The 135,933-nt window shown below is 40.4% G+C and overlaps 7 protein-coding genes across 9 annotated transcripts; 2 read left to right on the top strand and 5 right to left on the bottom strand.

Moving 5' to 3' along the window:
• Positions 1-9,620: 9,620 nt before the first annotated feature.
• On the top strand, positions 9,621-12,388 carry irg1l (immunoresponsive gene 1, like). The gene is made up of 4 exons (XM_068326334.1): positions 9,621-9,698; positions 10,173-10,265; positions 10,656-10,861; positions 11,464-12,388. Exons 1-4 carry the CDS (start codon positions 9,621-9,623, stop codon positions 12,386-12,388), a joined length of 1,302 nt encoding a protein of 433 aa, XP_068182435.1.
• Positions 12,389-19,919: 7,531 nt separating this feature from the next.
• On the bottom strand, positions 19,920-21,480 carry glod5 (glyoxalase domain containing 5). Its single transcript, XM_068326155.1, has 4 exons — positions 21,346-21,480; positions 20,833-20,973; positions 20,423-20,578; positions 19,920-20,254 (listed from the first exon to the last, which is right to left on the bottom strand). The coding sequence occupies exons 1-4, from the start codon at positions 21,394-21,396 to the stop codon at positions 20,111-20,113; spliced, it is 492 nt and encodes a 163-aa protein (XP_068182256.1). The 5' UTR covers positions 21,397-21,480; the 3' UTR covers positions 19,920-20,110.
• Positions 21,481-25,405: 3,925 nt separating this feature from the next.
• Positions 25,406-30,005, bottom strand: rlim (ring finger protein, LIM domain interacting). Of its 2 annotated transcripts, none has more exons than XM_068326153.1 (4): positions 29,837-30,005; positions 28,747-28,966; positions 27,173-27,277; positions 25,406-27,100 (listed from the first exon to the last, which is right to left on the bottom strand). In XM_068326153.1, exons 2-4 carry the CDS (start codon positions 28,913-28,915, stop codon positions 25,413-25,415), a joined length of 1,962 nt encoding a protein of 653 aa, XP_068182254.1. In that variant the 5' UTR covers positions 28,916-28,966; positions 29,837-30,005; the 3' UTR covers positions 25,406-25,412. The 2 variants fall into 2 exon arrangements, with proteins under 2 accessions (XP_068182254.1, XP_068182255.1); XM_068326154.1 differs by having other exon boundaries at positions 28,747-28,963.
• Positions 30,006-35,809: 5,804 nt separating this feature from the next.
• nexmifb (neurite extension and migration factor b) lies at positions 35,810-84,139 on the bottom strand. The gene is made up of 3 exons (XM_068326230.1): positions 84,022-84,139; positions 46,877-47,007; positions 35,810-40,017 (listed from the first exon to the last, which is right to left on the bottom strand). Exons 2-3 carry the CDS (start codon positions 46,956-46,958, stop codon positions 35,810-35,812), a joined length of 4,290 nt encoding a protein of 1,429 aa, XP_068182331.1. The 5' UTR covers positions 46,959-47,007; positions 84,022-84,139.
• Positions 84,140-92,900: 8,761 nt separating this feature from the next.
• On the bottom strand, positions 92,901-119,920 carry abcb7 (ATP-binding cassette, sub-family B (MDR/TAP), member 7). 2 transcript variants are annotated; one of them, XM_068326037.1, is made up of 16 exons: positions 119,771-119,920; positions 118,520-118,603; positions 118,356-118,433; positions 116,307-116,426; positions 110,915-111,047; positions 108,959-109,227; positions 108,285-108,373; positions 107,996-108,083; positions 104,021-104,195; positions 103,373-103,530; positions 101,328-101,491; positions 101,044-101,173; positions 99,871-100,042; positions 96,362-96,465; positions 95,580-95,687; positions 92,901-94,179 (listed from the first exon to the last, which is right to left on the bottom strand). In XM_068326037.1, exons 1-16 carry the CDS (start codon positions 119,918-119,920, stop codon positions 93,961-93,963), a joined length of 2,241 nt encoding a protein of 746 aa, XP_068182138.1. In that variant the 3' UTR covers positions 92,901-93,960. The 2 variants fall into 2 exon arrangements, with proteins under 2 accessions (XP_068182138.1, XP_068182140.1); XM_068326039.1 differs by having other exon boundaries at positions 118,520-118,579.
• A 43-nt stretch (positions 119,921-119,963) lies between these two features.
• Positions 119,964-126,710, top strand: uprt (uracil phosphoribosyltransferase (FUR1) homolog (S. cerevisiae)). Its single transcript, XM_068325463.1, has 8 exons — positions 119,964-120,003; positions 120,201-120,521; positions 121,539-121,581; positions 121,658-121,727; positions 121,931-121,993; positions 123,137-123,298; positions 124,609-124,707; positions 126,365-126,710. Exons 2-8 carry the CDS (start codon positions 120,289-120,291, stop codon positions 126,469-126,471), a joined length of 777 nt encoding a protein of 258 aa, XP_068181564.1. The 5' UTR covers positions 119,964-120,003; positions 120,201-120,288; the 3' UTR covers positions 126,472-126,710.
• zdhhc15b (zinc finger DHHC-type palmitoyltransferase 15b) lies at positions 126,663-133,551 on the bottom strand. The gene is made up of 11 exons (XM_068325462.1): positions 133,417-133,551; positions 132,960-132,986; positions 132,763-132,857; positions 132,530-132,650; positions 132,144-132,213; positions 131,846-131,878; positions 131,639-131,759; positions 131,323-131,455; positions 131,023-131,149; positions 130,507-130,625; positions 126,663-129,121 (listed from the first exon to the last, which is right to left on the bottom strand). The coding sequence occupies exons 1-11, from the start codon at positions 133,532-133,534 to the stop codon at positions 129,081-129,083; spliced, it is 1,005 nt and encodes a 334-aa protein (XP_068181563.1). The 5' UTR covers positions 133,535-133,551; the 3' UTR covers positions 126,663-129,080.
• Positions 133,552-135,933: the final 2,382 nt, after the last annotated feature.

Here is a 135,933-nt window from a genome sequence, read left to right as displayed (position 1 = left end):
CCCATCTCCCACAACGTGTCTATGTGAGGTGAGCTTTTCAAGCCTGACTGCTATAGTACAGATTCTCCACAGCGTGTATGCAGACTTTGCTTGATTTAAACCTCAGCTGTTTTCATTTGATGCACAACTAAACTGCTACCACTGTTGGTGGTTGGTACAATTCTAATTAGCCGATTAAACATGTTTAATATAATAGTAATTAAAGCATGTGTGTGGTTGTGCAGTGCTTTTAGACGCAAACCCTTAACAAGTATGCAACAAACTTCCCAGGCTACCAAATTGATATCAACATGTATTTATCAATTAAAAACATTATAAGCCTAAATGTGAAATGTCTCTTTAGAGAGTACTGATTGAGACACTTAGACATTCAATCTACTCTTCACAGCACAACAAGCAGTTTTTAGTTGATTAAGACAGGTTGCTGGAATACTATAAAAGAACACATGACAAAGGTACACATCAGCAGTGAACCTGGACAGCTTTTTGAGTCAAAAAAATTTGTCCACAAGTACTTGTGATTCAAACCTTCCAGTTTCCATCACCTGATGGAAGACCATAAACACACCACTCATTTTGAACTAATGCTGCCAGTTAATTAATGCTGGGTGAGGTAATGCTGTCTGTATCATTCATTAATTGGTGAAACTGATGAATATTAACAGGTATAGACATTAATGCAACCGGGAAAATCTTCTGAATGAAAGTGTAATGTATACCTGATAAACTATGCTGGTGTGTTTCAGCCTGGCCGGGTTCCCCCAGAGAGTGCTAGAAATAAACTCAAAATGATTCATGTTAATAAGTACTGCATTATTGGAGCTTTATGAACTAGTAAAAGGTTAATTAGTCACAGTACCGGCCTTAAAACACTCTAAAATGTGTTGCATAGTTTTTAAACCGTTTCCCACCAGACTAAAAACTTCCTGGTAATGTGCTATTCAGAAAGAGCAGCAGTTTCTGTTAGACTGTTAGCTTTCTTTCTTTTTCGTTTTCTTTCAAACAGGGAAAGTCCCAAGGATGTCTTTGTCATTTGGTTGCAGATACTTTCTGTGTGACAATAAAAAAAGCAACCCATTTGGTTTCTCCAGACAGCAGACTCTTAAACTTCATTCATTCATAGATTTCTCAACATATGCACAACAAAGTTCCATCTCAACGAAACCTTTTTTTTTTGGACAATACAAACCCTACACAAGGGTTGAGCCATTTATTCCAGTTGTGTTTACTATTGGCAATAGATTTGTGTATCATATATTTAAAGGATAATTTACTGGTCTAAATAAATATAATGTCGATTAAAGCACACAGGCAGGCTGGGAGTGTTCTATGAGCTTCCCAGCTGCCACTCAAGCCAAGAGGTTCAACCTGGCCAATATATTCAGGTCATTGTCCGGTTCAGTATTTTATCATATCCCATTTGACCAGCTGTTATAATGAGCCACATGGAAACTAATTCCCAGACAGCTTACCATGAATGTCCTATGAGTGTTGTGTCGACAGCATCAACAGAAATCTTTCTTGAAGTGAATTATGAGAATCTATGAGGCCTCCCCCTGAATGAAGCTTGGATTCTACAATACCAGTTGTCTTTTCAAATTAAATAACAGTGTGCACTAAGTCACATTTCTGTTTGTCAAGATAGTATATTTAACAAAATGAGCCTGTGTTGCAATTGCAATTCCTGTGTTTCTTTGCTAGATAACAGTTTGAAAATGTCAGTAAAACCAAGAATTGCTTTGTCTGGTTGGTGTGTTTTAATTTTGGAGAGTCATTTTAATTTTTAACACGGTACCATTTGGAATAATCAACACAATTTTTACATATCTTCTCTGATTGATTGTTTAATTCCACACATTGATCTGAAAACAACATAGCTTAAATACATACAAAACAGTAGATTAATTGTTTGTTATGTAAGTAAGGGTGAAATACATGTCAAACATACATACGGTGCAGTTTAAAAATAAATACAATACATAAAATTACGAACCATTTCCAGCAGCCACTATATATCTAAAAATGTATTTTTCTTCTAACCTAAATCAAAGTTTTACTGTTTCATTTTGCAGGAATTCTACAGCTTAGAAACGGATATTTATTCTGCTATTACATTTTCCCATTACTTTAAATTACACTTACACACATACACAAACAGCAGTAATATAAGCTTTCGCTTTGTTTTTCTCATAAATTTAAAAGAGTTGCAGCTTAATGGACATATGGCAGCTGAGGTGAGCTGAGGTCTTTGTTATTGTGAGAATCAGACATGAAGCACTGTCTGAAGGAGAGCAAAAAAGGAATGATGAAATCACACCATATTGCTTTTCACTCTGTCAAAGATCTGCTTAACTTTCACTGCGGGGACGCAGCCTTCTCTCACAATGCTGATAGTTCCTGGGAAAACAGAATAAGGGGAGTCAGTTCAAAAGCAATTCTTGAAATGTTTCAGTAAAAAGAAAAAGTAATGGAAATGCTATCCTGTTACCTTCGTCAATCTTCAGACAATTGACCACAGTGGAGGCAACAATTTCATTCGAGTCCCCGTCACACAAAACCCCTTGGATCTTGTGCCCCAGTCGACTGCAGCAAAAGAAGAACAGATTGTGTTAGTTGGTGTGTATGTACAGTGCATGGTGTACATACTATGCATGGTGATGAATAACAAACTAAAGTTGCTAATCCATTTCACAAGAATAATTTGATATGAAGATAAATTAAATGCCTTCAACGGTCAAATCATTCTGCAAAGAAATAAGTAGTGGGGCAGCAAGATTGGCACAGGGTGGAGCGCTGTAGCCTCACAGCAAGGTCACAAGTTCTAATCCAACTGAGGGACTTTTTGTGAGGAGTTTTCATTTTCTTGACTTCCTCTCATCGCAAAAAACATGAGAATTGGTTCTCGACTGACTTACCCAGTTACAAAAGTTTACATTTTTTTTAAAAATTCATTAAAAACACAACTCTGCCCAAATGTAAACATGATGCTTGAGGCTGGGAGAAGAATACTAGAATACAACAGAGTTTTGTGGATAGACACCTACTCGATCACCATGCTGTGGTGGGTGCTGTCAGCCTCTCCACTGGGATTGGCTGAGGTGATAGCAAGGGGTCCTGTGATGTCACATAAGTGGCTGAGCACTGTGTGGTCTGGAACACGGATCATGATGCTGTCCTTGGTACCAACACGGTCATATGCCAGTCCCACTCCTGCACGACATAAGGTAAGAAGTTAGGGCTTAGTGGTCATTGATATTTATTGGAAATTTGTGAAAATAACTGGAAATGGAATCCAGCTACACATCCTTTAAACTGCGATGAACACTTTACCAAGTCTCAGCAGCCAGTCTCCTTTGCTGACAATGCAGCTGATGCCTCCAGGATACACATTCCTCATAAAGTCCCAGAGTAAAGGACTGAAGGGAGGCTTTGCCATCATCAGCTGCTCTATGTTAGAAATGCAAATACAGATGGGTTTTTCTGCTGGTCTGTCCTAGGCAAGAGCAAAATAACCACATAATGAGTTTCACATTGATGTCAAAAGGGCCTGGCAGTGGATGACTGAATGATTTCAGCTCATTCTTCACGCTTACTTTAATGTTATAGATTTTCTCTATTGATTGGGGTTTTGTGCAGGAGGCCGCCAGAACATACACAGTATCTGTGGGAAGACCACAAACTCCTCCCTGCTCCAGAAGGCCAGCAATCTTAAAGAGGCTGCTGGTAAGTCGTGAGTTAAATGCTGGACACGGTAACTTTTGATTAGACTCCTGCTTTACTTGCTCCTAATACAGGCCAAACAGGGAGGGAATAAAAGAGTCAAAAAATTGAAAATGAAAGACACGTATTGGCAGAGAAATATAAATGAGTCTCCTCTTCACCTACCTTTATTAACTGAGGTCCCATGGGAAACAAGCTTTGAGAAAAGATGCTGTTCATCATTGATGCAAGGGCTCCATACAAACAAATTGTTGAAAATAGAGCAAGCACAGCCACTGTAAATAAATTATTGGAAGAATATTTTGAGTAAATGGATTAATTATTGTACTATGTGGACTTGTATTTCTACTACCGAGCTTAAAAACCTTAAAATATAGCTAATAACGAAACAGAATGTTTGCACTTACTTTCCACCTGGTAAGGAAGGCGATGCAGAGTGGAAAGCAAGAAGCAGATGAGAACTACCTCCATAACTGCTGTGACAAACACTAAAACTAGGTTCCTATAGAAAGCTGACACAAACAATAAAAGATCAGATCAATGTAAGAAAAAAATTGAAGAATCGTATAAATTGTAACCTTGTTAATCTTACCAATCATTATAAGGAAAGCATTGATGACCAGGAGAGCAATGGCCCCTGCTGCAAAACCATAGGCCACCTCTGTAGAAAGCTGAAGCAGGTCACCTACAAATAAATCCACATTTCAATTGTAATTTTGTGTAAATCAGCCGGAGCAAGTCTTCTAGTTAAAATGATTACGCTGACATACCTGCAAATCTAAACCAGGTCAAGGTCGCCCACACTGCTGCATAAATGGATGAGATGACTGACCCAAAACGGCCTCCTGCTGTGACTTGAAGTCTACTGACATAGGCCTGGATTATGGATCCAGAGATAAGGACCCAGGGGACAGTCAGATGAAGGAAGGTAGGATTTGTACTAGATATACTTGTATGGAGAGCCGAAAGAGCTGCAACACCATTTGAGATGTAGAACAGAGCTTCTGAAGCCTGGTCACTTTGATATTGTGCCTCTCGGTCTCCCTGTTTAACCTTGTTGCATTTCAAAGACTTCTTCAACTGGTCCATAGAGATAGTCTGTGGTCCCACAGGGATTAGAGACTTCTCTGCTATGGTGTTGATAAGATGTGCAAAGGTACCATACAGAGAGGCTGTGGTAAACAGGGAGCACAGTACACCAAAGAAGATGTAATAGTGTTGGAGGGGAATCTGGGGGATTGTTGAGATTGTAATCAGGACAAATAGCACGTTGTGTATAAGTTCTAGCATATCCATGCTCAGGCTTCCCAAGCAAACCACTAAGCCTGCTACTATAAAAAAATAATTTCCCACCATTGCTGCTCTCGCTGAGATAACTTTATCTTCCTCCACAATAAGAACAGATACTACGAACTCCTCCCAAGCTTTGATCAGCCAATAGGTGGCATGGAGGCCAAACTTAGTGGTATGGTAGCAATCGTGGCGCAGATACGCATAGTAACTGGAGAACAGCTGGGCTGCTAAAATGATTGAGACCCATGAAACTCCTAAGCCAAAGGACTTCATGTAACCAAAGCTGTAGAATGTAAAGATGAAGGGAGCAACAGTGTCACAGAAGAAACCCAAAGCCATAGGCTCTGCATATTTTGTGTTTTTCTTCTTTTCTTGGCCGACGCTCTGGGTGCTTCTAGAGTTATTAGTTCCTAATAATAGAACATTGAACAGAGGGGTACCAAAGCCTCTGAGGACTAGACGCTGAGTCAGCCCTTTAGCTAACAGTGCAGCTGAGCCATAGATGGCAAAAATCAGAATGAATAACTCCAGAAGCCCAGAGACGACAAGTGCCCAGGACCTTGCTACCAGACCCACTGCCTCAAAAATTAATGTGACTGTAATGGACCCAAACACAAAAGGCATGATGTAGTTGACTGTGGCAGAGCAGAAGGCCATGAGAAACGACAGAAGGATGTAGGGAACCAAGCCAGCAATCGCTGTCTCTTTCATGGAAAGACGTAAACGGCAAACTGGAATCCCTGAGGTAGCATTCAAATTAATATTGCTGGTCATGTTGGTCGATGAGGACAAATTGTTTGTGATCTGCTGTGGCACGGCTAATGAGGTATTAGTTTCAGCTAAAGCACCAAGGTAGATTTGGGTGGCACCATAACTGCCCCAAAGGGCAGCATAGCCAATGAAGGCAGTGGCACTCAGGTGATCGTATTTTCTAAAAGATAGTAAACCAGCTACCAGTTGGCATATACCACCGATCAGGATGAGGTGAACACCTGTTAAAAAACAACAAACAGACATTATTAACCCATTGTGGTCTGTTTTATCATATTAGTTTAACATATTTTTAGGGTTTACCTGTTAGTATGTTCTCCACTCCTTCTGGTTCCTTACCAGTGTGTGCAGTGCTAAAGTTCTGTAGGAGTACAAGGAACGCACTGATCCCATTGGACAACATGCCTAACACTCCTGGTTCTCCATAGAAACTGGCTGGAAACCCATCAGATGTTGCCATAATGTATTTTTTTCTTTTAACTAAAAGACATGAAACAAAGGAAACACAACATATCCCTACATAAGAAACATAGAGAAACAAGTTTATTACCTCTATTTACATTTATTTATTTTTTCTGGTATAAAACATGAGGTGTGAAATGCAATCTATTACTTCATTACTAATAGATGTATATCATTAATTAAAAGAGAAAAACTTCACAGTCAAAAATCACAGAAACTCATGCCTCACAAAATAAATTAGCCTTAGTATCTGGGTCCAAAATAAAGTATGACATTTTTAAGGATTATAATATCAAAAAGCAATGTAGCCGCAAGAGGACACAAGCCAGTGTCTTATTGTGCCAGTCCCAAGCCCGGATAAATACAGAGGGTTGCGTCTGGAAAGGCATCCGGCGTAAAACTTTTGCCAAATCAAAGATGCGAATCAAACCTATGACTTCCATACTGGATTGGTCGAGGCCCGGGTTAACAGTGACTGCCATCGGCGCTGTAGACCTACAGGGCGCCGCTGGAAATTAGACTACTGTTGGTCAAGAGGAGGAAAGTGCGTTCGCATGAAGAAAGAGAAGAGGAGCGCCAAGAGTATAGGACTAAGAGTAGGGACATTGAATGTTGGAACTATGACAGGAAAAGGTAGAGAGTTGGTTGACATGATGCAGAGGAGGAAGGTAGACATACTGTGTGTCCAGGAGACCAGGTGGAAAGGTAGCAAGGCTAGAAGAGGAATAAAGCTGATGAGCCATACAATGAAGTTTTGGGAAAGAGTAGTGGAAGCTAGACTAAGGGCAGAAGTGAACATTTGTGAGCAGCAGTATGGTTTCATGCCAAAAAAGAGTACTACAGATGAAGTATTTGCTTTGAGGATGTTGATAGAGAAGTACAGAGAAGGCCAGAGGGAGCTGCATTGTGTTTTTGTGGATCTGGAGAAAGCTTATGACAGGGTGCGCAGAGAGGAACTGTGGTAATGTATGAAGAAGTCTGGAGTGGCAGAGAAGTATGTGAGAGCGGTGCAGGACATGTATGAAGACTGTAAGACAGTGGTGAGGTGTGCTGTAGGTGTGACAGAGGAGTTCAAGGTGGAGGTGGGACTGCATCAGCAATCAGCTCTGAGCCCCTTCTTGTTCGCTGTGGTGATGGACAGGCTGACAGACGAGGTTAGACAGGAATCTCCATGGACTATGATGTTTACAGATGACATTGTGATCTGCAGTGAGAGCAGGGAGCAGGTGGAGGAGAAGCTAGAGAGGTGGAGGTTTGTCCTGGAAAGGAGAGGAATGAAGGTTAGCCGCAGTAAGACAGAGTACATGTGTGTGAATGAGAGGGACCCAAGTGGAAGAGTGAGGTTACAGGGAGAAGAGATCAAGAAGGTGGAGGATTTTAAGTACTTAGGCTCAACAGTCCAGAGCAATGGAGAGTGTGGAAAAGAGGTGAAGAAGCGTGTACAAGCAGAATGGAACGGGTGGAGAAACGTGTCAGGTGTGATGTGTGATAGAACAGTTTCAACTAAAATGAATGGAAAGGTGTACAAAACTGTGGTGAGACCAGCGATGTTGTTTGGTCTACAGACAGTGTCACTGAGGAAAAGACAGGAGACAGAGCTGGAGGTAGCAGAGATGAAGATGCTGAGGTTCTCTCTGGGAGTGACCAGGAAGGATAGGATCAGGAATGAGTACATCAGAGAGACAGCACATGTTAGAGGTTTTGGAGATAAAGTCCGAGAGGCCAGACTGAGATGGTTTGGACATGTCCAGAGGAGAGATAGTGAATATATTGGTAGAAGGATGCTGAGTTTTGAACTGCCAGGCAGGAGGCCTAGAGGAAGACCAAAGAGGAGGTTTATGGATGTAATGAGGGAGGACATGAAAAAATAGTTGGTGTGAGAGAAGAGGATTCAAAGGACAGGGCTAGATGGAGGCAATTGATTCGCTGTGGTGACCCCTGAAGGGAAAAACCGAAAGGAAAAGAAGAAGAAGAATATCAAAAAGCAAAGGGACAAACTGAATATACGTATATAAGTCGAAAAAAATCACAGGCACTTTTCTGTCTTATCTCTTCAAACTCTTACAGAAATTTGAGCTTCATTGGTCCAGCCCCGTCACAAGGGGCTAAATGACAATAAAAGAGAAACAGCAGCAGATTTACACATGAAATTCTACCAATAGGCTAGGACAGTTATTACATAAATGTAGTATGCTATTTAATATCTCTGTATGTGGCAATAAAATCCTGTTTACACACAGAGTAAATGTAATCAATGACTCACCTGGTGAATAGGTTTGGGCAGATGAAGAGCTGAGTTGTTCTGAAGCAGGGGGGACAGTTTTTCCTAAATAAGGTGCTTGTGGGTGGAGTTTGTGAAAATTCCCTGATGCCACCCTAGAGTCTGTAACCTGAGGACATACTTAATTGTTGCTCATTCTTCCTACTTTTCTGAGGAGGGTGATGCTATTTATAACAATGATGATAATAATGATGGTTTTGACAACTGTGGAAATTCCTCATCTTCGTGTAATTTCCTCATGGATTAGGTTGCACTTCCCTGTTTCCGCCCAGTCCACTATTAGCAATCATTAAGTTGTGGTCTATATAAGGCAGGTACCATCCCTATCCAAAAAGCATCAGAATTAGACTCCAAACCATTTGCATCAGACAATTTGAAAAAGAAGAGTGAAGAGAGACTTCGGAGAACATGATCTCCAGATTCCAGGTAAGAACTTAAAGATATTTGTTTTGTAGTGTTTGTTACATGTAGTCTAGCAGAATTTAATACAAATCTTTACAAATAAAATGCACTGTGCAAGTGTTTTTGTGCACATAGTCAGGTGAGTGTAATATCTTAGAATATGCCATATTATACTCATTACGGCACCACCACAGCAGTAAAATAGCTGTGGAATGCAGGGTAACCAGGGATATTTATCTCTGTGATCCAAATGTAAGCTGAAATTAAATGAGATCTATGTTCACAGCCTATTGAGGATCTAAAATGTAAAAAAAAATTAAAATAGGTGCATTACATCAAACACTTACTGAATATGCCAGTAAATATATTCTGTACTCTTTATTCTACAGAAAACTCTAAGACCAGTCTGTACTGCCAGAGGGCTTCATAAGGCTGCAGTGGAAGGTACATTTAACATTTGATGTATTCGTATTTAATTTACCCTCTTTCATGACACAAACCGCTGTTTTTTTATTTTTAGACAATTAAACTAAGTCAATCTACTCTTTTTTCTATCTTCCTTTTGCTTTTTCCCAATGCAGTGGTTAAATATCAGGCACCTGAGGACACAGTCACAGCCAGCTTTGGGAGGTTTATCAGTGAAGTCAAACCTCAGCACTTGTCCTCCAGAGTGCTCCACCGCAGCAAGAGGATGGTCCTGGACAGCATTGGAGTCGGTCTGATCGGCAGCACAACAGATGTGTTTGAATTGGCTCTGCAGCACTGCCAGGTGAGGCAGGAAAGACAGCAATGGGTTTTGTAGGATTTCTCATTTAGTATGAGTTGATAAGGCTGGTGAAAGCAATAGTCTAAGTGACTATAAATAAACAGATTGCAATTGAGATGAGTACAAAATTTTTTATTATTGATTGAGTTTCATGATGTAAATTGAGTTCAGACACAAGTTTAATGATTCATTTTCTCTCACTTGCAACAGTTTGCAGGGCTTGTTTTATTTATTCTTTATTTTATTTATTTATTTATTTATTTATTTATTTACTTACTTACTTACTTACTTACTTACTTACTTACTTACTTACTTACTTACTTACTTACTTACTTACTTACTTTCTTACTTACTCACTTACTTACTTACTCACTCACTGTACTTACTTACATACTTATTTATGACTGCAGAACTGACTTGAAAATAATCCTGACAAAGCCGTGTGTTTGTGTCTGTTTGTGTCTGTTTCCCCTTCAGTACATGTACGCTCCTGATGACATCAGCACTGTGTACGGACGCAGCGGCACCAGGCTCTCCCCAACACTGGCAGCTTTTGTCAATGGAGTGGCTGTGAGTATAAATAGTGGAAAGAGATAGGTCTCAATTTTCCCCAGTGCACTCAAACCATTACCATGGCCAGAAACATTGATTACACACACACACACACACACACACACACACACACACACACACACACACACACACACACACACACACACACACACACACACACAAGTGAGGTTGATGAAAAAATACTGGAATAAATCCACTTGACAAGTCTGCAAAAAAAAACAAAAACCCAAAAAACAAACAATTCTAATTATGTACAACCAGCTAATCTGCTAGGTCTATTGCATGATGCATAAAAATGCTATGTTTGTCTGTAATATAACCATGCAACTCTGTGCACCACATTTTACATTCTTTTGTTTTTTGTGTGCATGTTTTTCTGTCATGCAGACTCACGCCATGGATTTTGATGATACATGGCACCCCGCCACTCATCCCTCAGGCGCAGTGCTCCCTGCTGTGTTAGCACTCAGTGACATGATACCTGTTAACAGCAAGCCGAGTGGCCTGGACATTCTGCTGTCCTTCAATGTCGGCATTGAGATCCAGGGCAGACTCATGAGGTTCTCTAATGAGGCCCACAACATCCCCAAGAGGTGAGTGCCTCTGAACACAGTCAAATTGAATCAAGATGATGTCAATTATGAGCTAATAACAACATCGCAAGTAGTTTTTGAAGTATGCTGGACCTCACTGGGAGATCACTTAACAGATATAATGTCAGTACATTTTCAAAAATCATTGTATGTATGTTCTGCAAAGAGAGCAAGTATTCACACCAGCCTAATGAGATCAGCTCTGTGTCTGTGCCATGTAGTTTACAGTAAGGTTATTGTACTATAATGTGCATTCACTTATTGCTTTCAGTGAGCGCTGAATGGCATGTCATTATGTTAATCTCTGTGGGTAGTTCCAGCACAATTAGTGTGAGGGTAAATCAAATGCTTTTTGGCTGCTGTGTACACAAGGTGAGGTTAAAAACCACATGATCTCTGTTCTTGTCAAAGACTGAAATTACTGTAGTAAAAATCCATCTCTTCTAACATCGCCTGCTACATATGATGTGACTGCAGGCGGAGGGTTATGTAAAGGAGCAGTTATACAGAAACAAGCATTGTTATAGGTTTATTGACGAGTCAAACTATACATCATTCCAAATATTTCAATAGCTCTTTCTTTCTGCCTTCTTCATCAAAAGGTTTCATCCTCCCAGTGTGGTTGGGACCATGGGCAGTGCAGCTGCCTGTGCTCGCCTCTTGTCTCTGGATCAGTCACAGTGCAGCCATGCCTTGGCTATAGCTGCTTCTCTATCAGGAGCCCCAATGGCTAATGCTGCCACTCAGTCTAAACCCCTCCACATTGGCAATGCCTCACGTTTGGGGTTAGAGGCTGCCCTGCTCGCCTCCCGAGGCCTTGAGGCGAGTGCTCTGGTTCTTGATGCTGTTGCTGGGGTGGCAGGATTCAGTGCTTTTTATGAAGACTATGCACCGCAGCCTTTGCAATCACCCAGCGATGGCCATATGTTCCTGCTGGAGGAGCAGGACATGGGCTTCAAGCGCTTCCCAGCCCATCTGGGGATGCACTGGGTGACAGATGCTGCAGCCTCAGTCCATAAGCTTCTCGTTGGGTTTGGTCCTGGCACTGTGTCTCCAGCAGAAGTCCAAGAAATTCTGCTCAGAGTCCCCAAATCAAAGTACATCAACAGGCCTTTTCCTGAGTCTGAGCACGAGGCGCGCCACTCCTTCCAGTTCAACGCCTGCAGCGCTCTCCTGGACGGCGAGGTGACTGTGTGGTCCTTCACACCCGCCGCAATGATGCGCCCTGACCTGCATGCTCTGCTAAATTGTGTCCGTGTGGAGCATCCCCATGACAACCCAGCTAATTTCAACCGCATGTATGGTGAAGTTCAGGTGACTCTCGTTGGAGGAGACGTTCTAAAGGGGCACTGTGACACCTTCTATGGTCACTGGCGCAACCCACTGACCGATGAGAGCCTCAGGAAAAAGTTCAGAAACAACGCAGCGACTGTCCTGCCCTCCGAGAATATAGAGGATCTAATTGGTGTGGTGGAGGAACTGGACAGACTGAGGGACTGCAGGGCCCTCATGTCACTGCTGCAGTGAACACGATCTACTGTACGCCTTCATATGTAGACAAACACAGCTAGGTAACAGCTGTTTTATTTTACTTGACACTAATGATATATGAAAATTAGCCTACGTGTCTACTGTATGTAGTGGTTGATTATTTAATTTCATCTTTTGATTTGATTTGATTTATTTGAGAAATATGAGTTGTATGAACAGGAGCTGAAAAATATGCATGAAAAAGTCAAGATTACATATTCAGATGCAAGTGGTGAAAAGTGCTATACAAGGTGTGATGGCAAATAATGGATTTTTTAAATGTTAATTTAAGCAAAATAAATGTTTTATGTTCATAACATGCATCAGTATTTCCTCATTCCCACATTATAAGCTTTTCTTTATGTGATTGTAGCATTTTTGTGTGTGTATTTTTGTTTCAATAAAACTACTACAATGTATATTGTATGATGTCCACTTCTTCCTCTCATTTTCATGACTTACAAAGCTAATTTTAAAACTACTGAACTTGAATAAAATAGAATGCAATCATTTGCTAATCCTGACATTCCATTCAATTCAGAACAGTACAAAGGTGATATATTTTAAGATATTGCGGTAATATATATATCACGATATATTAGATGTGAATTAGATGTATGTTAATATATATTTTATAAATATATGATTATTTGGTTTATTCACACAAAATTTAAATGATTACAGTCTATGGTTTCATCAGAAGTTTCATGGACTGAGAGAAATCAATGCAATGAAAACAGATTCTGAATGCTGATGACCTTCATTCCCTCATGCATTACTTTGTTAGAAACCAACAAGATTCTTTGAAACATTCTGGAGCACTTTATAATGCTATCAGTAAACAGTCATACTGCATTTACCATGCAAAGCAAAAGCCATGTATCAACACCATCCACAAACATCGTAAACTAATCTAAGTTGAAACCGTCTCAGAACCAAAGTCTGACAAATCCACATTTCAAAGTGTTTGGAACTCATTGACATGTCCTCATGGCTAAAGTAGAAAAATACCTTCCACATCGCTACCAGCACAAAACACATAAGCCAGGACCGGAACTGAAACAGAGTTGTGATTGCACACATGGCATGGAAAACTTGCCTATCTGTGAAGGCAGCATTAATGTTGAAATCAATCAATCAATCAACCTTTATTTATTCAGTGCTTAATCACATCAACAGACATTTCAAAGTACTTCAACATACAGAGAAAACCAGCAACCCTCCAGAGCAAGAATAAGCAACAGCGGCAGGGAAAAACTCCCTCATTGAGAAAGAAACTCCAGGCAGTACCCAGACTCTGGGGGGCGTTCATCCGCCTTGACTGGTTGGGTGGGAAAAGAAATGTACTGGGGATAGATGCCCTTTGGATTTCCTGTCTTCCAGAATTGTTGCCCACCTGTCAAGCAGAAGCATAAAAGACAATGGCAGTATCTTTCAAGAATTTCAAATGTCTAAATAGAGGCATATACAGGTTTTGGAACCACTGACACTGCCACCCAGAAGACATCTTTTCAAGTTAGGTTTAAAGCTACACTCCACGGTCCCAGCGTAGCTCTGTGTGTGTAAACCTGTCTCCCACTCTTTCCTAACACCTATGGAGTGTTGTTAGCAGAAAATGTAACGTAACAGCTGTATAGGCACTACTGTTGCACATGTGAGCACATATGCATAAAATGACAATAAAGTTTGTCATATTTAACTTAAGGTATGTTCTCTTGTGCTGGGTTCAGCACCAGAGATTTATTACTGTTTATTTTTACTGGCTTTTTATCAGTGACGTGCGGTCAGGGGAGGCAGGTGAGGCACGGCCTCGCCTGCCATCATGAAAGACAAAAACGGAAAATGGAATAAATAAATAAAATGCTAATATTAATCCAGCGATGTGTATTATAAACTTATTATCCATTTAGCGTCACCAATTTTAGGTTATTTTTAGTCAAAATCGCTGAATTTTCACATTTACCGCTGCAATACGGAGCAGAGACCTGCGGTGAGGCACCAGCCAGCCGAGCCTCACCATGGATTGAGCAATAGCTCAGATAGCTGTGCTGGTAGCCATACAGATAGATAGATAGATAGATAGATAGATAGATAGATAGATAGATAGATAGATAGATAGATAGATAGATAGATAGATAGATAGATAGATAGATAGATAGATAGATAGATAGATAGATAGATAGATAGATAGATAGATAGATAGATAGATAGATAGATAGATAGATAGATAGATAGATAGATAGATAGATAGATAGATAGATAGATAGATAGATAGATAGATAGATAGATAGATAGATAGATAGATAGATAGATAGATAGATAGATAGATAGATAGATAGATAGATAGATAGATAGATAGATAGATAGATAGATAGATAGATAGATAGATAGATAGATAGATAGATAGATAGATAGATAGATAGATAGATAGATAGATAGATAGATAGATAGATAGATAGATAGATAGATAGATAGATAGATAGATAGATAGATAGATAGATAGATAGATAGATAGATAGATAGATAGATAGATAGATAGATAGATAGATAGATAGATAGATAGATAGATAGATAGATAGATAGATAGATAGATAGATAGATAGATAGATAGATAGATAGATAGATAGATAGATAGATAGATAGATAGATAGATAGATAGATAGATAGATAGATAGATAGATAGATAGATAGATAGATAGATAGATAGATAGATAGATAGATAGATAGATAGATAGATAGATAGATAGATAGATAGATAGATACTTTATTAATCCCGGAGGAAATTGCATATATCCACTGCTCAGGCATTACTTAACAAATAATACTGGATAAACACCAGGAGAAAAGGAAACATTGACATCACAGGACATACCACAAGACATACATTACACTAACAGACAGGCACATGCAGCACTAACAGGACTTATATACTAAACTATAACTAAAAATATAAACAGTATAAAATTTAAAAATATTACAGTATTAAAATATAAACAGTATAAAATAAAATCTAAACAGTATAAAATTGAATTAAAATATAAAAACAGTATAAAAAATAAATAAATAAATTTTATATATATATATATATATACAACAGTATAAAATTAAATTTAAATTAAATTAAATCCATTTTCAACCCCGTGCTGACCTCGCCACCTCCCCCCCGCTCCTCCTGAGAGAGTCATTGTACCCCCTGATGGCACCACGAAGGAGGACCTCAGCCTCTCTGTGGAGGCGCTGTGTGACAGCAGTCTGCCGCTGAAGGTGCTTCTCTGCTGGGAGAAGGTGGTGTGTAGGGGGTGCCTGGTGTTGTTCATGATGGCCTTAATTTTAGACATGGTCCTGCTCTCCAGAAGCATATCCACAGAGTCCAGGCTCAGCCCGACCACTGAGCCTGCTCTGCGGATGAGTCTGTTCAGACGGTCCATATCTCTTTTCCTGGCCCCCCCACCCCAACACACAATGGCGTATGACAGCACACTGGAGACTACGGACTGATAGAACATGAAAAGGAGCTTAGGACAGATGTTGAAGGAGGCCAGCCTCCTCAGGAAGTACATCCTGCTCTGCCCCTTCTTGTACACACAGTTGGAGTTGAGTGACCAGTCCAGTCTGCTGTCTAGCTGCAGTCCCAGGTACTTATAGTTTTCTACCACCTCCACCTCACTGCCATTGATGATCACCGGCTGTGGAGAGGGAGTTGCCCGCCGGAAATCCAGAACCATCTCCTTTGTCTTGGAGACGTTGAGCTGGAGCTGGTTCTGTTGGCACCACTCCACGAAGTCAGCCACCAATGCCCTGTACCCCCCCTCATCACCCTCCCGGATACATGCCACTATCGCGGTGTCATCGGAGTACTTCTGTATGTGGCATGTATCCGAGTTGTGCTTGAAGTCTGATGTGTAGAGGGTGAAGAGAATGGGGGATAGAACGGTCCCCTGTGGCGCCCCCGTGCTGCTGGTCACCATAGAAGACAAGCAGTCCCCCACAGTGAGACCATAATGCTATCTCTCTATATGTCGCTATTAAAATGTTCAAACACTTTTGCTCTATCAACTAAATTCCTGTAATTTAGCTAATGTATAAAATGTACAGTGTCTTTTTGTCAACAGCTGCATGTGTGTAATGTCTTTCATGAGTTGAGAGGTCCTGAAACCGCTGTGAAAAGGCACTAGGTGAGGCCTCATGGATTGGGGGCGCTGGTGATCCCAGGGATTCGTCTTGGGACTCCTCAGCTGAAGAATAAGTGAATGCAGGCTACGATCTACATTAAGTGAAATGCAGCAATTATTTTTTTTCCGCTAACCTATTCAAATGGAGGATTAAATATTACAAACTAAAGGAAGATACGGACAATTTCTACAAATAAGTTACTGATGCGTTTGTTCAGAGGGAGCGGCGCATGGACTTCATTTACAAGTAAACCTGACATATTAACAGGTAGGTAACAACATTACGTTTTTTTAATCAAATAAGTTGATTTGTGTGTTACAGTTTGTATGTGTAAATAATTCTGCAATGAGACTTTAACATAACCCACTCACTGTTGCTAATTAAATGGTGAATAAGCTACACTGTAGGTTAATATTTTTGTAAATCTGATCAAGTGATCATGATGACATCGGTGCCTCCCCAGCCATGAACCTCACCACACGTCACTGCATTTTATATAGTGTTTCCAGTTACTTTGGAATTGGGCTTGTATAAAAAAAAACAATCATTTAAGCATACATGAATTAGAGTTAAAATAAAAATCTGCAGGGGAAATAGTGACTTGCTATGACATAAAGACATATTAGTCAAAAGTTTATTTAATCATTGCAAGTAAATACTTTACAAATAGGGAAATGTATGCGGTGCTGATTTCGTGATGACAGGCATTTTTCAGTTCTGTGACTGGAACAAGCAAATTATTTATAGACTAGAAGCACTTAAGTGCTTATTTTTCATGTTTGCATTTGGAGTCCAAACACAAATGAGTCGAGTGGTCTAGTTTCAGACAAGAGAGGGATTTCCCTGTGTGGTTCTTCAGTTAATCCAGCAATTCTCAAATAGTGGGTCGCACCCTAATTTAAGTGTGGCAAAATATCCTCAGAGGGAGAAGTGGATGACTGTGGAGTTCCTGGTTTTATTCACCAACCTCACAAAACACGAGAAATCCAAACAGTCTGACATCTCTGTGGCAGTGTGTGTGTGTGTGTGTGTGTGTGTGTGTGTGTGTGTGTGTGTGTGTGTGTGTGTGTGTGTGTGTGTGTGTGTGTGTGTGTGTGTGTGTGTTTCAATAAGTGCTAGTAATCAGCAAAGAGAAAAACAACAGATTTAATAAATTGATATAATTTGTGTGTCTTTATGAAAAAATAAAGTTCCAAGAGCAAAGTAACCAAAACAGTAATCGTAAAGTAATTCTAGTAATGACTACTGACATTTTAGATTAAGACATACACTGTATGTATCTTTATGTTGTGGAATTGTTGTCAGTGTACGAAACTACATGCATAAAATAATCGCAGAAAAAGGAACTGCCCATGTGAAAGACCGCAACAACAACAAAAAAAAGCACAGAACACAGAGAAAATGCAGGAAATTTAAATGGTAAGTGTATGCTTGTAAAGAGATTAGCTCAAGTTATACACGTCCATTGTGTTACAATTCTGGGAAAGTCATCCTGTGAACACTTCCTTCATTGACATGGTCAACTGTGCTGTGAACACTATATTCGCTTGATGATAAATACAGGATGGTTGTTCAGCCTTTTGCTTCGGGACACAATGAAGGAACTCCAGCCACAGAAACAGTGAATCAGATGTATGGTTATCGTGTGTTCTCCACCCAGAGAAAACAGAAGACACAATAGCAGTGAAACCTCAGAGCTGGACACAGAAACTTTGCTTTTGAGTGCCTGAAAGCCCAATTTCTAAAGTTAACAGGAAAGAAACAGAAAGGACGCTGTCCAACTTCTCTCAGTCTCACCTATGGGAATCTCACATTCAATGGTTTGGTAAAAAAAGTCGTCATTATCCTGTCATGTACAGGAACACATATCTATGCAAGCTTTTATGATGAAAGGGGCAGAACGTATGACAGCAAAACACACCTTTAAGTCATACTAGACTGTTACATCAAGCCAAACTTGCATACCAGGAATTCAAAACTGTATATGACAATATTCAAGCAAAGTAAATTAAGTTGGGGGGGTTTGTTGAGTCTATTTTGATGTTAGGTGAGGTTATGCAGGATCAGACTTTAAAAAGTTAAGTACTGCTGATATAAAGAACAATGGCTGTAGTTTGGTTTTTTTTTCCTTAGACGTTTAGCTTCAGATCCTCATTTTCCTGGAGACCAATTTTCTTCATATGTAACACATGCAACTTCCCCAACGAATATAAATATGTGCTACAATACACAGTCATGAAGTATAACTATGTTAAAACATTTTCTCTGCATTTTTTTGAACATCTTTGCAGGGCCAGTTTAGTGATATACCAATAATGGCTTTATCAAGCCTGATCCCAGATTAGCACACCCTTCCTAAATATGGGACCATGCTGAAAAAATATCAACATTGAGGAGATAATGGCAAATTCACCAGACAAGTTGCCAGGGTAGTGATTGTTGATCAATCAACATTGGTGCAATAGTGCCAGAATTTTGTAGCTAGTGGAACAATGACTGAATGCCAGCGCCCTGCTGAACCATGAGTGACGGCTCGGAATATGGATCTGCATGTCCACCACGTTAACGGTCAATAGCTACCAGAGGAGCCTGTTCAGCCGAAGTCTGAAGCATGATGGACTTCAACCTTATGAATTTCTACTGGTTCTAGCGTCTCCAATTCATGGTGCTTACATGTTTAGTATTGTTGTAGTTGTGTCTTCATTACTGATCAAATTAATGTAATCATTAAGAGGTAATTTCATAGATGCCAACTATCCAAGAAAATTTGCAAGCTAATACAGTGCATCTTTAAATGTCATGTGTATTTCCAGTCTCATGTCTATTTCTGTGACCTGTGCAGTAAGTCATCTAAAAAATTAATCTCACTGTCTCTACAACCCTGAGTGAAGGAAAAATAATTACTTCATTTTTATTTAAAGTCGGAAATTTGCTTCAGAATTAAATGTTTCTGGGTTGATGTGTTCTTCATGTCTACCTTGATTGTAGTTGCAATGGGTATACTTTCTATTCTGACAGGCTAATTATTTGATTCATTAAACCTAGATATCCAGCAAATACATTAACTGTCTTATGAACATATTATGGCAAAGGCTAACATCAAATAAATTACAGTATATTAAAAGTTGAACATAACTGTGAGCATATGGAAGAACCTTTTATTTCCTGCCCTTAAAATTTCATGTTTCTCTTCACAAAATGAAGATTTTTCCTAACAACAATCTGTTCTACATGTAATTTAAGCATCAACAAAGCTGCGTGTCTTTGCATAATAAAAAAAGGGTTGTCAAGACAAAACAATATTTATTTCTGCTAACATTATATATACATTAAACAGTATATACTGTATTATGGTTTGACCTTTACAGATTTTGCTTTTTATGTAGAGATGCCAGGTTGTATTTTGTTCCCTTATTACCTGTATTATTTTTAGGGGAAAAAAAGTTATCTAACTGAATCTGACATGAAACCCAAAGTGTGTAATGAGTTCCACTGAAGAGGTTATGCAGTGACAGAAAGCGTTTGCTCAAACAAGGCCAAACAACCTCAAGAGGATCCCTCAGAGTGTAACTGGATATAGTTTGACACTTCAATAAGATTGTGATCTGGATCTCTGAAGTAAAGAGAGGTGATGGCCCCCACAGCTCCGCTCCTCTCCACTGGACCCTCCTCTATCTTCACTCCACAGACCTGAAGGGGAAACAAAAGAAACTGAAAATGAGAATTTCAGAAGCCCCTTGTACCATTTGTGGCACAACAATGTGACATTCAAAGCCATGTGCAGGTTGAGACCTTTTACGAGTGTATTTAACAGGATTAAGACAGACATTAATATCCTAAAGCAAATGAATGGAAGACCTTCAGGTGTGCAACGACTGTGGCCAGAGGCGTTTTTGTGATGAGGCACAAGTCTGCAGAACCTGACGTTGGATGCTTGGCTTTGGGCTCAAACTCCTGACCCAGCTGATGAAGGTTAAACTTCTGCTGACCAAACCCCAGAGCCTTACGGTTTCCCTTGAAAACACAAAGATGGCATGTGTTGTTATTGAAGAGTCATAGTAGAGTATAAAAGGGTGTTGGGACCCGACATACAATCAAAGCCTGCCACCCAGTGGATGGATGAATGAACCTCAAACCAAAAGTATTTAATATTTCCTGATCCCGATTTGTAGAACATGATATCATTTGACCTTAAGACCACCTCTAACACTACTACTAATAACAAAAATAAATATATCCATATAAAATACAAATAACCTTTTGCCCACCTTAAAAGTGATGACCTCCATGCCTAGAACAGAGGTATAAAAGTGAACCGTGTCTGGCACACTTCTCACGGTCAGAACCAAATGATCCAAATGGCTCACTTCCACTGGACAGGTTGATTTCAATTTAACACTTCCGAAGGTCTGGATGAAGGCAGTTAAAAAGACAAGGTCATGCTTGGGATTAAAAAAAAAACCAGGCTTCAATGGAATCCTTTTATTAAATGCAGGAGCAACAGCGCCACTGAGCGGTTAAGGCGTGTTCTGCACTTTTCAAAAATGAATTAACCTGAATTCGTGCCAAAAAAAAAAACCCCGATCAAAAGTGAAATCTAAAAACCAATAAGGGTCATGCTTAAGCATGTGAACAAATGGTATACACGTGTCCTCTTGAGAGTCTATCACCTCATATTTGTCAGTATCTATTTCCTGCAGTAACCTGCCGGTCTCAAGCTGCTGTGGTTGATTAATAGAGATTAGCGTTAAATTGAATCAGTTTACTATCACACAGCTCACCCGAACATTTCTCTGAAAGCTCCTCAAAATCCCGACAGCCCTCAGCGCCATCCTCGCTGTCTGACAGGCACTTCCTGGTTCCTCCACCCCGGCGGCCGCACCGAACAGAAACACGCTCCCACCACCCGCCCGTCAGTGGAGGGACGTCCAGAGTCCATACCCGGTGCTGCGAGGTTAAAGACCGTTTGGGAGTCGATGGACAAAATTATAATCCTTCCATGATTACCTGATCCTTCCTAAACGCCTGATCAGTTTCTGTTGAGATAAAGTTCATTCATGCGGGACACTCATCTCCCCTTGACAGGTAAATCCTCACGTCACGTGATCCCTGAACAGCTGTTCTGGAATTCACTTCTCCAAACGCATCAGAGGAGGGACATTAAACTCAGTGTGATGTTTAATGTCCATGTCTGCTACAGCACGCTATCAACATGCTCATCACTCCGAATCGCTAGGATTAACTTCACATGGCCGTTTAATGCAGAAAGATAAAATAGCAGTAAACAGTAGGGTTAAAGCAAAGTGAAGACACGTGGACATTTAAATGTTGCCAGCGATGTGTGCATTTGGATGTTGAATACAAAAACATGAAATAGCAGCTGTATTTCATTTAAAGAAAAAAAAAATGCTGTCCTTGTCATTAATTGCATATCTTAGAGAAAACAAACGAATTTCCAATCACGGCAAAAGGCACCTCTTGTATAGGGGAGATGGAAATTTTGTGACACTTGTTGTGCTTCAGAAACACTCACCTGTGATAAATTATACTATAGGAACGACCCTAAATTGAAGTTGTAAAAAGACATTAAAAAAAGATTTAAGTTCCAAAGAGATCCTGAAAACAAAACTCCACAGAACTGGAGGCTCTGAGGCCTGTACCATAAAGCTGGATTACGGTTTAGCAAGATAACTTCAGGCTTAACCCTGGCTTTTCGGTACCATAAAGGTGGCTGACTTTCTATCGGGCTACGTTGTCGCGGTAACCTATGCTGATCACCTAACCTGCTCCGGAGCAGGATAAATTCAGGATAAGAGCTCAGCAGGTATAACAGCCCCACCTACTGACCAATCAGTTCTCTTGGAAAATGGACTGTTTTATGAGAGCCCGGTGAATCTTGGTGCACAGCTTGTGCGAAGAGCGCTCAGGCGCGAGAGAATATTTAGAGAACTTTGCCTGAACAATCACTGTACGACAGGTACAGGTTTTGGGGAGAGGGGTTACATTACGTCTGCCAGCTGCTGGAGCCTTACATCAGTAATGTAACGCACCACAACCACGCGATGACAGTCACGCAGACAGTGTGCATTGCACAGAGGTTTTTTGCCAGTTAATATATTTCTTAGTGATGTTCGTAATTATTATGATGTCCTTAAATCCCTCGTTGAATGGGTTACAAGCAAGCCACTGATAAAATGCCATTAATCAATTATTTAAGTAAATCATGGATTGATTCATTCATTCATAGGTACTTTTATGTATTCTGTTGGCGATGTCGAAAACCTTGGGATGAACACAGTATGTAGAGCTATTCATAAAGTCGCGGGGGCTACAATCACATGCCATAACGAAAAATGTCGTACACACATACATTTATGGAACACACACATGTTACTGTAGTCAGATATACAAGTGCAGTCATAGTGGGGAATATTATAATGGCACTAACTTCCGCATTGACACAGTCGGCGATTTTGTGCCAGCGATCCTTGCGCCGTTTGGCAGCTGCAACTGTGTTGCTTTTTGCCTGGATTATTGATTTGTATTGCTCGTATTTATTATTATTGTTTGCTCCTCCGTTGCGAAATATGCCGCTCGGGCCGGTTTGTTGCATGTTTGCGATTGGTCGCATGCAGTAAACTCCGCCCTTTTTATGTGAGCGCGCACAGATCTAGAGTGGACAAGCCGGAATTGAATTAGTGAGTTGATAGCCGGCTTTATGGTAACGAAAACCCGGAGGGCGGATGTCTCGGTAAGTGAACCCAGATAAGTAAGAGGAAGCCCGGCTAGGTTAACCAAGCTTTATGGTACAGGCCTCTGGAAACCAAACCCAATCCCAGAATGAATTAAGTTTATCTGGTAAATATGGAAAAGGGACAAAATGTAAATGATTACATGTCGAACGTACTTTGTTTTCTGTGGGAAGAAAGTGAGACCTTTTGGGAGTTTTTTCTGGAAACAAAAGCTGATTCCAGTACGCTGGGGACAATAATCTGATGACAATGACTGTACAGAACATATCTGAAATGCAGTTTGAAGCATAACAACTTGTTTAATTAATTTGGTTAGTTTCATTTAACACCCTCTTAACATACTGTAGTGGGGTGGGTCACAGAACAAGACCCGAACTAAAGTGAGGCCTTAGAGGGAACACTTGCTTTACATGTTTATGATAGAACACCTTGCATCCAAGCTTTGTTCCACAAAGGGAGGTAATAATCGTGGCAAAGAGGTCAAGCAATGAAACAAGAAACACGACAAGATGGCAGTAACAGTGACGCCCCTTTCTTCACACAACCAGTGTTCCTGTTCTCAAAGTGCTACCAAAACATACAGAACCTCTCTTTAACACAAGACGAAAATTGAGAAAATTTAAAGAGTTCATAAGATTTTAGCCATTAACAAAATTTGAACAATACATTTATGAACGATATATTTCTATCATAGATTGGATTCCCCTACTTGAGCATGTATTGCACACGGATATGAGGCTTCTGCTCATGAGGCAGGAGAGTACTGGAGCCTTATAAGACAAAGATGTGAACTGTCTTCCAGACAAGGCCGATATTTAACACTCATCCCTTTGAATTACAAACTTAAAACTCACTTGTACAATGACGTGGTTCTATTAGTAAAGTATCAACAGGAACGCAATTAAAATTGCGTCTGCTTTTTCTTTTGTTCAGTTTCTGGTAATTTCAGTCAAGTTAATACCAGCATTGAGAAGGTAATTCACTCAATCATAAAAAAGACAATCCGTTCATGGAACAATAAAGAACCAGAGCTGTAAATAAAGGGGCACGGGACAAAATGATTATTAAAATTATTTTACATTAAGGGAAAAAAATTAACTGTACTCAAACTCACATCATGCCTGTCAGTATAGTATTTTTGTGGTGGGAAAATTCACATGCCAAGTCCTTCATTTCAACCCAGTGTCTAATGCTAATATGGAGACATCCCCATTTTATTGGTGTAATTTCTAATGTGAATTCAATCATTTAATGTTCAATACATTAAAATTATATATGATCTTATAATAAACATGAACATTGCAAAAGTAACCTGGTTGTATTTATCAATTACACCATTAAAACACTCTTAAAACAATTGAGTATACTGAAACATTTCACTGTATCGCTTCTGAAAGTTTCTTTCAGGAGATAAAACAAAGAGTCGGAGTCTCAGTGTAAATGAGAAAGCAGTTAATATCACACTTTTTGTGGGCATCACAATTTTAAAATAATTCTGCTGCCTACTGATACAATCGATTTGGGGGGATGCTCTGGAGCGTGACACCAACAATCTTCATATGAGAATTTACAATCCATAATCAATCCACTGATACAAAGTATGATTGAAAATGATCTTAACAAGCTTATTTACAGCTAATACTCTGAAGTGGTGTAATTAAGAATTGTCCTAATACCCAACTTCTGGTGTATAAAGCACCCTTTATAGGAGTTTAAAAAAAAAAAAAAAAAAAAAAAAGAGTACACATGCCTGAACTACCAGGAGGTGTGCAGCATTTATACCCAGGGGATTAGATACAGGTCTGCTTGTGAGCATGGCTTGATGCAATGCAATATACTGCTTGGTCACAAAAGGTTGATTCAAACAGCATGCATTGTTTGTGCCCAACTTTGGACATCAACAGTAAATGTCTTAAAATAGACTGGGCATGCCCCAACGTCTCTATATGGATGAAGGAAATCTTAGACTCCATTATGATCAAACTCAAACGTGATACGACGAGTGAACAGTAAACACATACTTCCTAAAGTCCTCTTAATAATTCGGGATATTAGATTACGTAGGACTGGACATGAGGCTTGCAGCCTTTAATGGTCTACACCACACTTTCACGGTTGGCTGATACCAAGACAGCCCTGCGGCAGATGGGGCAAGTGGAGTTTTCGGACAGCCAGCGATCGATGCAGTGCACATGGTACTCGTGAGAACAGGGCAGCTTACGTAGCTTGTTGCCTTCTGCATATTCAGTTATGCAGACGCTGCAAGTTTTCAAGGCATCGTTCTCGCCAAAGTTGCGCATGGAGAGGTTGTCGATCTGCTCTTTAGTCAGTCCTTGGGGCTGATCCTCGTCGTCATCATTTAGGAGGAAGAAGTGAGCGAGCCGCAGGAAGGGCAGCGAGCCGGGCTCCTCCAGGCTACCGGGGGGTCGAGGTCGAGCTCGGCCACCAGACGGGGGCAGACCAGTGGCGAGGCCCTCGTCCAAATCACTCTCAGCTGTCCTTGCTCTGACTCCCGCCGCTGCAGGTGCTTCGTCGACTTCTGCAGTCGGCGCAGCAGAGGGGGCTGTGTCTGGATTGTTGAGAGCTTCAGCTAGATCCACAGGTGTGCTGGCTCCACGGTTAGAATCTAAAGAATCAGAGTCTGAATCCATGAGGTAGCCAAGTTCACCAAAACCTGTCATGATCTGACGGATCATAGATTGCAGAGCCATTGAGGTCGCCTCGCCCAAACCTGCATCAGAGATTCTACGGATAGGGATGCGAATTGTGCTGACGTAGGTCCTGACACCAGCACGTTCAGAACGCGAGAAAGTCCTACGGAAGCCGCCGCGCTCACTCTCATAAAGAAATGTGTTGTTTGAATTCTGGGAGCGTGAGCGAGTACGACTAGCAATGCTGTCTCTTTGGCGATATTCGCCTGGACGCACACGGCGTACCTGGAGATCAAGCATAATAGTAGGGGGGCGGCGCCCTGCTGCACTCCCTTCCTCCCCAGCTGCTTCACCTTCCTGAGATGCAACATTCTGGACCTCGGAGGCTGATTCCGCACCTGCCCTGGATGGTTGAACATCAACGTCAGAATTGCCTTGTCTAGAAAGAACATGTTGTCGAGTCCGAGAACTGCCCTCCATTTGAGGAGGAGACGGGTTACTGGTGGCAGAGTTGGAGCCCTGTGAGGTGTGTGTGTGACGTGGATTATGGAGACCATCCAGCTGATTCAGGTTGAGAGGAGAACGGCTCCTTGCTGTACGGACCCTTGTCCTGCGTGGATCTGGGCTGCGGCTGTGGGCTCTCCTGTGTCCTCTGCGTGGAGAAGGAGGAAGTGCAGGTTGTACTGGCAGGGCAGCTGGGGAGTTGAGAGGTTCCCCTAAAATCTCTTGTGAAACAACCTCTTCTACTTCAGGCTCTGGTTCCACAATGACAGACAGCTCCTCCACAACTGGTTCCTCGACCACTTCAGTCTCCATGTGGACCTGTGGTGCTTCATCTGTCACCACTTCCTGTTGATCTGCTATAGACGCCTGTGGAACATCTTCTGGGATCTGCTCCGGAGCCTCCTGCTCCCCCCCTTCAGTGTCTGCCTGTTGCTCAGCCAGGTCACGGTTCACGCTGATTTCCAGGCTGAAGCGAAAATCTCCACTGTTAGGATTTGTTTGGCTTACGGCACGCCAGGACTGGTTTCCACGATGACCAGTTCTAGTCGTGTTGCCTGTGCGCCTCACTGTATTCAGCCAGTCCAATAGACTATCGCCATTGGCAGGATCCTCAGAGGTTTCCAGGGGTTCTGAAAATTAGTTAACAAATTAACAACTGACGAATTATATATAGTTTGTAAATATGGAAATAGCAAACCTACCAACTGGATCTTCTCCACTCTCAGTGCTCGGGGTGTTATTCTGCTGTTCAGGACTATTTTTGATTTGCTGAAGTCGACTGAACAATTCATCCTCTGTTACCTCACCTGAAAGAGACATCACAAAACAATAAAATCAATCCATGAGCAAAAAGAAATAAGACTTTTCAGCGTCCCACATATTAATTTCTGGAAGGTTATCAAAGTGTTAAGTTCACTTCCTCTTCTGTAGAACAGTAAACTGAAGAGAGGATGCTGCAGGCTGATGGTAGGAACTTAAGTCATTTTCTGTAAAGGTATAGAATTAGGAGCCATTTGCAAGGGGAGACACTGCAACAGCTCCATAGCTGGCAGGCAGAGAACTTGGGTGAAAAAAGTTCTACTGTATACCATATACACTTGAGTAATAACGCAGCTCTATCAAAAAGCGAAAAGGTCTGGTGGTCCTTTTTTTGTGGTGAATAGTCCACAGAGTTGTTTGGTTTTCTTTGAACACAGCAACAGAATAATACCTCCAGACTTACCAGGACATGCCATTGTCCCTTCATTGCCCTCTCCTTGCAGGGTGCTCTGCTAAAGGTGCTCCAAATTTACATTCCACCATCCACTGTCCTGGGACAGAAACGTATTGGACTTCTTCAGTAATCTGTCAACTGTCAACTGCATTTTGTGCAAACTGACAAATCCAGAAGTAGAAATAGCTACTAAAGCTTGGCTTTTATTAAAACTAATTGTACAGGGCAGCAAGGAGAAGATTAGTCAAGATGAATTAAATTTTGATATTAACTAAATCATAACTAACTTGCCATTGCAATTGTAATGGCACCTGAGGCACTTCTTTGAAAGACTGGAATGTCCTTTTACGTAATTTACACACCACCAATCTCCTATTTTTTCAACCAGTTTGTGCCATCATGTTCACCTGCCACAGGTTCACTCAAAATTTCACAAAGTTGAATAAAGTATCAGTTAAAATAGGAGACTCTTGTGTTCTTATGACCTCATGTAAATGAAGCAAAATACTAGCAAAATTATCTGCAAATATCAGTTGTCAAACACTTTAAAACAAGTAAATGGTTTCTAACTATAATAAGGCAGACCAGAGGATGTTGTGTTCCTTTAAACATGTCTCACATTTTTTTAAAAGAATTAGCAACAAAACAATAATATTTGGTTCTATTTTCATCTCCAATTATCAAAATGCTTAACAACACAAAACAAGTTTCCAAACATTGATCCCTCAACCCCTACGAAATGAAAATTCCCTGATGAATATTAACCTTTTGGAACTTCTGAAATGTTGAACCCTGAAAATGTTGAATGGAATTAGGTACATTTCAAATTCTGCATAGAAAAGGAGAGCAGAAAAACAACTGAACAAAAATGAAGAATAAGACAAATTATCTGAATCCAATGTTACATATACTCAGAAGTATCATCCTCTCATTACACTCATTCTGATGAAATCAATTGTGTTATGAGTTGTTTAAATTGATCACCGGTACATAGTGTTTTCATAATCAAACAGCTTTAAAAAAAAAAAAAGGCTAGTGCAATCCATTGTAGAGTTTGTTTACCTGGTGTGCCCAACAGATTATTATCTCTCATGAGACGGTAGTCCTCATCACTCAGGTTGTTGACAAACTGGTAGAAGGCCTCCTCCCTGCTCAGACGGTCGAGCTGCCTCCTGCGATGGGACTCCGGCTGGTCGCTGCCGGTCTGCTCTGAGCTGTCAGACCCTTCCATGATGCAGGAGGGCGAAAGGATGTTCTCCCGATGGTCACCGATGTCCAGCTGCTGCAGCACACAAAACATGATCACATAATAAGTTAGGATCAATTTGGTCAGTTTTTACTAAAGTGAAAGCCCTGTTGAAGTAAAGCGTCAGAACACAACACACTGAATCTGAGGAGCAGCATGACCACCAATTACGCCGTAAATAACGTTTCAGATTCCATAAACGCCACTCCAGCTAACTGAACTAACGCGGTAATTGTAACAGCGGACTTATCCCGGACATATGGTTGAATGTGGCCATTTTCGGCCAAAACAAAGATGAACAATTTGAGGCTTATTCCATTGAGTTATGTAGGAAAGCTGTATGTTGGTCAATATAGTGCTAAAAAACAAAATGGCCAACATACAGCATATTGCTAGGCTTACAATAGCTGTATAGCTATTAGCATTGCACATGGACGCTAACCCCGATGATTTCAAACAACACACATATATGTATAACAGTCATCCTGTTAACTAATTAAGGGATGAATGTCTTGTAATTTGTATCAGTGTATCAAAACAAGCTAGATATCTAGCCGAATGGCTAGCTACATCCCTTACAAATGAGAGCCCTGACGTTAGCTACCGCTAGCCTAGCCAATAACTTGGTATGAGTGTTCTCACTTATAACAGCTTGGTGTAAAACATTTAATACAAATATTGGTGGCGTTTATAAAACGTGAAGTGTACTCGATATGATTATTGGTGATCGTTCTCAAAAAGTCTTACAAGAAACAGTTTCACAGTAAAAATTAATACTGTTAGCATCATCACAAGCTAACTGCCTTAACGACGTCAAGTAGTGACGTTCCTAACCAAAATCTTACCTATTGAAAATAAAGGTTATCAGACCAAATACTTTCTTTCGCTAAATACAAACTATATTACCTGTTAAATGATGTCAGTAGCAATGTAATCGTACAACCAATAGTCCTTCTAATATTCTCTGAAAAGCGCCTGACGATTGAGCGAAGTGCGACTTCAGGGTTCCATTTTCTTTCTTTTAAGAAGGCTACAATGATCTTCCGGAAACTGAGTAATATCGCTATTCCCCCAACAAAGCCTTCCAGGTAGAAACTAGAACCGCAACCTCGCTCTGAAACCAAAAGACAAACAAGGGAGTATATCTCTACCAATCACAGCGACTGAGGCGGAGTAGACGAACGCAGCGCGATAGGTCAGGAGCCTGACAGTCAATACTCAGGGAAAAAATCCCCCACCTAAGAAGGGAACTAGGAAAATATTGTTTATTTGTGCGCCAGGGCGCTGGGCATCTGTAGCGGCACTACGCGGAGAAAGATGCAAATACTCTGCAGAATTTCGGTGGTAAAACAAAGCTCTGCAGGGACAGGAGAGTGCCAAGATGGCCGTTGCGTTATTATTTATGGTCCTTAATCTTCACATCTGTATGTTTGTAAACTTCCCAGGCATTTAATCAGTAACATCGATTATACAGTTACTGAAGCATTTTATAACTTGCTAGAGTAAGCTATAAAATTTTCTTTTATTTAAAAAAAAAATTTAAAAATTCTATTTTAAAAAAATATTTTTAAAATGTTTTTATAAAAAAATTTTTATAGCTTACCAAAAAAAAAGTACCATAGATCTGGAGGTCCAGTTCGTAAAAAAATATTTAATTTCACACATATAAGGCAAAATCTAGTGGCTGGTTATTGTTGTCTAATGCCTGATTGGAAATGCGAGAATCAGTTTTTGACATGTAATTTCAGCACGTAGTCTCCAGTCCTGCAGTGCTGTTCACATTAAACAGAAGTACCAGCAAACTGGATATTGTACAGAATGTATTGCCTAAGGAAGTGCTCATATATTTTTAAGTCATATTACCTTCCCTACACCTCATCTTCAGTTGGCAGTGAGAACTGACATTGTCAAGTTCTTTCGGACAGTCTACTGATATTTGACAATCTGTACACAGTGTCAGATGATGAGCAAGTAAAGATGAAATGGAAAATATGTAATATATTAAGTGTGAAATGCTTTTCAAAAATTTGTTTTAATGCTAAAAAAAATTCCAAAAAATGGATATATAAAATTATACAGTATATATACATATTATATATGTTTGTGTAACTGATTCAACACCCTGGCTAAATCACTTGCTAATGTTACTAAGTAAAAATCATACTTTACACCAGCTATTCTATCAAGGAATTGCTAGTCAAGAAAATTTTGTGAAAAGAAACTTGTTACATTTGACAGGCTGCTATGTGTGACAATCACATGATACATATATAGAAATACTGTATATATGTGTATATATATATATATATATACGAAAAATGGAATTTGTATATATTCACATTAATCCATAAACATATTTCCAGTTGTGCCTTTTTATATTAATCAGTTGTACATACATATGAATATCAATGAATAAGGGAAAATATGAAAATTGTCAGGGTTGTCTGTGAAAATCCCTATTTATTATTCAATCTACCACTTAGAAACGGGGAAAAAAATCTCAAATTTGTGAAATTTTCGAGGATGATCAACCATGAGCAACTTGGTGGCATTGAATCAGGACAGGATAAAGCAGCATGTCAGCAGAGGCTGAGTGGTGACCCTCTGGCAGCAGGTGGCACGGAGATAATTGTAAACTACCGTGATGAAAAGCTACCATACAGCGACTATTAGGCTTAAGGTTAGAGCTACTGCAGTGCCTGAGACCTATTGGTTTGACAATCAAAGGACTTGCCTAGCAGGAACGTCAGCCAGATTACAAACTTGAACACTGCAGATTGGTGTTCAACAATTAGATTCAAAATTCTATGAAATGGTTTATTTTACAAATAATCTACAAGCTAAATATTTGTATAACTTTATTAGTTCTGTTTAAATTTCCAAAATAATGTGAAAGTAGGGAAACCAGTTAGTTTTAAAAATAACTTTATAATCTCAATAGTCATGATAAAAATGATGACAAAGAAATCCTCCAAGTGCAGTGCCATCCATACAGACTAACTTGATCTGACTAAACAAATTGCATCTCATTTAATAACCACAGGTGGCCTGATCCATTGCTTTAGACGTTCCATGTAATTTGCCTGTTCCTTTATCTGCTAAGGGTGACTAAATAACAAAAACAATGCTCAAACCACCTGACAATTTTGGAGACATACATCACAGGATTTGTTTATGGTCAGAGACAGTATCTCTAGCTCCAATTAAGGATGGCAGAATGAGTTGCAGTGTTGACCACAGCAGCCCAGCTCAGAGTTATGGATGAACAGTCACTCTAGAGATGCCTGACCTTGTGTGCTAATTAGATATGACATTAAAATAACATGAGCTAGAGACGGGCTTGTGGAGAAATTAAAATGCTTCCAAGAGCCTTCCACCATAACAAATAAGAACAGACTGACTACAACAGATTATATTCATTATCTTCTTTGCTACTACTGTATTATTATATTACCTAAGAGATGGGGGTGGAGGCATTTGCTCAACAAACATGTTAAATACACTTAATTCCTGACATCTCAATAAATTGTTATGTTAGTGTTTTAAAAAATCTGCATGCCATCTCCTTTGGAAATTATTTGAATAGAGTGAAGTTGATTACAGGGATGTTGATAGTGTGAACACTTTATTTTCACTTTTTACAATGTAGCTACAGATGGGCGGTAAAAAACACAAGCCAACTCTCTTCAGAAAGCAGCATTCAAAATCTTATTTTAATTTGTATATTTACTCCATAAACATTATTACAAAACTCAGCAAGTTACCAATATTACATTATCACCATACAGGCTTGATCACAAATATTTAAAACCTTTGCAACAGTTACAACAAAACAAAACAAAAAAAAAAACCCAAAATAATACTCAAATAATTTACATGAAAATCTATAAAACAGCAAATTGTTCACAAATTATATTTTTTCCAAGTTTTCTTTTTTTTTTCTTTGCTTATTTGTGTTTTGCACAGTAACACAACACTCTCACAACAAGATCATGGTCTTATTACAAAACTCCCAACAAAATGTAAATATTTCTAGTTTTCTGTTGATACTTTCATATTTTGGTTTTTAAAACCAGAAACTTGTCATTGTATGTCCTTTCGACTGCCCATAGAGGCGCATAAAAGGTTACTCACACACACAAATACTTCACAGCACTTTCTAAGAAAAATATACACTTACAAAATATGTTACAAATTGGCACACAAAAAATATACAAGATTTTGTAGTGTCAAGAGTTCATTAAGATTCCTTCTGGTAACAACTCTAGACAGTATATATAAAGCTCGGTAATCTTTTAATGAAAAGAGCAAAAGTAATTCCAATCAATGTCAAAGAATCATGAAGTGAATACATCAAACATAACATTATAATATACATTCATAAAGAGGGTTAGGTACCTAATCTACTTTGCATTTCTTCTTTTTTGTTAACTCTGGGGGGAAAAAAGAAACAAAAAGAAATATTTGTCAGCTTTCTTAGCACCATTGACATGAGGCAGCTCAACAGTGGCACATTTTAAAACTAAAGAGAAAAACAGAAAAAAATACTATGAACTCAGAGAAATACATTCAATCTGACAATAGGCAGAAATGAGAGAAGGCAGACTAAATGGGCTTGCAGCCCATGAGGAGCTTCCCATCAGCAGCTTGTCTTGGTCCTAACCCTGATACACTGGAGAAAAGAAACAAAGGATCATGGCAGAGAGGAAGAAAAAAAAAGAGACAGAGAAAGATTGATTATGATTCTTGTTTTTTGCAAGACATCAATTACTATCACCTGTGTGCCACAATTACCATGTTCAATGTGACAAGGCCTGTTTTTACACCAAGGCTCAATTTGTCTGCACATCTCCATGCAGTCTCATGTAATTACTGCACAGTTTAAAATTATATTTAACATTCGAAAGCAAGAGAAAATATATGCTTTTTGATTGAGTTTATGTTTGTAAAAGACACTCTTGTTTAAGGGACTCTGAATTACCCTATAAAATCATAATATTTAATAATCTGTGAAAAATGATTGCATGGGTTAAAGTCTTTTAATCCCAAGGTAGTGAGGCAGTGAATGAGCCCAACAAAATTGACAAATAGCCAGAAAATACACTTGATCGGAAAATGCCAAAAAAAATATTTAGCTTTTATTTTATGGCGACGATATTTTCTGCCAAAATATTGACTCACCAAAACTGACATTACAAATAATGACATGTAAAAAAATGTCTTTTTTAAGTTCAACATGGACATCATGTGAAAAACTAAATAAAATAGACTGAATACATCAGTGGTGCAATACGGCAGTGTTAAGAAATAAATTACAATAGAATTTCAAGAAAAATTACTGTTTAACTTACCATTTCTGGTAAGGTAAAGGTAAGATTCCCATATGGAGCTAATGCAAAGACATGCTTTCCTTCATTTACAAGATTACTGATTCCATCGCTACTGAAAACTGTTTTCACATTCACATTAAATCTAATTGTAAAAATGTAATGTCCATTCACTACTGATGCGTGCATCAAAATCTCTATGAGTAACAAACTGCCTTGAATTTTCAGTACAAAAGAGCTATTCATAGAGGCACAGCCCCATCTCACAAATAATTTCCTTTCTTACCCTCAAGCATCTGCACTACACTCTCCTTGGTCCAGACAAAGCTTGTTTGAACATCTCTGTTTTCATCTGGTTCCTCTACAGTAGCCTTCAGTGCAGATCCCCCTTTGCCTCTCTTTTGTTGCTTCTCAGTGCCAGGCAATGTTGAGGTAAATTGAATTTGGCAAACAAAGTGGGGGGAAACAAGGAGAATTCAGTCTTACTGATTTGGTTTAGTGAGTGGCGGTGTACCACTGCCAGCTGTTGGTGCCTTTCATCAGATAAGAGAGAAAAGTCCCAAATAAAGAAGTCTTGTAGTGGCAAGTCTCTGTAAGGAATCTCCGAGCAGCCAATACTCCATTGGATAGAAAAAAGGAACAGCCAATATTCACACATATATTAGAGGTCATTTACACAGCATTGTTACTTTTGGCACATTGATTTTAAGATTATAATCATCTTTTTTGCAATTATTGCATGTCCCTGTACAACAACATTGACAAAAATACTCTGAGGGTGGAGCTTTTATGAATTTGAAAGGCGTAAAAATTTAGATAACCAGTTCTTCTAAATACCAGAGAAAAAGAAAAGGAAATGGGGAGTCATTCCAACTTTGAGGGGAAAAAAGACAATGTCTGATATGTCATCAATACAAAATGGTCCCATCTTGTGTTTTCAAGATGTCTTGGGTTTATATAGGGCTCATTAATCGTAGGTTTCCCTCTTGAAATGAGCCAGGCAGTGTATGAAGACAGCAACAACAGGACATCCATATTCTGCATACAAAAACAGATGAGGAGGAGGGATGCGTAGATGTCACTCAATGCATTTTTTGTATATAGCTACATCTTTAGGGAAAAGTGGAATAAATACATACTTCAGGGGAGCTAGTTCTGTTGAAAAATACAAAAACAAAGTTCTTCATAAAGGCGACAGAACTGTTTTCAAGGCTTATTCCTTTTTTTCAGACAAAAGTAAAACAAAAACAACTATAAGAACAAACAAAGCAGAAACAACAAAAGCAAGAAAAATGCAGCCATGGTCATTTCAAATCTCAATCAAGCTTGACACAATCACTCAATAGGTAGTTTGCAAAGTACAAGAAGTTTTTCATGCAGATATTAATTTCCTCTTGTGGGAGGGGGGATTAAAAGGAAGTGAGAGTAGTCAAGGGGCACAGTACTCATGCAGCTCTGGCATAGCGTCAGTGTAGGTATGCTTGGGAGGGAGGAATGAATAGGTGGTTGGGAAAAGTGAGAAGGGGGTGCAACAGCAGCTGATAACAAAATATTACCTCAGTTTCTCAAAAGAGCTCATCAGTGCTATATCCTTATTTGGGTCTCTCTCAGCTCGCTTCCCCTTCAGTGTCTCAATCCGAGGAAACTTTGCACTGGTCTTGTGACGGTACAGCTTTTTGTGTGCAGGCCCAGGGTTAATAAAGTTGGGTTTATCAAACATGTTACAACCCAGAGCTAGTTGGGGGAATAAAGGATGAGAGGGGTTGAATTTGGCCTGATTTTTTCCTCCCTTGCCCCCTGTCTTCCTGCCCTTCCCAGTCCCGGTGAGCACAGCTCCCTTTTTCTTCAGGTCAGCTTCTGTACCTGCCAAGATTTTGAGAGTCTTTAGGTTGAGGCTATTGGCCTCAGAGGGCATGCATGCCTCAGACATAGGATTCCATAGGGGCTCAATGGAAGCCATCATGAACCTTTGGACCTCAGCCATGCCAGATACAATGTTGGAAAGAATATTGGAGGGCTCCTCGAATTCTCTCTGGTCATCCCCAACCAGGCTGTTTCTCTCTGACCAGCCCGCAACAGACCAGTCCCCAGTGCTACTACTGTCAGTCATGCCTGTACCACAACCACCAGCCTGGTTCTTTGCCGCCTTACCCTCTAACATGGCCTTTATTTTTTTGGTGGAACGAGAGTTCTGTTTGGGTGTCTTGACCTTTTCTGACTTTGGAGTTCTGGGAGCCCGTATCTTCTTTGGACTCTGTCCGGCAGCTGCCTGTTTGCAATTACCTTTCCTCTTTGACTTAATGTTTTTCTCACCAGCCAAAACCTCACCAGTCTGATCATCAAATTCTGTAGCTCCCATTTCCTTTTTATCTATTGATAAAATATCCTGACTGTTAAAGTTGTGCAATGGAAACTGGCTTTCTTCCACTGTGTATGTATTTGCTGTGTGCTCTTGTTGCTGCATAATGTCACAGTTCCACTTTACCTCCCTATTGCAATCCAAAGTCATATCATTTACTTCCTGGTATTCGCCAACATTTCCTGCCATCTTCATATCACGGCCCACCACTTGTGGGGACAGGTTAGGAGTCTCGGGAGGGGATAGTTCTGACAGTGATGAGTGTCTAAACTTGTCTGGGGTGAAGTTGGAGATGTCCAGCAGGTCTGAGGACTCCCTGAGTGGGGTAAGGGCATCCACACTCTGCTGAATCACCACTTTAGGACTGCAATGAGCTAAGAAGCTGTCTCGGCCCTCTTCCTCACCCTCTCGTTCACAAGACTTGAGACTGAGGGAGCTGTAATTGCTGGAGGTGGCTGACAGAGAGCCCACTGAGTCATAGCTGATGAGTCTACCATTGTCTGTGCAAAGGGACCCTCTCTGGTATTGCACCTGGCCCTCCACACAGGCAGACTGACACACTTGCAAATCTGCCCCAGGCTGCAGCCCAGTCTCAGTCAGGTAGTTCTTCTCATAAAGCAGCCTATCGCCCTCAGGGCTTAGCTGGCTGTAGTTAGACACTGGCAAACTGTCATTCAGGGGCACAGCAGCTGGGAAGTTGTTGGGTAGGATGGGCGTCTCCGGGGTATCAGGCCCAAAGCTCTGGCTGTGAGATGCACAAAGCTGTGGATGCCACATCTGTGGGAAGTTGGGGCAGTTTTGGGGAGACTGCTGGAGCTCTGACTCAGACGGAGGGGAGAGGACGCAGCTCTGAGCAAGCTGCAGAGAAGAAAACTGTTTCTCCTCTAGGGATAGCCCTAGAGGATACTGCTGCCTAGAGGGCTGCTGGGGGAAATAAGGAATCGCTGTTGCACCGGAGGACTCTGTAGCATCCAACAGGGTCTGCAAGTATCCCCCTGGGATGACTGGGACATCAGCCTCCACTTCCGCTGAGGGAGGAGCTTTGTCAGAAGAGCAGGTGGATGAGTCAGTGGACAATTTCTCCTTGGATATCTGAACGGTGGTTGTACTATCAGAGAAATGAGGTTTGACTGTAGTTGAGCTAACTGCCTCCTCTAACCCAGCAGTAGCATCCTCAATCTGTACCGCGGTGACACAGGCGACTGTTTCATTTGTCGTGCTCCTTCCCTCCTCTCCTGCTTCTTTCATTTTCTTGCTCCTCAGTCTGGCTTCACTTTTGAATTTCCTTATCCTGACTGTTTTATTTCCTCCCAATCTCCTCCCTTCCCTCTCCTCCCTCTCCTGGGAGCGGCTCTTGGCTGTGACTGGGTATGTGATGGAGTCTGTGTCTAATGTCTCTGGGAGACCTGTGGCTGTTGTTATTGCCCCTACTGTGGGGGTGGCCTCCTCTTTAGTGACACTTCCGTGATTCCGATCAGAGAGAGGAGAGCCCTGTGCAGTTACTGACTGCTCCACAGTGTGAAATCTCTGAACCTTAAGCCTGTTTGCAATCTTGTATTTTCTTTTGGGATGACTGGAATTAAAAGGACGATGATGCCGTCCATTTAGGTGAAAACCACGCTGTTGTTTATCTCTGGCAGCCAACTTAAGCTGTTCCTGTCTCTGTCTTTGCTTCTCCTGCCAGAACTGCTTCAGAGGAGCCAGTGTCTCATATTTGCTCACTGTGTCTGTGTTTAAGCTCACAGTAGCATTCACAGGGTCCAACTTGCCTAGTTTCACTGACATGAGTCTCTCTCCCTTAAATCTATTGATGATGATGTACTTGATGACAACTGGTGGCTCTTTACGATATGATTTCCGACGTTTTTTGGGACACCAGTCAACATCCTCCTCCTCTTTTTGACCAGTGGGAGGTTTCTCTTTTTTCTCTGCATTCTTTTCACTTTCAAGCGAGTCAACATCGTATAAGTAATCATCACTGTATCGAACCTTTCTCTTGGATCGCAAACCATAGTTGAGAGGATTTGAGGGGCTAAGCAGTCTCTTTAAGTGGCCCTTCTTATATTTGCCCTCATGCAGTGTGTCTGAGGAGGAGCCGGTGCAGGAGCTGTCATCACTAAATTCACCTGACTCTTCTGTGGAATTAAAGTCCATTAAGTAGCTGACTTTGGGAGTGGACATGGGTGAGCCTTGGGAACCATCAAGGGGGCTTCTGCCACTGCAATCCCCACTTTTTAAATCCTGTCCTGTCTCCAGGATGAGCTCATCTGTTTTGAGTTGAAGCTCTTCAGGACTCCTCTTTAAGACTCCTGCTCCTTCCTCTTTCTTCACACAGTTGGCCAGTACACTGGGAAAAAAGTTGAACTGTGTCTCCTCTTGAAGAACATTTGTTTTTTCCCTCATGTTGTCTTGGAAAGACTCATAACGAATCTTCAGTGAACAGACATCACTGCTTAAAGTTGAATCGTCATCTTCATCGTCAAATAGATTGTCAACATCTTCCTCAGAGAAGAGGTTAACTGACAGTTCATTCTTAGAACAAAGATCCAGCAGTTCCATCTTACTCTCACTGATGAAGGATTCAAAATAACCCCAGTCCTGGCTGGCATTAGCCAGCAAAACCTCCTCTCCACTCACTTTGTCCAGTAATAGTCCCTCATACAAGTTCTTAGCTGTTACATCATCCTCTGCATCATCACAGTCCTCTGTTGTTTTGTTTCCGTCCACTCTCTTGCCCTCACCTTGGGCTTTTGGCAAAGGAAAGCTAAGTAGCTGGTCAGAGAGTAGCTGCTCTCCGTAGTGACTCACTGCCTCCCCTGCATGGCTCAGGCACTGGATGCTGATGTTGTTAATGTCAGAGTCAAAGTCTTCTCGGCTCACATCCCCTATCCTTACACTTAGTCCGGTTTCTGTGTCAGGGCTGGTGTCAGTGTTGTGGGGTGGGTTCTGGTTGGAATTAGGGTGAGTCGCATCACGAGTCTCAATGAAGCAGCCAAGGCAGGTACGAGTAGGTTGAAGAAGACACTCCCCCGTCAAGTCCGACACTGTGCCAGCTTCCATCATTGTCGCTGATGGAGGGAGGATGACAGGCTGCAGAAGGGAAGTCTTCTGGGTGTCTCCTGTTGGGCCCCAGGAGCTTGCAGGTGGGTTGGGGAGTGACGTGGGAGTGGGGTGAAGGTGAGGGACTACAATTGAAGCATCACTGGGGGGAGGGCAGGGGGCTGCTGTCAGGCCCAGAGACGACTGAGAGCTGAGGGGCAGGGGGAGGTTTGGTGACGTAGGCGTGGTCTTCTTCTGTGTTGGGCAGGCCCGCCGTGAAGTCTCTGAAGTAGGAGGAGGTGTGGATGGAGGGAGAGCAGCGAGCCCACACAGACTCAGATCCCCACTCTGCTCACATACCCCTGCAAGGAAAAACAGGGAAAAGATTTCAGCTCTTTCTGACTCTAAGTCTAGAGTTGAATCACATTGTTTTTCCTCTGCAGTAATACTGACATCCATTCTGTGCAGATGAAATGCAATTAGTGTCAATTAACCACACAAAGCTCAAAATGTAATTTTGTGATGTCAGCCTTAAATATTAATAATAATTTAGTTTTGATATTGGATTTAATAAAAAGTATTAGCACTGTCAATTTTGGGTAAGGACAACGCCTTACTTATTAGGGTTTGATGTTCAAATGTAAGAGTCAAGAGAAGAAAATAATTAACACAGCCATAAAGATTCCTGCTAAATTCCTAGAACAAGAAGTACGTTATTACTAATTGAGTCACTTGCTTCATGTTAAGTTAACATGGTGGAATAGGTTAGAGTCATAAAGAGGTACTCTGTTTGCTAGAACAGAAAGACCATTTTTATCATATGCAGGAACCTGTGCAGGAGTGTCGAAATCAAAGTCTCTCCTTGTGCTGAAGGTGGGTGTTCTGAACAAATGAAAAGCTTATTTAATGATACAGCTACTACTAAAAGCTTTGACTGTCTAAACAAAGCTTTCATTCAAAGGCTCTCCTCTATGTTATTAATTGGCTTAACAAGATTAGTCTTTAGCAAGATACCGTGGTTGTATATACAGTATATCATCCTTTACCACCCAAAGAACGATACATAAAATCAAATTAATGCAGATCTCTTGCATTAACTCCGTTTTCACCCGTGCCGATACAGATCTGACTTACCATCACCGTAAGCAGACACGAGAAAAAAATTTCAGATTGAAAACAACAATAGCAGTAATGACTAAATTGAAAGCTGGTTTGGTGATTTTTTACAGGTCAATTGTGACAATGTCTTAATCAGGTGAAGACATCCAGTTGATGAGTAACAATCAAAACCCACAGAAGCGGGCTTGTGTCAGCAGGCACATAGCTTTGTTTGCTCTGCATAATTAGATGACAGCAGTGGAGGCAGGTACATACACATGGGACACGACAGGCCCATATGCTGGAAACTGTAGAACCAATAACATCTACACCTGCCTCCCTCTACAATCCCAAGCTGCTACCTCACACATAATATTTAAAATCATGCCAGAAAAAATAAAATGATTTAATGGTTTATGTGTTCACCAAGATTAATGAGCAATGCTCTATATTTTAGAATGGATGCACTAATCACTGCCGAGGTACTTAAGTAGGGAAGACTGCTTAACAAACAGAATTCAGCATCGCTGCAATGATGACAAGTAAATCTTTAAGTATGTATATTATTTGAGAGTTATTTAACAAGGTAATGAATTTTTTGAAAGTGGGTCCCTCTGGGTCTGTGGCCTGCAAACACATTGAAGCAACCACAATGCCTACTAAAAGCATATAATTCTGCTCCTGTCATCCTTAATGAGGAAATACTCAAGAGAAATAATGTATTTTATCTCTTCCTCTCAAAGTCATAACATTGTCGTGGCAGCAACTTGTCAGAGGCTGTAGAAAAATTGCAGCTATATGTTTGCCTATAAGTCCCTATGAGTCACAAGACCTCAGAGCTTTCCCAATACATGTTCTCTGCACATAGCATAGACTGTATAACAGTGGTCCCGAACCGTTTTTGCACCATAGACCGGTTTAACGTCAGACAAAATTTTCACAGGCCAGCCTTTAAGGTGTGGCAAATAAATACAACAAAATTAAATACACTGCCGGCATGAAAGCTGGTATGTTGCAGCTTTCTTTTTCTTTCATAGGTCTTAAGTCTTAAGTTCTTTTTCTGTCTCCTCAATGGCTCTTTTTACAATGTGCAAACACACTTTCCAAACACATTTATTTTTTCTTGATTTCACTAACTTGGGAGTTTACATTTAACAATTATGTACTCTGTTACCTGCATAAGCGACCCCTTTAAGAAGGTAGTCATGTGACCGAGGCAAGCATCTTGCATCAAGATTGACTCATTGACAGATGTGGCAGAGACAATCTGGTAATTTTCCGAAACAAAACATCGTTCAGAATCAGATAATAAATGAAACAGGAGTACTGTAAGTTCTGTATTCTTTCTGTGAGTCCCGGTACCAACTGAACCACAAACCAGAACTGGTCCACAGCTCAGGGGTTGGGAACCACTGCTGTAATGCAAACTGACGAAGCAAACATCACCAAATGTTCTGCTGGCATTACGGCTGTTGCCATATTGATATTCTGTAGCCAGAAGTTTCCATATTTGGATGTGAGGGTAAGCTGTGGATGAATAAGGAATGGATCTCACTGACAAACCAAGGACTCTATACACCACAAAGGGACTGAACCAGGTTACAAATAAATTACTATGTATGTGCACCTGAAAGCATATTCTTTATTGTTTATTTTATTCTGAATGGGACCACAGCAAAGATTATAGCTTAGTGAATAAGATGTGGAACTAGTAATTGAAATCATAAACTCATTAGGAAACCCTTCACTGAGGTAATGAATGAAGTGACAAGAAGAGTTATTTTCATAATTGCACATCTTTTTGTAACCAATGGTTTCACTAACTACTAGCCAGAAAGCAAATTTAAGCCACTTTGCAGAAAAAAAGACCATAGGCTCCAACCTCTTATTTATGGTGTCTGGACAGATATCTCTCTCCACAATAAGAAGTTTTGTCTATTACATTGTGAGCTACAATTCAAAATATGAAGACAGTAAAGGGAGGAGTATAGGATAACTGTACTGTTCTTTCTGGCATGGGCATAGTTCTTCTGAACTTTTGTGGAATTGAATGCTAACAATGCCAGGATTTCAAATCTATCAAGTAATTTTCAACACTCCAAGATAAGGTACATGTAAGGAAATGATTAGTCTCTTTTATTAGCGCTACAAAGACGCAAAGCCACAAAAAGAGGAAATTACAAAAAAAGGGGGAGAAATTAACTTCCTTTATCGCTCCTGTGCTTGCATGAAACACAAGCTCCCACATAATGTTGCTAAAAGATTGTTCAAACTTGCTGTGAAACAAAAAAACTCATATTGAAAAATGTGTTTCCTCAGGGTTTATAAGAGATTAACAACAACCTATCCACTGAGTATGTATGTTGTTTTTTTTGGTGTGAGTGTGTGCGTGTGTATTTGTCCGTCCGTGTGTGTGTGTGTGTGTGTGTGTGTGTGTGTGTGTGTGTGTGTGTGTGTGTAAGGGGGACTGTTTGTGTATGCATGGATGCATGTGTGTGTTCAGGCAAGTGTGTGTGTACGAGAGGCAGAGTGACAGAGTGTGAGTATTGGCTTTGGGGTATAGTGCTATCGAGAGGCCATCTGTCTCCAGCTGGACCATTAGCTCTTCAGCTGTTCATAATGTCTCACAGATCAGTCAGTCAGACAGGTACACCAACTATCTCTCTCTCACATGTGTGCGCGCGCACACACACACACACACACACACACATACACACACACACACACACACACACACACACACACACACGGTCTCACAGCAATGACTGTAGATGACAAATCAAGTTTGACTTTAGAGGTCAAAGGGGATCAGCAGCCTCATCTTCATGGATATGGTTCAGCGTAATGTTACCACTGCGTCTGAGCTGCCAAATATAAACAAGATAAACACCCAGAATGTTCACTGACACCACAGTTAAATGCTCACAGAAAAAAACATCACATACCAATAAAATAAGTTTCACACACAAAACTACCCTAACAAAGCCATTTTGTAGCTGCGTCAGGAGAAAGATTCTTTGAGTAGACCCTGGATTGCATGTGAAATAACATATGGAAAGACTCCAGCTCTTGGCAGGAGGTGATGATCTTCTGATCCCCAGGACCCTGACCATCGGCAAACTAGTCCAGACTAGACCAAACCAGTTAGCGCGCTGAGCTCTGAGTCTCGTCTATCTTTCTAGCCACCGCAGCCAGGACTTCATCCATCAGAGGTAAGCCCAAGCTGCTCTGTGCCAGGCTGCCCTGCAGGAAGACAAGCCCATGCAGAGGGACGTAGTTATGGACATGAGGAGAGAGACATGTTGGCGTCTGTGTCCTTATCTATTAGTGCCCCACATGCACACAGACATCCATGATTTAGCTGTCTTCACTTAAAATCCACTTTCAATCTCTTAAATAAAATGACCAAAAATATATAACAATGTTTTTATACTATTTATATTGACCATCTGTTAACATAAATGAAACTCTCACAGTCATTTCATGCGACTGAGAAAATAATTCAGCTATCAAAATATGAAGTGTAACACAAATTAAAACAGCTGACACAGTCTTCTCTATTTCATGGCTTTTTAAAATCATTCTTCACTCCCATCCCTCCTTTGTATTACCTAATTCCTCTTTTTATTTCTGCTCAAAACCTCCACCCCTTCTAACTTTTCCGCTCCTTATCACTGTTATATGGAGGCTTTTACAAATACAGTATAAAATGTAGAGCTGACCATTTTGCAGCTCATGTGCCCAGGGGTGTTCACTCATCCAGCTTGCAAGTGAGCAAAGGAAGCTACTCTCCACGTATCACTCCATTTTCACTATGTGACATTTTGTGAATGACATAGGGTGGGGAGTGGGGAGGAGGATCAATCCAGTCAGTATAGAATGTTCATAATATAAGTGGTGAGTAACGGCAGCATGATTCATAGCCAGCCTTCCATAACAGCTGCCCTATGCCTGCGTAGTGGAGTTTATGTCATCCATTCCGCTCTTCCTCCTCCTCTCAATCTTCCTCTTTTACTCTTGGCAGGAGATAATCTGGGTGATTCTCTCATAGCCCTCAGGAGCAGTATACAATATGAGTGTTTAATACGTGTTAAAAATGTGGAACATTAATGGGGATTATATGTCTGCAAACAGAAAGGATCAAATTGCAAACTGTCTGGATGAACTAGAATTCAGTTTTGCAACAGGACTTTATATCAGGCAAATACCATTATGCTGTGTGGATTATGCCACTGGAAGTGAAGTTCAGAAAAATTAAAGGCAAAAAAACTAAATAAATGGGAAAAAATCTCAATAAACTCTGTTTAAAACAAACACCTCCTCCATGCTCATGCTGATGAATGTGAATGAGGTTAGTCAGTGCCTGAATTGTTGGGGGGATGTGAGTGATATGAAATAACAGGCATGTTGTTACAGAGTTTTCTTACAGGTAGCCTTTAGTCTGCATTACTGGCTCTACAAAATGTGTTTGTTTCCTACTCAGAATTTCACACAGATGTAGCTAAAAGAAAGACGAAATGCTGCAAATGACGCACCAAAAGGAAAACTGAAAATTCAACATGAAGTCTGACATCAGAGTAAACTGTTCACTTAGTCTGATATTTGCTGAGTTATTTTGACATGATGTGAAATCTGAATTTACTTAATGTTACGTTGTCCAACTGTTCGCATAAGGCTAAATCCTCTTGCCATGTTGGCATGATCGGTCCTGAAGCCTAATTAGACCATCTTCCACATCGTGGCCGGCAACAGAAAATTAAATGTCTCATATCTTTAAAAGTTTGTATCAAATATGAATGTTAAACTTTTTGGAATTTAGGCTCAAAGGGCCTAAAATGATACAATAACATTAACAGGATGTGTTTTATGACAACAAAACAATTTTGAAATGTGTAACCGTATCTAAGTCTGTGATCAGATTTGTAAAAATGCAAAAGATCCTCTCAATAAACATCTGCACAATACGCTTTGTGATTGTCATGAAATAGCAGAAATGACCACAATCTGTTTCAGCCAATGAGTTTTCTTCATACAGAGTAGAAACCTGTGTGTCTGTTGGTGGTTGGGTGTTCATCAGCTACCCATGAATTCCTCAAAGTCAAATGCTTTCTGATCTCAGCAGCAGGGCCATCTGACTGCAACAAGCATCTCTGTTTCTCTGTTGTCAAGTTCTTCCTGTCTCCACGGACAGTTAGCTAGGGCGATGTTCAAGTAACACTCTGACATTTACATTTCTTTCAACGTATTTCAGTAAGTCAGTTTTATACTTAAGGGTTTATAATATGCCTGATTGCGCCTTCATCCACTCTGCTATCCTTTCATTCCTCTTCTCATTCTGCCAACAATATCTAAGAATGTAAGAATTTGAAGAATGGTCAAGAAGGTTGTATATTTACAGTATTATTTGCACATTTCTGTGATTACACACAAAAGCCTGAAATGCAGTGACACAATTCAAATACAGTTGCTACACTACTGGCCCCAAAATGTTTCATGTTCCACACTTTAAGAGCTTTAAGCCAAGGCTGGGAAGCAAATCTGAGAGCGCCAATTCCATGGTTTGCTGTCTGAATAAGTAATCTTTGCTAAGTTCTGAAGATGTTATGCCATAATCTTTGATTTGCTGTAAAAATCCATGCATTCATCTTCTTGTACACCAGACATTCGCCTCATCTATAAAAACCACCTCCACTGGCTACAGGCAGAATTCAGTCTACACTCCGGATGAGACACATCTCATCACAGGGTAACATGAAAGACAACCAGGCATGCTCACACTCACACCTACAGACAATGTTGGTGTGACCAATTCACATAAGCTGTATGTTTTTTGGAGGTATCAGGAAGCCAGAGAATCCACACAGACCCAAGGAGAACAAACAAAATCCACACAGAAAGGAACTGAACCCAGAACCTTCTTGCAGTGAGGCAACAGCGCTACCCACTGTGCCACTATGTCGGCCCATGGTTTTAACAAATGTTTGATTATTCTTGGAAACTGTTGAGGTCAGCACAGAAGTATTTCTAGATATTCAAACAACAGCTCCGACAATAAAAAGGCACAAAAAAAAAAAGTAAATGTAAATGCGACAAAAAGAAAGAAAAAAAGAAATTAATTTTCACCTGTGTTATCTCCTACATTTGCATTCTCTGGTTCCGAAGTCTTCACGATCAATGTGAGACTGGTATCTGTAAACACATCCATCGATAAGACTCAACGCTTCACCTCCTACGCATCATTTTGACTGTCCCACCTGTTGAAAGGGAGAGCCAGAGAGAGAGAGGAATAAAAGACAGAAAGAGAGAGAAATGAAACAAGACGTGAACACAGACGGGATCGTTAAAGCTGCAATATATCCAATGCAGAACAGTACATTTGATTTCATTACAATAAGAGGGGACAAATGCAAAGTTACAGTAATGAAAAAAAAAAGCTCCGAAAATAAAGACTTCATGGATTCCCTTGGGATATCAACCAGTCACTCACTTCTTCTCACTGATTAATGTCAAAGATTAATTGGGATTTTATAAACTCAGAAAGTTCACAAAGAATCACAGCTGAGATCTCTATGGCAACTGTATGCCATACTAGTCTATTTTGAGCTTCATTTAATATTTATAGCAGAGTAGTTAGCCTATGTGAAACTTACGTAGATGCCTCTGAACATATTTGTTTATTGTAAATAGCTAGCTTCTTTCATTCTACTGCCCGGAACTGATGAGGTTAGAGAGATGCAACTGAGGCGGCGAGAGTAATCCGTCAGTGCTGACGATATTTTTAACCGTAAAGTGACGGTCAGTGGAAGGATGGGAGAGAGGGGTGGAGGAAACACAGAGGTCAAAGGGTATCAACCTCATGAAACTGGGAGAAGAAACAGAATATTAACCTATGATGTTAGTCTTGAAAGAATAATGATGATACAAGAGACTCTAGGCCAGTAAATGATGAACATCTGATGCTGTGGCCTCCTGACTGTTTATATTGTTTTTTTGTTTTTCAGCTCCTGCAGTTCTCCTGGAGGAGTGGTGCTGCTGGATGACAAACGAGCCCAGGGAGGAGATCTAATAACATGATCTCCTTGTGGTGTGAAAATGGTGGCTGGGAGATTAAGACAGACAGCAGACAATAACAGAAAGGTAGTGTGCAGCTGAATACAAACAACTGTCATCTCTTTCATTGCTTCTAAATGTCATTAGCTGTTCACTGGCCTAAGCGGGAGCACTACCTGAAGGGAACCCCTGCTTCAGCTTACAATTGCATACACACCGGCTCAGTGGGTAATTATCTCATGAGCCATCACATCTGTTCATGTGTGCAGCAGGTACAAGAACCCTGTAGGTAGACCCAGCCAGACCCCATCCTTCTCTTCATAGAGAAGTGTTATCACTCCTAATGCTGAGGCTTGAGTGCATATGGCATTTACAGAGCCGAGACACTATGTTGAGGTCATTTTTTACATCTTTTATTAATTTCTGAGGATAAGAAATTAAAATTCTACATCTGGAAATAAAAGCATCCCTTTTGACGATGCATGAATTGGAATTGGAGACCCCCCCCCCCTCCTTGACACAGATGACTTTAGTCCAGACATGTTAAACCCAACCATTCAGATTCAAAAACAAAAAGTCACCACAGCACCCTGTCAGCCATGAGCAGTGTGTAGAGAGAGTGACAAAATTCACAGCTGGGATCGTGTGTGCGTGTTTGTGTATGTGCGTGTGTGTGTGTGTGTGTGTGTGTGTGTGTGTGTGTGTGTGTGTGTGTGTGTGTGCGTGGCCTGCCGGCCGCCTTACTTCTGTGTATTTGTATCACGGTTCAGAGTGGTTGTGCTGGTGTGTGGCAGGGAGAGAGGCCAAGCTTGTGGGTGGAGCCTCGGCTCCACACCTGTTACTCATCTCCACACCCATTGCTGGTCTTCTCACCTCCATGCAATTGGTTTATTTGTTATGAGGCTTTTTAAGCCAGGGTTTTGTCAGATCCATTTGCGGGTTCGTTTTCTAAAGGTTGGTTCTGATGTCCTGTAGTTCTGTTTTCGTTCCAGCCTTGTTTCCGCCTGCATTTCTGTTTGTATTCTTGCCTGTGTTTGGAGTTTAAGTTTTCTTTGATTAAACATGGACAAAAGCTGTGCCTACGGAGTCCTGCATTTGGGTCCTTACCCCTCCCTACGTGACATATTTGTTTATTTTCTACATTATTCACGATTCTGCTACACGCTCCCCCCACATCATCTCCACCACTCCATCACGACCTGACAACAGGCCGTTTCATTAATGAAGATGGACTAACAGCAATAGAGTGTGCACATAAATTGGAGCTACAGCCAACAAGCATGTCCAATTTGCCAAGCGGTTAAATCTGATGGTCGGGCGCAGCTTTGTGAGAGCGCTCCCGTCAACAGGTTTGTGCTGACCCGATTCATCCATCCACATTGTTAATACTTTACAGAGGGCACCATCATTTCACTCCGCTGCAGGAAGCCACTCTTTAAACGTAACACATCGGGCGCACTCATTCCTGAGGTATTCGGTAGGTGCGAGAAAGTGGCTGCTCCATTGTTCTCGTGTGCATACGCGGAACAGAAATGGAGACAGAGCGAGTCAAAGAGAATGATTAGGATTTGATTTATCCTGTCAAGCCTTCCTCCAAACACCATGTGTTAATGTGTAAGCTGGATAACAAGATAAGAACATGTTTACTTGCTCTATATGGGACTTATCAGCACCACAATCTAATTCCGGCCAGCCTCTTCCCGCAGCCTCATTTCACTGCATTTACCCTCCATTTGATTGCATTTCTCTCCAATGAAGCAGCGACAAGAACATGGCTCGAGTGGGGTTGCATATAATTGCTGGAAATTTGAAGCAAGGTCCCACAGCAGGAGTATATACAGGTACAATGGGTCCATTGTGAAAACAGAGGGAAACCGTCAGGGGCCAGGGAGTAGCTCCCCAACAGAGGAGCTCTCAAAGAGGACACAGCGCCAGAGGGAACACTGATCCATACAGACAGTGCTGAAATGGCGACTCCTGTTTTTCAGCACAGGTATACAGTTTCAGAGCAGGTTCACTGCATAGCTGCAGACAGGCTGAGTAACCTGCATCACACGCAACTCAAGGTAATACTGTTGAGCTTAAGCTCACGGGAATACGAGGTAGGAGTACTGAGAATCCCAACACAGACACACACAGTGTGTATTCACAGTCGACGTAAGCAGGTATGAACTCAGATCTACATTTTGTGAATCGTGGTGAGTCCGACCACCTTTTATTACAAGTTGAGACTCTCATACTGAGTATGTGGATTTAACCTGTGCCACTGCTGTAGCATAGCTGAAATCTCACAGGAAAACTATTCACCATCATCCACAGAGAAGCTGTTAGATGTGAGAGTGACAGGGAGTGTTCTGATGGAGGCAGGTCTGCTCAAAGAAGTGCACATTTAACATCTGAGTTATTACATTTTTTTAACAACAGCTGAGTTAGATAAGATAAGATAATAATCCTTTATTGTCCCACAGTGGGGAAATGTGTGCGATCGTGGCAGCGGGGGGGGGCGGGCATACTTAAATACTTAAATAATATACACACATATTAACATATGCAACATATGAAATATACATATTCACATATTGTAAACATATTAACAAATATTATCAACAATTTGATTGTATGATATGATTGTATGATTGTATGATATTAGACATGCATGATGTCTAAATAATTTGTGCATCATGGTGCACAGAAAAAAAAATTTTTTGAAGACAGAGGCAACATTTGTTGTCAATGAAAACAAAATCCTGGAGCAACAATCACTGAGAAAAACACAAAAAACTGGACGTTGTGTTTGCTAGAAGCGTTACAAAATTTACACAAATGCAGCTTTTTAACATTTTAAATTTAAAATGTTTCAAATATTCTTCTAGCTAATATCATTTTATTAGCTGGCCCCTGCTGTGTGTTTTCATAAAACTATTGCTGTTCTCTGCTGAAAAGTCACTGATTCTGGAATTAATAAACTGTTCATGAATTTCAAAAAGAAAACAACATTTCAAAACATGAAGTTCAAAACAAAATAAAGCATGTTAACTGCATGTTTGAAGAAATCTACTATACTGAGTGTTAACCAGGGGAAGGAGTATATAATGCAGAACACATCAATCAAGACTATGATGACAGAAATTTGTCTTAATGCTTTTCATTAAGCTTGGCACTAAACTTTCCTCTGGAAATATATACTGTAATGAGACTGGAAATTGTAGGGAAACCTCTATGCAATGCATTAAGTACAAAAAGGCTAAAGCTCTTACTCTGGTTAATATTTTCAATTTAGTATGTCTAAAATAGCCTGATAACAAAACCATTCCCATAATGTAAAAAATTGGCAACATTTAAGACAATTTTAGTCTAAAACTACATCAACATTAATCCGCTGAACCACCATTCTTTAGTATTGACAAGTTTTTGTCAGTGTGCTGTTAAATGGTAAGAGGTGGATGGACTGTGTAACAGTTGAGGCAGAAATTGTCTGTTTCCACCCCTCTGTCTTTCTGTTTCTGCCTCTCAAACACAAGCATTGTTCTGTCGAAGGTCAACTGGCCTACTCACAACTCACAAGTCAATGTTTTGCTCTTCAGACCGAGCCGACCTCAAAGACAAAGCCCCGTCATGCACTGACAGATCAAACACTTCGCATCATCTCCTCTATTAAATGTTTCAGTTGATCTTGAGGACCACATTTGAATTCCAGAGTGCTGTCAACATTTACATATGTTCTGTACCCACAGGAGCAGAAATAAGAGCTGCCTGTTGGTGTTTATGTTCAGAGCTGCACGACATTAATCAATATTAGAGTTTTTCTTCTGCATCAATATGCTGTACATCACAGATTAAATCCTGCACAAGTATAAAACAGGAACCCAAAACTGCTAATGTCTTTGGCCACTTGGAGGCAATGCAACAACCAACTCATAAATACAGTGGGGTGAATATATTATTAAAAAGCAAATTTACATCTTCATAAAATATGGGAAAAAAATGCATATTTGAATTATTTGGAGTCATTTCGGTGACTGAAATGTAATCGAATACTTGCTTTCTATTTAGCTAAGTTTTTGGTCTCCATCTCCATCAGAGGTAAACACATCTTGTTTGTCAGCAGCTAAACGCTACACAATGTTCATAAAGTGGTCACATACTTTCACTCACTGGTGATGTCTGGAGCACACAATACCTTTTTTTGTACTTTTTAGCTCTGAGAGTAACCCAAAACAGTCAAGATGCAGCAAACGAAGCTTAAACCATCAGGTCAAAATTCACAACAAAATTCTGTTAATATGCCATTCCATGATATGCCTGAATTCAATGGGTTACAAAACTAAAGTTTGTGAGCCACAACTAATCCTGAAATTTGTCTTGCATGCTGATGGGTAAAACATGTTTTTATCAAAGCTGCCTTCTTCCAAGGCCTTTTATTTTGCAATCACATTAAAACAGTTAATACTGCTGAAAAATATTTCAAGCTTAACTAAGAGATGAAAAAGGAAATTAATGGATATTTCATTCGTTCATTTTCAAACTGCTTGTTCCGCTGTGGCGGGTCGTGGGGAGCTGGAGCCTATCCCAGATGGCATGGGGCAAGAGGCGGGGGAAACTCCGGGCACGACGCCAGTGCACCGCGGAGCCACACAAAGACAGACCACAATTTACTATCAAGGTGTGGACATTTTGGTACAGACACCAAATCTCAAGCTAAATCACGAACAATCCCAACTGGCAGGTCTAACAATAAAACTCAATAAAACAACTTCAAATGCCGTTAATCAACTACAAGAGGTCCTTGAGTGAACAGTCATACTCTAAAATAATATTATGCTAAAGGTTCTAGGAGTAATTACGCACACACACACACACACACACACACACACACACACACACACACACACACACACACACACACACACACAGACAGAGAGAGAGAGAGAAAGACGCCCTTCAGGCTTGTCCTGTACTGAGATAATGATTAAAAATGTAATTTATTTTACTTTAATTAAAGTTTTTTCATATCATTCCGATTTAAATGAGCTAAAATTTACATTTTCAATGAATTACATTATTTGTATTTCAATACAAAAAAGATTTAAAAAAACTAACAACTTAATAAAGAAAACTTCATATGTTCTCAACAGGTAATGTAGAATCGACTGAGTCATGGACAACAGAACTACAGCAGTACTTAAAGTGTTCCCTGATTCATGCCTCTGCCACAAAGACTGCTAGTCAGGTATTTGTGAATCAACTACAGAAAATCTCAATCATTTTGTTTCTGACACACAGAGAAGAAAAAAAATTCCTTATCTTAATTCAATGATGCCTTCAACTCATACCTCTGCTGCCCTCAGGTCTGCCGACTATATATGTGCTATATTTAATCACCGCACCATTGTTTAAAACCTTGCTTTGACCACACTGATGGCAGAGATATGGCATCCTCTTGAGATAATCATCATCAATCACAGACTGCTGAAGAGCCCACATCTGATGGTAAAGATTCCCCATGAATCAGGATTATAGAGCTGGATGTTTATCAGCACAGCACAACCTGCAGAGTCATTCTTTCTCAGAATAAAAGGTGCAGGACTCTTAATGTGAGCCAAAATTTAGCTTTCAGTCAATTTGCATTTTTCTCTTAATGAGCTTGTAGTTCTGCCGATTTTCAGTTCGGTAAGGATCTGGTCCTTTATGGCTTCAGAGATGAATGCTTTCAAATTTCACTCACGTTTTAACTGACATTTGCTAAATTGTTGGCAATTTGATACGTCTTTCGAGGATAATTTAAGTAAAATCTATGTTATCGCTTTTTAACTGACAGGAATGACATACATGCACTAGAAATTATTCACATTGCATGTCCTCTTCCTAAATACTTGTTTTAAGCAAATATTTTAAAATTAGTCATGTTCTACCTCTCTAACGTACCCTGCCGAATAGCATCAATATTTATGACAAACAAACCACATCAAATATGAACAAACATATCTGTCCACTAAGAAAAGATACAGAAAAAACATCAGAGCAGGAAATTATCGAGTCAAGGACTCCCCTGTTCACATCACACTAAAAGCACCAAGTACGAACAAACACCTCATTGTTCAACTCATATTATGTTACCTTTAACGTTACAGTTTCCAAGCATAAATGTTCCTGCTATTGTGACTGCTTAAAGGAAAAAGTCACCACAGATAAGATAAACTAAAAGACCTTGTTGATTTTTATTGAAACATTTTAAAAATATACAGAAAAATGTGAATGAATGTTTGTGTTTCAAGAAAGTTTTTGTGTACAGTGGGTTAGACCAATAGACATATGCTGTCAACTGCATCTTTTGTGTAAAAATGAGAGAAAAACAGAAGGCAGGCCAAAAGTGAGGAGAGACCTGTAGGTATAATGATACATCACTGCATGCCTCCAGAGAATGCTGATCCATGTGTTTACAATGCTGCTTGAATCACACATGTATAGGCGATCACTAAAATAAAGCTCCTGTTAGGGTGAAAATAAAAATGGGATGACGTCTAAAGGGATTGGGACCCTGTCAGTGAATGGAACAGAGAAGAATGGCAATAAAGAAGGCCTGTGTGAGGTGTTAAAAGTTGATTAGGTTCTTAAAGGTCACACAGACAGGCCTCATCAGCTGTCCCAATGGAGCACGAGAAGCAGCTCAGGGCCTCAGCTCCGCTGCTAATGAGACAGAGGTAATGGCATCTTCACTAACATATGGATATACTCGACTGCCATGTGCTGCGCTCTACTTATGGTACATGAGACTGCACCAGTATGCAGTTAAAATGATGACTGTAAGTAAAAAAACCCATCGTGACTCGCCTGAGGTTCCTGAGTCAAGGCCTGTTCCAGAACTCACAGTACAGAGGAAGATTGGAGGCTGAATTATTCCATCAACAAAAATGTAAATTTAGGTTTAAACATGCATACACACACACATACATACACAAGTTAACACACCATAAACTTTCGCATTACAGTAATTTGCAAATCTGTGTTTGGTCCACCTACTGCTCTTGAAGGGTCATTCTTATGAAACGATTGCGTATTTAATGAGGCTCTGCATGCAACCTCACAAACATACTGAAGCGCACATTCCCTTGAACGCTCCTTACGTGCACAGAGCTCCCACTCAGTACAGTTAAAAAGATGCTGATGTATGAGTAACTGCAGATAAATACAGAAGATGCATCCACTGCCCAGAAACACAGAGCCAAAACGAGCAGTGACCAATGCCCTCAAACTCAGGAGTGATACACACAAACACACACATTTTTGTAGCATGCTCAAGTAATCTTACTGCAACTGTGGAAAAAAAAGGTCAGCCATCAGAGATGTAATTATCATATTTCTAACAGGTGTATGTATAAGAGCTAGGCTTGGTTTGCTTTGCTGAATCTAAATAAGGCTGTGGGGGGGGGGGGGTTGCCGCAGTTATCAGTGCTAATACAGCGACATAATGTCCTGCAGGTTTACACGATTTCAAAGGCACTATGTCAATGCCTGTTTCCACCACAACAATGTCTGTCAAACACATTATGGGTTGAAGTGATCAATATTTTTTATTACCACCACTTTGTTCTACCTCTCTCACGTACGCTGCTGAATAACATCGACATTTATGCAATTTCCAGAGCCGCTGCCTTCCTTGCATTTTTCTTCTTCCTGCGTTTGCACACTGTTGTCCTGCCTGTGTTGTACCGTCTGTGTTGTACTGTCTGTGTTGTACTGCCTGTTGTACTGCCTGTTTACCGTGGGTCAGAGAGGACTGCAATTTCATCTGTGCTGTATGTCGTGTATATATGGTACACTTGACAATAAAGCTGACTTTGACTGTTCATGACAGAACTTTAAGTTAAAGAACGCCTCGGGCTCCCCCCGGAGGAGCTGGAGGAGGTGTCCGGGGAGAGGAAAGTATGGGCATCCCTGCTGAGATTGTTGCCCCCGCGACCCGGCCCTGGATAAGCAGTTGATGATGGATGGATGGATGGATGGATGGATGGATGGATGGATGGATGGATGGATGGAAGTCCTTAAAGAAGAGGGCGGGCAACAAAGATTGAGTATCAGAGCACAAAGCAATCTTGGTCACTATGGTTGCTGGCCTCAACACCAGCCAATCACGGTTGAGAAAAAACAGCCTCTGAAGTGACATATTTATACTGTATCTAATTCAGCCTCTGCAAGAGCAGACCTGTCTGTTGGATGGAGGAAGTGGACAAAAGGCAAGATCACACTCAATATCACTGTTTGCTACAATTGCTATCAATAGCTAATCAATAGAACAGTGCACCTATGGGAGACATGTTCCATTAAGTCTTTGGGTCAATGTGTTTGCCAGCAGATAGCGCTGGTTTATTTTCTCTCATGCCTGTCCCCCAGTTCCTGCACCCCACATACTTTATTAGCTGCTCTGCTTGGCTCTATTGATGAGTGTCAGAGTCACATCAGTCAGAGACTCTCAGAAGGCAAAGGGTGAACCAGTGTGAGCGATGACCTCCGAACTCTGACCTCGGATGACCCTCAGTTAATTAGGTGTGTGTGTTTACCAAGTATCTGCTTTACTAGCATCATTACTCTGCTGTCTGAAAAAGAGAATTGCATGCAGGAAAAAACAAAACAAAAACACAAATACTACAAATCAGTTATAGCACAAAGGTGTTCCACTTATTGAGCAAAATTAAAAAAACAAGACAATAACTGCAGCCAAATCCAACTCATCAATATGATTCCACTTGGTTTAACTAAACAGTGAAAATGTGGGTTTAATTTTTTTTTTTCTTATTTCTTTTTTTAGTGGTTAGCTCTTTTGTCAGTGTGTACATGCCATCAAACTGACAAGCCAAATGTAAGAGCACACGTAATACAAGAGCTAGTAATTAACAAAATGACCTCTGCACACAGCACCGTCAGCCCACACACACACCAACGCACGCACGCACGCACACACACACACACACACACACACACACACACACACACACACACACACACACACACACACATACACATTAGAATAGAAAGCCTGTCTGTAGATAGTGGAACCTGCCAATTATTCTGTACTTTACTGGACCCTCGCTGCATCGAAGGTGTGATTGGAATAACAACCATTCTCAAAACCACACAATTCTCCATTCCCTGAAGGGTAGAATTGAAGGAGCAGCAGGAAGGAGGAAGGAAGCATGACGAGACGGTGGCACCGACGAGGAAGCGAATGCACACAAGACAGAGGATGATGGAAATAAAGCAAAAATCCAGTGATTACACGAAGAAGGAGAAAACGGGGAGGAGAGGAGGAGAAGTCAGAGTCGGGCTCCCTGGCAACATGCAGAGGCAATGTGAGACTGAGTGCTATGTGAGTGACACTCACTCTCATAACCCCCCCACCACCACCACCTCAAGGGAAATAACCCCCTTAATCCAGCATGCTCTTTCACATAGACTAGATCACTCTTCCTCTCCCTGCAAGGATATGAAGCGCTCCCCCCTGTGATTCAAATACCAAGGATGAGGGCTGGAAATCGAATAGACAACAATGTAACGTGGAGCAGCTCGAGAGAGACATCAATGTCTTCGTCTCCTCCTCTCCGGCCGCCAACTCGCTGCCATGAAAGGAGGAGCAAAGTCATTGGTTAACACTGAAAGAAGTGGCCTGCCATTGGCTCCTTTGTTGGGAGGGGACATAAATTGGCAGCACATTATTTGATAGTGAGGCGCCTTTTTCTCGTCAGTCCTGTGTTTTTATTGGACAGAGAAATCTATTCATGTATTGTCTATAATGTATCTGCTGTGTGTAAATACAGCTCCTTTGCCTTGGTGTGTAGAAAGAACTGACTGAATCCTTCCTAGTTTGCTGCGTTCAACGCTCAGTTCTTCCCAGTAATATCATTCTTAATAAGCATGTCCAATGTGACGATCATTCAGAGACAACTAATTAACAGCGTGTGACAATGGAAGGACCACGGAATCAATAATGAAAAGGCGGGGTCCGCTCACAGCAGGCCAAGCAGCGGAACCCGCCGACCATGTAGCCTTTCAGCGTAAACTGAGGGAGGTCTTTTCCTCTTCATACTGGTAAATCACTCCACAGCCAGGCTGCTTGGCACACAGAGTGAACTGCAGTGCTAGGCCGACAGTGTGATATTTTATTAGCATTACAAAGGCTTTCCCACCATCTGTGACAAGCAATGGGAAAAAAAAAAATCACTTTTCTGTTTCCAAGCCCCAAGTGCTGATGTTTCCATAGGTTGTGTGTGGAGGGCTGATGGGAACGTGGCTGGGGATTACAAATGAAACAGCGAGACTGCATTCATTACTGCCTGACTCACCTCTAGTACAGTACATACAGTACATACAGCACATGCAACACACTCATAGCCTTGTGGTTACTACAAACCTTTTACCTTCAGCTCCAACTTAACAAATAAGGTTATTCACATCCACTATAAAGCAGGTAAAGTTCAGATGCAGAAGCAAATCATAGAGAAAAATACCCAGAAAATGCTCTCCTCAACAGGAACGTATAGAGTCCACTCAGCAGCCTATAGATTTGGCTTCTCCACACAACTCCTTGCTTTCCACTGTAGCCTGTTGTCACTAGCCTCTGGTAGTACGCCAGTTGCCTACTTGGCAGGGAGAGGTGCTGTACAAAGCAAATGGCAGGTCTGGTAAATAATGCTGATGGAGTGTGATGGAGAGAGAAACATCTCCTTTATTCCACACAGCTACTCTAGAGCAGAGGAGAGAGGACAGACAAATGTGGTCTGCTTTTTGTAATCTATACGACTGGAGAAGCGAAATTAAACCTGACCTACTTTACTAATCTTTGTGTTATCTTGCGATGTTTGCCAGATTAAGAAAAGCCAATAATTGTCAGACAATGCTTGACCAAGGAAAGAGCACTGCTGGAGCAGACAACAAACTGTTTGGGCTTGAGTTAACAGCTGAAGCATCACTTATACTATTACAATAATGGAGGGGAGAATGGGGGAAAAAAGCGCTATCGAGGCCAAACTCTCATCTCAGAGGTCATACAAAGTTTTTGTGAAATGGAAAATGCAGAGTTCAGTTTGTAAGATCAACAGAGACACATGATCATCCTTCCATCTTATGCTGCAACTTCAAAAAAAGCAAAACAAACAATAAAAAAATACAAAGCAAAAGCAACCTTAGTTATTGTAGCTAAAAGCTAAAAGCCTTTGGTGTCGCCATGTAACAGTTTGCATTTGTGGCCTTGTGTATTCTCAGGGGAGTGACTAAGCTGAACTAGGATCAAAAAGAGCCCATAAATATTGTTTTTCAGCATCAGTATGGAGACATGAAGAGATAAATAATAATATATCCACTTCAAGCGCTTATACATACAGTACATATACCTCTTCTTACAAATGTCTCTACTTACAAAATTTTCTACATACGAAGTTTCTCAGCAGGAAAATATTACCTCTACTTGCGAAAGAAATTTCGACTTACGCAATGTAAAAACACAGTAACGGCTGATACTCAAATCTCCCACAGGTTCCTGAACACAATATTCTCATAGTTGCTCTGCCATTGGCTATTACCTATTACGTATCTTCATGCCATCCCATTGGCTAAGAGGGATGCCACTCCACCTCTGTGTGGAGCTAGATCGGTGGTTATGTAGTGTCTTCAGCATTCGGCACTCAACCCGTGAGGTGTTCTGATAATTTTGCACAAATATAATAACTTTTTGAATACGTATTCGCTATGGACCCAGAGAAAGTGACGGAGAAAAGAGGAAAAGAAAAGATGAAGAAAAGAGTTTTTTTGTCCATACAAACAAAGCAAGAGATCATAGCGAAGCATGAAAAAGGGATGCGTTTGGTTGATCTCACCAAAGATTATGGCTGTAATGCATGTAAAATCGACACTTTATTAACACAAAAGGAAGTTTAGGGAGTTTAAGGCATCGCGTGGGTGGTTGGAGAAGTTCAAAAGGAGGACTGGAATTCACTCTGTTATTGGCATCGTGAGGCAGGAGCGCATGAACCAAAGAGGGCAAAAAACAATGAGGACAGCAGTTAAAAGGTAAATGACCGTCATTATTATTCTATACTCTATTCTTTGTTTTTCACGTTATGCACAACTCTCATTTATTGTGTAATAATCTAATTGTAACATGTATTTGTTACATGTTTTGATGCATTTTTATGCTTTATAAAACATTTATGTCGGAATTTTTGGGGGCTTGGAACGAATTAGGGAATTTGCATGGAAAACGTGTCTCTACGTGATTTTCTACTTACGAAATTTCTTCCGGAACCAATTACTTTCGTAAGTAAAGGTACCACTGTGTGTGTGTGTGTGTGTATATATATGCCATATTGTTATTGTTTTATCGTGGAATTTCCACGATAAAACAATAATGTTAGTTTTCAAATGTAATACCAATACATTTGAAAGCAAATGTATTGGTATTATTTACCAAGCACACCCAACATAGTCAATAATCCATGTGGTGATGTAACGACTTTGTGTTGGCAAATAATTGATTGTGCTGGGCGGGAATTGCGAAGCCGTAGATGAATGTGAGCAGGCTAACTGGAGACAAAAAGCTAACTAATCGTGAGATTGGAAAAGGAGCTAACGTTAAAGACACCTGTCAAAAGAGCAAGTGGAAAGGAAATTTTAGAGAAGTGATAGTTCTGTTAGCTGACTCCAAATGTTTGCACATATATACAGTACACACACACACACACACACACACACACACACACACACACACACACACACACACACACACACACACACACACACACACACCGAATCAGGTCATTCTCCCACCAGGAAGCAGCGCATCCTGATCTGACTCAGAACTGGTGTCGGCGAGGAACGTGAATGAATTAATATGCAATTTCCTCCGGGATTATTAAAGTATCTATCTATCTATCTAATGAATGAATAAATATATAAACTTTATGACTCATAAAGAAAGAAACAGATGAAAAAATATCCAACTGTCAAACACGTTTATCAACGCGTCTCCGACATGGAGCTGTTATACGTCAGAAAATAGCCGGTTTTAACTCCGTCCATTCTGTGTGTACATGTAGACATGGGTCACACACTAATGGCACAGCGGTTTTCGCCGCAGGGAGATTCCCCGAATAAAAAAAGTTTTGGTTACAGCGTCCACACAAAAACACAGACCCAGCATTTTCAAAAAACTTCACTTTGGCCAGCGTTTTCGTCCCGGATATCTGCGTTGTCGTGTGGAAGAAAGCCGTAACCACAACCAAAAGCCCTGCTGGCCGATGCCTTATGCCATATTGTTCACATGATTCCTTCAGGCATATGCGCCGTGATTGGTTGGGCGCTTGATTGACAGGTAGTGGGTGGAGTTAAAGGGTGACATTGTGAAGTTTTCAAGTGAGCTTATTCAAATACAGTATATAGGTGGGGATATATATATATATATATGTTTGTGTGTGTGTGTGTGTGTGTGTGTGTGTGTGTGTGTGTGTGTGTGTGTGTGTGTGTGTGTGTGTGGTTGTGTGTGTGTATGTGTGTGTGTATGCGTCATATACACTGTATATATACACACACACACACATGTGCGAAAACACCACACGCAGGGCTTCCTGTCATCTCATGTGAATATTAATGGCACATGTCACTGCATATGAAAAACATATATGGCTCGATGGCGGTATAAAAAGCCACTCTCCTTCATATGAGTCAGCGGGTCCAATAAAGTTTCCAGCCTTTGCATTTCTTTAATATTAATGTCACTGACTCTATTTCTGAAAACACCTGTAGATGCATTCATTCTTCCTTTCATGAAGTGTAATTCACATTAGCATACGGCCCAGAATACCCAGCAGTCAGGGAGACAACCTGGTGAGAGGGAAGGTAGCAAGGTTAGCGCTCTTGTCAAAACCAATATCAACCTTTTGAAGACTAGAATGGGCAGAGGCAGCCAAAATCATCTGCATAAAGAAGAGGCACTAAAATCACCTATCATATAATGCGACAAGGGAGCCGACTCACACTGGTTAAACCATGATGAAAGGAATGGAATCCAGCGCAGCCCCCTGTCTGTGGATAATCAAACAACCATGGCGCTAAAAGCATGACATTCAAATTCAATACTGAAAGCTGCTGCTGTCTGAGAAACGGAAAGAGATGCAAGAGAAAAATACATACCCATTGTTCTGAACTCTGTGGGAGCTTAAAAAGATGCTTTATAATGCCTCCTATTAGAACTAAACACAACCACTAAAATCATAAAAATGGTTACCAGTTACATGCATAATGAAAAAAAAACATGACAACGTAATTGTGTTTCAGATGATGATTGATTGCTAATGCAATGAAAACAATAAAGATTCATTAAAGAGCAGGCAGCATCTCATGTGGTGTTGAAGCTGGAGTGTGACAGTCATTTCTAATCCCCAAGGAAACAGCAATACATATTAACCAGCAGATGTTGGCAGTATATCATGTGGATTATCGCATAATGTTAATGCACAAGGCATCTACAGGCCCATCACCTTGCACAAAAAAAAGCAGATTTAAAACAATGTAACTCATTAAAGTATGGCAGCTACTGTATCCACGGGGTACAATAACACCGATGCACATCAAAGCGCTGCACACATTCACCGGCACTACAGTTAGCTTTTACACTTGGACTGCAATGTAGTGGTGCAGCAAAACAGCAGAGGCACCAGAGAGACAGTATGAATGCCTTATTATAGTGTGTGAGTGTGTGAAGTGGAGCTGGGAGAAGGGAGGGGTATGTTTCAGTGACAGAGGCAGAGGCTGATGAAAGCCCAGCACAGAGCAGTCGAAAAGTGCAGACACATGACACAGCTCATAACTGCTCACCATCCAGGACAGGATCGCATTCAAGCAGCCCCCTTCTGCTCCATGTATAATTAAACACTCGTACCTCCACTTAAATTTCAGCTATAAACAACACAAACACTCACAGAATTTGAAATATCAGAGCCATAGCAGAGAGGTGAAAGCGCAAAACACAGATGACCCCGAAATGGAAAAGATACGTGCATCATTCTTTCATCTAATAAAAACATTGAGCAGGCCGTAGAAGCTGTGACACATTAAGACTGAGTGATCTTCACACATGGGTGTATCTTCAAGGCCCTTGGTGTGTTTGCGTATGGGCATCAATGTGAGAAAGTGTGTGGGCGTATTTGCTTGACTATATCTTTGTCTGAAAGAAAAGGGGAATGCGCAGTGATGAGAGGAGCTGAGTGAGAAAGGAGAGAAAGAATATGGACATGAGGTCCAAGAGGGAAAGAGGGAACACAGCGGTGATGATGGAGAGAGAGTAACAGCTAGGTGGGGGTGGGGGTTCTCTGGGAGCCCAGGGGGTAGGTAAGATTACAGATGTACACACAATGTTCTCGAGCATAGGCCAAGGGCTGAATAACAGAGTGCCGCTTTTTCTCCCGAGTTGCTTGCTTCAGCTCACTCTGTGCCTTGTTCTGCTCAATGCCCAGGGCAGCCATTCAGAGACGCTCCTCGAATAGCAGCAGACACACTCTTATATCCCAAATAGTTACTCTATCAGAACCGCACCGCTGCTAATGAGCCCTAAAAACACCCAGGGTGGACAAACTCAACGAGAGGCATTTTTCTCCACCCTTACATTATTCGTCATTATAGCCCTTGCGAATACATTTTGAGTTGGATGTCATTTTGTAAAATATACATAAGCTTTTCTGTTATTGCATTTGTCATGTTCGAATGTAGGGCAGTAGGTAATTGTTCTCCTTAGCCTACTTCCATCTTCATTACCAATATAACCAGGTTATGGTAATTGCACAATTATCTCAGCTCTCCTGTAAACATCCAGGGTCATTTTGGTCAAGTTAAAGCACAAATAATCTGATTAACCAAGATTACATGTCAATCTTGTGAATTACCATGGTGAAATACCCTATCCTCTGCAGACTGGGCAATATTGTGCATGTAAATACATACTGTCTGCTGCTATTATTGTACACGAGGTGATTCAGTGCCACAATGCACAGTGCATTAACCTTTACAACTGACTGCCAATTTGACAATAAGATACTAAAGTGAGAAAAGGTGTAAATTCTGACCATTAATAATAAAGGTGGTAGTGATGTCATGTCCTGATCTCACATCAATATGTGGCTGGTGTATACTGAGCATGTAGAAACAACACTGCTGATCTAATTTTTATCCCTTCCATTCATTTCAATCTATATTTTATTTATTCTTTACTCGGAAAAACAACTGAAGGAAAATTTTCTCCAACGGATGAAAAGTAAATCACAACCAGACATGGCAAAATGAAAGTCGTTAACTGGATGCAATTGTAATTTAAAATTTGAAAGATCATCGCTATGATAAAGATGTGGTTTTACGTTAATTTCTACTGACTGGACAGGTTATCCAATCACCTTGAGAGAGCGACCTGCCCTAGCCTGAGATATAATAAGTTCAGACACACAAACACATGTCACCTGTAGATTAATGTGGCCCTTGAATATTGAATTGATCCATTGCATGCATAAACATGGCATTGTGTGCTGTAGATTGCTTCCCTAATTTGAATGTCACATCATCTTTTGAAAGCAGAGATCCTTGAATTGGCCTCTCAGTTTGAGTGCCCTGATTTCATATACAGTACCAGGCCTGCAAAGTGAAAATGCCTGGTTCGAGTTGTGTAACCATAACCAGGCCATGAAACTGTTCCAACACAGATTCAGGTTAGTTCAGAGTAGCTTGAAGATACAAAGCTCTCCCCAGCCAGAGATAAAGTCCTTCACAGATGACTCAGAACAACAAATCTGGTGTTATTCTGTCAGTTGATTCTTTCGTTTCTGCATGTTTCACTGTCGTCAGCTTCTCTGAACAGTGAGTTTCATTTTATTTAGTAGTAAAGGTGCAGATGCAAACTTCTCCAGCATCACATGAACACATTTTTTTTATATCAACAGTAAATTTTAATTTAGACAAAGCTTATCAAAATGTAAATTATAATGCATTTACAAGGCAGAGTCTATAATAGTCAGGTATGTGAATTACATCTTCCCCAATTTAAGGATTGGACAGCTTGTTTCTAAGCATGAGGCAATTACACAAATCCAAACATGAAAATGTAAAAACAGAAATTTGTTTTGCACTTTCTGGCACACCACATCTGTTCCACAAGTCGAGACAAATGTCATTCCAGTTATCTTCACCAACAAAACTCCAAACATCACTTTCTGTAAATGAAATGTGTTCCCGGGAACATTTTCCTCCCATGACAGTCAGAATTCAGACATTATTCTCAGCATTACAATGGTTTAATTTTTTTCCTCCTGAAAAACCTTTGAAAAATGCATTTTTGTACTTAGAGTTAATCTGTGAACAAGAAGAAGAAATAAGAGCAGCTCCAGACAAATGGTTTGTACTCAAATGGCAGTGTGTCACATTCCCTGGAATGTAAAATGATAAAAACGTATGCATATTTACAGTTCTCTCCATCTGCTTCACACAATTTCATTGTAAGTCATCTGAAGGAGCAACATAACTTGTCAAATTGCCATGATTAATATTTATGAGAATGAAGTGAGAAAGGCATCCCTAATAATATTATACAGACCCCGAGTATGTCTCTTAGTGCTGCAAGACAGAGACCTTGACACTAATCTTCTCAGGTCAAAACATCAAACTTCATTTTAGCTTGTGATTTCAAATTTACAACAAAATAAAAGCATAACAGTGAACCAAATATTCAGAACTGGAAAATAAATGCGTGTGCACACCTTACATTCATTATACATAGAGCTGGCATTTTTCTAAGGCTTACGCAAGTACAGCTGACCTGCGTATGTCGACAGTCAAGCAGGAGAACACACAGGAGGAGCGTGTGTTCATTACCTTCTGAAAAACACAGGGTTTCTGTGTTCAACTGCTGTGAGGAGGGACAAACTGACACAAAGCATTTTGTCCAACCAGGACCTGAGTCCGACAGCTCTTTGGTGCCATTTAGACTTTTGGCTTGATGCAACTAAAAAAAAAAAAACATTTTTGTAAAAGCACACTGTTTTTGTTTTGCTGATGTAAACAATGAATCTGACAACTGATTTTGATTTTTTTTTAAATTATTATCATGACAAATGAATTATCTATCTATCTATCTATCTATCTATCTATCTATCTATCTATCTATCTATCTATCTATCTATCTATCTCTATCTATCTATCTATCTATCTATCTATCTATCTATCTATCTATCTATCTATCTATCTATCATCTAATGTTCTGGTTGAATATCTCAAGGTTCATATTATCTACTCATGCAAAAGATGTGAAATTATTATTTCTTTCTTTGATGATGAGTTTGCTGATAGAAATCAAGGCTACAGTGCAGTTTTGTCATTGGGACTGTGATTCAACTTCACAAAAGCATCTCTCTTACCTTGACAGATGCCTTTTTTTCCCAATGACAGCCCAGTATTAGGCTTTTGTCCTATGCCATGCTGTGGTGGCCTTGCAGCCTGTATCCAGCTTCTCTTGTGTGAATGACAGCTGATAAAAGCTGACACCACCACAGCTATGTAATCCCACTGCAGAGGAGTGTGCTTTTAGCTAAGAAGCCCACTACCACACCATCACTAAAGACAGACACAAACTCTCACCAAATTTCCCTTGAGCTCCAATAATAGTTTATCTGACATTTTATTGGCAGTGACAATTGTTGTTATTCCCGACCATGAGTTATTTCTTGTATTGCATCAGGAGCCCTGCTTACATCCCCAACAACACTGGAACACAACAGCCAGAGATAACACTGGTAGCTGCATCAAATACACCCTAATTATGAGTGTCTGCATTAAAATTTCATAACAAAAAACAAGATGACAATAAAGCCTCTCAAGTCATCAAGGCAGCACAGCTCAAAATGGTTTAAACAGTCCAGACACCTATAGTAAAATACTGAAGCTAGCTTATTTATACATGTAAAAGTGTAATGTGTGTTTGTGTGTGAGCAAATGTGTGTGCATGTTTGTGTGTATGAGAGAGATATGAGAAAGAGAGAGAGAGGCCTTGAGTGCAATAGGAGGAGTAAATGCTGCAGCACTCAGGGAGGGAAAGCAACACTAACTGTGAGCCAGACTCATTCTCTTTTCCGTGGCCCTCACTTTCACTCTCCCTCTCTGCTCCCTCCTCTCTCAGCATTTAAGCAGCTACCTCCACTTATGCAGGGCACATTTCAGATGACACAAGGGAGGGGGGGGGGATGGAGGAGGTAACAGGACGAGCAAAGGGGGAGGGAGACAAAAGGTTGCGCGATGATTGCACAATGATTCAAAAGCTGCTAAAGAGAGACATTCCAGCCTAAGTGAGGTAGGTTCCCCGTCCTCCTCCCAGTCTGAAAATCCGTGCTTCTAAGTAGAGGAGAAGGTTAACCGCTAGACATGGTAACCTCTGTAATGGAACTGTTTTCTAATGACCATCAAACAGTGTTTACTACTTCTGCGCCTATGATTAATGACATCCCCCTATTACATATTGTCTCTCCTCATGCTCACAGGTGGACAAAGTACTGTCTGTCTGTCTGTCTGTCTGTCTGTCTGTCTGTCTGCTGGTAGTTTTGTCTGTTTGTCAGTGGGTAGATTCAGTCAACATCAAGATACAGTCACAAACTGACGATTACATTGTGAAGCTGAGTATGATGCTGGTTCTGTATGACTTGCCAAGTCCTTAAATCTACAGTCCTGAAAAAGCAAATCACAATGACAAATTTAAAAAAATATGAAAAACATCAAAACTCAACAAGTAGCAGAAACAAAATGTAGATCTAATTTTATCAGCTTCAATAAAAATACAACAACAAAGCAGACAATACAAACGCTGATGGACAATCCGACAAACCTGGGTGATCAAATATCCTCCAACAAACATGGAGGTAATCACTTTGTGGTTCAGCCAAAGGTGATCTCATTCTCAACCCTAGTGGGCAGATCGTTCAAAATAAAAAGCTCCAAATAAACTACTCTATGTTTCAGTGCCTGCTAAGCGCCGGTCAACAAACAAAGTTCGCAACTAGCAGACAGAAAAAGTCAGGTATCCATCAACCAAAGGCCAATTCTCATAAGTTGATAGTGAATAAATCCACAGCTAAAAGCAGACTGAATGAGCGACGTACAGGTCAGAACAACAGAGACAACAAATATTCGCTAATGTTGCCAGAATTTCTGTTCCATATTAAAACATCTCAAGTTAACCATAATTACTTTACAGGTCCTGATAACTCATGCATTCACTATTTGCACTATCAGTCAAATATTACACATATAAATAATGAATTATTTATCTGATCCAATATTATATTTACTGCCATTTATTTCTTTTTTGCCTTTTTGTTGGATAAGTGTTGAAGCCAAGCAGCAAAAAGGAAGTATTAGAGGTGTAGTGCTAAACAAACTACTCTCACAACATGCAACAGGCCAAAAATCATTTAAAGCCATCAACACTTGTTCAGTAATCGCTCATCATTCAGCCTGTCCTTTCACTACATAGCGAAATGAAACACACCTATTCTTCTCACTGAAGAACAAAAAGCTATTATCACCAGAAATTATAACAGATTTGCAGCATCTCTTCAGCCAACAAGCAATAAACAGAGACGCTTCATTAAATCCTACTTGAGCATGCTGCTGCGCTTTCCTGTGACATAACTGCACGTATTTTCTCAGAATAAGATTACTGAATGGCATTCTTTAAGTGACTTCAAAAATCTAACACAGAAAGGTCTCTACCTGATATATTCATCATGGTGAGGGAGGTACATTTTTGTAATAAAAGTCATGGTTTTCTTTTCTAATATTTCATTTCTTCAAGAGAAGGAGTTTGGTTTCCATGGTTTCTTCATTTATTTATTCCAAAATACAGCACTGGTCAGTCATGAAAGTTATGTAGATTGTGATCAGTGAAAAATACACAACACATCATAAGACAAGATCAGGTTGAGTCATAATGAAAATGTTTTGTGAAGGGGGCTAACAAGCAAGCGTTTAGTGTTGTGCCTTTGCCTTTCCAACTCTTTTCTTAGGAAATAAATGTCCTGGTAATACATCCACGGTCTCTTGAGCCACCACAAAAGCAACTCCTTGATAACAGCTCAATAAAGAGCATGAAGGTCTGTTGAGGGCTTTGAGGAATTTTCAATCAATAAATGACCATAATGGATTGCACATGGCGCTTTCTAAAACTGTAACTGTGATTTTCCAACTCCTGCTTCTATTTTCCAACGTTACTAATCCACACCAAAATACAATAACGACAAAGACAAGAAAGTGCTGTAAGAGTCATCAGAACAGGTGATGCATAGGAGTGATGTGTGATGTGCCCTATTTAAATGTAATGACACGGATCCTGAGGGAAAGCTATGTTCTATCCATCACACATTAAACTTACATTAGTTTTCTCTTTAAATCACAATCTTTCACCAGCACTTTGTTTTCAAAATGAGAGACAAAAATTATGACACTTTTCATCCACATTACAAAATCCATTCCATTACTGTCACAGTAAAAAAAAAATCCCTTTCTTCTCGGAGCCACAAATTATTTCCCCCGTTATTTCACAAACAGGCTTCTTTGCTTGGCTTCAAAACCAAAGGACAGGGGCATGTGGGTTGAAAGGAGGGGAGTAGTGGGAGTAGTAGAGGACAGAATGAGAAGAAAGGAGATACACAGAGAAAAGAATGGAGGAAGAGGGGATTGGAAAGGGAGGGCAGCTTTGGGGGAAAAGGCCAGAGAGAAAATACAGGAAAATGAAGAGAGGCGTGTCACTCAGGGAAAAGAGTGTTTTAATGTGCCTGCATGTGTTGGAGGGTAATGAGGATGGCATGGGAAAAAACAACAGCCCGTTTTCACCCATCAAAAAACCTCAAATCTCAATGTTCACCCGCAACCTCTAATGTTCCGTCTTGTTTTACCCTTTAAAATTATTGACGTTATTTTTTTGAAACACAGTTTGCAGGTTTTTTGCTGTGCAGATGTGAACAGACTCAGACTGTCTTTGGAAACAGAGCAATAATTCTGTTGCTGGTATGAAGCTGCATCACATCCACAAACCACAAACCATGCTAAGGGGGTGTTTTGTGTTGTTCCTGTATCGAGACAGTCTGGCATGTTGCATTTGTATTTCCAATAATAAATAAAAACCCAGCTTTCATGTGAAAAACTTAATCAGGCTGTATGGAATCAGGGAGAGCGGTAAAAGCAGCATACTGTCACGGCTTTAATGCGTGTCTCTGTGTTCAGTAGGGGGAGCGGGGGTTAGCCTCTCTGATGTGCCACAGCTGAAATTGGCAGGATATCAGTCACAACCCTGTAACACAATGTACAGCATTTCTAAACAGTATGAAGAGATATGACAGCCAAGAAAGCAGAGACAGATTGAGAGAGGGATAGAAAGAAGGGATGGAGGCAGATTGCATAGCAGGGAGTTAGAGGGAGAGAAAAGCAATTTTTATATGCTTGATGTTTAAATCTTGAAGTTTCCTTTACAGCACGTTATTTTGAACTCTGGGGTGACAGCGTTGGATCCGGTTCACGCTGCACCAGGTAAAACCACTGGTCTTAATAACATTACAACTGGGTGGAGGAGAAGATGGCAAGATGGGAGAAGCTTTTCTGTGGACAAATGAGAACAAAGCCCATTCGCCCTCCCTGTTGGCAATCAGGCCTATTGATTAGAAGCTGTGTGGGTCTGTGAGGGGCTGCAGAAACTTGGGAGCCAATGGCTGTCTGCATATGCACGGGGGCATTAGCAGCGCTTATTCCCTGGGCCTCTGGGACAATGCAGCTTCTGAGTGAGGTGATTAAAAGGCCCGAGCTATTGAACTCCTCCAGTCAATGCCCTCCTGTGATGCCGGACAGAGCTGCAGTCTGCTTCCTAAACAATGGAATCGCCAACATGCTAACATGCAATCACTTCCTCAGCCCAACATCTCTCGTCTCCCTTCCCCCTGAACTTAAGCCAGCTTTGTTAATTATCAAGGGCCAAAAATGGGGAAATCCCTTTTGCCCTATCGCATGACTTTGCCTTGACCACACCACAAAGCATAGGGACTTGCCATTTTCATCATGTAGAATGGCCAATTAAACAAATATAATACTATAGGAAGGGGGTGTGGGATAAGAGTGGGAGCTTTTGATTTAAACGGATAAGGTTAATGAGTTATTTGTATGGTTGACGTATTCCGATGGTTTAAAAGGTTAGGCGCATCTACACCGCTGCCCTTTGGAGTGATCTCCTCTGTTTCATGCTCCCTCAAGCAGTGGTAATGAGAGGTCACTCTGCACCATGAGGGCCCTGCGAGCCAACAGCCCCCGCCAAACAACTGCAAAACCATCGTCATATTACTATTTCCTCTAAAGTAAACAGGACTCGAAGAGAGGAACGGGTCATTTCTGCCCTTTCCCTTAGCCCATCTGTCCGTCTCTCTCGCTTTCAATATCCCAAAAAGTGGTCTGCTGTCAGCTCATGACGACTGGAGAAAACACCTCTGTCTTTTCTTTTTGTTTTTTTGAACATCCACTTTCCTATTTTCAATAACTGCAGCATCTATTTTGATTCCTAACAGAGCTGCTCCCACTCTTTCTCTCTTTTCATCTCTACATTCCATTTTAAGGAAATTACCTCTTCTATTTTCTTTACATCCACCACCATAATGAAACTTGTTATTTTCATCATTGCTGCAATATCACATATTGCTGACATATGACAAGTGTTATTAGCCGTGGAAAATATAACTCAATCACAGCATGATCTCGGAATAACACAGGGTTGAGCCAATGTCAATTTACGTATTTATTGGCACCACTGTAGGTACAGACTTGACTTGAGTTGGAGGAGATTCACAAGAAAACAACCTTGCTTTATTTTATACATTCTTTCTGTTTTGGTAATTATTCCATAAGCGGGTATGCCCAAATAATCCCGGGCACAGAAAAGCCATATCACAGGCGGCCAGGCGGCCAGGATGTTGCTGTCAGGTTTGCCAGTGCGAGCGGACAGAGGCGGTGGGCTCTGCTTAAGACAGAGTATTGGACAAACACAAACAAACAAGGCAGCGGCCACTGTGACTCAGTGCTCTAATGAACCAGCGTATTGACTTGCTGGCTTTCTCTTTCTCTCAACCTCCATGTTTCTCTCTCTCTCCCTCTCTCACATACACACCCTGCCTCTCTCATTCTCTCCCTCTGTCTGCTGTGTTTGTATGGATCCCAGCTGCCACTCGGAATACCAATTATTGTGGGCCCAGGAGTGGGGGAAGGAGAAGGTGGAAGAGGGAAGGGATAGAGGTGATGAGGAAAAGAAAGGAGGGAAGGAGCAAGGGAAAGAAAGAGAACAAAAAGAGAGGAGGGAGGGAAGGGCCAATGGCACGCAATCCAACAGGCTTGATCTCACTTGGTGGCCCAGAGAGGAACCTCAGGTGGGTGATGGCAAGAGGGGGGAGGATGAGGGTCTTCATTCTTGATGCTGTGGCACCTCGAATGAAGAGAAAATCAAAAAGTGTCTCCATGTGAGACGCTTACATCCCTGATGCTGTGACACTCCTGTAGCTGACATACGAGGAGGGAAAATCAAAGAGGACCTTTTTGTGGACTGCCACAAATAGGTGCACCCCTGCACAGGATAGAGGGGAGGGGGTGCGGAGCATTTCACCGGCAGAAAGAACATTTTCCCTGTGAATTCCTGGGATGAAGCCCAGCACTACATCGCGCCATTACAAGATATTCGTGTTTGATAAAGGGCTTCGGACCAAGTAGTGCTTTTAGTTCCAGTGTCTCTTCTTTTTTCCCTCTCCCTTTCTCGTTTCTTCTCCAACTACCACAACAATTCTCATGACAACCATAATGAGCATGCTCACATTCTGCACGATACCACTAATTTGAGAAATTTCCAGTACAAAGACATAATTAGACAAACTAATTAGACGAAGACTGTGCTGTACAGAGATCCTCCGCAGTTCAACTCATCCGCCTACCTGCCGATGACTAAAATAGGAAGCAGCCGTCAAACCCATCCACGCTTATTCCCCTCAGTTAGTGCGGTCAGATGTTTGTGAGATGGCGCATGAGGGAGAATAACATAATCTCTCCCCTGGGCTGCAGCCACTCCTCAGCAGCAGTACAGCAGGGTCTTTGTTGTGGCTTTAGTGTTACACTGGGCGAACAAGTCTCACCTATACACAGATTGTCTCCCTGTTTACTTCTGAAAAAATAGCATTGTCTAGATGCGACAAATCACAGAATGACAACAATCTGTGCACACGAATAGCTCCACCTAAAAAGAGAAAGCCACTCAAATGTGTCAAACACACTTACATATACAGCTGCAGTTCTGGTTGAGGTGCTCATAGTTAGTAATAGGTGAAGTGTTGGATTGTCTAATGAATAATATGAGAAGTGTACTTAGAGAGAGTTGGAGAGGCAAGGGAGGTAGAAAGGTAATTGATTTTAAAAGTGATGGGAAAACCCAATGGTCTCACGAGGCGGCAGCTAGCCGTCTCAGTGGATACCAGAGCCCCAGCTGCCTCCAAGAATAATGGAATTAATTCTTAGTCAGGTTTAAATACATTTCATTAGGAGAAGTTAAATTAACATTTCCTCAAGCCCCCAGAGATGGAGTCAAAGTGTAAATTCTTACAACATTTTTAACTTTTCTCCTGACAATGGAGCCTTTGTCATCTGACTGGTGTTCCCCAAAGGCACTCAAATAACAGCTTTCACTCATTATGAATTTTAAACAATGTAAGATGAAAAAAAAATTTAATAATCTCATTATTATATCAATGCTGACTGAGTTGTGCACACCCAAAAACAGACTTCCATGCCCACATAAAAGCTCTGGGGACAAAAAAAGCATGTTAACATGAGTACGTACACATTTGTGTTTTCAACTACTTGGCAGGCTGTCAGCAAATTTGTGCTTGAAGGCAGAGTATGCGAGAGACGGCTGTTTGTTATTGCTAATTATTTGGGGTTACTAAATCCAGGTAGACTCACCGCACCAGGGGATTAACAGCTAGCACAGTGGGCCACTGAATGACCCTAACACAGATCATTAATACACATTCCATGTGCACATAGATATCCTACCAACCTCTCCTGAGGCCTCATCACGGGAGCACAAACACAGCAGAAGCATACATCTTTGATACTGAGTTTTTTAAACATATTAGATCATAAGGCTGTAAAGTATGCATGCAAACTGTACACTAGCTCTCCCCTGACAAAGAGTTTCTCTCAATGGAATTACCTGCATGCATAAATCATAAACAAATCCCCAAATAGTGCATACAAAAGGTAAAATGAGCGCTCACGCACAACTGTAGGCACACGCCTCAAAGACAGATCTCAAAGGAACAGGTTATGCAGAATGTAATTTGAATGTAAAAGGTTACTACCTGGTGTTGTGACGTTCCTCAAGTATTTAGCCCACAGTGACAGAAGCGGTCATAGTAATAGGTACAAATTCTCATGCTAGAATGAGATCGCTGGACAACGTAGACAAGGAGAGGGAGTCCTTCCTGTTGCATAAACATCAGACTAAGAAGTGTTTGGTCCAGAGGTTTGATGCAAATGAAAATTTATTTATGTTGTTTTTCATACCATATTACTCCAAGGAATTTTTTTTCTTCCTAAAGTCTTTTATGTGTGCCACATGAGAATGTTACTTCAACAAAGTACAGCTTAAAATGATGTAAAAATTATTCTAAACAGGACGTATATGATTAAAAAAATATAAATAACAAAACAGATGAATGCTCAAAATTGAAAGCACAATCTATATCAGCACTTCAAATGTTTTTTATATTGAGACCTAATCAAAACATTCCACATAATATGCTATAATAATATGCCACTTTAAATATTTTCATGTTGTATTTATTTAAAAACTACAAAATTATATTTTGCAGCAAAGCTAAATACAGGTAGTTCTCAACATTCGACTTACAAACATTCAGACATACAGTGGTACCTCTACTTACGGAATTAATTGGTTCTGGAAGAAATTTTTTAAGTAGAAAATTTCTTGAGTAGAGACGCATTTACCATGCAAATGCTCTAATCCCCCCCAAAATTCAGAAATGCTGTAAATGTTTTATAAAGCATAAAAATGCATCAAAACATGTAAAAAATACATGTTACAATTAGATTATTACACGATAAATGAGAGTTGTGCATAATGTAAAAAACAAAGAATAAAGAATACAAACGATGGTCATTTACCTTTTAACTGCTGTCCTCATTGTTTTTTGCCCTGTTTGGTTCATGCACTCTTGCCTCACCATGCTGAACAACAGAGTAACTTCCAGTCCCCCTTTTGAACTTCTTGAACCACCCACGCGATGCCTTAAACTCCTTAAACTTCCTTTTCTATTATCGCTTGCTTTGTTTGTGTGGACCAAAAAACTCCTTTCTTCGTCTATTCTTTTCCTCTTTCCTCCGTCACTTTCTTGGGGTCCATAGCAAATACTCAAATAGTTAATATATTTGCGTAAAACTATCAGAACACCTCACGGGTCAAGGGCAGAATGACCAGGATGCTGCATAGACACCTATCTAGCTACACACAGAGGTCCCTCTTAGCCAATGGGATGCCAAGATGCTAGGTAATAGCCAATGACAAAGCAGCTATAAGAATGTTGCGTTCAGGAATCTTTGGGAGCTGCGAGTAGCAGCCCATACTGTATTTTTACCTTTTGTAACTTGTAATTTCTTTCGTAACTAGAGGCAATATTTTCCTGTTGAGGCGTTTCGTAAGTAGAAAATTTCGTATGTAGAGACATTCGTGAGTAGAGGTACTACTGTATGAACAAATACACGCTACCGACCATTGTCCTGCAGTTCCCCTTTCCGCCACAACCCTCGCTATGCAGCACTGCTGTACTGCTCAATACTGTACTTGCCTGGCCCTCTTGATGTTTGTTGTTGCCTCTGTGAGCATCTCAGAGCTTCAGGCTTTGTACCCCCTTGGATAATTTACTGTTTAACATCATGGCTGATAAAGCAAAGGCTAGTGAAGATAGTGGTAGTGGTGACCATCTCCCTGATGACAACTCTGCCTTTCCCCCACAATAACTCCTCCTTCCTCCTCCTCTTACGTCTCTCCAAAGGTAAGCTACATGCTACATGCTAATGTACTGTACAGTGGATCTTCAACATCAACAGCTGACTCTGACTGTTATTGCTAGACGCGCTTAAGAACTGGTCGATAGTTCCTTGAAGTATTTTCTTCTTCTTCTCCTCAAGGATTAAATTATAAGGAACAGAATCTTACTGTAAGACAATCTTAATTCAAAACAAATCACAAGTGATGCTTCTTCTTCTTCTTACCCCTTCGGCTTTTCCCTTCAGGGGTCGCCACAGCAAATCAGTTTCCTCCATCTAACCCTGTCTTCCGCATCCTCTTCTCTCACACATACCACCTTCATGTTCTCCTTTATTACATCCATAAACCTCCTCTTTGGTCTTCCTCTAGGCCTCCTGCCTGGCAGTTCAAAACTCAGCATCCTTCCACCAATATATTCACTATCTCTCCTCTGGACATGTCCAAACCATCTCAGTCTGTCCTCTCTGACTTTATCTCCAAAACCTCTAACATGTGCTGTCCCTCTGATGTACTCATTCCTGATCCTTTCCCTCCTGGTCACTCCCAGAGAGAACCTCAGCATCTTCATCTCTGCTACCTCCAGCTCTGTCTCCTGTCTTTTCCAGTGACACTGTTTTTTAGGCCAAACAACATTGCTGGTCTCACCACAGTTTTGTACACCTTTCCTTTCATTTTAGTTGAAACTCTTCTATCACACATCACACCTGACACTTTTCTCCCCCGTTCCATTCTGCTTGTACACGCTTCTTCACCTCTTTTCCACACTCTCCATTGCTCTGGACTGTTGACCCTAAGTACTTAAAATCCTCCACCTTCTTGATCTCTTCTCCCTGTAACCTCACTCTTCCACTTGGGTTCCTCTCATTCACACACATGTACTCTGTCTTACTGCGGCTAACCTTCATTCCTCTCCTTTCCAGGACAAACCTCCACCTCTCTAGCTTCTCCTCCACCTCTTCCGTGCTCAGTCATCTGGAAGCACCTCCTGACCACCCAGAGCCTGTCTTAACTCCTTCCTTAAAGTCATGCAACACTCTTCCTTTTTCAGCTTCCATCATTTCGTCCTTTGCTCTGTCTTTGCCCTCTTCATCTTCCTCACCATCAGAGTCATCATACACACCGCCATCCTTTGCTGTTTGGCTACACTCTCACCTACCACTACGTTACAGTCACTGATCTCCTTCGGATTACACAAGATGTAGTCTAACTGTGTGTTCCTACCGCCACTCTTATAGGTCACCCTATGTTCCTGCCTCTTCTGGAAGAAAGTATTCATTATACAGTAGCTGTTTCCATCCTCTTTGCAAGGTCAACCACCATCTGTGCTTCTGTGTTCCTCTCCTGAATATCAAACTTGCCCATCACCTCCTCATCACCTCTGTTTCCTGCACCAACATGTCCATTGAAATCTGCACCAATGAAAACTCTCTCACTTCTAGGTATGCTCTGTGTCACTTCATGAAAGTCCAACCAGAATTTCTCCTTCTCCTCCAGCTCACATCCTACCTGTGGAGCATACCCACTAACAACATTGAAAATCACACCTTTAATTTCTAGCTTCAGACTCATCACTCCATCCGTCACTCTTTTTACCTCCAGGACATTCCTAACAAACTCATCCTTCAAGATAACTCCTACTCCATTTCTTTTCCTATCTACACCATGATAGAACAACTTGAACCCTGCTCCTAAACTTCCAACCTTGCTACCTTTCCACCTGGTCTCCTGGACAAACAGTATGTCTACCTTCCTCCTCTGCATCATGTCAACCAACTCTCTTTTCCTGTCATAGTTCCAACATTCAACTTCCCTACTCTCAGTCCTATAGTCATGGCGTTCTTCTTCTCTTTCTTCCTACAAACACACTTTCCTCCTCTCCTTCTTCGACCAAAAGTAGTCTAATTTCCACCAGCTCCCTGTAGGTCAACAGCACCGATGGCGGTCATTGTTAACCCAGGCCTCGACTAATCCGGTATGGAAGTCATAGATTTGATTCGCATGTTTGATAACAATAGCGCTTAACGGTTGTTATTGGAACTATACATACACATTTTAACATGATATATTTTCATACTTATTTATTGGACATTAACATGATATTATGTGCTTTTAATGGTTTTCTAATGATTTCCAACATTCCCAATATTTTTGATGAACAGACATAAATTTGAGTGAATTGATGTCAAATAAAATGTAATTTTTCTGTTTGTTTTTTTTTTTTTTTTGAAAATCGAAGTATAATTGAAAACAACCTCACTACAAAGACGTGTACTAGTATCTAAATTTACAATGTGTTGTTTTTATGTCCTGTTTGTGGTAAGTCTTAGGTAATAGTACTTCTGTATTTAGAGTAGTAATGGTATTTAAATGACCTCCAATGAAGATTATAGTTTGAAATTGAATAAATAAGGATTTACGAACATTTGAACTTACAAACAACCTCTCAGAACCAATGGTGCTTATATTTTGAAGACTACCTGTACTTCAACTATCTAAATTGATACTGAAAACATAGCCTGGAAGTTATTCAGCCTAATACATACGTCCTGAACTCCAACGTTTTACAAGATATTACAAAGAAGCTGTGAGGCTTCGTGTGACCGGATGATGATTTAGCTCTTTTATCAGCAGCAGCTACACTGAGGAGCATATTTGACTCCTTCTGGAGCATATTTCACTGGATCATCCCTGATATATGTGGCCTGTATTCTGACAGAGTTGCTGAATGATGATTTGGGGAAATGGGTTAGAAGAGCAAGTGAGTTAGAGACAGTGAGTTAAAAATGTCTATTTGTGCATGACAGAGCGTCAGCAGATCACTGAGCTCTGCAGCACTATGCAAGCTCAGAGTAAATACAGAACAGATATCCTGGACCTTCCTGTGTCTTTATGCTACTATTAGGTATTTCATCATCATGGCCAAGACGGTGTCGCTGTCAACCAGTAACACATTTGTTTTTGTGTGAGTTGCAAAGCTGAGAGCCGCAACCACCGGAGAATCTTACTGGGTGTGCTGGAACAAACATGCACAGGAACAAGTGTGTATAACACACAGCTGTACATCCGCAAAGAGCCACAGTACCCACTTTATACACTGCACTGCAACGCATCTAAAATGAGAAGTCCTAATTATTATTTCCATTGTGCCCCACTCCTGTGACAAGGACTACTAAGTGTGAATGATTGTAATTATTACTCAAAGAAGAATAGCAGTCATGCTGTTGTGTCATCAGCAACATCATCCAACACACCCGGGTCAAAATACAGCTTGAAATACATGTATGCAATTCAATTCTCATTCTCTATGTAAAGATATTCAAACACATTTCTCATTTGACTTCTGCTCAAATTTGCTGTACACTGGATTCTGCTTTGCCTCTGGCACACTGTGGTAAATAGAAAGTAAATCGCCATTGGACAACACACTGCATCTTGCAGGACGACTATTGCATCTGCTCAACATGCTTTTGCCTTTCTGCTTTCTGCACTAATCACAATTTATGACAAAATAGCTATTTAATTCAATTATCACCGAAGTTTGATTAGGACACTTTGATGCAGTGTCCTCAAGCTGTAACACAGTTGAAGTGAAATGAATTACAACAATAGCGGTGCTGTAAATTTCAAACAGTCAACTTGAACACCAGGAAGAAATTCACAGATATAATCTTTGTATATTTGTACATAAATTCACAACATCGTTCAGAGGAGCAAACAGCCAGTCAATCTTGAATGGTTAGTAATTATGTACAGCAGCAAATAAAGCTCGGTTCCTTTCTGAGGCACTGGTGCCTTGTTAAGTGGCGAGCAGACAAAATAGCATTTAGAAAATGAAAGGTACAGGAAACATCCAAGGCGCAGCAAGCTTCTCTCCCATTAGAAACAGCACTGTCTGTCTCACGGTCGTTTGTTTGTTCCAACCAGCTTGCTGGGAGGATGCACCCTGAACCCCCACCATATAGTAACTATGTTTCTCTTCTTTCTGTCCTCTCTCCCTCTGTCTGTCCAATCCTTCCTCTAATCTTGCCACTATAGCTGTAACCCACCACCCACCCCCATCCTCTGCAGCTCCTCTGTTTTCTGCTCTCTCACAGTACAGCTTACCCTATGTCTTTCTTTCTCATCATCAACCAGTTTTTTAATCTCACTCGCCTGCCCCCTTTTTCTATCCACCAAATCAAAGATAAGGCTAATGAAGGTGGCTTATTATACCAGCATTCAAGACCCTGACAGTATACACATCCAGTCTAACATGGATATGTGACTGTGTTCGCAGGCAATGTTCAAATTAGACAAGGGGCGAAGAATCTATTAGTGTTAGTGCTGTTATTGCCACTGTGTGTGCCATTACAAAGGGAAGAATACATGGGAGCACACTGTGTGAAACCAATTAAAAGCCAACCCCATCATATAGCTTCCTGCTCTCGATACATGTTGTGAATATTTTGCTTTCACACCATTCATGTCAGTGCACCTGTGTCTACTGTATTAAATCTCAACCTCTTCCAGATCCTTCTCAAATTTCCCAGCATCACATCTCACTATCTGCTTCAACAATCCCATGAGTTGAAATACAAGGGGACCCGGGAGAGAGAGAGTGAACTGGGGAAATTTCATTTTATCTAGCTAACTGCAATATAAGGGTCTGATGTGGAAGCAGGAAATGAGCTATGAACGTCAAGCCTGCATGCTCATGGTCCCATTGGCCACCAGCCTACATATGAGATCAGGTACGTAACACAAAAAGAGGTTTATTAGACCCCGGTTTAATTGGACTTTTATTTCTTAATGGAGAAATCCAAATGCATTTCTTTAATTATCCTGGCAGAACTAATTAATCAACATAGTGGGGAAAAAATGGCTGGACTCTGCATTCTGAATTCAGTGTGTTTCTCAAAACACTATCCTTGAAGTATCCTAACTTCTGCCTCATACTGGGATCTCTGTGATGTGATGGTTTAAAATCAGACAGCTGTCATGAATGAGTTCAGAACAAGAGAAAAGGTGACCCCATTATTTCATTGAAAGCACACCCTCCACTTCAGACCATTGGTCCAAAACAACCACAGGCAGCAGCATCCGCTCCCATCTACAGGACACACTGTCCAACCACATATCAACTGCTCTGTCAATACCAACCAGCAGCCATCAAGGGAAGGATCCTGATGTTTTTTGACTCCTCTGTTTTTATCTCATTGCATGACGACGCTATAACAGTTTGCCTCAAACTGACAAACATTCTTTAAAGTTGATTTGTACAGTTTTTTTGTCACCTACAGATGTAGCTTTCGCTCCTCTCATCTACTCTGTGTGTCTGTTTGACTGTGTTTACATGAGCGTGCATGAGTATGTCAGGAGTGTGTGACTAAATAAAATGCGTCTTGCTGGAAATGTTCCCATTTTGGCGGTGGTAGTGGTGAAGCGGAGGGTGTGGGTCGAGCAGACAGAAGAGAACTCAGCAGCGCCTCAGTCCCTTAGGACACATTGCAGCTCTCTCCTCACGGACATGAAAAGCAATCAGAGCCCAGTCTTCTCCCCTACCTCACCTCCGCCTTTAATTACTGAACTCAGCAGTGGCAGAGGCTCAGAGAACGACTGCCTCTGCTGGGCCACCACCAGCATGTCACAGACCCGACGCGGGGCTGCAGTCGACGCAGCGGGCCTCTGCATACAGTGACCTGACACACACAGTGTGCTTAAACATGCAGCCAGTGCTGATGGACAAGGTGCGCCCCTACGTATAGGCTGGCATAGAGCCAAGATGCAACCGCACTACAGCAGGTCTATTAGCATAGCAAACTGCAACGCCACACACGTAAGAGCAAACAGGGTATCACACTAGCAGGGAAAGGCTGCAGCCTGCATTCAGCTACAGGTAAACATCAGACCTTGTAGTAAAACAAATCTGTAAAATCACAAATCAGAAGCATGAAAGAATGATGTGAATGTGTCTGAGGAAAGTTGTGATTGATGAGGTTCAGTTCATTCTCCATTGGAGCTGCAACAATTAGTCAATTCATCAATGAGCTGACTGAAATAAAATCAGTCGCCGTCAAGAAGCACTGACAGTGAAGCAATTTCAAGACGTCATATTGGGCATTAGATAAAGAGGATTAAAATCTTTGTAAATTTTAGGCATTTCACCGGAACATAGGCTAATCCATTAATCATGAAAATAATCAGCAAATGAATCAATAATTACTGTGAATGGAAGCCCCGTTCTCTGTAAGCGGGACGTGCTTCCATTCAGACGTGGTTGTAGAGGCCCACCATGTGCCTTAGGCTGGAGCAGGGGAGAAGCCACTGAGCACACATGGGCAGGGGAAGATAAGAGACTGTGTACACAAGCTGCTGGTTTGACTGCTGCAACACAACACATTTAAAACACATTTCAGAAAACCTTCCAGTGCTGTCCTTGCTACTTTGGAATGAAGCCAGGGTGTTGTAATGTGTCACCGGGCTCAAATTTCTCACCCAATCATAAGCGAACAGAGAACTGCGCTTTTAGGACACACAATGAGACTGCCCACGAGTGTGTGTGTGTGTGTGTGTGTGTGTGTGTGTGTGTGTGTGTGTGTGTGTGTGTGTGTGTGTGTGTGTGTGTGTGTGTGTGTGTGTGTGTGTGTGTGTGTGTGTGTGTGTGTGTGTGTGTGATATGTAGCCCTTGTTACTTCCAGCATCTATGACGCTCAAGTAAGCACCACAGCAAGGAAGTCCTCTCCCCTCAACACGTCACATGGCCCAGGGCCCAATGGTGTGACGGCACACATGACAACACATGATAATGACTCCCACATCCACATGTCAACTCAATTTGGCCCTCTTATAGGCTCTGTTTGACTCAATCACTGCATGGCCTTCCATCTGGTTTCCAGTGCTGTCTTCACATTAGAGATGAAGAGGGCAATGACAGGCAATTTTACTAACAGCTCACAACAACCTCTGGAATGTTTTTACTAGAGAAATAATACAAAATCAGCAAATTAAACCTCCCAGATAAATCAAACCAAGCCCTCCCATATCACTAAGCTTATGTTGTGTGCTGATCATTAATTAGTTCTGTCAATAAATACACCTGAATCTGATTTTAAGTATTTCATTTCATCAGGCAATTGAATGAATTTCAGCCAGGAAAAATTCAAGCTTGTGACAATGTGATCCAATTAAAATCCTAACACAAACAAAGTTAACAACTGATTCTAACACCTCTAAAAAGCCCAGCGCAGAGGCTGCGTTAATGGGCTATGGCTCATTATTCTCCAGCATGGCTGGTCTGGCTCTCAGTGGCTGACTGGGACATCCAGTAAACATCAGTCATGAGGCATCTGTAAAGGGGCGCCACAGACACAGTAAGCTACTGATCTAGTAACCTGACAGTGCAGATATTCTCTCATGCCTTGTTGCACCTGTGAGCATGCACTGCTATTATGACGTTTAGGCCAATTTTTTTTTTTTTTTTTTTTTTTTTTAAGGATTTTGTGCTTATAAACCATTTATGAATCATTTATTCGCCCCATCACAGTAGAGGGGAGCCTACTGTAAGAAGATGTGTTATCCCATTGAGTTTCAATAGCCCATTCATGAATCATTCATTAGGTTGAACCATAGATTATTCCCCTTTATTCATATTTTATTCGTTTTGGGGCAGCTTTGATCGGGATGCAGAGCGTTGACTCAAAATGACGTCCATACAGGGCCACTGTTTGTGTTCAAAACATACAAACAGCGCAAGTGAACGGGCTGGAATAAGAACAACCACACGTGGTATATGTATTTGTGCGGAATTTCCAAGCCTCGAGCGAATAGGTCCTTCCCTTTGCTTTTAAATAAGTGAGAGTATTTTTCGCAGGGAATGGGTAATCGATGGAGACGAATGGAGTTGTCCCACTAAGGCAGGGCATCTCCTTACACCGCATGCTTGGTGTGTTTCTGCCTTTGAATTAAAATGTCCGATCAGATCAAAATCACGCAAAGCGGGAACATAAATCTGTGTGTGTGTGTGCGTGTAGGTGTGTGTGTGTATGTGTGTGTGTGTGTGTAAATCAGACTGTCCTGTGCATACCTGAGAGAGCTCGCTGCCCGTTCAAACACACGCTGAATAGCAGCTGAATAACGATTCCACTGCCTACCTCCAGAGCGAGTGCGCCCGTACTGCGTTTTTCCCTCGTCGCAATGGGTTACTTCACAGCTGCTTTGGACAGTATCAGAGATGCGTCTTTCCTCCCGAAATGCAAACACTTCCCCTGCATGTCCACCCCCCCCCACCCTTCCCGCCACCACCTCCTCCACCAGCAGCAGCAGCAGCAGCAGCGGCAGCAGCAGCCCGGGCCTCCAGTAAATAGCAGGTGGACGCGCCTCTCAGTGATGGAGACAGCGCGACTCTTCCGTCCCCCGCCGCTCCATTTTCAATTACGGCAGAAAATCGTATTCCAGGAAACGCGCTACCAAGGCAGCCAGCATGTCCTAATGTCGCCTCTTTTCTCCGGACAAACAGGGGCACGTCGCGTTCTTAAACTCCCGATTGGCGGCGCCCCCCTTTCGCCTGTTATCTACCTTTTTTACAAGATGCTTGATGTTGCCATTGTCACGGCGTGTTTTTTCTCCTTTTCTTTTTTTTTTTTTTTCGCAGCTGGACCTCTCCCCCTCCTAGCAGCGCGCAGTCTCGTAGGCGCGCACTCCGCTTTGCTCCCCCCCCCACCCCACCCCCCTCCGATCCTCCTCGGTCCGACCTATGAGCGCGCACAGCCGAACCGACGCAGGGCCACGCACTGCTTTGACGGACGCGCTGAGCAAATCAGGTAGCCCCCTCCAAATAGGACTGTATCAAAACAGGACGACTGCAATGACAGGAATGATGAATACTCATGGAGGTCTATGAGGGGATGATAGGTCCACAAAACACTTAGCCTACCGGTCTGAAAGCAACATTAGGATCTCTCTCTCTCTCTCTCTCTCTCTCTCTCTCTCTCTCTCTCTCTCTCTCTCTCTCTCTCTCTCTCTGTGTGTGTGTTTCTTTCAGTTTGAAATGGAATTTGCAACAAAAGAAAGCCGTCAAATAAGAAATGAATTGAGTTTAAATTATTAGTCTCAACAGTCAAATGGGGGGTTTTTCCAGCCTGACTTCATGTGTGCCATCAATCGTGGATCTGAAGTTCCCGTGCAGACGTATGGTGCTCACTGTGCAGCAGGCCAGATGATGGAGGTCTACCATTAACCTGTCAATCATTCAAAGGTCCAGGACACAAGCTGCGGAGCTGTTTTAATTTATTATAGGAAACCTGCACATGTACTGTAACTCACATACGTTATTTATAGCAGGAAATAACAACTTAGTAATGACAACTTTATTAATTTATTGTTTATCATATTCCAGAGCAAACTTGATGTTTCCACATTTTGCTGATTTTTCTGTTCACTTTAGTGATATTTTTGGGCTTTTGAACAAACGCATGATCTTTGTAATTGAGAACATCAGCCATTCTGTTTACTTTTGTGGTGAACCGTAATATCCTTACTTAACTACTTAATATCTGACCATTATTTCCAATCCAATCCAATCTTTATTTGTTGAGCACTTTACCACAACTGCAGTCGACCAAAAGATTATTTTATTAATTCATTGATTGTTTGTCTGATACTGATATAAAACAGGGATTATCTATCTATAGATAGACAGACAGACAGACAGACAGACAGACAGACAGACAGACAGACAGATGTGCAAAAAATTTACAAAAGACTGTGTATACAAGTATAAGTTGGTACAAGCGACCCAAACATTGTGCCAGTGACTACTAGCAACAGAAATTGTGTTAAGATTTCTTCTTAGAATACCTTCTCAGCTGTAGCCTCACCTGCAGTTGCAGATGTTTTAATAAAGCAATAAACTGTATTGCAGCTTTTCTCAACCACAAGCAGTTGATAATGAAACTCAAGGTTGTAAGGAGAACAACATTTTCATGCTGGTTTAATTACAGCGTTTCCTCATGTTGTTACAGTGCACAGAGGAAAAAAAAACCCTGTAGTGTGTTGAGTGTAATATGAAGTCAAAGACTCCACTATAAAAATACAACATTTATCAGCAAAAATAATGCAATTATCTTAAAGGCTTCAAAGCACTTGATGTAGCAAACATATACCAAGATTCACACATGTTCATATCAAACATTGTTTGTATTTTGTTTTCCTCCAGTAACCTTGAATGTGATGTGTATATCGCATATTGGTATCATCCCAACTAATGCAGTAGTAGTAGTAGTTAGTAGTAGTAGTTGTAGTTGTAGTAGTAGTAGTAGTAGTAGTGGCAGTAGTTGTGGCAGTAGTAGTAGCTGTAGTACTGGTAGTAGAATTAGAAGTAGTACTAGAAGTAGAGTAGAGTATAACTTTATTTATCCCTTAAGGAGTTTCCGTCAGGGAGATTAATTCCTCCTTCGCACACACCACAGTAAGTACACAAAACACAGAAAAAGCACACAAAAAGCACCAGCACATAGAAAGTAGTACAACACCAAATAGAAAGAGTAATAAATAACCCATCAAGAATATATAAATAGAAAATCATAAATAGGCATAGAAATATAAAATAAACAGGCCTGGTTAAGTATGGGTATAGTGAAATGTCTATAGTGTTTGTATTGTTTTTGCTGTATTGTCTCCGTCATCCCTCAGCTCTCGTGTGGACTTTCTTCTTCTTCAACTCCCCCAGAGAGGAGTTGAGCGGTTTAGTGGCTCGGGGGATGAAGGAGTTTCTCAGTCTGTTTGTCCTGCATGTTGGAAGGCGCAGCCTCTGGCTGGTCAGGCTTCTCAGGCTTCTCAGGTTGTTGGTAACGGTGTGCAGAGGGTGGCTGACATTGTCCATGATGTCCAGCAGTTTGTCCAAGGTTCTCTTCTCTGCCACCGTTGCCAGAGGGTCCAGCTTCATCCCGACCACTGAGCTGGCCCGCCTGATCAGCTCTCCATCCTGGAGAGATCCGCCTGGGTCACACTCCCTCCCCAACACACCACAGCGAACGACAGGACGCTGGCGACCACAGACTGATAGAACATCCAAAGGAGCTTCCTGCAGATGTTAAATGCCCTCAGCCTCCTCAGAAAGCACATCCTGCTCTGTGCTTGCTTGTATAGGTCTGCACAATCTCCACTTCCTCCGTTCCTATCAGAACTTGTCTGGGTTGTGGTCTGTCCCTCCTGAAGTCAATGACCAGCTCTTTAGTTTTGGAGGTGTTGAGCTGCAGGCTGTTGCTGTGACACCAGTCAACAAAGTCCTTCACCGCGCATCTATACTCCTCCTCCTCATTGTACCTGATACATCCCACGATAGCTGTGTCATCTGCATACTTCTGGATGTGACACAGTTCTGAGTTGTAGCAGAAGTCCGCCGTGTACAGGGAGAAGAGGATTGGAGACAAGACAGTCCCCTGTAGAGCACCGATGCAGCTGAGCACAGTATCAGACGTGGTGTCCTTTAGCCTGATGAACTGTGTTCTGTCGGTGAGGTAGTCTTGGATCCAAGCAACCAGGCCAGGGTCCACTCGCATCTTTAGGAGTTTGTCCTGCAGTATACAGGGCTGGATGAAGTAGAAGTGGTAATACTAATGACAGTACTAGTAGTAGTAGTAGTAATAGTAATAGTAGTAATAGCAGTAGTAGTAGTAGTACTAGTAGTAGTAATAATAGTAATAGCAGTAATAGTAGTAGAAGTAGCAGTAGTAGTAATAGTTAAAGTAGTTGTAATAGTAATAGTAGCAGTAGTAATAGTAGTAATAGTAATAGTAGTAGTAGTAATAGTAGTAGTAATAGTAGTAGTAATAGTAATAGTAGTAGTAGCAATAGTATTGGTAATAGTAGTAGTAGTAATCGTAGTAGTAATAGTAGTACTCATAGCAGTAGTAATAGTAATATTAATAGTAGTAGTATTAGTAATAGTAGAAGTACTAGAAGTGTGACAGGTGTTCAGTGTGTTTTATATCCAGTTCTTCCGAGTATTAGAGAGCGTTCAAACACAGGATAGATAGATTCAACACTGTAACAAGGCAGTCAGAGACAGCAACATCCCTGAATTCACATTTTTGTGCCTCTGGCTTCCTGAAAATGTTGCTTTTTGTTTTGTGATTATATCTCAAATGTGTACCTAAAAAAATATACAGTGCGCAATTGTTCCTCGCAGTTAATGTGTTCCAGGTACCCCACGTGATTAATGAATTCCATGATAGAGCGACAACCTATTTATCTCATTATTTACAGTAATTTTAATTTTTGTGACCCTCCCCATACTGATATTAAACCACCTTCTATCTGTAGTACCTTTTGTGTCTCACGTAAGTCCGAGACTCACAGAACATAGCGCACTTCCGGATGCCTTCAGCCAGTAGAATGCGCGTACAGTATCAGGTGACTGCCTTCCAAAAATCCGCAATGAGTACAAAAGTTGAAATTTGACCTTGACATAGTTTTCTCAAGGTCGTGGTCATCATCTCATTTTCATCCCCTTTGCCTCCCGAGTAATGAGCTTTTTGTTTCATCTTTCTATCTGCAACAGTTGTGAAGTTATTTAGTGGATGGATGGACAAACAAACACACAAACACAAACAATTGCAATATATCACCGCTTCACGGGATGTAAATATACAGTACTTTAATGACAATACTGTGCAAAGTATTGAAAAGTAATAATTAAAGAAATATAATAGAAATTATAATAATCCAGTAATGAGCTATATATTTATTTCTGGTAATTTATGCAGGCATAATGTTCCTCTTTTGTTTTTACAACATTAAAACATGAGTTGATTCTCGTCTTCCACTGTTTGACATGACTTGAATAGTTGAGTTGAGTTATGTGCAATCAGGCACCTGAAAAACATTCAGTTGTGACAAATGTAAATCAAACTGGAAATTGATGAAGATGGGAAGCAGAGCTCGTGCCAAGGAAACAGAAACCATTTCAAGCATGCACTGAATGAAAAGAGTGTGAACTGACAGATTGGGCAGGTCATAAAATGTTTTACATTCTAAACATAAAATTAGGTTTCTAATGCTGAGCAGCCGAATCATAAATCTCCATTACCTGTGAATTATGGATATAATCTCTGTAACGCCGTCTTAACTTTAAATAAACTGACAGGAAGTGGCTGCAGAGTGTGTTAAAGCTGAAGGCTGCAAGGAATTGAGATCAGGATGTAAAAGCTGTAAAGCATTGACACTCACAATATCTGAGAGTCGGTGTGATGTGTCCAATAAGATGTTGACAGTTGTGGTCAATGTGCATCCATCATTATGTTAACGTCACTGTCCCTAAACAGTCTGAGAAGAAGCCATGTGGTCTGATTTGTCAGCTCTGTCTGACATACAGTGAGCTTGGTAGCCTGATAATTCCAGGTTTACACTGCGACATGTGAATTCATCCAAAAGTCATAAAGACGACTGAATGGTATGACCAAGGCAAACACACAAATCCTCTTAAATGGGTATAAACATCTGGTACCTGTAACTTTTGGAAAATATTGTAATTTTTAGATGTGTTGAACTGATGTATGTCTAATAATGCTAAATTTAAAAGGAAAAAAGCTCAACAGGCATAATTGATTTGACAATAATTTTTAAATCAAAGCCATGAACAGAAAATCTCTTATTTTTGTTATTTTTGTTTGATTCTTTTGTGTCAGCAGAGATGAACTGTAGTGATGGTGATGTCATCCAGCCACAGAGTCCCGGGGGCTGCTGCTTAGACAGTGAATAATGGAGCATCTCCTGTGGGAGTCTTCTTTTCGTTTTACTAGGACATGAGGACATATTCTGTTTCACAGCTAGCAGAGACACATTTAAAAATGCCAGCGATCCAGTTGACCTGTAACATCTAATGACATCACCAGGCTGTCAGTGGGCGATTACTACTTTCTGTGGGGTTTGCTTTTCTCAGGGATGATTTTCTTCCCCCCTCCTTGATCATCTCATGTTAGACTCACACAGGTTTTAGTTTCTATCTCTTGGATGCCAATCCACAGTGTTGTACACAAGTTGTCGATGTTTTAAAAAACCACAATCATAACTTTTCAAAAATTCATGTAGGCTTTAGTTACTTTTAAAATGAAAAGTATCTGAAGTTGAAAAGGGTCACTTGGCTTTTACCACTTCAAAAATATTTGTTACAAAATGTATTCAAATCCATTAGAAATCCAAAAGTGCTGTATTTGCAGTGAACATACAGGTTAACAAATATGTGGCCTTGATTGTCCAAGCTCTTCTCAGAGGTTGCATTATCTGCAGCTTACTCTGCAGGGATTGTTAAACAGCTACTGTACATCTGTGTTTAACAACTTTAAAAGGATTGGCCTTGTGTGTGTGTGTGTGTGTGTGTGTGTGTGTGTGTGTGTGTGTGTGTGTGTGTGTGTGTGTGTGTGTGTGTGTGTGTGTGTGTGTGTGTGTGCGTGTGCGTGTGCGCGCAACTGCACTCATATGTGAATATTCATTCTCATTTTGACCAAGAGCATTGATATAACAAACAGGGATTACGCACATAAATTTACACTCCCACACAAAATGGTGGAAATAACTACATCTTCTCTGAGGCATTGATGCATATTTATTGAGGCGTAGACGCCCTTAGCCACATGCTAGTTCCACTGTAGTGGGATGGGAGTGAGCTGACTGTCTGATGCAGAGGGATGGCCCTGAGTCCCAGAATGCTCTGCCTGTTATCATTAGGAAAAGGAGTGCAGCAGACTTCAGCAACGGGCCACAGAAGGGGTCGACGTGTGTGGCTGAACCTCTCTTATCACCTGTGCTCTATGATCAGCTTTCATGGGACCAGGGATGCGGCTCTTCGGCTGTACTTAGGGGATCTACATATTTAATGTATCACTAAATCACCATGCTGAGTAATAGGATACAGCCGTGTGAAGACAGACAGAGGGGGTTCAATAAGAAGATGTGCATCAGCAGCTAGTTCTTTGAAAATCTCTCCTTCAGCAGAAGGTCTCGGTTTGTATTAAGGGATGATTCTCCTGCTGCGGTCCATATTGGGGATGTTATTAAAGTCCTTTGTGTGCCTGTCTTCCTTTGTGCCAGCAGAATGCTGCATGGTAAACAGAGAGATGGTTTCCTCATTACCCCTGAAAGACATGCAGGCAAATAGCATACAACAGCAATTATCACATACACGCCACACAGGAAAATTAATGGTCATTGAATGATAGATTCTGTGATTCAGCTTTTAAACTTCGCCGAAAAAGCAAACCCTCCTCCCCGTGTAAGTCTATCACAGATTGATAAGTAACTTCAGTTCTTGAGAGTGCTGTGTCCTTGACCATTTCAGACGCACACAAAGCTTTGCCTCGGCAAGCAAAAGGAAAAGCAAAATATTCTGCTATGTGTAATATCCAAGGCTCTCAAACATAACCTGGGCAGATCATAGAGGATTATGTTCACTGAATTATTCCTGAAAAATGTGTTAAGGCCAGATGCTAAAGGCTGTTAGGTGTTGCTGGTGAAAAGTCTAATAACGTCCTCCTAGGTCAGATCAGAAGGATATCGTTAACATCAACTCATCTGTGTGGACGCGAGGAGAAACATCCGGCCAGTAATCATCCATTTGGTTTGCTTTTAAGCAGGGCTCTATCAAAGTCTACTTTCATCTATAATGTGTGGCTTCCTCAGGAGGTGGTGGTGGTTTCACCATGCAGCGCAGCAGGGCAAGGTCTGTCATGTTATCTCAATGTTTTTTGGTATTGTCAAATTCAATTTTAATCCTGCTGCAAGGTGTCTAAAGTAGATGCAGGATATTCACTGTCTTTCTGTTCTTGAGACAATGAACACAAGACAGGATCAGGATTGAAAGAAGGACAGATCAATAACCTGTTAAATACAAAACATGAAACAATTCCTTCCATTACCCTGACTGGATTTATGGTCCATTTTACTTTACAAGTCAAAGGATATAATACTGATGTATAATAAATGTATTGAAAATGGTCTGTATTGTAAAGCATGGAAATAAATCAATATGCTGAAGTGATTGAATCACTGTCCATGTAATTTCATTGGTGTATTAATAACCAATGTATCATGTTATAGTAAAACTCTCTTTGAGAATTACCCAAAAATGAAGGCAAAAGAAAAATTACTCATTTGAAAAACAATATACAATTTATCAGTTGTTTGCAACAAGAAAAGTTTGAGCAGTTCATTCCAACAGACTTTCTGACCTTCAACACATTAATAACTATGGCAATCTTAAAATTATTCAATACCACGAATAGCTCACCTAATAAGTGACACATCTGCAAATCAGTTCTTGTTTAAACAGTGCGCCAGCCTTCACAGCATTACTTTAAGGGTTGAGTCAAAGTAGAGTTTAAGATTGTTTTTGCTCTTGACGTCTGACTTTACATAAAGGCTCCATGCCCAACATTCATAACTGCTGAATCAAACGCAAAAGAAAAGTTGACCTCAAAAACACAAATCTAGACAAGCTGCAGACGTCTGGGATGTCTGGATGACCAATGAAACAAGGGGTCATTTCGGACCTGTGGTTCAGTGGTTCTTCTGGAAGAGTGACGCACGTCAGGGAGAAAACTCCACTCGTACCTACAGAGGAACACGGCTGAGGCTGACACTGGAAACCAGCAGCAGGTAGAAATGGACTTACTGTACTGCCATTTAAAGGAAGCAGGTGCAGAATGTAAACCTGGGAGCCAATATTAGCAACCGCATTCCAGTTGCTTTATGTAGCAGATATCATTTGTGTTACCATAGTAAACAGGTCTCAACTCCACACGGTTGAACACATGTTATGAATGCATCACCCTAAGGTTTACTGGTTATCATTATGCTACTCCACCCAACAACATGTTAAAAGCCAGCATTAACTGTACAGCCTAAACTGTACTCAGTCATCTTAGATCACAACACAAAGCACTGAGTGAGAAGAAGAAGACACCAGTTTACATTTTTTTATTTTTATACAGACAATACAAACCAAGATTCCAAACAAATGTGCAACACAGCCATTAACAGCCCTCAGAAAATGAGGACATACATGTACTGCTCATTTTTAAAAATTAAGATGAAACCCCCGTGAGGAATTCTCTAAACTGCGATCATACAATCCAAAAAGCTGTTGAACTTTTCACTGCAAGAGGCCTATGATATATAAAATGCTCCCACGTGGCTCCGATTGTGGTGGAAAATCATTCATGATTCATGAAAGTTGCTTCTTGTGAATCTAAAGCGATATTTACATAAATGTAACTTTGGAAAACTGTGTGAGCTGTTTTGTATGTCCCTGTCAAAACCATCCAATTGATATTGTGATTTGTCTGCAATACCTGATCATCTGCCAAACCTGTTATTTTTTAGGACATGAAAACAGTGTAAAGAGCAGTTTGACTTCATCAGATTTTATACAACAGAGGTTAAAACAACCTTCAGAATTTGAATTGTGGATGCCTAAAAGAAGAATAAATTGTAATATATGACAATATACCCTTTATGTTAAAGACTCATTGTGTTTTATTTTAAAAGTTATTTTTTTAAAAATCACCTGGGTCTCTGTAAATCATTGCATGGAGTCTCCACTGGAAACAGAAGCAACAGAACATGTCAATAAACCTGATGTCAAAAATGAAAAGGAGGGTGGGGGTGGAGGGGTGGGGCGCAACCATGTTGACTAACAGATGTCTTACACACACGTATGTGATATACAAGGTCTCTAATGCTTGGCTTCAGCTAATGCAACTGGCATAGATGCTCCATCTCTGGACACCAGCCAGTGCTAAACACACTTGGTCCCTGTTCTGCTCCTCCTCCTCCACTTTGGCAAGCAGTGGTCTTTATTCAGAGTAGGAGGAGGAGATAGTCACATGGGTGGGGGCTTAGCTGAAGTGGGCGTAGGAATTGCAGATTTACCTCTATCCCACTTCCTCTCCAATACTTCACAGAATCCAGCGGATTCCTTCATGAGCCGTCTGCAAACGATGAAGGCGCATGGAGGTGGCAGCTGCCCTCAACAGGAGCAGTTCCCACAGCCTTTCACACTGTTGAGGATCTCCTCCTGCAGTTTCTTCCTCTCCTCCTCTTTCTGGGACAGACGATCGGCCGGCAGCTTGGACAAGTTCTGGTTGTTGTTGACAATTTTGCTGTTCTGAGTGTTCCACAGTTCTGCGTACAAGCTGCTTGGGTTGCTGAGGAGGGTATGGTGGTTTCCGCGTTCTGCCACTTTACCCTAACAAAGAAAACATTCAGAGCAGAGAATCAAGGGGAAAGGAGAGACAAATAAATTGTGTTTTTCTGATAACGGCTGCAACACAAATGAAGTTAAAGTGAGGATGGCGTGAACACAGAGCTATAGTTGGCATCTCTACATGACCACACAACAGTGACCACACTGCAGAGAGTCAGCTCCCCTCTAGAATCCCTGCCGCCTCCCCAACAACTGTTGCAGTCTCTCTCAAAAACAAGGACTCACAGACACAAACACACGCGCGCGCGCGCATCAACACGCAACACACATCCCTCCCACACAGTGAAACACAAACGAAGGCAACCCCTTCCCCCACATCCAATGAGCATGCAGAGGTTTTTGGCATCATCTTTTAGTGCACCCAAGATGAGCATGTGACTGTTTTCACTCGTTATTTTAATGAGCGCCCCAGGCAGTCCTCTGGTGACACCAGCAAACACCACGGCGACATCACACATGAACACGGCTTTTTCGGTGTGACCCTCTGATCCCCGCTATCTCCAGAAACACGGAACAACACATGCTCCATGCCACAGTTCAGAGTAATTCCTTATTTCATCCTGTGTGTCTGTGGGAGTGGAAATGTCACTTCATCTGGATGATATTCCATATTAACTCTTAGTTTACAGATAATAAAAGACTTTTTTTCTGATTTTAGAGGGCCTTAAACCCAAACTATTATGTGCTGCCGGATTTTCCTCTTCATATTATTTTTCCCTGATGCACAATACAATTAAATTGCCTCATAAACATGTACTGTCTTTCTTTAAAAATTTCAACAGGCTCTTTCTCTGTTGCCCCTTCAGAATGAATCAAACACCGATGATCACATACCATAGAGTAAGACCACGTCAGTGGTGGACTCTACTGAAAAACATGTTCGACATTGGGTGAGGACTCATCAGTGTCTGGGAAGCCAGCCCATACTTTATTAGTCACCAAGACAAACAAGAAATGCCATCTGACCAAAGCAGCCAGTCGAGTCTGACTGCTTTAATGAGCCCTTATGGAGAAAATAATACGTCCAGTTCTACCAACAGCGCTCTGCTGTCGAAGGTAATGAGAAAAGCTAAACAAGGAATGTTTGAATAACATATGTTGCAGAAAGGTGACTTAAATTAAATGAGTGACAAAAAGAGAGGCTCCTTGGAAATGTACTGTTGCTGGCAGATAGAGTGCGCTGAAGGTTATTTGGAGTACAGGTCGTTATTTCACTTCAATGTGAAATTGTCTAATTGGACTAGCAATTAACACAACACATGTTTGTACTCAAAAACCCTGACAATTATAGGATGTTCTTTTTATGATTCCGACAATACCACAAGAAATGTTAATGAAGGAAAGTATGAGATCAAGTCAAATGTAAGTGGATGAATTTTTACCTCATTGAGCACAATAATCTCATCTGCATCTACGATTGTGGAAAGCCTGTGGGCGATGAACACTGATGTCCTCTCCTTCACCATCACTTTCATGGAGGCCAGTATGTTCTGGAAGTATACACAGACAAATAACATAATCACATTCTTTTACCAGAGCATTACCTGATGTAAAACAACTGTTCCGTTTGTGATGATGGTCTGTTAAAAATCAAAAATCAAAACAACAGTGCAGGAGTGGCAGCACATGTGTGAAATTTCTAAATTTTGGTCTGACGCACAAGTTGAGTCAACAGTATGTTGTTCGGCAACTTTCCTGAGTCCCTCTCCTATGTTTATATATGATAATTAAAAACACTTTTTTGAGAAGTAACATCAAATCTCAATTAACATCCACATCTACCCACTCTTTCTCTTGAAGTTCAGAGAGGCCATGCTAAACTTTCTCATTAAATGTAATATTTACTGAGACTTGGGGGGGGGGGGTTAAGATGAGGTGGAGAAGTGGTAGAAAAAAAACAGCAGCAGGTGGCAAGAAAGAACTGGGTGGTGGTGTGTGTCTGTCTGTGTTTGTGTCTGTGTGTGGTTTAGGTGGGTGGGGGTATGTCACAGCAGGTATGTAACGCAGGAGTGAGATGAGTGGGCGTTCGTATTCAGCTAAATGTGTATCCAGGGATGGTGAGGTATTGAGCTGGACGTGCAGCAGAGGACAGGCGTTTGTGCCCACAACAAACACACATCATGTGTGGGTCAGCATCAACATGTTCAGGCTTGGTCAGGCCCACCTCCTCTGTAATCGAGTCGAGGGAGGATGTAGCCTCGTCATACAGGAGGATGGGTGGATTCTTCAGTATTGCGCGGGCTATGGCGACACGTTGCTTCTCCCCTCCTGAAATAAAACAGTTGTCATTAATAAAAGCAAACCAGGCTAAAGACAAAAAGGTTTGTAATATGTTAAGATACAGCAGTGATCCCTTCTCATCAGATAATTATCTGAAACGGAGGGTTAGCACACACACAAACTAATACTGCAGGCTTCAGACTGGTGAAACAGACTTTGATTTAACTGAGAAGAAAAAGCAGCAGGACACAAAGATTTCTCCCACTGTGTTGGAGCTCTGTGTGGCATTTTGAAAGAAAGTAACATTCAGCAGATATAAATATTTCTGGCAGTGGAGAATGGCAACGAAGAAATTTTGAAGCCCCCTTTGACAAACTCCCTGGCAGCTGTCACACACAGACGCATTGAAAATTAATGAGAAGTTTGTAATGTCTTTATTTTGCGTGTCCTCTGATTCACTTATAAAGATATTGGTGCTGCCATCATAAGCACCAGAGGAACACAGCAGGTGAAGAAGACGTGTCTACTGTACATTGTTCAACTGGAGGCGAAATTCACCTACTTAACTTGTCATAATACCATTTATTTATTTTTTGCAACACAGCAAATGTTGAGAATCAGTTTATCTACAAAGGAACCAGATTTTTTGTGTTATGAAATTTTCCCATCAACGTCTTAGCCCCGTTTTAATATTTAGGATTTAATGAAATAGTTTAGTTAGGTAAACACAACAACACAGTCTAAGAATTTCTTAAAAATACAACGAGGGTATTTGTGGCTGTTACCTCCATGGATCGGACCGTTGGATCATGAAAACATTCTGATTAATGTTTGATGTGTTGTGAGTTTAATGTCCCAGCCGCAGAAACAATATGTGCCAAACCAAATAAGAGAGCCATCGTGAGGCACCGCATACTGATTATGTAAATCTTGATCGAGATATAATATTTGTGAAAGCAGTTTTCTTACACTAGTCACACGGACACTCCGGGGTCACGCTGTGAAATTGAATGAAATGATCTACCTCCCCTTGAAAACTGAGTTTTCATTAGGAGGAAGCACCTCTGATTGGTTTCTAATCAGAGGTGTTGTCGGTCTTCAGACCTGGTGTTTGTAGATGACGTAGTTGAACCCTGCTAACTCAAGACAGCCTGGCCACACTTCATTTTCAGACAACGTGCCAAGAACACATGTGCACAAGCTATTACACAACATAGGCATTGGCTGTGAAGATGACTACGGCATCGGCACAAACCTAGTGATAACATTTGAGCAGCCTGCCGTCTTTCCATTTACATTGGTGTAAAGATACAGCAGTTTGTATTTTGTCCTGTGTCAAATGTATGTATAATGGGCCACTTTGAGGCTGCCTCTGGGGGGTAATGTACCCCAGAGGCCACCAACTCAATAGTCACGATTTATGTGTACGCCTACATGCAGAAGTGCAACAAGTCTATTTATGAATCTCACTGTGACAATGCCATGATGCATCCTCTGCTCCTAATTGGGTTGATAGGATGATGATGTGTTTCACACGGTTACTCACCGGAGAAAACAATTCAAATATGCAACAATTATATCTCACTTAAAATACATTTTGTGTGTGTGTGTGTGTGTGTGTGTGTGTGTGTGTGTGTGTGTGTGTGTGTGTGTGTGTGTGTGTGTGTGTGTGTGTGTGTGTGTGTGTGTGTGTGTGTGGACAGACTGCACCATGTATCTGACTCTTCCCACATGTCTTGGATGCAGACTAGGGAAACTGTGGTGTGGAAACATCAGAAGAGTTCTTTTCATTTAGAATGAGGCCAGTGGACGTTACTGACTGGTGTAACCCCACGCTACAGGTCCTCAGTCCAAATCATGTTGTTCCAGGGCTTCCTCTTGTTTTGGCATCTCAGACAACAGAGAGGAGCGTAGTGGCACCTAGCTGTAGGCAGGTGGGGCAAAGCTTGGCCAGATGACTACTATTTTTAAAAACGGCCACACAGTTAAAATAAGTTTAAACTAGTCTTAGTGAGACAGACTTTATAAACGGGCCATATTTACCAGATCTACTTTAAAGTCAAGAGATTTAACTCAAATTATACTGCAGCAATATCAGTTACATTAAGAAGTCTCAATATGCCTGAAGGAAGAAGGGGGAAAATACTATTATTGAAATTACTTTTGAATCAATTTATAGTTTTCTTGGGAAAGACTTGGATTTATTTGTTTGCCTTTGTCAAGTGCTTCGGTGCAACTCTATTATGTCCCGGTGTCTACATGGTTCACGTGTAGCTCAAGTTTAAATCTTTCAACTGACTCCACTCAAAACGTGCATTATTCATGTTGCACCATTCGTACTGTCTGGCAAATTACACCTAGAGGCTTTGAAATGACTGTATGTGACTGCGGAGTGCAAACATTTTGAATTGCTTTGACTCTGAACACAGCATAAGCAATAGATGTTAAGGTTTATTTGTAGGGGAAGACAGCCAGATCATCATTTTATTAAATTTGAATTTTTACTAAACCTTTTTTTAAACTATCCATGTGTTTTTAAAATCTATCTTTAATAATGAGTGAAATTTCTATGCAAACTGCTTGTTTTCGTGGGCTACGTGAGTCACGATGAGAATGATGCCAAACATGACACAGAAATGTACCCTTACTGCATATCAAACAGAACTGCATGCAAACTGCAAACTGAAATGCTCTGCATGTCATTTGTCCTTCCGTCTCTGTCATATTTCTCTGTCAGAAAATAAAACACGGCAATTACATCCTAATAAATATTCTTGGCAGCACACGGAGGACAATTAGAGGACCGGGGGCTCTGGTACTTTGCTTCATTTCTTCAAGTAACTGTACAAAATAACCGACTGTACAAAGTGTACCTTTAATTTTTAAGTCGTACAATTGATCATGATTCACTATCAAACAGTTATTCATGATGACACAATGTTTTGATTGGACCATTTCTGATTTCAGAAAATATTCACTGGATGGTCACATCTAGTGTTACACCGTTGACATTTTAGCAAAAACTACATTAATCATTAACTGCCCAAGTCAATTATTTAAAAACAGATTTTTAAATCTACTGCTACATTTCTCACTTCATTAAAAATTAAACATTTTTGGACTTTAAGTTGAACAAAGTAAGATATTTGAGGGTCACCACGGTTTCTTTTCATTTTCTTAAATGATACAGGTAAAGTATTCCATTCAAAAAGAATCAACAGAATAATAAAAAGACATGAATAAGTGAAAATGAAAGCTGCAGCCTTTTGAATAGAACAATAATCTGTATGTCCCTGCTCACATATATCAGAAGTTAATTAACAGTTAATGAAATCATTTCTGAATTGCACATTTTTGAGTTTAGAATGTCAAAGAGTCATAAAGCACAAAGTTCTTTTACTGACTTCTGCAGAGAAGAGCATTTTTTATAGCAGTCATAATAGTGCAGCAAACCTGACAGCTTGAGGCCCCGCTCCCCAACCTGGGTGTCATAGCCATGGGGCATCCTGAGGATAGCATCATGGATGCCTGCTAGACGCGCCACTTGGAACACTTCCTCCGGTGTAGCGTTGATGTTCCCGTACTGCAGGTTGTAGAAGATGGTGTTGTGGAACAGAACAGCATCCTGACAACAACACAGAGGGAAAAAAATGAGGCTTCAGAGGATGTTTTTATTGCAGCAGAGGCAGAGGACTACACACACAGACAAGGGTAGGAGGGAGAATGAGGAAGAACGCAAATGACAAAAATACTGTTCATGTACCATCTGTTCAGATCAGCCCATGAGCTCAGTAACCTAACGGAATCGTGCTCATTTTGAATGCAGTTGTAACCGTTGGTTTTAATGTTTAGAATGCCTCCTTGTTGTATATAATTATTCAAAATTGATTCTGAAAGGAGTGTACAATATCTACTATTGAAAAGTAAAAACCTAGATAAATGTATGTTTAATTTGTGGTGAAAAGGTTTGAAATACTTTTTTTTAAAAAGAAGAGGAAATAATTGCTGTATTTCTGACAATGGGGTAATACTGTAGTTGTTTTGTCTATTAGCAGGATTTTACAAAATGTACTTGATAGATTTATATTAAATATATTGAGAGGACTGCACGGCGCCCAAATAAAGGAGAGAATCTCATTTGGCGACAGGTTTCCATTTCCATCAATTATGCAAAAAACGTCCACACAGGCCTTCAAGACATTCTGTGAAATTATCTGGTATTTAGATCACCAATGTCATTTTGGAATGAATCTGGAAAAAGAACAAATTCGTTTCCTCATTTTGTGTCAGTTTTTTTCCATTTTCCATTCCCTTCTTGACAGATTACCATGAAACCATGTGGAGGGGTGGGCAAGGTGCTACAGACGCCACCTTTAAACTGTGGATAATATGTGGATAAAGGAATTTCCTTCGTTTGCTTTAACTTTGTATAATGGGAATTTTTTTCAGCATTTGTCATGAATGGTGTCAAAATTATTTCTATCAATCTTTGTGGAGGGATGAGTCATGGCACAGGAAAGCTAAACAAACAAGAGTCAAAAGGATTGTTTCACTTTTCCAGCAATACGCCCCCTACTGAGTTCCATTTAATTTTTTAAAAACCATTTTGCATTGTGTGCATCAGACCTGAGGTACGACTCCCAAAGACTTTCTCAGACTGTCAAGGCTGACATCTTGGATATTCTTCCCAGCTATGAAGATTTTCCCCTGCTGGGGCTCATAGAAGCGGAACAAGAGCCGCACAATGGTGCTCTTCCTGCAAACAGATGTGGAATCAATCGTCAGAATAATTCTGTCTATTAAATCCTCCCCCAGTCTTCTGATGATATCTTATGATATGACTGTGCTGCACATTCAAATCAGCTGTCACTTATCTGGATAAAGGTTTGACAGTCTGAAAGATGGCCTACCCTGAGCCGCTGCCACCAACTATAGCCACCTTCTTCCCAGCAGGCACTTCAAAGGACACTCCATTTAAGACTTTCTGGCCCTCCAGGTATTCAAAATAGACGTCCTCGAAGCGGATAGTGGCCTCCTGTGGTGAGATGCTTAATGCCGGGGCGAGATTATTCTCCTGGATAAGATCATGAGAGGGTTGAGACCCAGGAGGAGAGGAAAGACAGATGCAGAACAGCCACTGGCAGACGAGGCTTAACATAATGAAGCGTTACTCCTACACCTTGGAAACAGGGATCAGCACTGAGCTGACATTGCATTAAGCAGAGACATTCAAAGCAAACTTGGAAGTCATTACAAGAAAAAAAAAACATCTGCATCTTCACACACTGCCCTTCATGGTGACTGAAGGATCAATAGGTGTGAAAACGTCCCACATTGAGTCCAAGTGCTGAGAGGCAGCAAAGGTCAGCAGTGAATAATACTCTATAATAGTCAGAGTGAAAGCCTGATTCTCTCACTTTTTTTTTATCAACCAAAAGCAACATAAACACCCAAAATTCAACTCAGTCCATCTGTATAAATAACTCACATTGCATTAGTATAAACAGATCATTCCATCACAAAAAAATAATAATTTTCAATTAATTTTGTGGAGCAATAGAGTTTTAAATTCTTTTCCATCCAAGTGCTGAGAGCCAATAATAGGCTAATGTTTTACACAAAAAGCATTCAGACAGTAATGGTCTGCTGGGCAGTGCCATTCCATTGGGATACACAATGGAGAGGCATATGAGCAAAAATATCCAGACATTTCTCCTTCTGTAATTACAGGGTGGAGACAGAAAACACATTCATATTGTTAAGAAACAAACTGACTTCAAAGCCCTCTGATGCAAGGTGTGCTCTGGCTTTATGCAGGAATAAGCAAAATGCAATAAATGACTTACAAAAATCATAGAAGTGGATTCACATTCTAAAATCCATCCATTTTTGTGGTGCTCAACCTCTTATGAAAGGGCAATAGATGTGAAGAAGCACTAGAATTAAATGTTTAGTTGATAAATCCATTAGTCAAGTGCTGAACAACAATTTTTCATAACATTTCATCATCTGCCTGTATAAACACCAAACATTTGTAAGTTTCAGCCTCTCGAATATAAATTAGAATTTTTTTTCCTGATGTGTTACCCCTACAAAAATTGACTTGTAGACTAAATATTTAATTCCAGTGATTCCCAACATCCAAAACCCTTCATCAATACAATAGTAAATGTAATACCTTTGGGTTTTCACTACTGGCCATATAAAACCAGCAAATTATATACGGTACCTCTGGCTCTGGGGAATAAGGATTTTTAACCCTTAACTTACTGAATGGAGTAAGACAATGAAATGATTAATCAAGATAACATTTGTACATTAATCAATACTGAAAAGAATGGAATGGAGGGTTTAAAAGAGGTGATGAAAAACACTAAGCGTTGACACCTAAGCATAAATAAATGAAGGTTTTGTTCACTCTCAACTGTTCAAAATGATACACATCTATTTCCTTGATCAATAATTGCTAAGGTGAGCTGCACAAATAAAAGGAAAAAAGAACAGCAGCCTTTAATCATTTTATCAGTCAAGGGTGCAGCAATTAAAATGAGTGTTTTTTTCTCCTGATACAGAACACAGTGACATTGCATGTCCTGCTCTTCAAGTTTTAACAAATGAAGTGGTGTCAGAGTCCTATGAGCTGTAAACACTATATCTAAAGGCAATATTATTTCCAGGACATGTGCACATGTTAACTATGCCATAACTACATTGTAGCCTTTGGTGCAGTCTCTTGTACAATCACATAATTTATATGTCTCACATTATCTGCAGAATAAAAACAAAAAAGCTGCTTTGGTTTTTCAAGTTGATTTTAAATTGAAGTCTATACCTGCTCTTATATTAAAACCTTCCCTGATGTTCTCTCTTAGAATGTAAGTACAAAATGAAAAAAAAAAAAGCAATTACAGTACTTTTATAATGTAGAGAAGTGTGTGTCAAGTTGACAAGTTACCTTGATCTTTGTGTCAATGCTGAGCAGGGTGAAGAGAGTGTTCATGTCTATTAGGGCCTGCCGGGTCTCTCTGTACACCGTGCCCAGAAAGTTGAGGGGGAGGGAGAGCTGGAAGAGCAGCCCATTCACCATCACCAGATCTCCCACAGTCATGGTACCTACACACAGCAACACAACAACTCAGACAGCTGCACACAAGTAGTGATACTACATCAATACTGAACACAAAAAAATAAAAATAAAACATTTCTATTTTCAACTTGTGGAAGCAGACAAAGTGTAATACAGCTCCCACCCACTGTGATTTCCATTATCCAGTTCAATTAAGACTTAACTTTGTGTCATTTTCATCTAGCCATTTAATATGGAGCTTTCATTTTTCTAAATTATCTTTTATTTCAACTGTGCTGTGAGGTAATAATAAACGTGAAAAAACTAATAAGCAAGTACCAGTCAGATGACCACCCAATCTTTTCATAATTACTAAATATTGACAGAATAATTTTCAAAGAAATTGAAGCAAGTGCGCGCGCGCACACACACACACACACACACACACACACACACAAACAAACAAACACACACACACACACACACACACACACACACACACACACACACACACACAGAACAACAAACCTCACCCACCTGCAGCAATGCCCTTGCTGGCCAGCAACATAATGCCTGTGAGGCCGAAACTGAAGATGGCACTCTGGCCAAAGTTGAGCATGGCGAGTGTGGACGTGGTTTTTAAAGAGGCTGACTCGTATATCTTCAGGAAGTTGTCATACCTCTCAGCTTCATATTTCTCATTATTGAAGTACTATAGCCAAAATGATAAAAATAAAGAGAGGGAGAAATAAAGAGACAGTTTGAGGACATAGGGCACAGAGACCACAAAATGATTAACAAAAGGAAGGAAATAGAGAAAGGATGAGGAAATGAGACAACAAAAAAATATGGTTAAGGTTAAAGGTTTAGGAAGCATGGAGAGCAGTGTCAGGCTAAAAGACATTTTAGCACAGCTTGCATTAACGTTGCATTTATTCTCAGTGACCACTTGGGCGTCGTCTAGGTCTGTGTTTGTCTTTAAAGCATTTTTTTTGTCCTCTAATCTTAAGGATTGGAGTGCAATACAATTAAATCCAGAGCCTGCCCTGTATGTTGCGCCCTGACAGAAAATAGTGCTTGTAGCAAATGAGCAGTTCAGGAACAGTAGATGATTACAAAAGCAATGAAAGTCTAAATATCACTTGCACATTAAACAAGAGCTGCTGCATACAATTCATCACTGGCACCATCATCGCTCCCTGCATTTCCGTCTGCAACAGCTTACACAGACATCTAACAATAAAGCACACATAGATCTCAAGTGTTACACCACCCAAGCAGCTCTAATTCTGACTGACAAATACAGCCAGAGAATTTATCGTGAGACAAAATTCATAATGAGACGCAGCTCTTAAATTCAGCACATAAAACTGTGGCACAATCAAAACAACAACCCTCTTCAACTCTACTGCCAATTACCTAATATTGCTTTTTGTTTAGTTTGGACTATTGTTCCTCTGCTCTGGTTAAGGGGGCGATTTGGTTCTCTAGCTAACAGTAGTGGTGCTGTGCTGCTACCAACTTGCTACTGATTTGCATATAAGGAAATGCAGGAAATCAGAAAGAGAGAGAAGAAAGTAGCACATGGAAGGCAAACAAGTAGCAGTGCAAGGCACCGTGTTCAGGTTCTCATCCAGCCCTTTGTGAAAGTGGAACGGATTTCTGAGTGGGCGGAGATCTAATTACATATGCACACTCACAGCTCAGAGTGATGCTAAATCCGGCCGCATTGGCACAGATGACACAAAATACCACAGAACAAAACATTAAGCAAAACAGGACGTAAAATAATACAGCAAGGAAAATAACATGGATACCAAATATATCTGGAACAGACAACAAAACACTAAATACTGGATTTTAATAACATTTATATGTGTACTACTTATAATGAGTTTACCTAGAAGGAGGTTTAAAGCAGCAAAAGATGAACATTCAGGACAAACATGCCACAGAAAAGCATCAGGCAAAATTTAGATCCTCAACACACCAATCATGTGGCTGTAGGAGCACTGGCAACAAAAAATACTCTGACCCTCAGCAGACATGCCTCCTAAAAATGACAGTGGCAGACACTTCCTGTCCAAAACATAGCAAACCATGAAGAAATGTGAATGGCCATGAGCAGGTTTGTCAAAATGTGATACTGTATATATTAAAATAAGCAGCACAATAACTGTGAACTGCCTGCATGTAAACACTATGTTGATGTAAATTTATATCATGGTTTTCATCCTGATTGGTATTACAGCTGTTTCCACAGTCATGTAACATGTACTATTGGGATGAACTCATTACCATCATTTCTTTTTGCTACTGAAGGCTCCATGGGTGCATATTGTGGGTTACATGAATAGCAGGAGTGTGTGTGGGTTTTTTTCTTTTTTCTGACATGGTCATGTGAGGATACTCCGGCATGCCCATCACCGTTTGTGTCTCGCTGCTCTCCTCACAAGCCGGACACCAGCAACTTCACACATTTTTACCATGGCCGCCATGTTTGGTACAAGGTGGACAGATGTGAAAGCTAGCCTATGTCGTTGGTTCCAGCTTTCACAAAAATGTGGAAAAAACAACTCTCAACAGAACTACTGGTCAGGTCCACCATGATCCAGCCTGAGGGACATAAACTGTAGTTGCAGTACATTTTCATCCTTCTGCAGACACCGATCAGTGACCATGGTGTAAAGATTGCCCGTTTGCCTTATTTCAAATGTTGCATGTGTCGTGTACTCCGTACCCTCTTAACACGTAATCCTGAGCATGCTAACCTATTGTTTTAAATGCCAGGTTTAACCCCCGCTGACTGGCCACCGGAGTCTTATTTCAACCGAGTTGTTTTGGTGTGAGAAGTAGATTTCACCCTGCAGAGATGTGCTTGTGGTTGTCCTCTTCCCTGGGGTATTTTTAATAGCATGTTATTTTGCCTATTTCTAGTAAAGCCTACTACTGTGTTGTTACTATTTGGGGGTTGAGGTGTGGTTGGGGGTGTTATCGAGGCGACTGTACATTGCTTTTTCATCACAAAAAATTTTGACTGCCACAGCTTCATTTGTATCATAATTTTTATTATTTCAATCCAATCAATTATTACATGATCAAAAGTCCTGGGAAGCCATAAAGTTTACCACATCCAGGGAGGCTACGTTTGGGCAGGCATTTTCTTGTGTGCAAGTCTGTGAGCAAAATTGCTCAAAACGCAAAAGAACATACTTTGATAATACATGTTTGATGCATAGGGTATGTTACCTTGAATAAGAAACTGCTTATTACATCCCACTTCAAAGTGGTGATGTATTGTAATTGTCAGTGTTCGTCTGTTCGTCCGTCAAGGTCAAGGTCAAGGTCAAATTTCAACTTTTGTACACTCAGGAACTGGATAAGATAGAAAAACGAGGGAGAAGGCCAGTGTAAGACCATATATCAAAGCTTGGGCTTTGATCTATGAAAGTAGGTCAGAGCACTAGATTTGATCTTTGACCTATGGAAGTTGGTCAGGGTAAAATTTTGAATTGAGGGGTGTCGCGGGATGTTGCAGTCTGTGACTGCCTCCTTCAATTGTGTTTCAGAGTGACTGAGCACAATCCCCAAATATCTGTCAAACTAATGACACCAATGGGATTCCAAACTACAATAAGATTTTATGTTAAAGGAGTCCTAGTGTGATGGTCAGCCTGTCCCTACGCCTACGCTATTCCTTTAAGGATCAATGAGAAATCGGGGAACTGAGCCTTGGCGGATGTTTGTGCTCTCTGAATATCAGTGTTTGAAATCAAATACTTTCACAGATGTAAGTAAAATACCATCGCTGTAGTCATGAAACCTATGACCAAATGTGTGTCCCTTCGAGAATGTCATCTCAATCAGGTTTCATTGAGAAAAAATAGTCAATAACATTGAATTGCTGGCTCACTCTCATTAGATCTGATCAATACCTTGGTTCCAAGGGCCTCAATGTGACTATCTGTCCAGTTCAGTTCAGGAAAAGATGTATGTTTGTAACCATTTTACTACCTGGGAACCTTATCCTCATTAAAACATACACATAATGGAGTGTTGATGAGGATATGAATCCCATGAGAGCATAAGAAATTGAAATCTCACCAAATGCTGACATTCCATTAGAATAAATTTCTATAACAACACTCCTAATCTGGTTCTGTGAGGTTACAGTCATGTGACACTGCCCTACTGTACACAATGGTATATGAAAAGATTTTCATATACGTCAAATTTGGGACTGGCATGGAGTCTATTGTCTAAAATGTAATGAGGTGAAGAGGGAGGAAAAAGTGAGAGAGCAAACGAGAAACAGACAATTCTTTCATTATAAGGCTAATATAGGGCAAAATTTTTCCAGTAAAATACCGTTCCCACAACAGATATTTGTCCAATTAAAGGTGCCTTCAGTGACTAGAGAGAAAAGAGAGACGGTCATACATGGGAAGAATGGACAAATGACAAACAGTCAGGACAGAAGAAGAGTTTTGATGTGTGGTGCCTCAAACTCACCTTGACAGTTTCGTAGTTGAGGAGAGAGTCAATAGCTGTGTTGCCGGCTTCATTGTCTGCTTTGTTCATTTCTATCCTGAAGCGAGTTCTGGGCACAGAAATATTTTCACAATCACCAAATACTTTCTTAAAAATACATTTCAGCTGAGAAATTAACTGTGTTTTTGTGAGCGCAGAGAGAAACAAACTATAAACTGAATCTCTTTCAAGTGGTAACAAACACAAGCAATAACACAAAGGTCTCAACTAGAGACAGACACAAGTCTGACACAAATGTCATTGTTGTTACCTCCACTGTGTGAAGAAAATGGTGTAGGTGGCGTAAGCTGCTAAGGTACTCAAGGCCACTGCTGCAAACTGTCCACCAAACTTGTAATACTGCAGAAAAGAGATATACAGTCAAAACAAGACAACCTCACTGAGATCTGTGACATAAAGTCAGGCTACCACATCATCATCAAATCTGTTGGTGTCACAAGGGATTTACAGAATGTGCTGGTTTTGACCATTCCACTATGAAATTGAGTGTTACAAATGAAGAGGAAACTACGAGAACTAATCACGCTAATGTTTCAGCTACTTGGGCAATTGAATCGGCCTTCATTACAGAGAGGAATAATTGCAGGAAACTATAGATTAAACACTCTTTCAAGACATACCCAATAGAAGGACATTAAGCTGCAACAAAGCTTTGGAATTTACAATTGACAGTAATGAGCTCTGTGTTGCCACCAAAGGTTCATGGGGATTCCTTTTATATTTTGAAAATAAATTAGGTGATATCCCAAAACAGAAGATCTGCATTGCAGAGTCACACTGCGATGGAAGATTTGGAGCTAACCTGACTGAGAAAGAAATAGTATCAAGACAAAAAAAGCAGTGTTTCTGATAGTAACTAACAATTTCACAAAGCACCTGATTACATTCAGTATCTTTGTACATTCATGTCACAGTGAGACTCACCAAAATGGCACTGACAAGGCCCATCTCAAAGAATGTGGGTCCAAGATTGAAGATGAGTGCACTGAGGACAAAAGCGATGCCTCGTGTGCCACGATCAATGGCTTTAGACAGCGCTCCCGTCTGGCGGCTGAGATGGAATCCGAGATCTAAACTATGCAAGTGCAGGAAGACGTTCCTGGCGATGCGTCGGATGGAGCTCTGGGCCACTTTGCCGAACACGGTGTTCCTCAACTCATTGAAAAGGGCGGCACAAGACCGCGACACACCATCTGGGATAAATGGAAAACAGGAAGAGATTAAAATACAAGTTTTGAAAAGCAGGAATGTTTAAACAGTGGGAAAGGGTGCTACCAGAAGAGACTATATCTTCACTCTGAACACAAAGGATTGTTATGTAGCACTTAAGTGATGTGGCAACTAAACAAAAGCCAAGCCTTGTTTTAACCATTTACGATAGAACAGTATTGAGACAGTTCAGACTGGAGCGGTGGCTTGTCACCTGCTCTACAGTGAGGACTTGTAAGAGTTGACAAGGCAGTTTATTTACATCATCTCCTGTTTGAGAGTAAAAAAGAGCCACTGTAGGAGCCTCCCCAGATTTCTGTAATTACAAAGCAGGATGCAGCCTGAAACCTCTTTACTATCACTGGCCAGCGCGCTGCAGGCAGAGGGGAAGGGAGGGTATCTGATGATGCGCGTGCAGAATACTACAGAATACGTGTAGGCAGAACTCAAGAGGAGAATGAGGTGACTTTAAGTGTGTTCTTTTCTTGAATCTAATTTTATTATTTTGCATTTTGTCAGTAAAGGATGTTATCTTAGATGTTGTTTTGTAATTATTTCACTCCAATAAATTCACAACATATTCTAATTACAATCACTTGCTTGACCTCTTCTTTCTCACAGTTATATCAGCAGATAGCTAGAATAATAACAAATTACTATTAGTCTGTGTTTGAATGGCAGATGAGCTTTCCTGCGGTGATTTCACTGAGTTGTGTGAGTACACGACTTGTCTGCTGAGACTAAAGTCAGGTTACAATCTCTCTGTCTGCTGTCTTCAGGGGCTGTAATGTGGCGTTAAATAGAACTGCTCATATAATGAACAATGTGTCCACATTTGACAAGGCACGATGAGCGCTGTGCACCCCTTTCAGCCAAATTACATTCATCAAAGCAGGCTTCAAATACAGGGGCCCCGAGTGTTGCAAAGAGGGAACAAAAAATATAACTCCTTTCTTCAAGGACAACTCGTTCATTTTTCCTTGTCAACTTAATTTGTCTTGTCTGGAGCTGTGTTCATCTGCTCCAATTATTCAGCCAGAATTAGTGTGCAAATAAGTGGGCTCATTAAAATAAGTGGCTACAGGACAAGTGTACATTGCATCCAAGATGATCCTACCTCAAGGCCAAGAACTTATGCTGGGTGTCAGCTTCACAATGTTTACTTTTATTTATTTTTGCTTTTTAAAAGCAGCTCAGTTCATTCATTCCATGACCTCTCTTTCACAGGGCCCATTTGGACAGAGGTGAGGAAAAGAGGAAGGCACTCTCAAAGAATGAAGTGAAAGAAACTTCCTGGCCTTTGGGTAACACAAAAAAACATCCAACCAATTCAATTCAATTGAGAGAGAATGTTAACAATTTCTTCCCCGCTGCTTTAGAAAGGTACCCAGCTCTGTGTGCTTGGAGAGCAAACAGATATCATGTGAAAAGTTGTCAGTGTTCACAAGAGGGCTGGAGAGATTGAAGCCAAGTCAACTCAGAATGGATTGATGTGAGCTGAACTTTGCAGAACAGAACACCTGATGTAAAGAGAGTCAGGGAAAGCCACAAGGTGCTGAGTGGCAATGATATGAACGTGTTTGGAAAGGTCAGCATGTAGATAATAGGTAGTCAAACCGTCCCCTCCGACGAACCCAGCACCTGCCAAGGCAATACAAGTCTGTGACTCACAGCCAATCAGCATTGCCGTTGCCATGGTAACCACAGTGCTTGGCGCGTCACTCAGGTTCAGCATGTGTTCCGACATCTGGTTAAGCTCGTCCACTGCATACTTAAACATGAAGGGAACCATCACGTTGGTGATCTGGGAGGAAGATAAGGATTGGGGAAATGTTGAGAAGAGGGAAAAAAAAGAAGAAACAATTTTCCAACAACCTATTAATTTGACATTCTCTCAATAGTTCTCTGTGGTGCCTCTACGTATGCATATAAACCACTACATGCTTAAAAAGATTGATTTCTGCTCCAGTCAGACAGTAAATCCATTAATCACTGCCCAGCCAGATTCAAGAACATGGGCATACTGCATGTGTAGAATCCAGTTATGTATGGTGTGTGGTGGGTGCCTGTGTCGTCTCCTCCTGACTGACTGAGTAGTTGCTGGTGAGGTGGATGGGGCTTCCTGTTAATGGAACTGAAATGGTTATTAGCGCTAATTAAAAGCACAGGGACAGCTGTGTGACTCGGGATAGGCGGTCCGCTGTGCATTAGGACAGCCAGGAAACACATCAACACAAAGCAGAAGGTTTTTCTTTCATTTGAACCTCTTTACCCCTCACAGCAGGCAGGGTTTTTTTTTTGGTTTCCTTAGTCCTTGCAATTTCTAGATTGCATAAATCTGATAAATTCAATGCAAAAATAACTCTATGCAAATGAAAATATTAAATCATGATGACCCTGTTGATGCCAAAGGACAGGTTCATGTGCTATTTATGCTCAAAACACTAAATCATGGGGTTCCCGCTTAACACACTAGAGTATTTGACTGAGACAACTGACCTCCTCTGGGTTGCTACAGGAAAAACAATATCTTTGCTACCAAGAAAACAGACCACAACACAAAAACACCCTAAGCTATTATCAGAGGGCCTCAAAACATGTCCTCAGTTTTTGCCACTAACACAAGATAAGGTTAAATGTGAGGTTTGAAGCCATCAGCAGCCACCTGGAGATTAAATCAACACGATGTCAATCTGTGTCTTGCTATATGTCACCTTATAATAGAGATAGTGACTCAAGTAGACGAACAGAGTGTAGGCTGTAGAGAATTAGCTGAGCCTTCAGTGTGAAACACACAAACTTCCACGCAGACAAAAAAAAAAGCCTCATTTGAGGTAGCAGAAACCAAGAGCTTGATTTCAACATATCTGAGATGGAAATGTCACAAATATTAGAGTGCAGAGGTGGAATTTACTAAAAACCACATGATTATTCACTATACCCATATTTAACTAGGCCTGTTTATTTTATTTATTTCATTTCTATGCATATTTACAATTTTATATTTGTCTAGAATATTTGTATATTCTTGATGGGTTATTTATTACAGTAATCTTTCTATTTGGTGTTGTACTACTTTCTATGTGCTGGTGCTTTCTGTGTGCTTTTTCTGTGTTTTGTGTACTCACTGTGCCGTGTGCGACGGAGAAATTAATTTCCCTGATGGAACCTCCTTAAGGGATAAATAAATACTGTACTCTATTTACTTGATTTAAAAATTGCCTCAAACAGACACACACACACACACACACACACACACACACACACACACACACACACACACACACACACACACTGTGGCAGTAGTACATTTGTTAAAAGCTGCCATGCATCACACTAGCAACAGTGTCTTGAATCACTACCGTATGCATGTCAGGGTGGTCCTCAGCAGCGTACCATTTCTTTACAATTAATCAAACTAGAATGGCACTAAGAAGTCAAACCTCTGCCAAAGGCTTAAACTTCTTCCAGTCTGTTTAGTTTTCCTGGTACATGTGCAAATATAGCAAATAGAAAAAAATTCTTATCTTGCTATTTCAATGAAAGTTCAAAAAATAATCCTGGATCTGCCCCTTTATCAGCACCTGCCCCAAAATGTAATGTGTTCTTCACTGACACATGCTCCACCGTTCTTGGAAATCTGTTATAGTTCCCCATAATTACTTTTAAAAATGCTGAAAATCCCTGTCTCACAATGTTAAAGGAAGTGAAAAGAACATTTAGATTCATCCCACTGTGTGGATTGTTTGACGGTTCGTTCCTGCCTTCCTTCCACTGAGTTCATGTTAATACATCATATTGTTTATGTGTGACTGACAAAAACACAAATATCTGAAGAAAGTTCCTCTAAATGTAGTTTTTTATATACCAATTTATTTGAAGCAGCTTGACTTAAAATTGCCTCTCGCTCTCCCTTTCATTCTCTCACACAAACAAAATATGTTTAACACACCCCAGACACTTGTGACGAGTCACCCCAACACATCAATGTTCACCACAGCATATTTGGCAGCTTCTTTTAGGATTTTACCTCCGCCAACAAGGTAATGTTTTTGCCAGTATTAGTTTGTCAGCCTGTCTGTTAGAAAAATTACTCAGACAGAAAGAACTGATGAAGCCTCTTAGATGAGAGGCGAAAGATTTTCAAGAAACTTTCTTAAAGTCCAGTGGATTGATTTAAATAGCTTCGGACTGACCACCAGAGTTATCATATTCAGAGAATGGTATACTGTAGACCTGTAACCACATTTACTTCGACCCAACACAAATCTGTTCAGGCCATGCTTCAATCCAAGTGGGTAATTTAAAAAATTCCCTAAAGGTGTTGAAAAGAAGGTACGGATAACAAAATCATAGACAAACCTCAGACGCATAATGAAATCAGACCTAAATCATTTGCAAACAGTATTGGTTGGTATTCTTGAGCAAATCTCCGACGTACATACGCATGATTTAGTCATGGCGACCCTTGAACAATTCTTCAAGGGCTCTTCTTTCACACCCTATCAAGACACTATCCCCAATTGCCAATTAACCAAGCACCAGTGATCTCCACGCCTATGAAGATCACTACTTTGGGTATCCAAAAAACAAACAAAATGAAAAAAGGATTGGTCCTTGAGGACCAATCATCATTTTACAGGTGAATGAGAAAATGTTTTTGCAAAGAGCCTATTAAAGGAGGGCACATATCTAGTTCACCTGTTCATAGACATAGACCATGTGTCCCACTCAAGACTTCAATCCCTAACATGACAGAAGCAAGCTCATCAAGGAATATTCATCAGCTAGAGCACATGTGTCAAACTCAAGGCCCGGGAGCCAAATGTGGCCCGCAACATCGTTTTATGTGGCCCGCAAGAGCATAGAAGGTCAGAGTGTCTAAAAATAAATAGGTCAAAAGTGTGCTTTGACCAAAAACTACATTTCCCACAAAGCAGCAATTGAGCCCATTTTAACTTTGACAAAAACGTTTTGAACAAAGTTAATGTCCTAACTTGTGTTTGATGTTATTTTTCTTTATTCTCTTGGATAGTTTGATCCTTGATTGATGGACCTTTGTGCGTATAATAATCTGACAAATTAAAAGGATTTAGGTTAAAACAGGGAAACAAGCAAACATTTTTTCTGTGCAACTGTAATGTTTGTAATTTCAACAAGTAGTAATTTTTGAGTTATTCAACATTAAGTACTAGTTACATTTATTTTACATTACATTGAGTTAAATTTAGCTATATTTATAAGTTACATCTGGCCCTTTGAGGACAGACATTATGCTGATGCGGCCCTCACTGAAAATGAGCTAGAGAGACTGAAACGACCAAAAACGTCCATTTTATTCATTAAATCACTTAGGAAATAAAGAATATGAAAAACCCGTCACAGTTTGAGATCAACAGTTTGAGACAGTTTTTTTTTTCTTTTGTGGGCTTCTCGGCTGTTGCCAAGTCACTTAATAACGTTATGAGCCTTTAAGTACCGAAAAGAAGTTATTTTTGTTTATGTGCATTACATCCCCATCACATTACATTTTACGGCTCAGGTAAGAATAATTCTGGCATTTCCATTGAAATGTCATCTAGAAAATGCACAATCAAAATAATTTACCTCATCTCCGCAGAAACATCTGTGGTGTCTGTTTGTTTAGCAAGCTCCATCTCAAGTTAAATCATGCTTTACATAGATTATATTATTGGGATGCTGTTCCTTTTTCTCCTAAATTCGTTTCAAAAAGGTATTATCCATTTTGAAAAGGGAACCCTAGTGAATCATGCCTCCAATTAAAGAATAGCACAGTCACTCCACTGTAAAGCATTTGTTCAACTAAAATAACTTCTGTTTTCATCCTTTTATGCAAATACAATGACAACAACACCAGTGAAAACATGGCCTCCTTGTTGAAGTTATGAATACATCAAAACCTGTGAATTAATCAGGAATGCTGTTCTGTGTTTTGTTGCTAGGAGTTTGCGAAAACAAATTTTATGAAAATCATAAAAACATTATGAAAAGTTATGTGAAAAATCAAACATAAAAATAAAAAACTAAACTAATGTGACAAAATTCAGTTATTTTCACTACATTTTGATATTTGGGAAAATTATTGGACAGTTTCAGATGACAGGAACTCTTTTGCAACTTTTTCAGCTCCAATTTTAACTTTGCTCCAAATATTGTTGAGGAAAGCATCAGTTTTCTCTCTCTGTCTCATATTTTAAAAAAAATTGAAATCTGTCAATACAATCGAAAAATTTGTGTGCTAAATCTTCTAGGTCAGGATGCTGATGGTGTGGTCATTTAAAAATACTGCTTACCTTGAATCAGGTCATTTTGTTTAAGTGGGCTTTCTCAGTGAACCTTAATGACATTTTTGGGACCCAGATACAGAAACTTTTAGCTGACACTGAGTGGCTAATTAAACTGTTAATCTGCTCTTTCTATTCTAATATAGCTACTGATTGTTATACTGACAGACGCCTTTTCACTATTAACACGGACGTATTAGTCCTGCATCAAAACACACACTTGAAAATGTGTAGGAATTGTGGGTATTATCTTAAAACAAATATAGAATCAAAATGAGATGATTAAATAATTGGTAATTAGTGAAACATAAATGAGGAAACTGAGTGAATCTTTAGTGAATCTTCACTAAAGGAAGAATGAGTGCATTTTGAGACATACAGGTAACGATGTAGCTTCCAGATTAACCTTTCATTTTCTTCAACACTGTAGACATGGCCTTATTTCACATTTTGCCAACAAGATGAAAAACAAGTATGAAAATCCTAAGCCTTTTACTATTGGAGTACAGCAAGAGACTAACAAACAGACAGAGATGTATGGGTCAACTTTTTGTCAATTGCACTGGCTCTACTGAATTAAGTGTCAGTGAATCATGTTTTTAAAAACTGCAGTTTCAAGTGTGAGGTAGCCTGGGTAAGTGATTCTCTGTAGTCAAGTTTCAGACAGGTTTTTCATTGGAATAGCATGAAATAAGACATAAGATGAGACAGATAATAAAAAGGAAAGTACAAATTTTATCCATTATCAGTAAACTTACCTTGGCTCCTGCAAGCAGGCCCAGAGAGATGACAACACGAGCGCGGAGGTCTGGTCTATTCTTTGGCCACACATAGGACAGCATAGCAGACAGGATCTGGGTTGAATTCACTTCCTTTAGCTGTAGTGGTAAACAGCAAAACCTCAACTTAGATTATAACAACAGTAGCATAATAAACAAGTCTCTCCTGTAAGACACAGGTAAAATGAGTCACGCTAATTTTATACAGCCCCAACCTATTACAAGAGATTATACAGTATTTACTACACTGTATAACCTCTTGTTCATTTTGCTAACATCAGTGACTCACTTTCATCTCAGAGTGATAAACACAATAATGTAAATATGTCTGTCTGGGCAGACACATGGAACACAAAATGTCAATATGAATCCCTTGGGACAGTCTGGGAAAAGCAATGACAGCAGTCTCCAGGTGGATCCAGTCTGACACTACACATCCCAGGAGACACCTGGGCTGTCATCCCAACTGAGCTTGAGAGCGCCAACATTCTTGTTTACCCAGTCTCCACCACACAACTGCAACAGGGACTCTGCAAACCATAGGCTATGCAGTAATTCCTCTGATCCATTCAATATAGTAGCAGTGCCATACAACAGAGCTGTGCAGCAAATCTTCCAACAATTACAGGAAAATCTGCCCAACACCTGCCTTTAATCAAATACAATAAACCAATGTGCAACTCTATAGAGACAAGATTAACAGTAACTGTCAAATGCATGACTGAGGTCTCTGTACTATATGCAGAGCAGAGTTGTCCCTTATTATACACTGATCATGTGAAGACTGAAGGAATAAAAGGGAGAAATGATGTTCAGTTTTTGAAACCTATTACATTTTTATAACATAAATCAGTAAATACATAAAAGTATGAATGACAAACAGAAGTATCTGTGGTGCATCCGATATTCTTATTCTGTAAGGACATTAACAAAAGGCAGCATAGTTTGAGGCATTGAATATCCATGATTCGAGTAAGGCATAATAAATGTGCAAGGACACAAGCAGGTTCAAAAAGTGAAAGGAAAAATTGAACAAAAAAAGCCTATGTCCTCACGATGTGAGGTATGTAATGGGTTCACAAACCATTGTGTAAGATGTCGCATTTTGTTTAGTAGGTACTTAACAGTGACCTCTTCTGGCATTACCTACTTTGCTAATAATCATCTAACTCTTCACTGCCCTCTAGTTGCTGTACGGATGTCAGGGTAAACAACCTACAGTAGTATGTGGCCATTGACAAATATAGCGTTTGAAACAGTCAAATGTATGTGAATACATACATGGAGCATGAATGAATCTTAGGACTGCTTATCTGGCCACTAGCTATAGCAAAATAATGCTTCTTGTACCAATCAATTGATCGGCCAGTTGATTAACTGGTGCACCTCAACCTGGGACAACAAGGCTACAAGACAAATTACTGATAAACATAAAACAACGTTGTTAGATTGTAACTTGGGAAACACAAGGGTGGGAAATCTTTATAATGGTATCTGTGGAGCTTCTCAGTTATTATTTCTGTGTACCTTCCAGGTCATGGTTATCCAAAATTGTTTAAATCAATCCACTGGACTTTAAGAAAGTTTCTTGAAACTGTTTCACCTCTCATCCAAGAGGCTTTTTCAGTTCTGGTGGTGGCTGGTCTTGTCCTATCTTATTAACCCAGTGAGCTGGTCCAACGACCGTCTGGCTTTTCAGCTATGGTTGATGGGGGTGCCAGGGGGTGTCAAAGGGGATAGTTGAAATTCAAGTTTCACAGAGCCTTTGTATACTAATGGCTGTCATTAGCATGAGACACATCACCTGGATTAATCTGCTGAGTCGTTTCTTTAGGGATTTTTGAAAGGTACAGTCACAGTGGTACAATGGGAAATTCCCTGAACAAAGGCTAATAGATAAGTCAACAGCTGCAGTCCCAGCCTATCTCCAACATATTCTCTCTTTTTGATGTGCAAAGTCCTTCATTAAAAATACCAGTGCACAAACAACCTGTTTCAATGAACAAAAATTAAAAAGGTGACACTCACCACATTTTTTGGATCTGCATTTAGCCGTCCTCCTGCATTTCCATGCCAACAAGCTCTTTTGTCTGTTATCTGCAGATGCTGTGAGATATCCACCCATTGTTATTCTGTGTTTAGTTTTGATAACTGACATTGAGTTTGGTTTGTTTCAATTTGTTTACACTTACTTTTGCTGCCTTCAAAAGTTGATGATTGTCTGGGGTCTTTCTTGTGCTCCATGTTGATGTCTTTAAATGCGGATAGAAAAACAGCTAAAACAAACAGATGTTCTCAATAATCACCAATATATCTCGATGGTTTCAATAATCAGTCATTAGCAGTTACATAAAAGAAATGACAGAAAGGACAGTAAACTGCAAAAACCATTAATTTTAACAAGCAGTACCCAAAATTGTCCTTTTTCTGTGATGTTGCCAAAATATTTACATTTTCAGTTCAAAAATATTTGTATATGGTTCAGAAAAAGGATAAGGAATGGTTTTAAAAGCTTCTACAGCTGTTTTGATAGTTCTTTTGACTATAAATACAATTATTTCTAACCAACACGAAATCATTTGAAGAAATACAAGTATGGAATCTTTGTGAGTTTAAACAAGTTGTATAGACGGTTTAGTTAACATGTTTATATGTGAGCAGGTGAAAGACTTTTAATCAGTTATGATTTAGAAAGAATTTTTTTTAAAAAGTCCACCTACAGAGTGTGTTAGTAGTTGTGCTATACACAATGTATATGGTTGTGTTAGAATATGGGTGCTATAAACACGTGGAGTACTAATTTGTCCTATGCTGCGCCGATGTTTTTATGCAAGAGTCTGACAAAACTGAGTCATGATTACAAAATTTTTGGAAATCTTTATGTATATGAATGCTTTATTTCGAACATGTGTGCAGAATCTTCACTTCTTTCCCTTCACACAGGTGGACCACAGCCACACTGGAAGCGGATCAATAATAAACTTTAACGTTAGCTATAGATCCTGAGGGGAGCACCGCTGAGAAGACGTCATTCCCTCTGTCTGGTGAAACGAATCTTATCTCATTATTGACTTGTCAGTGGTCGCTGATACAACATGTGAACGACACCGCACCAACAATTGGTGTTCCACAACGACTGCTAATAACTGAGTGAATTGTTCTATAAACCATCCATTGTCATTCTTTTAATATACAGTAATCACAAATTCACAACCACTGTATTTGTCACAACGTTGTAACTAACAGATGACGTTACAAGTAAATATAAAGTTAGCCAGCATGCTTTTCAACTCAAAGTCAGCCGGGTAATTTACTAGCCTGATATTACACTGACAATAACGAGGGACGACACACTTGACTTTTCTAAAAAGTTAGTTTGAGCCACTTTCCATCTCTAACCTTGTGAACACTGTCCTTTTCCCACCAGACGACACGTCACTCACCGGCTGTGTGCTCTGACGTTTATGTTCCGTCCTGTTTTCAAGGTGACTTTTACTCCAAATATGATATGAGCTTGTTTGTTGAACAAAAAATGCCCATTTTCGTCTTTGGAAATGACAGCCGCATTTCAACGCTACTAACACCGGCGCCATGTTGATGTTTCAGGAAGCGGAGCTCGCGCGCCGGCGACGTCACATCCGGTCTTCATCAACGTTGTCAGTGTCAAAGCTAGCAAGTAAGTAGCTGCACTTGACACGTTTGTGTCGCTTTAACAGTCATTTTTATTCACATACATGACTCGGTTGAGTGTTCGAAGGCTTGTGGGTGTGTTTTAAATCGTTACTGAATGTGTTCTAGCTTCGCGAGTTGGATATTTTCTCTTAAAAACAACAGTCGAAGCTAAAGCAACAACACGTTGTCTTTTTTTGTCAGACAGAGCAGACGTTGGGTCGCTCGGTCCCGAAACGCCACCTGGCTTCCATCGCAGATTTCAGGGACGACAGTTCATCTCGTACTCAGGATGCCTTGCCACAATCAGCAATTGAGCAGTGTCACCAGTGGCCAGGAGCATCCTATGAAGCAAGTACGATTTGCAAACAACAATAGCAGCAACAGTGTTCCTGCGGTGCTGCCTAACGCTGACCCGACTGATGCCACCCTCCATCCCGTCAGCCAAGACGATCTGGGACCTCAGCTCAAGCTGCTCCCGCTCAACGACCAGATCCGAGAACTACAGACAATAATCAGAGACAAGTGAGTCCCTGCTCGTTGCTTGTTGAACACAACTGCGTCTGACTTGCCTTTATTGATACCACGAAGTCACCGTTGATGTGAACAGTGTATTTATTGAATGAATACAGTTGAAAGTTAATAATCACGGAATTTAAATAGCCGCCAAATTCCGTGATTTTATGCAACCATTTTTAATTTGAGGAAAAGGAGACATTCCAAGATGTGTCTTACCTCAAATCTACTCGTTTTGTCTCATACAAAGCTGTCTTATTAACTGTGTAGATGTTTTATAATCTTAATTTCAAATGCCAGTGTGTAAAACATTACCCACCAAGATGATGGATCTCAGTTTGAATGCTAGTCCGATTAAACAAAGTAACTTCTACATCTCAAAGTCTAAAACAATTGAAAAACATTAATAATACTTCCATGCAGCAAGGTAAAAAAAACATGAAAGGAATCAGTGGTCAGTATTAGCCAGTACCATGCATGTTTAATTTAACCTCTACGGTAGATTAGGTTCACTGGAACAACACGTTTTACTATTTATTAGCTATTTGCATTAACCAGAATCATACGTGAACAGTTTAGAAGGTTCAATACAGTTGGGCTGTTGTGTTTTTCCCAAACACAATTCTAGTTGCTGTTTTTCCTGACTCATACAGCTACAAAACGATTCAGCCCCCTAAGGACAAGCATCTCCAGTACTTTATAGAAGTTGTTCTGTTGCTGTGACCTTCTGAAAGCCTGAACAGTAATTTTGTTGCAAGAAAAATAGCGGATAATCAGTTGCACTGAGCTATTTAAAATGTTCTTGTGTGATGTATTATGAAAGTATTACAGGGTTATTGCAAACTGTTGATAAATTATGCATTTTGACAATAAATGTAATATACAATGGGCATCCCAACTGTATGTGTGATAAGAAATGGTGTACATAAACAGAAATAAAATGTGGGTTTGCAGCTTCCCTTGTTTGAAGTAAGTAAAGATTACCGTAAGCTGTTTTTAATTAAATGTTTTTATTCACTGTTTCAGAACAACAAGCAGAGGAGACTTTGTATTTTGTGCTGATCGACTGGTAAGATTTTAACTTACGTGTACTTCTGTGTGGTTATAAACCATCAGCTCTAAGCTTGTTCTCTCTCTAACCAAAGATCAGACTAGTTGTCGAAGAGGGCTTAAATCAGCTCCCTTATTCAGAGTGCACTGTGACCACACCAACAGGTAAGGATCTTTTACTCTAAAACGTTCAGGTTTATCTTTTGAACATGAGGTCCAGCCTATAAAATCCCTCTGGAACAAATGGGCCAATTATGATAACATAAATTCAAAAATAAATGCCTCCCATGTTTTACCTCTAACTCGTGCAACTGACTTGTTCAGAGCAGCTACATTTGTGAATTTTCCGATTTCATTCTTTCACTCAGGGCACAAGTATGAAGGTGTCAAGTTTGAAAGAGGCAACTGTGGAGTCAGTATAATGAGGAGTGGTGAGTTATAGCGACTGTCGCTCACTGACTAGACTCAAGTCTTCTTTCGCACCTGGATGTATCCTGACTTCCATGCACATATAATCTGTGCTGACTACTGTTGTACTGTACATTCTGTTCTGAGGTATGAATGTAATGCTTTTCATGAACTGCCAATGAATGCTATGATTTGGTAGAATAATAATATATGGGACCTTGAGACTGTAAGAATACTATACTTTTTTCAAAACCTGATCTATGAAAGTAGTCTAGTTAGTGTTTCTCTCCTTTCATTTTTTGTTGTTTTCTATTGCAGTAATTACAAAAATTGATTTATTGTTCTATGACCAGAAAGCTTGAGCATAGAACAAAAAAAGACTAATTCAGTGTAGCTCAAATGCTGCAGAGGAAATCTTTTCAATTGATATTTGACATGCTGGGATGTATTGTGGTCCTCATTCTTGTCGACATGACGACATCTTGGAAAAGTAGACATTTTAATACATTTTTTGAGATTGGCAGGTCCAGGCTATGGCATTTTTTATTATCTCTCTGAATGGTTCCTCCAGCTTGTTCTCTGGATGTAAAACGACTCATTACTAGGCAATAAGGGCCCTGCATGTTGCACTTAAACATATGGAAAGACAGTCAGTAATAATGAATTCAGTACTGTAATTGTGCAGGAATAAGGGATAGTTACGTTTTGATTGACATCAGTGTATCAACAGGGAGTCCTATACACTCATTTTATAAAAGTGCATTTAATGGTTCTGTGTTTTGTCAAATGAATTTTTATTTTACTGTTAAATGTTTGCACATTGTTCATTTTCAGCAGTGACATAAATAAGAATTAAATCCACTGGTACTCACCAAAAAGAAAAAGAAAAGCAGGTTAACATATTTTTGAGTCAAAAGGCTCTGAATTATCTTTCTTCAGTGTGTCACTACCGATGAGGGAAGTGAAGCGTAATTGCTCATTAATATCTAAATTAATGTGCTGATTCTTTTCTCAAACAAGATATGTGTAAACATTTGCAAGACATGATCCGTGTCATTAATAGTCCTACAAACACATTGTGTGAACACTTTGAAAATCAGTGGTGACAGGTTCATGACAAATACAAACCTGCAGTGCCTGTTGTGTCCTGCTGTGTCTGCACACAGGTGAGGCCATGGAGCAGGGCCTCCGCGACTGTTGCCGCTCCATTCGGATTGGAAAGATCCTCATCCAGAGTGATGAGGAGACACAGAAAGCCAAAGTCTACTACGCCAAGTTCCCTCCAGATGTGTACAGAAGAAAAGTGCTGCTCATGTACCCGATCCTTAGTAAGTCACATAGGGGACAGTTTATCTTGCTGATGACTCCAATTTACTGCCCTCAGGAGCACATCTATTTTTGTGGAAATGAAAAACGGTGTCATGTATTTATTCATTTTGACCTACACCACCACGTCTGCATTTCCCCATCATACCAGCACATTCACATTGTTCTGATAATTATAGCTTTCATGACGGAAATTATATACTGCCTTTGAGATAGCCACCAAGCTGCTGAATCGCATAATGAGGGCCAGCAAAAATAGTATCTTAATAGCCCTGGTTTCCAAATGTCACAAAGCAGAATGTTCATGCTAATTTTTTTAAATAAAAAATATGATTGAAGCACCAAGGACTGATGGCATGTTTTATTTAAAATGTAATATCCATCTCTCCTTTGAATTTCTTTCGATAGACTTCAAATTTAGTGATTGTGTTATTGAGGACCTCAGGAAGTGCTCGGTTTTTTGGAAGATATTCTTAGGGGCAGTAGTTTTAGGCCCACAGATGTGAACACATGCATACACAAATTCTACAGACATTTGTGACCAAGTTAAAGCCAGCGTTGTGTAGGCTTACCTCTCATGGCTATGCCTAAGTGTATTATAAATAAAATCATTGCACATTTTGTTTTTAATATGTGCAGTGTGCCTTTGGTCTACATTCAGTCCAATAAATGTAATTTAAGAAAGAAGCAGAAATACTCATTTAAAAAAAACAACAACTCAGACCTCTTGAATGAGGTGGTGCTCAATACAAAACCCACATTTCAAACAGCAGTGAATAAGTCCTTACCTCAACAGAATAAAAATCAATTTCTGGATTCTGTAAAACAAACAAAATATAAGTTTGAGTAACGATGATGGTGAAACCTTTTCAGTGGAGTTCACAATAATTACATAATTTAGGTGTACGGCTGATGTTTTGTGAACATCAGAAATTTTTGGTGTGTTGTAAAATGTTTTGTTGGTAAGTGTGAAAAGGGAAAATACTGCTGTTGCGCTTTTGTCTGCAAATGTGGGTGTGGACCTATTGCACCCAGAACTGATGGGTTCCTCCCGCTCTGCATGTTGACGATACTGAGAAAGCTGCAAAGCAGCAATAGCACACAGTTGGAGCACTTTGACCTTGAGACTGTTATGTCAGCGTGATGAAACAAATGACTCAGACAGGGTAACCATTGTGGTTCCTGTGTTAGACACTGGCATCGGTGATATACAAATAATAAAATCAGGTCATTTTTAATCCTTATAAGAAACAAATTTTCTATCCCTTTTTTTAATATAATGTATTAATCCTTTAATTTCATATGTCTGCAGGTACAGGGAACACAGTGATTGAGGCAGTGAGGGTGCTGATAGAGCATGGAGTCCAGCCCAGACACATTATCCTCCTTAGCCTCTTCTCCACGCCTCACGGTAAACCACCAGCTCACTGCAGATGTTTTTTGACTGCCCCTTAAAGGATTTAAATACTGTACATTATGGGGTTATCTGTGATCCTACTGGTTTACTACAATCAACCAGCCTTTATTTGTATAGCATTTAATCACATCAGCAAACATTTCAAAGCACTTTATCAGACAGACAAACCCAAATGATTGCTCTGGAGGGTCTAACTAACTCCTCTATCGCTGCAGCATGTAAAACGAGCAGAAAGGAGAGGAATGAAGGTTAGCCGCAGTAAGACAGAGTACATGTGAGTGAATGAGGGACCTAAGTGGAAGTGTCAGGTTACTGGGAGAAGAGATCAAGAAGGTGGAGGATTTTAAGTACTTATGGTCAACAGTCCAGAGCAATGGAGATTGCGGAAAAGAGGTGAAGACGCATGTACAGGCAGGATGGAATGGTTGGAGAAAAGTGTTATGTGTGAGAGTTTCAGCTAAAATGAAAGGAAAGGTGTACAAAACTGTGGTGAGACCAGTGATGTTGTTTGGTCTAGAGACAGTGTCACTGAGGAAAAGACAGGAGACAGAGCTGGAGGTAGCAGAGATGAAGATGCTGAGGTTCTCTCTGGGAGTGACCAGGATGGATAGGATCAGGAATGAGTACATCAGAGGGACAGCACATGTTAGAAGTTTTGGAGATAAAGTCAGAGAGGCCAGACTGAGATGGTTTGGACATGTCCAGAGGAGAGATAATGAATATATTGTTAGAAGGATGCTGAGTTTTGAACTGCCAGGCAGGAGGCCTAGAGGAAGACCAAAGAGGAGGTTTATGGATGTAGTGAAAGAGGACATGAAGGTAGTTGGTGTGAGGGAAGAGGATGCAGAAGACAGGGTTAGATGGAGGCAACTGATTCGCTGTGGCAACCCCTGAAGGGAAAAGCCGAAAGGAAGAGGACATGTAACCATGAAGTTTTATTAACTTTTTAAGAACTTATGAAACAGACTTTCCTTTCTCTCCAACCTCAAGACAAGTTGTTGGCATGTGAACAGGAATTAGCAACCTACTGTTTATATGTAAGGGCGGCACGGTGGCGCAGTGGTTAGCGCTGCTGCCTCACAACACGGCGGACCCGGGTTCAAGTCCCGCTCTGTGCGGAGTTCACATGCTCTCCCCGTGTCTGCGTGGGCTCTCTCCGGGTTCTCCGGCTTCCTCCCACCTCCAAAAGCATGCGCTTCAGGTTGATTGGCCGGTCCCAAATTGACCATAGGAGTGTGTGTGTGAGTGGTTGTTTCTATGTGGCTCTGCGGTACACTGGCGTCATGCCCGGAGTGTCCCCCGCCTCACGCCCTGAGACTGCCAGGATAGGCACTGGCTACCCCGCGACCTGCGTTAGCGGATTAAGCGGGTTGGAAGATGAATGAATGAATATATGTACAGCGATTGAGGCTGATTCAAAGTTGCTCACAATTTTTGATTAATTTATTAAGATCATCTAATGGCCAAGTTAAGGTGTTATTTCATGGGAAGGGAACATGGTGTTCTTCTTTGTGGGCATTCATTGAAGTCAGAACCACATTTCATGGAACCTAACACAGAAGAGTAGTTTTTCTAAGTTGTCACAGCAGCAGTAATCCTGAATATTTACAGTACATCATCCAACATGCCATGTCTTGACCTTTTCTCCTAGGAGCCAAATCTATAATCCAGGAGTTCCCAGATATCACCATCTTGACAACAGAGGTTCATTCAGTGGCTCCGACACACTTTGGCCAGAGGTACTTTGGCACCGATTAAACTGAAGACAGCCTGAGGAACATGATTAACTTTGTCTGTTTTGTTAAAATGATCTCATGTTCTCATTGTGCCAATTACTGTTACTTTACTCCCACAGTTCCTGTACTGATGATTACAATTGTTTTAACTGACTGTATTTATGCTTTTGCTGTGTATAACTATGCCAAGAAAGAAAATAACACTGAATCAGGAAAAGTTTAACTTGGATCGTTTTATTTTGCATGTAACAACTGATGGGAAATAAAGAATTTATATTTATTAAAATTTAAAACAGCAAGTGACACTGTGTTGATGCTGTCATGTTTTTCAAGATGTACCCTAGCGGTATCAACTCCAGTCTGCAAACTGTCAAAAAAACAGATACACAGGCCTGTATGAGAAGACGCTCATTCACATCTTTCCTAGTGTTTCCTACATGCTATCAAACACTGAATTAAACCTCAGACAAAAACGACATACATTTTGAATCAGTCGTGTAGGTTATGATATAAATTTCACAGCAATGGACTTTAAACCAATAGCAATGAAATAGGATTTTTTTTCAGAAAAAAATTCAAATTTTGACCTCTTAGTGAATTAACAGGTAAATTCATTCAGAACTTATTTTCATGTGACGGGACTGATTAAATACATAGTTCCATAATCCCTAACAGCCATTGAGGATCCATTTTACAAATTCTAAAATACATTAAATACATTCTAAAATACATAAATGTAAAACATCATACTGTGGGGGACTGTTGACCTCCACCCACCAGTGCACAAGGATCAGTCTTTATTTACATGTAGTTATTTGCATGTTGTTAAAGATGGACACGGAAACACTTGTCCTCTTTCGTGATATCACAGTAAGTCCAGTATGTTCATCCTAGACTTTATACATACCAATATGACCACTGTGTTACAAGAGATGCTTAATCAGACATTGAAATCATGATATACAGTATCTTCTTGATATGACAAATGTAAAAAATAGGAGTTTCCAATAATTCTCTGGTTAAAATGTCAGCATTCATTGCCAAACAAAAGTTGTAGCAGTGAAGCAAAGTTACAAATGCTAGTTTGTATTACTGTTATGAGTAGCTGTATTAGCATCTGACAAGTCCTTTCATAAATAGGTGGCCAAAATTATGGCAGTCCATTCACAGGCAAGGTGCTTGATACATTCTCTGGAGAAATGGACTCCAAAACACAAGAATAAATATATTAATCAAGAAAATGTCAATTCACAGATTCAATTATATTTAAGTTAATTGAAAATAACATAACATTTCTGCAAGACACGAACTGGTAGAGGCCAAATGACTGAATCACCACCTCCGGTTTGATTACAAAGCTTGGCGGTACAACAGGATTGAGAAAGAGGCATATAAATTACCAGTAAAGACAGTGTCAGATAGAGACTTTCCAATTAACAGCAATTTTTAAACCCACAGAAGACAGTGCTATGTGACCCACTGCACAGTAAATATCCTTTGTCTGTTTATGGAGTAATGGGAGAGGAAAACAGGAGCAGTATTACAATGTAAAAATACCCTGCTGAAAGGAAAAGTCCTGCATTCAGAACCATAATGTTGTGTAAAAGTACAAAAGTATTAGCATCAAAAAACACTTAAAAGTAACAAAAGGTGCACAATGACCCATTTCAGCATATTTAATTTAAAATTAATGGATCACTGATGAGTTCAAGTTGCTGCTGGTAAAGATGGAACAATAGCATTTATTTATTAACTACTCAGTAACTTAATATACAACAGTACATTTGAATTTATTTCAGATTTTGTATTAACTTCAATCTGAAAATTAATTAAATTAACAATTAAACATAGTGGTGTAAGAATATTTTCCACCAAAACAGAGTGGAGCATAAAGTAGGAATGAAGAGAAAATGTAAAGTACAAGTATTTCAAAATTGTACTTATTATACAACACTTGATTACTGTATGTAATTACAGTCACTAGTGTGAGTTAATATATGACTTTTTTTACTGAATTAAACTAATTCCATTATTAACAAGGTAGCCAGAGACAAACATCCCGCGACTTACCCTGACCTCCTTCCAGGGTAGGTCTTTGACCATAGATCAAAACCGTTGCATAGGTGGATCAAAGCACTAGCTTTGATCTATGGTCTTACACTGGCCACCTCCCTCATCTTTCCATCTTATTCGCTTCCTGAGTGTACAAAAGTTGAAATTTGACCTTGACCTACTTTTCTGAAGTTAAAGGTCATCTCATTTTCATCCCCTTTGCCACCCGAGTAATCTGCTTTTTGTTTCATCTTTCTATCTGCGACGGTTGTGAAGATACAGTATTTGGTGGACAAACAAACAAACATATGAACACTGACAATCAAAATACATCAGCGCTTTGAAGCGGGATGTAACAAGTGAGGAGACATTACATTACTGGTTGTTTAATGAGTTCCTCTTATGCCATTCTGTAAAACACGCATGTAAAAGTGGCAACAGGTCTTACTCCACATGTTTGGCCCCCTTCAGAGTTTTGCTGAACATCCCCATTATCTGGAATGCATTTTCCTTGTGGTCCCCAGCACATGCGATATTAATATACATCTTCTGTACCATCTTAAATAGTCTTTATGATCTTTACTCCATCTCAAGTGTAACTGAGGGATCTTGGTCCTCAACTGAAAAGAAAAAGGGAAAAAGGATTTCAGCATGTATTTCAGAGTGCTTATCAGAGATTCTGTTCACAAAGATTTTTAACATTGTGTTGCACATGACCACCAGATGGTAGCAGATTATTATACATCATGATTTACAAACACAGCAAAGGAGAGACCAGAGTTGTTTGTTTCACGATTGCAATCATGTTGTCTATGAGTTTTTCTGTGTGTCCTCGTAGTGGGTGTTGGATGGTGACTTTTTGAAGGAGATGCCTTTTTCGTTCATCTTAACTATGGAAAACTGCGTCATGGAAATCCGGATCAGATTAACTCCAACTCTAAAGCTAAAGAGAGTTAAAATTTGTACTTTATTGTTAAAAGTTAACCTTTCTGATACACTATACAGTCCGCTCTCGTTACTCGCGGGTAATGCGTTCCAGGATCCACATGCGATAGAGCGAAAAACTATTTATCTTATTATTTACGGTAATTTAAACATTATGAACCCTCCCCATACTGATATTGAACCTTTCAATCTGTATTACCTTTTCCCACACTCTTATCCACTGTTTAAAGCACTTTTTTGTCCCGGAATAAGTCTGAGACTCACGGAACTGAGCGCACTTCCAGATGCCGTCAGCCAATAGAATGCGCGTACGGTATTACGTGATTGCCTTCCAAAAATCCGTGATGAGGTGAAGTCGCTAGAGTTGATGCGCAAGTGCGCACCATATTGCCAAATGCATTCGCTCACCTGCCTTGACTTGCATATGAACATCAGTGACATCCCATTCCTAATCCTCTTCCATAAGCGCATCTGTGAGGTCACACACTGATGTTGGATGAGAAAGCCTGGCTCTCAGTCTCCGTTCTAATTAATCACAAAGGAGTTCTATTGGGTTGTGGTCAAGGCCACCAACACCAGACTTGCTTTGTGAACTGGTGCACAGTCATGTTGGAAGAAGAAGAGGCCAGCTCCAAACTGTTCCAACAAAGCTGGGAGCATTGAATTGTCCAAAATGCCTTGGTATGCCGAAGCATTCAGTTTTTTTCTGATTGCTTTAGCGAATAGTTTTGGCAATATAGTGTACAGTATATCAGTTTAAAAACAATGCTAGAGCGTACTAAATAAGTAAATAATATAGAGGGTGTACTTTCACATTCAAGTACTTTTTAAAATCATGTCAGGGTTGTGGTATTTGGTAAAGCATTGCTCGTACAGAAAATCATTAGCGCACCAAGAAGGACAACCAACAAACCAAAAATATTAAAAATAAAAATAAAATCCAGCTTTGGTCATGTCAAAGTTGCACTTCCTACAAAAATGCTGTAATATTGCAAAAAATGTTTTCCAACAATTTTGAATATAAATCCAGTTACAGTATTACAGAATTTAAGTGACTCACCCAGACTTTCTTGATCAGAGCCTTCTTCTGACTCCTCCCACATGTCCTCATTAGCCAATAGCGGGTTGTGGGACTCGGAGCTCAGATTCTTCAAAGGGAAGTAGTGGCCATTTCCTTGACTGAGGTTCATTTCACAAAGAGGATTGAAGCAAGTTAAGACACTAGGACAAAGTCCCATCCAGCAATCTGGCCCCTCAAACTTATTTTCTAATAAAGCTGCTAAATGTTTAACAACTCTGCATTAGGAGGTTAGTCAAATCCACAAGGTCTGCACTCAAATGATATTACAGATTTAGTCATATCATTGAAGCCACTAATACTGATTGTGTTTCTGGTTCTGTATTGTACAGAGCTAAATCCGTATCTATAAATTACCAAGGTGCATTTCAAAAGCAAGGCAACCAATAAAAAAACAACAACATCGAAAAAACAAACAAAACAAAAAACATTAAATGAAAAAACTGACAAATTATGGAAAACTGTAAAAAGAATCAAACAAGCATGCATCTTACAGACCTTGTGAAGACAGGGATGTACCACAGTTTGCGATTCTCTCCAAAAACCTGCTGCAGGTTTCTGTGTAAACCAACATTGAAGCCATTTCTGTCTGGTCCAGTGACAAAAACTGGTGCTGAGAAGGCCTCTGAAAATGTAAAAACAAAGCATGGGTCTGAATATATCATCCTTTCAGTTTCTACTTCTACAAATGAAAAATATTCACAGCACAAGACTTCCCCAAAAAAATAATGAAAAGTTATTTAGAAAGTGAGAGAATAGTCAGAGGCTGAAGGAAGGTGTTTCCTGATAAAGCCTCACCTAAGGTGGATCTGTTTTTGGACACCAACCAGCAGTGATAGCCAAAGAGGAACATGAGACTGACGAAGAACATGAGTGCCACAAACATGAGGAAGAGGACATGGAACTTTGCACGCCCATTTGGCAAGTCCCCCTGGGAGACAGAAACGAGAGAAGTAGAAACTTGAGAAAAATGGGGGCCTTAAAAAAATTACTTATGAAAAAGGAACTCTATTGTTGTGGATATGTAACATTGCTGACTTTGTGAAAGTCCAACTTGTCAAGTGACTGAATCATTAGATGCTGAGCCATGATAATTCAGAATAATGACACTCACCACCCAGAATTTGAGGAAATACTGAAAGACTGTTGCTGCAATGTACATGCAGTACAACATAGAGTAGGAGAGAAAAAGCAGGAAGAACTTGTAGTTGGAAAAGCCCACGCAGTTGTTCACCCTAAAACAAAATGAAAATCTAATGTCAGAAAAAAATTACTGCATCAAGTCCTCGCAGGAGGGAAATGCATCCATGTCATTACTTACCAGGGACAGTGATGGTCCATCTTCAGTACACATCTTTAAAATGAAAAACAAATTTGTTTTTGACCATCACTTTAACAAAATAGCAACTGTGATAAACTGTAACACCAGTGATACAAATTTCAATAAAATTTTCTTTTCATTCGGTAAACCTTTGACCTGATCATTAACACGTTGTTCCTGAGAGACAGTCTGCCAACAAAGCAACACCTTCTAATTATTTCAGCAGTCCCTGCACAACTAATATCCTCTCACTGTGAGTCGTCTCTCTAAATGAATGTATTGAGGAGGAGTTACTTACGTTTCACAAACTGAGCAATGGTGACAGCGGTCAGGCTTCAGGACCTGGCAGCGGTCACAGAATCTGATAGCTGAGAAATGAAGAAGGCCAGTTGAATAAGTGATATTTGAGTAGAGTTCACCCTTAATGTACTTCCTGCAGCCTCACACTAAGCAACACCAATCAGCACTAATGACAGAGATACATTGACTGATTATTATGCATGAGAATGCCAGTTAATGTCTCTATCCTGTTTGATTTCAATGCTCACTACTTATGTGCACAACAAAAGACTTACTAATTTTCCAGGCTTTCAGATATGACATAAGTGTCACAACATGACAGATATTATATGGAATTCTAACAATGCAGGGGTCATATATGAATTACTTTACAAGACAGCATACCTCCAGATTGTGCTCGAGTAAAGATGGGCAATTTCTTTGCGATCTCAACAAGTATTTGTTTCTGGACATCCGGTCTTTCTTCCAAGTCGTATCTTTGCTTGTCAGAATATGATAGCTGGAACTAGATGAAACATCCACTATGACAAACAGCACATTTGCTCTACATATGACACTTATTATACAGTACACTGAAGCACCGTTATGTGACTGACATGTGTAACGGTTCAGGATACCTTTTTGCATGGTGAAGCAGGAGGGGTAAATATGGACTTCCAGTAGGTCCAACAGAACATCACAAAGCAAACATGAAATACCAGTAGATAAGCCACTGAAAGGACAATAGCCGCATTATTGACAAAACAAACAAAAGTCATTAACTGTTAATCAAAGGACACGGCTTCCGGGTGACAATTTAAATTGGGAAACTCACCTTTCTCTAGTGTGTTCTTGATTGTGACTGTAAAAAGACGACAATATAAATTGTAGGTAAAAGCCAGTTTTCAGAGGAGAACAACAATGAAGCGAACAGTTTAGATCAACATGGCCTTATTGTTACAAAGAACACAACACATGCGGGCTAATACAGCTAGCCCGATCGCAGGCTGCGGTTAACAGGCACAACGAGTCAGTCTTTGTATGGATAAAGATAACACTGACCTATAAACGCAAGTCTCAATTATAAATTAAATTTAGTGCCACCGTTCATACATTAAACGTTATTTTGTCCTAATAAAACGCAAACTTCCTTCACAACTTCCGCCTTGTTTGCTAGCTCCTGCTAGTTCTACAACCTTATTTCTGTCAACACCGCTGTGCGGCAATCCGGGATGTCCGCAATTAAACGGTAAAAGTAACAACAGACGAACATATTTTTTTATCATACTCACAAAGACAGAGCTCAAAGACGTAGGCATAATATGACCACAACACCACAGAGGTTATTATGATGACAGGTATCCAAGAGAAAACCCTTTGACAGCATCTCAAACCTCTGGAGAGAGCCATAGTCCAACTAACCACTGTTCTGGTCTGCGGTCGACTATTATTCCTGTATTTTATCCATGAGTGACATCGGGGATCGATTTAACAGGCTGCAGTTGTCAGGCCAGTGTCCTGGATTTACAGTACTCACTTGTTGCAGTATCATAGTATTAATGTAATACGTTTGAAGATGAGTCTGTACAGTAAATTTATGCTGAGCATATTCAGATGTGCTCATGGATTAATTTTTGTTTCAATACTATTGAAAAGTCATTATTCATGAGTGTCTTTATTGCCAGTCTTTATCAACAAAAACAATTAATTTCTTTAATTTGCTTGGCATGTATTGATGTATACTCATTCCGCATGAAATTAGCCTCTATTAATGTTTTTTCAAATTTTAATAAAATGTGTAGTATAAGTATGAAAACAAATACAAAGCAGAAGCTAGAGGAGTCCAGAGATCAATTTAAAAAGAGGTTCCGGAATTCAAATAAACTCTAAATTTTTAAAATAAATGTGTATCATTTAAAAATAGAAGCCCCTTAATCATTTTAAAAGTTCTCAAAGCTTTTATTTTCTAAACGTACTCTATTCATATGTTTGAGTTTTTGAGTTCCACAATAACTTCACCAAAGTGGGGTGCAAAGCAAGATTATTTTCATTTGTTGATGTATATAATTTGCCAAGAATGATTAGGTACTACACATGTTGTATTTTCAAAATTTCACATATTATTTTTTCAGTTGTTAGTGTTTACTGTGAAATAGCAAATTAAATATTGTTATGCAGCGTGAACAGAATATGCACAGCCACTATTTGGGTTACATCTTTCCAACACTCCTTTAGCAATGTGAATTCCATTTACACATTTTCCACTTTATTATTAACATGCAATATATTAAATGCTATAATACATAACATTATATTAAATACCCCAAACCATCTTACATGTATGAGCCAATGTAATCTTTTATTACATCCTGCTTCAAAGCACTGATGTATTGTGATTGTCAGTGTCAGTAATTGTCAGTAATTTTGCTCCTTGTAAAGACATGTTAAAACAATGTGCATTGGTATTTTAGGTTGTTCAAGTTATCCGGGCATTGACTTCAGCTCCACCTCCACCGGTGTAAATTACCGGTACTTCAGACAAGATATTCTGGAAGCTGAGACTGATTTTTGCACAATGGCTTCCTTTCACATCTTTCAGGTATGAGGTTATCCTTTCCAGTGCTTCATGCATGTCACAGAAATAAAAAGGATTTTTGTGTCTCTGCCTCCAGCGTCTCAGATTCACTCTGGGTCTCAGATTCCATCCTATGACAGGCAGCCTTTTCACTTCATATATATTTATATGCAGTGAATCTGAGACCATGGAGACAATAAGGCTTATTAATGCTTAACTTACGGTATGAAACATTTTTAATCAATAGTCATTGAATGACCAGACTTATTTTTTGTGTTCCAGTTTCTTCTGATATTCTGAGAATTTCAGTTAGCTTTTCAAATACAGCATAAATAGGAGAGTGTATAAGGGATAAGGGAATGACTCGTCTGACTCGTCCCCACCAAACCTAATGTTTTTGGGCTTAATGTTCTTATTTATATATACCGTACATATTAAAGTGAACAGAGACGACAGGTCTTAAAGTTGATTTGCTGACAGAAAGACAGTAATTGAATCACATGCTGTGGCCTGTACATTCCAGGTCAGACTTAGAGGGAGATAAGATACAACACATTTCTGGGTGAAACTTTTCTGGGTGTTCTTTGCAGTGCTCACCAACAGGGGGTGCTGTCGGACTGCTTTGACAGACTGTCAGAGTGCAACCACACACGTGATTAAGCAGACTGCACACCTTTTTGCTATTTCTCTTTGGAGATTCTACATTGCGAACAAAAGTATGACTAAAGTTAACTGGTGACATGTGAACTCATCATTTAGATTTTGACACTTGCATTTAAAGCTAATGGATGTTGAAGATTGATGTCACAGTGACCATCATGGTTTCAGGCTGTGCACTTGCTTGAGTAAAGACTTGCGTTCATGGATGACAGTTACCTTTGTCTGTCAAACAGAAACAAACTGATCCCACATGACTGATGTCATCATCAGTACTGGTTTCTGTTTGTGAACATGTGACTCTCATCTTTAATATGTCCCAGTAACTCCTCATCCATCCCTTCAGAGATGCTGCTTCACCCATTTAGTCCTTTTGTTCTGAGGTCTTAAGACATGTCGTCATTCATTTGCGTGACTGTCCCACACAATGCATAACAACTAGTGTAATAGTCTCTCCATTACAGAATGCAATGAAACTTGTCATCATGTCATGAGACCCCACATTCTCTGGAGCATTTAACAGTTACCTCTAACAGCCCAGCAGGAGTAATCATAGGTTGTGTAGAGAGCCTTTGTA

Source organism: Antennarius striatus, chromosome 10 (assembly GCF_040054535.1).
Source record: "Antennarius striatus isolate MH-2024 chromosome 10, ASM4005453v1, whole genome shotgun sequence".
In the NCBI taxonomy this organism is placed as follows: domain Eukaryota; kingdom Metazoa; phylum Chordata; class Actinopteri; order Lophiiformes; family Antennariidae; genus Antennarius; species Antennarius striatus.
Note: the sequence above shows the minus strand (reverse complement) of the source record. Positions and strands in the feature narration are given on the sequence as shown.

Excerpts from the sequence above, each read along its gene's own strand:
- irg1l (XM_068326334.1), top strand. The coding sequence starts at position 9,621 with ATGGTCCTGGACAGCATTGGAGTCGGTCTGATCGGCAGCACAACAGAT. Across the intron at positions 9,699-10,172 it reads TGGCTCTGCAGCACTGCCAG|TACATGTACGCTCCTGATGA; the intron begins GTGAGGCAGGAA and ends TTTCCCCTTCAG. Across the intron at positions 10,266-10,655 it reads CTTTTGTCAATGGAGTGGCT|ACTCACGCCATGGATTTTGA; the intron begins GTGAGTATAAAT and ends TCTGTCATGCAG.
- glod5 (XM_068326155.1), bottom strand. The coding sequence starts at position 21,396 with ATGGCGCTGAGGGCTGTCGGGATTTTGAGGAGCTTTCAGAGAAATGTT. Across the intron at positions 20,974-21,345 it reads GCTTTCAGAGAAATGTTCGG|ACCTTCGGAAGTGTTAAATT; the intron begins GTGAGCTGTGTG and ends GCCTTCATCCAG. Across the intron at positions 20,579-20,832 it reads TGGAGGTCATCACTTTTAAG|GGAAACCGTAAGGCTCTGGG; the intron begins GTGGGCAAAAGG and ends TGTGTTTTCAAG.
- rlim (XM_068326153.1), bottom strand. The coding sequence starts at position 28,915 with ATGGAAGGGTCTGACAGCTCAGAGCAGACCGGCAGCGACCAGCCGGAG. Across the intron at positions 27,278-28,746 it reads TAATCTGTTGGGCACACCAG|GTGAGGTAACAGAGGATGAA; the intron begins GTAAACAAACTC and ends TGTCTCTTTCAG. Across the intron at positions 27,101-27,172 it reads GAGTGGAGAAGATCCAGTTG|AACCCCTGGAAACCTCTGAG; the intron begins GTAGGTTTGCTA and ends ACTAATTTTCAG.
- nexmifb (XM_068326230.1), bottom strand. The coding sequence starts at position 46,958 with ATGGATGTGTTTACAGATACCAGTCTCACATTGATCGTGAAGACTTCG. Across the intron at positions 40,018-46,876 it reads AAATGTAGGAGATAACACAG|GGGTATGTGAGCAGAGTGGG; the intron begins GTGAAAATTAAT and ends TTTTCCTTGCAG.
- abcb7 (XM_068326037.1), bottom strand. The coding sequence starts at position 119,920 with ATGGCGCCGGTGTTAGTAGCGTTGAAATGCGGCTGTCATTTCCAAAGA. Across the intron at positions 101,492-103,372 it reads GCATTGACACAAAGATCAAG|GAGAATAATCTCGCCCCGGC; the intron begins GTAACTTGTCAA and ends GATCTTATCCAG. Across the intron at positions 101,174-101,327 it reads GTTGGTGGCAGCGGCTCAGG|GAAGAGCACCATTGTGCGGC; the intron begins GTAGGCCATCTT and ends ATCTGTTTGCAG.
- uprt (XM_068325463.1), top strand. The coding sequence starts at position 120,289 with ATGCCTTGCCACAATCAGCAATTGAGCAGTGTCACCAGTGGCCAGGAG. Across the intron at positions 120,522-121,538 it reads CAGACAATAATCAGAGACAA|AACAACAAGCAGAGGAGACT; the intron begins GTGAGTCCCTGC and ends TCACTGTTTCAG. Across the intron at positions 124,708-126,364 it reads CCTCTTCTCCACGCCTCACG|GAGCCAAATCTATAATCCAG; the intron begins GTAAACCACCAG and ends CTTTTCTCCTAG.
- zdhhc15b (XM_068325462.1), bottom strand. The coding sequence starts at position 133,534 with ATGGCTCTCTCCAGAGGTTTGAGATGCTGTCAAAGGGTTTTCTCTTGG. Across the intron at positions 130,626-131,022 it reads TACATCCCTGTCTTCACAAG|TCAAGGAAATGGCCACTACT; the intron begins GTCTGTAAGATG and ends AATGAACCTCAG. Across the intron at positions 129,122-130,506 it reads CTCTGATCAAGAAAGTCTGG|TTGAGGACCAAGATCCCTCA; the intron begins GTGAGTCACTTA and ends TTTTCTTTTCAG.